At 42.6% G+C, this 144,179-nt stretch overlaps 1 protein-coding gene and 1 long non-coding RNA gene across 2 annotated transcripts; one reads left to right on the top strand and one right to left on the bottom strand.

Annotated features, from left to right (window-relative positions):
• Positions 1–766: 766 nt before the first annotated feature.
• On the bottom strand, positions 767–68,217 carry PKIA (cAMP-dependent protein kinase inhibitor alpha). Its single transcript, XM_048841014.2, has 3 exons — positions 67,861–68,217; positions 9,391–9,568; positions 767–2,576 (listed from the first exon to the last, which is right to left on the bottom strand). The coding sequence occupies exons 2-3, from the start codon at positions 9,539–9,541 to the stop codon at positions 2,497–2,499; spliced, it is 231 nt and encodes a 76-aa protein (XP_048696971.2). The 5' UTR covers positions 9,542–9,568; positions 67,861–68,217; the 3' UTR covers positions 767–2,496.
• LOC125632578 (uncharacterized) lies at positions 45,403–51,039 on the top strand. Its single transcript, XR_007355360.2, has 3 exons — positions 45,403–45,437; positions 46,329–46,432; positions 50,679–51,039. It is a non-coding gene; the product is annotated as an uncharacterized LOC125632578 (long non-coding RNA).
• Positions 68,218–144,179: the final 75,962 nt, after the last annotated feature.

Here is a 144,179-nt window from a genome sequence, read left to right on the forward strand (position 1 = left end):
AACTGAAGCACTTTGATGCTAGAGAGAGAAGCAACTTATATGTAGAGTTCTTGCGATAAAACATAGTACAGTGCCATCTCAGTGTAGAAGCAGCAGAACTGGGTTCTTAGAAAAACAAGAAAGGTACCATTTTTCCCTTAAGAAAGATGAGCATAGGAAGCACAGCAAGACGGGAATAAATAAAGGGGAAAGAACAAATACGAATTAGAGATGGAAGGAGAAAATGGAATTCTAGTCCATGAAATAGGAGACTGAAGAAGGAAAACATACTGAGATGGGGGAAAAAATGGAGCAAATAAGCAAGGACAAACACTTGGGCTAATGCATTATATTTATTTATTCCTGCTGGTACTCCTTGATGTCATTTTCCTAGCAAATATCCAACACAGCTGTAAATCTGGAGGAAGGGAATAGCAAAATGATGTTTTGTTGGGTACTAGAGAGTCTTACTTCTTTGCACTGTTATTGCTGGGATGACATTAACTGTTTCATGCCACAGTGGAAAATCATGCTCCCCCCTCCGAATTTCAAGTCTTGATGCAGAAGTGAGGGGAAACCTTTGAACGACAATTTAGTTTTCTTCAAAGGAACGCCAAGGGAAACCAATCAAGGCACAATTAGTATGAGTTTATCAGCAGTTAGCTTGAAAGGAAACAGGCTACTCCTGCAGGCACCAGAAATGCTACGAGTTTGACAGCAAGATATCCAACTTCCAGACAACAGGAGGTAAAAGGGGCCAGACTGTGCTAATGAACCACAGGCAAACTGCTGGTTTGTTATTTATTAACACTAATAAATGAGCTCATAATACCGATCAGAGAGTTTACACATCTCACAAAAAATTCCATGTGACAAGTATCATGATACATATTGTAGAAACAACAGCTGTGGCCGTAACAGTAAATAATGTTTCATTAACTGATGAGTAATATACCAGAAAGCAATCACACTAGTAATCAGTAAGAATTTACAAACATTAAAAAGTGCATAACATTTGAAACCAAAGGAAAAAATGTGACATCACCACCTATTAAAAAAAAAAAAGCTTCTCTTTTTACCCTGTGATTGGTGCAAATGCAGGTGCCACAGTAGTAGTCATTCTTCTCACTCACCTAGGTCAGGGAGACATGGGATTGCCCCAAGACTAAGCACTAGTGTGAATCTCTGGCCTTTTTTGCCCAGGGGAAATTGACCATCATAGCTACTGCAGAATATCTTATTCTAGAATAGTTATTCCAAAGTAATTTACCCAGGTGGACGTATTATTCTGGAGTCAGAGTGACTTTCTTCCAAAATAAATAATTAATCTTCTCACAAAAGCAGAGGAGTTATTTTGGAATAAAATGACTTTCAATTCTGGAATGAAAGTCCACAGAGGGGAGTTATTCCAGAATAGCTTCAATTATATCGGAATAGTTATTCCGGAACAGTTGTTCTGGAACAGTCAGGCTGGTCAATTTCTCTCATGTAGACAACAGCTAGGTTTAACAGCAGGAACCACAGCTTCACCAGCACCATGGGCTTCATTATTTTCAAATCAATGTTTTTCAAACCATACAGGTTATACATTTACTCTAAAACAACAATAATAAAATGTTTGGACTTTCTCTTCTTTTTTAAAAAAGCCCAGAGAAAGATTTATAAATCCAAGAAAAAAATATAGGGGAAAAAACAAAATGTAAAGATTCAGTTCGAATCCCGGATCTGCAACTAACTACAGTCAAGTGGCTGAACTGTACCACAGATACAAGACATACCGAACTGAGGGAATATTCACATTAGTGAATCACTCTGAAGGCTCATCTAGTAATAAACTGGAGTGCTGATGAGTCAATAGTTTTAGGCATAATCAATTTAGCAGTTGACATTTTAATTTGTCATGTGCACACCACCACATTATGCAAAAAAACAGCCCTTTCAAACAAGTGATAGAAAAATTCACAGTAACAGAAATATTCTTCATAAGCATTTGAGACAGGGCAGGGTGGAGCGTCTAAGTAGTACAATACAAAACATTGTAAATAACAGAGCTGTAAATCACAGATGCAGAGTTCTAAAACCAGTGCTTTCTACACAGTTCTTTTACTAGGTGATCACTTTGGCCAGAGAATTTTAAACTCTGAGGATCACTCAAACCTTTGCCACAGAACACAATTAAATCCTCTGATGGTTCAAAGACCATTTGCTACAAGAATTATCTATTTTGTTCTACTTTCTACAAGCATTCCCATCAAGTGGTTGTTATGAAAAGATCCATCCGATGACAATGTCCCACGATTAATAACGTTTCAACCATTGCTAATGACAGAGGTAGAACAAATTCTGTCTGCTGTCACAGCCTGTGTCCCCATTTTTAGCATTATGTTGAGCAGGTTCCAGCAGTGAAATGCATCCATTTTCTTTTCCACCAGCTTGCTCATGGAAACAAATTTGTTCCAGTAAACTCCTGCAGTCTGCAAACATCCAGCAGCTGCTCCTGTCGGTCAAAGTTGGATGTCAGCTTTCTTGTTTCGCTGCTTCCCCCTGGGCCTCCCCTGCTTGTTCAGTTGGGTTTCTTTGTGCATCTCCTTCGCCTTCTGCAAGGAACAAACAAAGGAGGGGAATGACTGGGGAAAAAAACTAACCGGTTTTCAGACTGATCCATTCTAGATCTGTATTTTGCTCCTGGAATAAAATTTTATCCTTTGCCAAATTTAAGAATTTTGCAGTGTTATTGTAGCTGTGTTGGTCCCAGGATATTGGAGAGATAAGATAGGTGTGGTAATATCTTTTATTGCTCCAATTTCTATTGGTAAAAGAGACAAGCTTTCAGAAGTTGGTCCAATAAAAGGATACTGCCTCACCCCCATGGTCTCTCAAAATTTAAGAAGTGTCAGAAGATATCTGAGAAATAAAGTCAAAAGGAGAACTACGATGTTGACAAAATAATGGTGCATTTAATTCAAACACGCTTTGACGATACCCTATATTGATGAAATATCAAGACTGCATATTTAAAGACATGTTGACAAACCTGTTTCTGGCTGAACAGTTATCGTCTATCATTGCAAGTAACATTAAGATTACTAAAACAAAGATGTTAACAGTTTTCCAGGTTTCTTTACCATGTTAATTTGACTATATAAGAAAATCATTGTTTGTATTGTGCCTAAATACAGCTCTCTGGTGGGCTATACAATTATGGTAGAAAAGTACCATATTAAACAATAGAGGTAAAATTATTTTTTAAATTAATTCACTATGTGTAGTACTTTCTCCACGGACCACACTCCACATATGCCACTACTTCTGCTGTCTCATTATAAGCCACACGAATGATTTGCAGACTGGAAAATATGTCTTACAGTGATAGACTTAAGGAGTTCAGTCAATTTAGTTAATCTAAAAGAAGGTTAAGAGGTGACTTCATAATGGCCTATAAGTACCTACAAGAGCAAAACACATCTGATAGGAAAGGGCTCTTTTAGCCGCTAGATAACAAGATCCAATGGTTGGAAGTTGAAGCTAGACAAATTCAGTTTGGAATAAGAAGGTAGTTAACCACTGAAACAATTTACCAAGCAAAGTGCTGGATTATTTGTCACTTGTACTCTAAATATTGAATTACAGCATAAATTATAGGGCTCGATGCATGAATTACTGGGTGAAATTCTATAGCCCGAGTCATGCTTAGGTCAGATTAGAGGATCATAAGGCCTTATGGCCTCAAACATCTAAACATTGTCACAGGGTGTGTCAAGGTTGATTCCTCACTCTGGCACTTCGAGTGCAAAGGTGGGGGCACACAAGGATTTTAAAAATTAATACATGCCACTCCAGGCTTGTATTAAACTCCCAAGGTTACAGCTTTTCTCTGACTTTGGCTTGGTAAACATTCTCACCACTCAAATGCAAAACCCCTTTGAAACCCAGAAAGGCGCACTTGGGAATTCCTTCCTGTGGGATACCCTCAAGCCCTTTCACCCCCCTCCCCCCCAGAGAAGAGCAGAGAAAGGAAAACAAAGAAATCAGCTGTTGCCACCAGCTAATTAAAAAAAAACATGCACAAACCTCTTGGAACACCAAAAATCCAATCCTGTTTTTAAAAAGGTAAATTTTATTAAAAACAAAAAGAAAGAATACACATCTGGAACTTAGGCTTTTGCTAGATTTAAAAAACCCACTTACAAAAATTAAACATCAACAATAACTTTCTTGAGGTCCAGCTTAAAGGTTACAGCAAAACAAAAGCATTTGGGTTTAGCACAGAAGAGTCCACTAGCCCTAAGAAATAAACAGAAATAAACGTAATTGCATCTTTCTAAACATTCCTGATCTACTTACACATTTGGGGGTTCCAAATAAGTGTTCTAGGTATGATCTGATGATCTATGATCATACCTGGCTTAAAGCTGCTTATAGCATAACTGCTCCCTGTTCCCCTCTTTCCTGGAGAACAACAACAGCACACAAAGGGAAAGCTTTTTTCCCCCCCAATTTTAAAAAGTTCTAGCCTTTCCATTGGCTCTTTTGGTCAGGTGCCCATTCCTTTTCTTTTATCTAGCCAGGGAGAGTTTTTAACCCTTTAGAGGTAAAGCGAGAAGAGAACAGCCACCAAGAGGGACTTTATAACTAATTGGCTGGCTGGCTGTCCATAAAAGGGAGTGACCCCCGCCGCCCTTCATTTATCACAGGGTGATGGCCCCTTTAAGGGGAAATGGGCCAGTAACATCTGTGCCTTAATTAATTAGGTGCTTTCCAGCCTGGGGGCTAAGGAGGGTCAGGTGGTAGTTTATGGACACCTGGGCCTTATTAGAAGACTGACAAAGCTCTGTTTCGGGAGTTAAACACAGTGGGCGGGAAGCCTTCTGTGGGAGGCAGAGAGCCAGGGTCTGCAGGAGGCTGGGTACTGCAGGGCTCTATACCGGAGTAAAGAGGAACAACAGATAGTAGACAGACTTCTATGGAAGGCCCAAAGTGAGGGTCTGCAGGAGACTGAGGGGACTTCCAGAGAAGGAGCCTGGAAGTTGGGGATCTATCCCAGAGAGAGAGAGAGACAGACACACACACACACACAAAAACGCAGAAGGGACTGGGAACAGGGCCCAGAGGCAGGGCATTGGAGAAGCCCTGAAGGCCAGAAGAATCCTTTTGTTTCTTTGGGACTTTTGTTTGGACTTATTACTTCAAAAGGGGATTGAACTCAGAGTGAGCCAGCCCGAGGGCTGAGCCACAAACTCTAGCGGGGAGGAAAATGAGGAAGGGAGTGCCTGCAGTGCCACACACAGCCAGCAGGGCATTACATTACAGTACACCCTGTGACTATTTTGTAGGCCGTTCCACTATTTGAACATAGTAAGGTAAAAAAAATATTGTGGTTTAACCATCTATGCATAATCTTTTATTAATTCAAGTGACACTGAATATCTGCAACTGTATCTTCATGCACACACCCACTCATGAAACCAGTCACTTCTCTACGAATATGCAGTGGCACAGCACAAATAAATAAAATACCAAGTTCATGCAGAGCATCAGCTATTAAGGGTGAACTTTTCATAACTTCCTGTTGATAAGAAAATTTACAATAATGATAATTACCAACCTGACCAAAGGTAAGCATGGGAGGTTGCTATTTGGATGCATTCACTAACACTGATGCTTATTCTATTAATTACGGGCTGACTTATAGACAATACTTTTTAAAAAAATACTTTTTGTTGCCATCCTTTTTCTCCGAACACCTGCCAGTATCTGCATTGCACCAATTCCTCAGATCCTGCAGTCCCCTCTTCCCTAACCCACCATTATCAATGACCAAACAATTAATAGGGATTCTATTTGCATATGGACACCTCCTACTTGAAGATAAAGTAAGTCTCCTCTTCCCAGCTGAAAGCTCTGAACTTTTTCCTTGCCTCAAAGCCTCCCATTTATCTTTTTGAACACTCTAGTATATATATTGACAAAAGTGACTGTAAAATCTGATTTTCAGTGCCCTCTCTGGCTCATCCCACTCCACACACAGTGAACAGTTCTGGAGCTTTAATATTTCTCTTGACCTGCAGGGAGAATTGTGGTGAGGAATAGCTTCCTGCATATGATTCCAGAGCACAGTGCAATGTTAAGGCTCCAGGAGTGAACTTTCCTTTAAGGATTCTTCTCAAGTCATTCCATCACTGACCAATCTATAACACCAGTTGTCTTGCATTTGCCGCCACTGACATTTGCTCTGAGACTCATTGAGTGAAATATGGTATTACATCCAAAAATCATGATTGGCTTAAAAATAAATGTTAAAAACCAGAAAGTAAATAGAAACAACCTGAGGTTCCACGGTGCTCTTGGGCCACGTTTTCAAGCTTTTTTCCTGAAACCATAAGGGCTAGAATCTTATTTGAAAAAAACAAAACAAAACACATTTGCAGAGATTCTCATGCAATGTTTTGATTCCAGCAGGTGGGTTTTAAGAAATGAAATATCACAAGACTTGCCATAAAATTGTGAGAGTTGGCAACACTAGAAATACTTTAAATATTACTGCCAATGACCTCTCTGATCAATCTCTAATTTATTTTCCCTTCCAGATATTCTTGGTCTTTTATGGTCCATTAACTCTCCCAGAGGTTATATCACTGACTTAATCCTATCAAAATTTATCTTCTCCTCTACTCATTTTTACTGATCCAAACTTAAGCTATCATTCCAATTCTGTATTGCTCTGCCTAAATCAACAGTCTTGCTTTACTCTGAGATGCCTGGACCCTCTCAGTTTTCACAAGGAGGCATCCCTCTCAACTTCTCACCTGCCAATTCTATTCCCTACTCTCTCTGACAAAACTGCATATACTGTACCTGTAACTTTTTTCCCCTTGAGCAATTTGTATCCATCTAATCTCATAAACCAACATCCCTCACTCTACTTTTTAACCTTGGTATATGGGTCACTTTTGCTAAATCAGGCGCTGGGCTAGTCTGTACTGAATTCTGAATTAAACAAATGCTTCAAATTGGGTTTCATCATCTATTATGACAAGGTGAAAGCTTAGCTCGCTGAGCTAACAACTTCTCTAAGAGCACACAAGTATAAAACCCTGCTCTCTGTTGTCAGCCATTACAGAGGGCACAGATATCTCAAGTTTCCTGTTGTGGTTTCCATACTTATCCAATCTGAAAAGCAATTCTCCCACAGGAATAAAAGTCACATTGCTGCAAAAAATGACAGTATGTATTTATTTTAAATACACTGTTCATTAAATATGCCCACTAGGAAGTTGCTCATTACAGCTGATTTATTTTGACTAGAGAGTACTGGAGTACTTGTTTTGAAGGAATAGCCTTATACATAATTATGTGCACTTTTGCAAACAAATATGAAGTAGAAGATGAGAGTCAAATTTTGGACCTACCAACTTAGTTGAGTTTGTCACTATATTGGTGTAATTTAACTAATAAGAGCACCGTTCAGCACAAATAGTCTGACACCTTTTTGGCAGCACGTACATTGGCAACGTCAGTCTGTTCCTCACAAACAGGTGTCTACATCAGAAAGCTGCCAAAACTGGCAAGCAGCACCAGGTACAGGACAGGCCTGGAGAGTGATCTACTCTCTTACCCTGACACAGGTTTGGTGGGGCATCCTTTTCTGCCATTGGTGTAACAGTGCTAGGGACACTGCAGAAGACCTCAGTTTGAGACTTTTGATTTGGCACCTTTAAAAGAACTACATTCACTTTATAAAATCAGTTGGGGGGGCGGGGGGAGGAGAACAACGCTCCAAAAAAATCCAGACCATTCCCAATCCGGAAGGTTAAACTACATAGTTGGATATATTGTTAAGAGGAGGTAGGATGGCATTTCCATGTACCTTGTTAACCTTATAAGATTTTATGGGCTGCTCTGAAAACTTGTCTGAAATTATTAGCATTTACATAAGCTGCAAGAGAGGTCTCAGACAAATTAAATATAATCTTGAAACATGTATCAAATTTAGGCTAATCATTATTTAGCCATTCCCAGGGTTTATGAAGATTCAGGATCTTAAGTCTCCTTCTCATCACAGCAAAGCCTACTGTATCTACGTGATAAATATGCTAACACGAATTAAATCAAATTCCTTTGAATGATCACAAAAGTCACTCTAGCTAGTAATTGCTTCTTCATCATTAAGAGATACTGAACGTTGTCAAAACACTGAAGTTTGACTGTGTAATTGCAGTTTTGTAAAATGTAAATTTATGTTAGGAAGACAGTTTAAGGGGAGAAGTTGAATCTCAGCTGTAGGAATTTTGAGTATACAGCCCCAGAAGGCTGTATATGGCGATTGCATTGGAGGTGGATCTACTAAGGATACAAGATGGCTTTTTACACAAGTCCAGGAAGACAAACAAACAAACTCCACAGTCTCTATGCCGATCTGTTCAGTGGAGAGAGAAACTGTCAAATCTCTCTCTGTTCCCACTGAAACAGCATGTGGGGCCCTTCAAGCTACTGCTTGCCACTGGCCTGTCCTTTCTGAGACCCATTGTCTTCTCCTCCAATTAGGGCCAAACAATCTGCTGCAGATGGAGCAAGTATAGGTTTATGTCAGGGCTATTAGAAGCAAAGGAAAGAAATGTCAGTATTTACTACAGGGGGTGTGTGTGTGTGTGTGTGTGTGTGTCAATAGAAAAAGAAGCTTCAAATAAAACAAAACAAGAATAATCACATGAGTATCACTGTCTTTTAACTGCTGTACAAATAGTAATTACTGCTCACAATAATCTTTTAGATAGGAATGTCTTATTCCCATTATACAGTTGGAAAAGCAGAGAGAAAGCGTAAATGAGTTGGTGCAAGCCCGCACACTGTACTAATGGCAGAGCCAAGACTAAAAAACACAAAGACAAACATACACAACTGAACAACTCAGGCATGTCTGGCTCCTAGGCTGTGTCCACTAGCCTACCCCGTAGCCTCCAATGAGGCAAGAGTGGGTGTATAACCGAACACTGGAGACGAAGCCTCCCCGCAAAAACAAAAACACAAAACCCCACATTAAAAACCAACCATAAAGGCATTTACAGTTACCTTCTGAACTGACTTTTAACCTTCTTATTTTTTCACAATGGAAAGACTATTTGATCTTCTGTAAGCAAAACCCTTATATAGGTCACCAGCTCCAACGCACTGTAGAAAATCACTACTCATTTCTGTTGTGTGTCGAATTTGGGAAGAGAAGCCATTTTTAAATCTGAGCTTCTGTATGAGTAGCAAAACCCACTGATTCTGCAACATCAGATGAAGGGCTGGAGTTTATCCATTCACCCATGGGGAGCAGTGTGTGTGTGCGCCAACCAGATTTACTAAAGTACTCATTTCTTCTGTTTTCTTTTTTGTAAACAGCTGAAATAAAAGAATACAAGTGCTTACCTCTTTTGTTTATATCAAGTTCTGATAACTTTAGGGATAGTTCACTAGAGTTCCCACTTGTAGAAGACACCAGGATATCATGTAGCGCATTTCTTCTACCTGTTCTTCCTGAAGCAATAAAATCTGCATATGTAGATTCCACATCAGTCATTGCTAACAAATATCCACATAGCAGTACCTAAACAGGGAACAGGAAAAAGGTCCATATTTAAAACATGGGAAAGGCAAAAAGGACAGGGAGGCAGAAGAGGACAGCTAGATGCCTCCGATCATGAAAAATGAAACCTTTAAAATGTGCTGGATTTACAGAAGTAACACAGAGACCCCTCAAACTACTGAAGTTGGCAAATTAAGAGAATAAAATGAATAAAAATAAAAAGTGCAAGGATGTTGTCCAACAAATGTTCTTTATTAAACTATTTTTACAACTGTAGTTTAAATATGTGAAAGACTATTTCATAATACAGTCATAAGTGCATTTTTTAATGATAAATTTAGTAACATAAGAACTCTGCTATATAGTGTTTGCTGGAAAGTGGGAGTTGGAAAGAGTTCTTTTCTGCATGAAATACGAAGTACACAGATTAACAGAGTTTGAATTAGTGAAGTTCTGCTTTGTTTCTGCATGTTTAACGTTCTTCTCGGCAGTGGAGAGATTGTGGTTTGATAATGTTGGTACTGTATATACCACTAGGGCTTCGTAAGTAAATTTGCTTTGCTGTGGTATCAGCTCCAAAGTGAATGCATTGCAATAAAGCCACTGAAGTCGGTGGAGCTATGTTGATTTACACCTACTGAGGATCTGATCTGCACCATCTCCTGGTGGTTCAATACCTCTCCTCTCCTTTCCCTTTACAGGAGAATTTTATTACAAATGTTCTTGAAAAACCATTTGTAGGCTTCCTTTTGACAATCATATTTCTTTTATGTGCCCAAACTCCATTAGCATGCTCACCTAAAGTTTCCTGCAGAGATCTAGACAGGTAGGTTTCATTAATGAAATTTCAGAAAAGTCATGTCTGCTACACCAGTACTTGATAGAAAAGGGAGCACCAAGATCCACAAAGAAGAGGGTAGCATTACTCCTGAGGGAATTCTGCACCACTGTACATGTGCAGAATTTATGTCCTCCACAGATTTGATTGCTTCCCTGCAGAAAAATGACTTTCTGACAGGGATGCAAAGGGAAGCCACAAGAACCATCATGCGACCCTCCCCAAGCAGTATGTTTCGGGTGCCCAGGGCAGCCAGCAGAGAGGTAAATCACTCTGGGGCAAGGGGCGCGACTAGGGAAGACCAAATTGGTGGCTCCTACCCTGCACTGGGCTGCTAGTCCCAGCTGGGCTGGGGAAGACGGGACTTCCTCTTCCCCTGCATGGCTTTCAGGACCATGTCAGACCCACCCCTAGATTTCTCCCCTGGCTGTAGGAAGTGCTGCAAACTTCCCCACCTCCCCCTATGCCTCCTGCATCCCTTGCTCCTCAGCTGCAGGGGGAGGGATCACTGTACAGGGAGCTGCTCCCCCATCCGCCCAACCCCCATGCATCCAGACCCCCTCATACCCAAACCTTCCCACTGAGCCTCATCCCCTCCACACACCCAGAATCACCTCCATCCCCAAGCCCCACTCTCCCTGCACCTGGACCACCCCACTGAGCTACCCGCACCCAGATCCCACTCCACCGAGCCCCAACCATCTTCACCTGGACTCCCCCGCAGAGTCCCATTACCATTGCATCCAGAACAATCCAACAAGCCCCTGCGCATCCAGATTTCCCCCCTGGCCCCGGATCCCCCACTGAGCCACCAGCATCCAGACTGCCCCCCACAGAACCTTCTCAACCCATACCTGGATCCCCCCACGCTAAGCCCCTCCACACTTGGATCCTGTCCTGCTGAGCCTGCCTGCCCACACCTGGTGAACCTGGCATTGAGGGGCAGGGCCATGGGGTGTTTCTGGGGCAGGGTCGGTCCTTGTGCTGTACCAGGGTTGGGCGCAGTCTCACAGCTGAGTCCGTGTCCTGGGGCGGGGGGACGGAAGCTGCACTGTGATCTCCCACCTCTGTGCAGCCAGTGGCCTGTGCTCCCCAATGCCATGCTGGAACCTCTAAATTTATTTGACAAATGAAATTAGCAGAATTTTTAATTTTTTGGCACAGAATGCTCTCAGGAGTAGAGCATGCTTTGACCAAAGGTAACACTCATGGGGCCAAATTCTGCCCTCATTTACATGAGTGCTATTCCAGTGAAGCCACCAAAGGAAGAATTGGGTCCCTGATGCCAATTTAAACCTTGTTAAGTTGGTGAAAGTATGTCAACAATTCCACAGGAATGAGTGAAGGGTTATTTACTGAAAATGTACACAGCAAAAACCACTTTCATCCATTACCAAGACTTTTTTCGGGGGGTAAACAATGACCTAAAGATAGACCCATCCTCTGGATATCACAATGTGTTTATGTTGTCTATTTCGATTATATGTTAGGGACTACCTTCTGTGTCTTGCATAGGGCTGAACTCAACTGTCACATCATACATGGTTTTTTCCTTTTCTGCACTGTAAGGTCTGAGGCCTTCTTCTGCAGCCATATTAGGAGAGCAGCAGCCAGGAGCCAAGAAGCAGGAAGTCACATCCTCACATTCCTTCTAAATTACAGTAAAATAATGTAATACTGGGCTGCTAAGAAGGAGATCCTGCCCTAATAGCACCCACCAATCACCAGATAAAGAAACAAATCTTAAGATGTTTAAAGAAAACTTTGTTTGATAGCATTCTGTCTGGCAAGGAATCACTTAACAGTTGTGGGTGTGAAATCTCTACTACTTTATTCTTTTGCCTTTATGGTCCCTACTTTTCTATTGTTTTATCTCTATGGCTTCTGCCTGGTTCTTTGATTGTTTCTGTTATGTAACTAATTTTTCAAGATATAAATCAACTAAGGTGGTGGGTATGATTGGTTGAAGAATTGTTTCGCAATATGCTAGGATTAGTCAAGGAATTATTTTGTAATACTTTAGTAAAATGATTGATTAAGGTATAGCTAAGCAGGACTCAAGTTTCACTATATAAACTGGGGTCCAAAAGAAAGTTCTTTGGAACCAACTCAGCTCAAGATCAGAGCTGCCAGATCTCAACACCGTGACAACTATATTGTGCAGAAGCTGAAGTCCCCAGATGACCTGATCCTGACTGGCCAGTAAGAAAAGTTATTGGGAGTGGTGAGCATTGTATGTTTAGCGGGTGCATTCTGTTTTGGTGTTTGTTAATAGAGATTTAGGATATCACTGTGTAAGGCTCTTTCACTGGTAAAAGACCCTGCAAACCCACAGAGTGTAAGGCTATGTCTTGAGCCTATGGAAGGGTAATGGTTGATGCCCTAGAGCAGCATTTCTCAAACTGAGGTCAATGGACCCTTGGGGGTCCCCAAGGGTACTTCAGGGGGTCCGCGGATCCCACTGAGAAACTCCTCCCCTTCCCTCCCAGTGCCTCCTTCATGCTGGGGAACTGCTGTGAAGGAGGTGCTGGGAGGGAGGGGTAGGAGCAGGGCACTTGGCTCCGTGCCAGCTGCTTCCAGGATAGGCAATGTCTCTGCGGCCCCAGGGGGTGGGGCAAAGGGGTCTCCCCGTGCTGCCCCCGCCCCGAGTGCTGACTCCGCAGGTCCCATTGGCCAGGAATTGCAGCCAATGGGAGCTGCGGGGGCGGTGCCCGCAGGCTGGGGCAGTGCGAGGAGACCCCCTGCCCTCCCCTGCCTAGAAGCCTCTGCCAGAAGGATGTGCCAGTTGGAAAATGCCCGAGGTAAGCGCTACCTCCCTCACCCCAGCCCCCTGCCCCAGCCCAGAGCCCACACCCAAACTCCCTCCCGGAGCCCACACCCCTCGCCCCCTCCCACATCTAAATTCCCTCCCAGAACCCGCACCTCACCCCTTCCTGCACCCACACACCCTCCCAGAGCCTGCACCCCAACTCCCTGCCCCAGCCTGGTGAAAGTGAGCGAGGGTGGGGGAGAGGGAGGGAGTGGGGGATGGAGTGAGCAGGGGTGGGGCCTCAGAGAAGGGGCAGGGCAAGGGCTGAGCAGGGGGGTTTGGGGTCCCTGAAAAATTTTAAATCAAAATGGCTGTCCTCGGGTTGCTAAAGTTTGAGAACTGCTGCCCTAGAGTGTGCAGGTAACAGCGTAACTGTAGATGTTTCCTTTTACTGCCACCTCCCTGGCTGCAATAGACTTAAAAGAAAACAAGCAGATTGAATCAGGTGGTGTAGTTCAGTGGTTGCACAAAAATCATATACCAGGAAGATCTTAAATGCAACTGACTCTTTGGGTCCACAGGCATTTCACTTAACTGCCTTGTGCCGAAGAAGCTATGAAGAACAGATAAGTATGAGCTGAGCTTCACTGGGTTAGTATATTACAGAAAAATGACATTGTCAAAAAGGAAACAGCGTATGCTCCGTCTCTGTAAAAATATTCACATACAGTGTTAAGATTTAACTCTATCAGTAGCTGAAGTTACAGCAGCTGATGCCAAAGGCTCACAAGTACGTATAAAATCTTCATTGACATATTACTGTTAACCTAAAGCATCTGTTACTACTGCACACTATGAAGTATTTCCTAAAAGCCAAAACCAATATTTATGCAATCCTTTAGAATACAAAAAGAGATTCAACTTCTTTTCCTCTAACAAACCCTGTATTTTCATGGTCTTATAAATGCCCATTCATTTTAAAAACAAACACTATCCTCACAAATCTTGTCCATTCCCGCCCTGCTTTTGTTTTAATCCCTTAGCTCCCTCCATCTTCGCTCAGCCAGAGTCAGTTAATCAGCCTAGTGTGCCATATTTGAATCTACACACAAGCTCTTTGAGAAGCCAGGGAAAGGGGGTGAGGTACAATATTCTATCCAGCTAAATATAGCCATATTGAATATCATTGTAAGAGTGACTTATCCACAAAGAATTTCAAGACTATGAAGCTTCTGAGAATGAACTAGTGACACTGTGTCACACGCCAAATGCTGAATGGCTGACATAATTTCACTCCTGGGAATGAGACCCATGAAACAAGAAACCTGCTGTGAAGAAAGAGGGAATTAAAAGAGGTCAGTGTGTCCACAGGCTTGTCTGATATATGCAAAATGGTGCTGCGCCTTTCAGTTAACCAAAGCTTTCTTGGGCTTCATAATAATCCATGCCAGGATATATGTACTGATTCCTGTAATATGTTGTCTCCTCATAACAATGTGAAACACTGAAGCAGTTTACTAACTTACCGAATTTACTACTTAGTTCAGCCCCAACCTGCCAATATGTTTTTTAAAAACAAAATAAATAAATGGATTAAAAGTATATAGAGTGGGGATGAGAGGATGAGGATAATGGTGTCATTAGCAGCCACAGGTCAGGTTAAAAACCTACACAAGACTTCAAACTTGCCTGTGCTTTCCTCCAAAACATGTCAAACTTGACATGACCAGAAGACAGATTTACTACTTGATTTTAATGCAACTTACTCAAGTAATAATTGTTTGGTCCTTTTATTTAGGGTAGGTTTCTAGAAGACTAAGTGCAAAGCCAATGAGTAAGTGTCTAGCCACAGGAGCCACTCCTTAAAAACAAATAGCTTGAATTTTGATGCTAATATAGCATCAGTTCCAAGTCTACACAGCAATTGTTTCTCCCCCCCGCATTTGAACAATTAGTATGCCAGTTTTACAAGTTTTAGAAAAAGAATCCCAGGATTTTGCCTCCTGTGTATTTTCGCCTTGCTTCCTCATGGTCCATGATGCCAGCGGAAGTTGTCAGCACTCTGTACCCAAACTGACGTGAAGGCAAAAGGTTGTTCTCCCACTTTTCCAGGTCCTTCAACTGAACATCAAATCTGGGACTGATCACACCACACTTGTTCAGTCTGCCTGTGAGATTAACAACAATTTTCCCAGCTCTGTGATCGTCAATGATCTCAAATTCACCAATGCAACCATGCTTCATCATCACAGTTAAAAACCGGACGATTACTTTTGCCAGGATGCTGCCTTAATCTGTTAAGTGCAGCAGCATCACACTGCCAGAAGGAGCATTCTTTCGTTCTGCAGAAAGCTGTACACCGCTTTGCTGATTACAGTGGATTTGCTCACAAATTGATGAAGCACGCACTATTGCTCAATTTCATTTAGAACATTTTCAACTGTGTTTCACCCCAGGTGTTTGCAATACCCTTACCCCCCACACCAGTTATGGCAATTTCTAGAGCCAACATGGCTCATAGTTTTAAAGGGCTACCCTTAACTTTCCCTCAGAGTTTAGAAATCAGGATGATGTGTCTGTCGGGGAAGAAATTAGTGACAAGTGGCTATCTTTCACAGTGGTACTACTCTAGAGCCTCCTGCTTTGCCAGATTTACTGATCTACAGCTCATACTGGCAGAATCCAAGGATCTCCTATTTCCTTCCTTCAGAGGGCCTTTATCCACCAGATCTACTAGATGACAACAAATAGGGAGGTGGTTTCCTCCAACGTGAACACCCATACCACTCCAGGAATTAGGTGTCAGGAGATACATAATCACAGTTTTTATTTCACCTCTGTAACTGGAGTACATCCCTCTCCCCAGTATGACTGAATTACACCAGGCCTTGGATTGGCTTTGACTACAAGGTCCTTATTTACATATTAACCATAAAATAGTTATTCAGTACGGGCTGCGGGTACTCAGCACTCCTAAACCCAATGGGAGCGGAAAGCATTCAGTAACCCTGAAACACCAAGCCTGTGGCAGAGTACGGTTAGAACAGGCCACTCCCACATCATGGCAACTGCCACCCTAACCTCAGTTTCTTCTCCTGGTTCTCCATCAATTCACATGAACCCAATAGTTTATTTTATGTTTCCCTTCTTAGATCTATTTTATTAAGTCAGTCTAGTTCCATAGTCTAAGTTTGGTTGTGTTCCCAGATACTAAGGTTCCTTCTCTGATCAGTGGGGTACCATAAATAATCCTCCTCTACCCTGCCAGGCTTAGATCTTTTTCTCTCCTAGTTACCAGGGTTCCTACAGCCTTTGTTCCAGGGGCTGCAGCACAGCTGCCCTTGGTAGAGGGTTCTTTCCTTCCCTCTTTTGAGGGACTTTGCCTAAAGTCTGGCAAGCTTCTCTAGTCTGCCACCATCCTGGCTGTACTGCCAGAGAGCCCTTCTGCTCTCAGCAGGTTTCTCCCAGGTGTGAGCAAGCAGCCCATCTTTTAGGAGGCACTGCCTCCAGGTGGTATTCAGGTGACCCCTGACTCAGGTGCTGGTGAGCGCTTGTGGCTTCAACCCCTTAGATTCATAGATTCATAGATATTTAGGTCAGAATGGACCATTATGATCATCTAGTCTGATCTCCTGCACAACGCAGGCCACAGAATTTCACCCACCACTCCTGCAAAAAACCTCTCACCTATGTTTGAGCTACTGAAGTCCTCAAATCGTGGTTTAAAAACTTCCAGCAGCAGAGAATCCTCCAGCAAGTGACCCGTGCCCCATGCTACAGAGGAAGGCGAAAAACCTCCAGGGCCTCTTCCAATCTGCCCTGGAGGAAAATTCCCTCCCGACCCCAAATATGGTGATCAGCTAAACCCTGAGCATATGGGCAAGACTCACTAGCCAAATACTACAGAAAATTCTTTCCTAGGTAACTCAGATTCCACCCCATCTAATATCCCATCACAGGCCATTGGGCCTATTTACCATTACATGCTCAGCTCACACAGTGACAAGACTTCTTTTCTGATGGCAGGTATTGGGTCATTTCACAAGTTCAGATATTAATGGGGTTTGGCAGCAAGTGAAATTAAAAAAAATCCCCTGGTATGTAGGGGAATGTTGCGTGCTATTGGGACGCAGAACAGTAGTGGGCTGCTCAAAGCCTTCCTAGCGAACCTTTGAGTAATGACTACATCATATTCTTTTTTATATATCCATATAAATAAAATAAATATATACTATATTACAGAGAATTCAGGAGTGTTTTCCATGTTATTCTAGGGTATCTAACAAAGAATATGAACTCCTTTTGGAGCATCTCATCAGGAATATCTCACAAGGCATATAACATGAACACTTTTGAATTCGCATTTTAAAATGTACACATTCAGTAATTCCTTGCTTAAGGTTGTAGTTATGTTCCTGAAAAATGCTACTTTAAGCGAAATGATGTTAAGCGAATCCCATTTTCCTGAGCCCTGTTGTGTCCCCTCCCTGCTCCGTGGAGATGGGGTAAAGGAGTGGGGAGCAGAGGACACCCTGACATTAGCACCCCTCTTCCCCCGCTCCCTGCACAGCAAGCAGGAGGCTCCCGGGAGCAGCTCCAAGGCAGAGGGCAGGAGCTGCAAAGGGCCGTGTGGGGAGGGACAGCTGAACTGCTGGCAACTGACAGCCTGCTGGGTGGCTGCTGTACAGGGAACTTAGGGGAGCTGATAGGGTGGCTGCCAGTCCACCCTGGTGCCAAGCCCCCACCAGCTAGCTCCAATGGGCTGCTCTTTCTGCAAGCAGTGGACAAAGCAGGCAGCTGCCAAACACTGTTAAAAGGGAGCATTGCGCAACTTTAAACGAGTATGTTCCCTAATTGATCAACAAAGAAACAACGGGATGACGTTAAGTGAGGAGTTACTGTATTATATTGAAAATATATTTCTTATATATAAACTAGCCATAACAGTAATAAAAGTACTCCTGGGAAGATTCTTTTTTAAAAACTCACAGAAATGGGCTTGGTTTCCTAACACATATGCTGCAATATTTATTGACAACTTCTAATTTTTGTGCCTGTATAATCTCCTTAATGTCACTGAAACACAATTTTGTTTTGTGTTGGCATTTTAGGCAGAATCATGAGACATTATTCCTTAAATATGGAATTTCATTGACGTCACCAAAGAAATCCTCTCTCACTGTGATGGCTTGATGCCCAGAAACCCGATTTATTTAGTGCAACCACCACGAAGCAATTACCATTCCTTCTTAAAACCCCTTTTTTTCATTCTCTTTGGGATGACTGGAATCTGGCTTTTAGTATATAAACTATTTCATGAAACAGGATTTTAATTTCTTAATTAACTGCATTAACCCGGTCTCCTTGGATAAAATCCTCATTCTGCTCCCATTGCCTTCAATAGGGCCAAAATTTCATCCCTTAACTTTAAAGGTTCTTTAAAAAAAGATGAAATGTTTATGAATAACCAGCTACCAAGTGTTATTGAGGAATTTCCTGATGTTTTTCAGTAACGTTTTCTGCTGGACTCAATTCAATAACAACAATTACTAACAAAATATTGAAAACTTAATAAAAATATAATTAAAATATTTTATAACTCTAATCTTTAGCATGGAAAGACTGGTAATGACTTTATCATTACAGTTGCAACAAGGGGGTCACTGAAAAACCATTTCAAATTCAGATTTTCATGATTTAAAGTCTTCCAGGTTAACTTACAGTGAACTATTTTAATTCATTCCCTGCCTCCCCACCCTATACTTCCTAAAACTACTAACAGTTATAAAACATTTAATTTAAAGATGACCTCTCTGAAACAAGCTCAGATTTTGTGATCTTTCTTCCATTCTTCTCCACAGTATGATCAAGTTACAGCTCAAGATTTGATGGGGCATAATATATCTAATTGTACGGTTTATAGGTTAGTTGTGTTATTGGGGTGGGGAACTAAAGCTCATTAAATTAAGACTACTGCACAAGTCTACTGAATATGATGGAGATAAAAAAAAACTACAACCACAGAATGCTCACATACTGTCACCTGAAATTCTGGAAACAACAGCTCCCCCCCCCCCACACACACACAGGGCCTGCTCCTACTGAAACTGACAGGAGCAACTGAATGTCACAGGGAGCAGAATCAGACCCCCAGGAATTCTGGCAGAAGGGGAGACTTGTTAAGATCTGCCGGGGGAACAGAAGAGGAACTCCTCTACAACACACCTTCGCAGGTGCACAGAATAGGTGCTCCACTGCTGTTCCTTCAAATACATTTTTGATAAGTCTCTCTGCTTCTATCCTTTGATCTCACTAGCCCAAATTATGGGTTAATATTCATCACCCTTTTATATACAGTTTATTGTATCCCCAAGCTTTCCTAGCAATGTGTGTTACATTTCCATGAACATTTCTTTCTCCAATACAATCTGGTTCTACTGGGAAAACTGGAACACAGCCTGGCACTTAGTTGGACTGCAGTGTAAAATCCTGACTGCACTGAAGTCAATGACAAAACCTTCCATTGACTTTAAAGGGGCAGTATTTTACCCAGTGACTTTACTGCTGTTCTCAAGAATCTGGAAGTGAAAGCATAAAAATTATGCCACATAACACAGACAACTTTTCAATGCACATTAAAAATCTATGCCCAGAAGCTACCCAGACCAGTAGTACACCTGGTTCTTATATTAAATGTATTTCAGGGACTGGCCCCTCTTTTGGAAAGTCTATTGTTTTTTAACCTGCCATTGCATCACATCCATGTTTTGTCAGCGTTTCCATTACTATCACAAAGAAAAGAAACAAAATGAAGACAAAAATCCAACAAGTCTGTGAAGAGCGTCTTCAGTGTAGGATTTGGCATGTGTTACCAGTAGCAGGAAGAGGTAGTTTTGTTTGCACTAAAAATTACTGGAATATAAAACCTCACAAGACACAATCCTCCCTGCTCTCCCCCTCCACACACAGAGCTGAGAATTAAGAGGGGATTTTTCAGCTTTATTAAAAAAAATTCTCAGGGTTTGGCGGGTAAACGTTGTGTCATGATCTGAACATCACTGAAAAATAATGATCTATAGTCAGCTTTCATATAGGAACATAAAACCCTATCCTTAATACTATGTAAGAAACAGAGGAGTTGTACAATTATGTTTTAAAAATAAAATTCAGTGAAGATTCAGCCTCTCTGTAAGCTTTTTCCAGTCAACAGGAAGCCTCTGTGACTATATTTCCCACATGAACTAATAGATTCTAAGGCTAGACAGGATCCCTGTGATCATCTAGTCTGACCTCCAATATATAGCTCAGGCCATAGAACTTCCTCAAAATAATTTCTAGAGCAGAGCTTTTAGAAAATTATCCAATCTTGATTTTAAAATGGTCAGTGATGGAGAATCCACCACAAACCTTGGCAATTTGTTCCAATGGTTAATTACTCTCACCATTAACAATTTATGCCTTATTTCCCATCTGAATTTGTCTAGCTTCAACTTCCAGCCATTGGATTGTGTTATATCTTTCTCAGTTAGATTGAAGGACTCATTATTAAATATTTGTTTTCCCAATTAGTGCTTATAGACTGTAACCAAGTCACCCCATAACCTTCTCTTTGTTAAGCTAAAAAGATTGAGTTCTTTGAGTCTATCACTATAAGACTTTTTTTCAAATCCTTTAATCATTTTCATGGCTCTCTTCTGAGCCCTCTCTTATTTATCAACACGCTTCCTGAACTGTGGGCAACAGAACTGGACACTATATTCCCGCAGCAGTCACATCAGTGCCAAATACAGACATAAAATAACCTCTCTATTCCTACTGAAGATTCCCCTGTTTATGTATTCCAGGATCACATTAGCTCTTTTGGCCACAGCATCACACTGGGAGCACATGTTCAGCTGATTTTTCCCATAACTCCCAAATCTTTTTCGGGGTCACTCCTTTCCAGAATGGAATCTCTTCATTCTCTAAGAATGGCCTACATTCTTTGTTCCCAGATGTATACATTTATATTTACTCATGTTACAACACATATTGTTTGCTTGCACTGAGCTTACCAGGCAATCCAGATCACTCTGAATCAGTGACCCATTCTCTTCATTATTGACCACTCCTGCAATTTGTGTCTCATCTAAAAACTTTATCAGTGATGATTTTACGTTCTCTTCCATCACTGATAAAAATGTTAAGTAGCACTGATGAAGGGTTACTTGCTATGGAGCTAGAGCAAAATGGGTTGTCAGAGGAACCTCTGTTGTTTTAAATCCATTTCTCAGAGTGCTATGCACCTTGTGGCAAATAAATCATACTTTGTTTTGAAGCAACTGCTTCTGTGTCACTGCAAACGGTTACTGTCCACAGGTTCCCAAAGGGAAACTCTTGCATTTGTCAAGCCTACTGGGACTGCTTGATGTAACCTGGGAGATCCACTTGAAAAGCAGTTGGATTCTACCTCAAAGAGAAATGGAGGCACAAGCCTTTCATTTGAAAAGGGTGCACTTTGGAGACTTGGAAGAGAGTCTCAAAAGGGACCACTAACTCATGGCCCATGACATGTAGAGGACAAGGGGACCTGATCAGAAGGAGATAGGGAGTTGTGATATGTAGGAACTTCGACTGGGTACTGCAAAAATTGGCTGACACAGGTATGCAACTTAAGGAGGAAAAGTATATTTGTCAGGCTGCCTAAATCATTTAGCTGGGACACAAAATTAATGCAACTGGCTTACACCCAGTAGAGGAGAAGGTACAGGCCATTACCAAGGTCACCACCAAAGTCAGTGTCCGAACTGAAATCCTTTCTAGGCCTGCTAAATTATTATGGTTAAATTTTATCCAACTTAGCATCTGTATTGGCTCCATTACACAAACTGTTACAGAAAAGGAGAAAATTCCAATGGGCTCAAAAACAAAAAAATAGCTTTTGCAGAAGCAAAGAAATCGCTAATGCCATCAAAACTGTTGAATTTATTAGAAGTAGTACTGTTTTGTGACATCTCATCATGTCGCAGGGGTGGAAGCAAGAAGTGGTATTAGCTCACTGAATGTCAGATGGATCTGAGTGTCCTATCAATTATATATCAAGGTCACTAGTTCCAGCAAAAAAAAAAAAAAAAGTATTCCCATTTAGAATGAGAATGGCTAGCTGTGGTTTTTGGGCTAAAGAAGTTCCCACTCTTACCTATAAGACAGGTCTGGCGCTAGTAGGCGGGGTGGGGGGAAAGAGGAGGGACTAAGGAGGCTCTGCACGCTGTTCTCGCCCGCAGGCACCGCTTCCCCAGCTCCCATTGGCCACTTCCCAGACAATGGGAGTGCGGAGCCAGTACTTGGGGCAGGGGCAATGCACGGAACCCCATGGCCCCCCCGCCTAGGAGCTGGACCTGCTGGCCGCTTCCACGATGCAGCGCAGTGCCAGGACAGGTAGGGACTAGCCTGCCTTAGCGTTGCAGCACCGCTGACCAGAGCTTTAACGGCCCCATCAATGGTGCTGACTGGAGCCGCCAGGATCCCTTTTCGACTGGGTGTTCTGATCACAAACTGGACACCTGGTCACCCTAGAGGCCCCATAAGGCCCCCTCGAGCACTTGCAGCCTGGGCCACCCCCGTTCAAAATTATTCAGGGGTATATAGTACAAGTCATGGACAGGTCACGGGCCGTGAATTTTTGTTTAGTGTCCATGACCTGTCCATGACTTTTACTAAAAATACCCGTGACTAAAACGTAGCCTTACCTATGGCATCTGCCAGAATTCAGAGATGGTCTCTCACCTTATCACTTTATGGCTAGGAGTTTGATTATAAATCTGGAAAAGCACTGGGTAACGCACATACTCTGAGTAGACTTCCTTTGTCAGATAGCCCATCGAAAGTACCTCAACCTACAGAAACCATCCTCTTTACTGAACTACTGTCCACTTCTCTAAATCAACACAGCACAGATAAAAAGAAAAAGACTCATTATTGTCTTGAGTGCAGAGAATGGTAAGAAATCACTGGACAGAGAGAGTAAGCACAGAAATCCAACCTTATTACACTCAAAAGGAGTCTTTAAATGTCCAGGATGTGTACTTATTAGGGTCCCAGATAATCATATCTCCAGTAAGTAGACTGGTGGTGCTAAACTTGTTATTCACTAGTGCAGAGGGGTCCTATAACCCGAGTCCTGCTGTCTCAGGCTGAAGCTCTCGGGCTTTGGCCCTGGGCCTCGGGTTTTAGCTTTGGCTCCGGGCCCCAGCAAGTCTAAGCCAGCCCTGGCGACCCATTAAAATGGGGTCACCACCCACTTTGGGTTCTGGACCCACAGTCTGAGAACCTCTGGCTTAGCAGAGCAGGCTGTGCAAATCATAGAAGAGAGAATGAAGATGATGACGTATGATAGCATAGAAGCCAAGCTGGCCAGGCTTCTTTTCCAGTATTGCATGACACCACAAACCACAACAGAAAAATCACCTTCAGAAGGAAGGAAACTAAGAATACAATCTGGACTCTCTTCACTCAGATCAAGCTTCTAACACGAGGGAAAAGCAGACAGCACAAGAGTTATGATGATGATATATGAGGTGTAAGTAATGCAGTACATACTCTTAATCAGTGAGGGTCACTGCAAAAATTATCAGGTCACATCATAGCACAGGCAGGACCATTTTCTTGGGTGACTGATTTACCAGATGGGAGACATCACAATAAGGGTTGCCTGCTGCAACATGAGGAGTTAGGAATTCTCATTCAGACAGGTTGAGGTACCAGGTGTTATGGAGTCAGACTATCCAATTGCTGCATCCAGAAATAGTGAGATTGCTGAGGACTATACCAACCACTACAGTGGACTTGGAAGTTAAGCCTGCAGAGACCGTTTTATTATCAGAAAACTCTTCTGCACCTGCAATTTATCACAGACCACAGGTATTTGCACTGTACCATTCCAGAAGATCTCCCAAACTTAGAGACAGACTAGACTTGTAGCAATAAGACAATTATGCTAGAAAGGGCAGAATAATCCCTTGCAATTGCCTGAAGATTAGGTAGTCCATCCCAACCTCTTAGTTAGGATGTTTTGTGGTTATAATGTTAATTAGGGCTGTCGATTAATCACAGTTAACTCATACAATTAACTCAAAAAAACGGAGATTAAAAAATTAATCATGATTAATCACAGTTTTAATCACATTGTTAAACAGAATACCAATTGAAATTTATTAATGATTTTTAGATGTTTTTCTACATTTTCAAATTTATTGATTTCAATTACAACACAGAATACAAAGTGTACACCTCATACAAGGACTGTAGTGCAATCTCTTTATTGTGAAAGTGCAACTTACAAATGTCAATTTTTTTTGTTATGTAACTGCACTCAAAAACAAAACAATGTAAAACTTTAGCTCCTACAAGTCCACTCAGTCCTACTTCTTGTTCAACCAATCACCAAGACAAGACAAACAAGTTTGTTTACATTTACAAGAGATAATGCTGCCCACTTCTTATTTACAATGTCACCAGAAAGCGAGAACAGGCGTTCGCATGGGACTTTTGTAGACGGCATTGCAAGGTATTTACGTGCCAGATATGGTAAACATTCATATGCCCCTTCATCCTTTGGCCACCATTCCAGAGGACATGCTTCCATGCTGATGATGCTCATTAAAAAAAATAATACGTTAATTAAATTTGTGATTGAACTCCTTTCGGGAGAATTGTACGTCTCCGACTCTGTTTTACCCACATTCTGCCATATATTATTTCATGTTATAGTAGTCTCGGATGATGACTCAGCAAATGTTGTTCGTTTTAAGAACACTTTCGCTGCAGATTTGACAAAACAAAGAAGGTACCAATGTGAGATTTCTAACGATAGCTACAGCACTAGACCCGAGGTTTAAGAATCTAAAATGCCTTCCAGAATCTGAAAGGGATGAGGTGTGGAGCATACTTTCAGAAGTCTTAAAAGAGCAACACTACAATGGGGAAACTACAGAACCCGAACCACCAAAAAAGAAAAATCAGCCTTCTGCTGGTGGCATCTGTCTGAGATGATGAAAATGAACATGCATCAGTCCACACTGCTTTGGATTGTTATCAAGCAGAACCTGTCATCAGCATGGACACATGTCTTCTGGAATGGTGGCTGAAGCATGAAGGGGCACATGAACCTTTAGCGCATCTGGCATGTAAATATCTTGCGACGTTGGCTACAACAGTGCCATGAGAACGCCTGGTCTCATTTTCAGGTGACATTGTGAACAAAAAGGCAGCATTATCTCCTGCAAATGTAAATAATCTGTTTGAGTTATTGGCTGAACAAGAAATAGGACTGAGTGGGCTTGTAGGATTTAAAGTTTTACATGGTTTTATTTTTGAATGAAGTTATTTTGTACATAATTCTACATTTGTAAGTTCAGCTTTCATGATAAAGAGATTGCTCTACAGTACTTATATTAGGTGAATTGAAAAATACTATTTCTTTTGTTTTTTACAGTGCAAATATTTGTAATCATGAATAAATATAAAGTGAGCACTGTACACTTTGTATTCTGTGCTTTAATTGAAATCAATATATTTGAAAATGTAAACAAAATCCAAAAATATTTAAATAAAACTAGTATTCTATTATTAAACAGTGCAATTATTTTTTTTAATTGCACAATTAACCATGATTAATTTTTTTAATAGCTTGACAGCCCTAATGTTAATGTTTTAAGTTTATTATTACTAATAATTTAAAGGAGGAGGAGTGTAATGTTGTAGGTATTTGTTATGCATATTGCCACCTGGTGGCCAATGTGAGAATAGCTATTTGCTGTTAGAAGCCTTAAGGCCATTATTGAGGATGCTCCAGTGGGTGGGGAGCGGGCGGAAAGGGATTCTACTTAGTTGTCTACATGAGCCTGTACCAGAATAAAAAAAAAGTCTCCTTTTTTCAGTTATTATCAGTTTTTGGTCTCCATATACTGTAACAGGGATTCCCCAAGTCAAATGTATGAACAATAATTTGCCAGGTCTCTGCAGAGAGTTAATAGCCTAGCCCACTGGTCATCATAATATTTGCAAAATGTATGTATGGATAATATTTAAGGAACTGTGTATCTATACTGAAAAATGAGGCTCTTTAGGTATGTAAGTTAAGATAGATGAAAAAATGTTCCTGTCAGGTAGACAGGAAGAGACACTTATCTCTCTGGCTGGTCAAGTGTGTATTGTCCGCTTCACAATGGCAGCTTATCTACAGGCTGAGCTGAATGCTAATCAAGAGACTGTGAAATCTTCAAGAAAGGAAATATACAGAAATAAATAAAACAGCAGGAGGCGATCCTGTTTTAAAATAAAAACAGTGGATGGTTGGAGTATATCTGGGAGACCAGTGTACCACCATTGCATCTTTCCACTGAGGAGGCAAGAGGACAGCGTGACTTGTCTTACGAACAGAAGATTATAGCCAGGCTTGGCTGTAATATTCCGGAAGGATTTTGGCTGAGCTTTGGCTCTATAAGACATGACAGGAACTAGTTAAGCAAGTCTAGGTTCTAGAATGTGAGTTATGTTTTTATTTTATATGTAACCATTTTGTTACCAGTATTTCTACTTGCCATCATTTGAATCTCTGCTCTTTCTTAAATAAAAGATCTGCTTGTTTTCACTATAAACCTATCTAAGCGCTGCGTGTTAAGCAGAGCTGTGATCTACGGTGGAACTGGTAAGCTATGGGGGTACTATTCCTTTGGGAGCAATGATTCTGTGAAAGTCCAGTGGACAGGGGGCCGGACACTCCAGGGAGATACTCGGAGGGCTCAGGGGTTGGAGTGTGCCTATCACGAACGCGCAGGGGAACAGCAGAACCAGTGCAGGCTAAGAGGGGAGTGCTTGTGTTGCCCATGGCTGGTGAAGTCAGGGAGCTGAGACAAGGCTCCCCCATACTAAGAGCAGGTGGTACCTCACAACCCTGGGGAGTGTCATAATGGGTATTGACACTAACTACCCTCGACGAACTAGACCAAGGCAAGTTCTATGGTACAAAACCTAACCAAGGTTCTGGGGTCTTTTTAAGGGTTGTAAGAACATTACAATAAATATTTTTGTAACTTAGAATCATAGAATATTAGGGTTGGAAGAGACCTCAGGAGGTCATCTAGTCCAATTCCCTGCTCAAAGCAGGACCAACGCCAACTAAATCATCCCAGCCAGGGCTTTGTCAAGCCGGGCCTTAAAAACCTCTAAGGATGGAGATTCCACCGCCTCCTTAGGTAACCCATTCCAGTGCTTCACCACCCTCCTAGTGAAATAGTATTTCCTAATGTACAATCTAACCTCCCCCACTGCAACTTGAGACCATTGCTCCTTGTTTTGTCATCAGGTAATTGAAGGCTGCTATCAAATCCTCCCTCACTATTCTCTTCTACAGATTAATTAACCCCAGTTCCCTCAGCTTCTCCTTGTCAGTCATGGGCCCCAGCCCCCTGATCATTTTCGTTGCCCTCCGCTGGACTCTCTCCAATTTATCCCTTCTGTAGTGGGGAGACCAAAATTGGACACAGTACTCCAGGTGTGGCCTCACCAGTGCCGAATAGAGGGGAATAATCACATCCCTCAATCTGCTGGCAATGCTCCTATTAATGCAGTCCAATATTCCGTTAGCCTTCTTGGCAACAAGGGCACACTGCTGACTCATATCCAGCTTCTCATCCACTGTAATCCCCAGGTCCTTTTCTGCAGAACTGCTGCTTAGTCAGTTGGTCCCCAGCCTCTAGCGGTGCAGGACTCTGTACTTGTCCTTGTTGAACCTCACCTGATTTCTTTTGGCCCCTATCCCTACCCTCCTGCATATCTACCTCTCCCCACAGTGTAGTGTGCTGAGGGTGTAATTCATCCCATCATCCAGATCATTAATAAAGATGTTGAACAAAACCGGCCCCTGGACCAACCCCTGGGGCGCTCCACTTGATACCGGCTGCCAACTAGACATCGAGCTGTTGATCACTATCCCTTGAGCCTGACAATCTAGCCAGTTTTCTATCCACCTTATAGTCCATTCATCCAATCCATACTTTTTTAACTTGCTGGCAAGAATACTGTGGGAGACAGTATCAAAAGCTTTGCTAAAGTCAAGATATATCACATCCACTGCTTTCCCCATATTCACAGAGCCAGTTATCTCATCATAGAAGGCAATCAGGTTGGTCAGGCATGACTTGCCCTTGGTGAATCCATGTTCACTGTTCCTGATCACCTTCCTGTCCTCCAAGTGCTTCAAAATGGATTCCTTGAGGACTTGCTCCATGATTTTGTCAGGGATTGAAGTGTGGCTGACCCGTCTGTAGTTCCCTTTCTTCACTTTTTTAAATAGGGGCACTATATTTGCCTTTTTCCAATCGTCCGGGACCTCCCCCAATTGCCAACTTGCAGCAGACAACCAAATCATCTTGAGCCACTACCATGCATAACAGTTTCTAAATGCCTTTTACCAAAGGAAATCTTAGAACAGCAATGAAACAGCTGCCTAGATCAACTGCTGCCATCTGAATTTTCCATTCCTTCCGTGGAGGCATTCAGCACCGGCAGGGACTAGATAACCAAACAGATCTTACTCCTGTCTCTCATCTTGGATTTCCGCTATTCTGCAAATCGATACTTACCTACAATAAACCTTTTCTATGTGGTCTACATCTTTGTAATTGTAGATGCATATTTCTCTGATATATAATGCACAGGTGTTAGTACTTTAGGCTAGTGGTTCTCAGCTGGGATACATGTACCTCTGGGGGTATGCAAAGGTCTTCCAGCAGGTATTCAACTCATCTAGATCAGTGTTTCTCAACCTGGAGCTTCAAGCCCGCAGGGGTCACGGGATATGTTTAGGGGGATCACAAGTGCAGGGCCAGCATTAGGGAGTGACAAGCAGGGCAACTGCCCAGAGCCCCACGCCACAGGGGGCGCTGCTTCAGACAAGGCTTGGGCAAAGACAAAGCATGCTTCAGCCCCACTGTCTGGGGCTCGGGCTTCAGACAAGGCTCACAAGTGAACAAACAGGCTCAAGTATCACACTGAAATGTAAGTACAATATTTATATTCCAATTGATTTATTTTATAATTATATTGTAAAAATGAGAATGTAAGCAATTTCTCAGTAATAGTGTGCTGTGACACTTTTGTATTTTTATGTCTGATTTTGTAAGCAAGTAGTTTTTAAGTGAGGTGAAACTTGAGGTGCACAAGACAAATCAGACCCCTGAAAGGAGTACAGTAGTCTAGAGAGGTTGGAACCATTGCTTTAGACAACAGGGGAAACAGTTATTTTTATGAGCTAACAGGTGACAGAATAATTAAAACAGAGATAGCACATGAAAGATAGATAGTACATTTTGTACTGCATTTCTTTTGGGGGGGGGGTAGTTAAAGAAATAGCTCCATGGTGCAGGACAACCTCTGTTCAGCAGAATTAAGGGATATGCAGGCTCAACTTCTCTAAATGCTTTATTATAGCTGCTGTAGTTTCTAACAAAGAAATGCACCTTGTATGAAGAGTTCTAATTCAGGTTCTTTATGCTGCTGACAACCCAAGGAACGTACACCATCTCTTTCATTCTTTCACTTCTGTAAAATCCAGTTACAGATACCTTATTAGAGATTTAGCATGCATTAATTGTGTGAGCTTATTTTAATCAATATGAGATAGTCTTGCTAATGTTTTCCATTGGCTTAAAATGTCAATAAAGCTAACAGCTAATGAAAAGAAATTAGACAATACTGCTGAGACTCTTCGTTTCTTAACTATGTATCATGCCAGCCAGAGGAGGTAATCTGTGTAGAGGACTCACTTAGAAGTCTAATACCATAGAAAATCATTTTAAGGTTACACATCACTAAATTTACAAATTACAATTATATTAAAAGGTTGCATCAACATCCTCGACCTTATTTATTAAAAATCAGATTCTGTCTGGCCCTTAAAAGGGCCTTTGCTTAGAAGACACAATCTAGTCCTTAGAGACAAATCTTGTTTCCACTGAAGTCATAAAGGAAGTTTTTCACTGAGGGTCATGGGACTGAGATATGGCACTAATAGCATATATTTTGCTTTCACTCAGTTTTCTTTCCAGCTATGCACAAAGAAAATTAAAGTAACCACAATGCATATTTTCTGTAAGACATAATGGGCCTGACTCTTTCACACTTGCACTGGTGTTATTTCTAAGCAACTTTCACAAGTGCATTATAAATTCAGTGGAGACAAGTATCGGGGGTAGCCGTGTTAGTCTGTATCCACAAAAACAACAAGGAGTCTGGTGGCACAGGGTTTTTACCCATGAAAGCTTATGCTTAAATAAAGCTGTTAGTCTTTAAGGTGCCACCGGACTCTTTGTTAAATTCAGTGGAGTTACTCACAGATTACACCAGTATAAGGAGGAGAACAAAGCCAGATGCCTTCATGCTGTGAAATTGGCCTACAGTGTATCAGAAAAATGGCAAAGTCAATAGGGGGGCATGAGCCAAAAAATGGTGCAAAGATTGACAAAGGGGACTGTAGGCGTGCAGTATCTAAAAGGTCAATTCATGAAGAAATTGACAAGGATTTTAAGAGGGGGGAAATGTGCAAGTTAGAACAGTCAACAACAACAATTCAGGTTTGTAATTTGCAGGGTTGAAATTATAGCACCATAACCATGTTTGTGACTTGTGACTAGCAAGGTTCCTGCAGTTTCTTTGTCTAGAGTTTCAGAGTAGCAGCTGTGTTAGTCTGTATTTGCAATAAGAAAAGGAGTACTTGTGGTACCTTAGAGACTAACACATTTATTTGAGCATAAGCTTTCGTGAGCTACAGCTCACTTCTGATGCATCCAATGAAGTGAGCTGTAGCTCATGAAAGCTTATGCTCAAATAAATGTGTTAGTCTCTAAGGTGCCACAAGTACTCCTTTTTGTCTAGAGTGAAAACCATGCTGCAGAATTCCACTCTCCCTCCCGGATACCTTAAATGCACCATAGGAAGCTTATCTAGAACTTCTATAATTCTAGTTGATTTTCAGACATACAGACCTGTCCCTAGTGGTCAGGGAAGCTAGTCTGGTGTCTAGCACAGTTTCAACCCCACTGTGTGCAGGAACTAATTTTGAAACTGACATATATTCTGCAGATATCCTAAACTGTCAGCTGCAATGGTTCTGCATTATTAAAGCATGGCCTCTTGGATACATTTATTGACCCAATGTGAAATGCGAAGAACACTCCAGTTTCTTGGTGCTTTTACATTTTCTCTCATGCCTAACTATATACTGGGCTATTACAGAAGCACAGGATTTGTTCCATACCAAATGTCTTTGGGACAGGTTCCCCCTTAACACTCCAGTGCCATAAAGCAACTGATAGCATTTGGTGACCTTTTAAAAACACAGATCAGCCCTTTGATTCATCATTCAAGTATGTGTAGCAATACCAAGAGCAGAAGAGCTGTTTCATCTGGGGCACTGAAAGGAACAATGGCAAAAACTACTAGGATCGGAGACAGCGGGCTTGTTTGCCAGCAAAATAATCAGCTGCTGTGGGTTCCAAGGAGGAGGTATTTCATTTGGTTCCTCACACTCCTTTGAATAAAATAAATTACAACTTGGGAAAGGAAATTCTCCATCACTTTATGCAGACATAAGATGTTTCTTATGTTCATAGTTGATATTTGGCATGCTAATAAGGAGTTTCCCCAAGAATACACTCAAGAGGACCTGTATATTTACAGCATTTACAAAGAGAAATGCTTCTTGGAAATCCATAAAATTAAGGTATTTCTCTACAAGTATAATTTTGGTGAATGGAGCCATGTAGTTTTTAAAACCAAAATTAAAGGTTGAGGAGACTATACTTCAGTCACTAAACCACAACCCTTTCATACACATTCATAAATGATTCATTTGTGAATTATTTGGTGAATGTTCAGATCATCAATAATAACTCAGGTTTCAGAGTAGCAGCTGTGTTAGTCTGTATTCGCAAAAAGAAAAGGAGTACTTGTGGCACCTTAGAGACTAACCAATTTATTTGGGCATAAGCTTTCGGGAGCTACAGCTCACTTCATCGGATGCATAAAAGTGGAAGATGCAGTGAGGATATTTTTATACACACAGACCATGAAAAAATGGGTGTTTATCACTTCAAAAGGTTCTCTCTCCCCCCACCCCAGTCTCCTGGTGGTAATAGCTTATCTAAAGTGATCACTCTTCTTACAATGTGTATGACAATCAAGGTGGGCCATTTCCAGCATAAATCCAGGGTTTAACAAGACCGTCTGGGGGCGGGAGGGTAGGAAAAAACAAGGGGAAATAGGCTTGAATAGAGACTGTGAGTGGCTAAGTCATTATGCAATGTAACCTAAGTTAATTGTATCCAATTTGCAAATGAATTCCAATTCAGCAGTTTCTCGCTGGAGTCTGGTTTTGAAGTTTTTCTGTTGTAATATCGCAACTTTCATGTCTGTAATCGCATGACCAGAGAGATTGAAGTGTTCTCCGACTGGCTTATGAATGTTATAATTCTTGACATCTGATTTGTGTCCATTTATTCTTTTACGTAGAGACTGTCCAGTTTGACCAATGTACATGGCACAGGGGCATTGCTTGCACATGATGGCATATATCACATTGGTAGATGTGCAGGTGAACGAGCCTCTGATAGTGTGGCTGATGTTATCAGGCCCTGTGATGGTGTCCCCTGAATAGATATGTGGGCACAGTTGGCAACGGGCTTTGTTGAAAGGATAGGTTCCTGGGTTAGTAGTTCTGTTGTGTGGAATGTGGTTGCTGGTGAGTATTTGCTTCAGGTTGGGGGGCTGTCTGTAGGCAAGGACTGGCCTGTCTCCCAAGATTTGTGAGAGTGTTGGGTCATCCTTCAGGATAGGTCGTAGATCCTTGATAATGCGTTGGAGAGGTTTTAGTTGGGGGCTGAAGGTGATGGCTAGTGGCGTTCTGTTATTTTCTTTGTTAGGCCTGTCCTGTAGTAGGTGACTTCTGGGTACCCTTCTGGCTCTGTCAATCTGTTTCTTCACTTCAGCAGGTGGGTACTGTAGTTGTAAGAATGCTTGATAGAGATCTTGTAGGTGTTTGTCTCTGTCTGAGGGGTTGGAGCAAATGTAGTTGTATCGCAGAGCTTGGCTGTAGACAATGGACCGTGTGGTGTGGTCTGGGTGAAAGCTGGAGGCATGTAGGTAGGAATAGTGGTCAGTAGGTTTCCGGTATAGGGTGGTGTTTATGTGACCATTGCTTATTAGCACCGTAGTGTCCAGGAAGTGGATCTCTTGTGTGAACTGGTCCAGGCTGAGGTTGATGGTGGGATGGAAATTGTTGAAATCTTGGTGGAATTCCTCAAGGGCTTCTTTTCCATGGGTCCAGATGATGAAGATGTCATCAATGTAGCGCAAGTAGAGTAGGGGTATTAGGGGACGAGAGCTGAGGAAGCGTTGTTCTAAGTCAGCCATAAAAATGTTGGCATACTGTGGGGCCATGCAGGTACCCATAGCAGTGCTGCTGATTTGTCTCCAAATGTGAAATAGTTACGGGTGAGGACAAAGTCACAATGTTCAGCCACCAGGTTTGCCGTGACATTATCGGGGATAGTGTTCCTGACGGCTTGTAGTCCATGTTTGTGTGGAATGTTGGTGTAGAGGGCTTCTACATCCATAGTGGCCAAGATGGTATTTTCAGGAAGATCGCCGATGGATTGTAGTTTCCTTAGGAAGTCAGTGGTGTCTCGAAGATAGCTGGGAGCGCTGGGAGCGTAGGGCCTGAGGAGGGAGTCTACATAGCCAGACAATCCTGCTGTCAGGGTGCCAATGCTGAGATGATGGGGTGCCCAGGATTTCCAGGTTTATGGATCTTGGGTAGTAGATAGAATATCCCAGGTCGGGGTTCCACGGTTTTGTCTGTGAGGATTTGATCTTGTGCTTTTTCAGGGAGTTTCTTGAGCAAATGCTGTAGTTTCTATTGGTAACTCTCAGTGGGCTCAGAGGGTAATGGCTTGTAGAAAGTGGTGTTGGAGAGCTGCCGAGTAGCCTCTTGTTCATATTCCGACCTATTCATGATGACAGCAGCACCTCCTTTGTCAGCCTTTTTGATTATGATGTTAGAGTTGTTTCTGAGGCTGTGGATAGCATTGTGTTCTGCACGGCTAAGGTTGTGGGGTAAGTGATGCTGCTTTTCCACAATTTCTGCCCGTGCACGTCGGCGGAAGCACTCTATGTAGAATTCCAGTCTACTGTCTCGGCCTTCAGGAGGAGTCCACCTAGAATCCTTCTTTTTGTAGTGTTGGTAGAAAGTTTCTTATGCAATTTTTCTGTGGCAGGCATTTAACTTCTACTTCACATTTGCACTGGTTTCCCCAGTCACTAAATAATCTGATTTTGTTCTAAATATTCTTTAGAAATTATAAAACTATACAATTTTGACAGTATTTTAGCTTTTATGTCACCTAGTAACATCTCTTCAATCCAGGATCCTATGATGATTGTGTAATATTATATATATATATATATATACACACACACACACACACACACACACACAGTGCACATTTTAACTCAGACTTCCCTGTTAGTCCGAGGCTTACATCTGCAAGGTTTCAATCACTTTTGTCTTTTGTTCCCATGTGTTCACTGGCTGCTTTAAAATTCTCAAGTCTGCCTGGTTCTGTTGCTAAGCAACAGTTTAGCCTAGTTAGGACTTCCTGAGAAATAATAATTATCTAGAACATGCCTGGTTTTTAGATCCATTTCTAGCAAGAATATTTTACCACTTAATGGAACACTAAGGCTCGCACTATAATAGTAGGCAGTAGTCACTCTGAAAATCTTGCCAGTTATCCTAGATAACAAAATAATGACCCCACTATTTGCAAAATTCATGGCATTCCTTCTACGGTAAGCTCTGAGAAGTACATAACCCCCGATAACCACGTCTCTTTAGAGGAAAGCTGGCAAGTGTAAGTAGGAAAGCCACATATTTCTATATGAAAAGAAAAAGAGGGGGTGGAGTCTTTTTATTATAGTCTATTGGTTCTCCTAAGCACTGCCTAGCAGAGAATCATACCACCATCAGAAAAGATCCCTGGTTGAAGATCAAAATAAAATAATCACAACTGAAGTGCAGACCAATTCTTTCTGCAACTATCCCATGCTGCGACTCAGTATGGAATATGCTGGTTTCAGTGATCTGGGACATAGAGCTTGACATATTTGATCTCCTCCTTTCATTGCAAAGCACCAGTTCAAGTGTCATGAACTACTACTCCCTCCTGTCCCAGCTGTGTTTGCTTTTTGAGGCAACCTCCTTCATATAGCTTTTGAGAAGCACTGCCCTGTCAATTGCTCATTTCCTCCCCCCCCCCCCATGGCGCTTTGTTCACCACAAACTTTTAGTGCCACTGTCTGGGAGGGCAGGGATGTGCATGTGTTTTTTCTTGGTCTGTTTAAGTTAATTCAATGCTGTAATACATGGCAGATACAGAAATACAAGGCTCCACTGCCGACTGATCTCACTGTTGTTCCAGGTCAGACAACCTGAAAATTGAAGCCGGAGGTTCAAATCCCACAATGCCCTAGCTAGGCCCAGGAACAATATAGGAAGGTCTGATACCAGAAGTGAAACATATTAAAAGGAATGACAAAACAGAGAGAGACTTATCAGAGAATCAGTGCTAATTCTGTGCTTTGAAGACTGAGTTTCAAGTATGGCTACTGTCCCACTTTTCAGCACAATTCAGAGCCTATATACATATTTTGTTAAATAGAATAGTTTTTGTAATGTTTCATTTTGAAGACAAGAGGAGGGTGGACAGGAAGCAGGGACATAGGGTGCAAGGAAGGAAAAAAAACAAACACACAACACAACCCCAACTGGGCAAAACTACCTTGATTCTCACATAGCACCCTGGTCTCTGACAAGCATTATATAACTTCTCAATCATTTTAAAAGATGGGCTATCTAAAACAGCATCTGTGCACAATTGGCGTTTTGTATTCATGCCAAGAAACAGTTGCCCAAAATCTTTATACAGGCCACGCTCTCCATCCTGGCCTCTGAAGATTCCTTTCAAAGGTGCATTACAACAACAAGAATTAGCTGAAGAAACTTTGTGCGCTGATTTTTTGCTAGGCAGTCTCAGAGAATCAGATTTTGAAAATTCAGTCATTATCTGTATGTATGAAATAGCATATGCAATAACTTGTGCACACAGATGATGGCTGTCCCCCCCACAAGCAACTGCACATGTGCAAATGGAGAATGGGTTAAGGAGCCTTTGAAAATGTGGCCCATAGAGACTAGGACTTAGATTTACTGTTCCTAAATAAGAGGATTAATGTGGTTAGGCTTTGTGGTTAATTGCTTGCACCAATTTATCAAAAAGCTTATCTAAACTACCACAGTCCTTCCTTCTCCGACCTACTGCAGGATATGGACAGGAAGGGTTAGCAGCCTATCCGTCCTCTCCATAATCTTTCAGAGTGGTAAGAAAGATGCTACTTTTGGTCCAAAAGTTCGTTTGTGGGAGGAAGATTCCCTAATACACTCTGCACTCTGGGGTTTCAGAGTCAGAGCCCTACCAAATGGAAGGGTTACAGCGGAGAATTTCTGGGCCCCACTGCTGCATAAGAAGCTGGCTACCTGACTCACCAGAGGATACTGGCAGCTGGATTGGAGGGTGTAGTGCACCCATCAGATGAACAAATTAAAAAAAGCAACTTATAGTATTTTGGTTTTTTAAAGTCAGTGTGGCTCCTTTAGGGCTCTTTTCCAGTCAAACAGGGCTTGAAGAATCCTTCTGAGCTGTCTCACTTTGAGATTCTCTCTTCTGGATGGATTTATTTAGACCAGAGGTGGGCAAACTACGGCCCGCAGGACCATCCTGCCCGGCCCGAGCTCTCAGCCAGGGAGGCTAGCCCCCGGCCCCTCCCCCGTCGTCCCCCCTCTCCCACAGCCTCAATGCGCCACGCTGCCAGCGCTCTGGCCCGCCGCTCCTGCCAGACAGCGCGGGCAGCGTGACTGGCTCCAGCCGGGACTGCGAGCTCCTGCTGCTCTGAGCAGCATGGTAAGGGGGTGGGGGGTTGAATAAGGGGCAGGGAGTCCCAGGGGGCAGTCAGGGGACAGGGAGCCGTTGGATGGGGCGGAGGGCGGTCAGGGGATGGGGAAGTTGGATCGGCGTGGGAGTCCCATGGTGGATGTCAGGGAGCGAGGGTGTGGATAGGGGTCAAGGGACAGGCAGCAGGGGGGTTGGATGGGGGTAGGGTTAGGAGGGGGGGCAGTTAGGAGCGATCAGGAGGCAAGAAGTGGGAGGGGGTAGATAGGGGGCAGGGGCCAGGCTGTTTGGAGAGGCACAGCCTTCCCTACCCAGCCCTCCATACAGTTTCGCAATGCTGATGTGGCCCTTGGGCCAAAAAGTTTGCCCACCCCTGACAGACAATAGCACTAGCTCTCTAGCATATACTGCTGAACCTGAACTCGTAAATTATGGCTATGGTTCAGAAGGCTCAAATGCACCCAAATCACATGGGGTTTCAAGCTTGGCGCAAACTGTTTGACCAACCCTAATTAAATGTTTTCCATTTCAAAGAATAAAGGTTGTTGGGGATAAGCAGAATTTATCCTGCACCATAAACTATAGCTAAGAACAGATCTTTTTTGAAAAAGACAAAATTCAGCCCTGTGACAAATTCAGCCCTGAACTAAGGGAGTGCAATTTATACTGATTTCAGTAGGAGTTGATCAGGGTTCAACTTGGTCCAAAGGCTCCAGTTTTTCACATAGATAGGTCTAATATTAGCTTTGCAGAGCTTACTGCTCTAGGCAGCTGCCATCCCAGTTCCATCATAGAAATGGCCCTGCGTGCAAATTTTCAGACACAAAGCCATGCACAATTAATCTTGTAATCTCTCTCCTCCTGGCTGAATCTCTGCCCCCTATCTCAGCACCCCACCATCCCCAACAGAGTTCTGGGCTCATCTCCAATCCTCCACCAACCTCCTTTCTCATCAGTGGACTTCAGAGTGCTGAAGGGAATACTGATTGTTCACGGATTAGCTTAATGAACTGCAGAACGATCCCTTAAGCAGTAGCAAGAAATTCCTTGTAACAGCTCCCTCTTATTATCAAGGATCATGCCATCAATGGATTTTATCTTCACCTTAGAAAGTTAAGAAGAGTTTAAAGCTGAAAACACCACAAGACGACACACAATAACCTTCCCCCATTTTATTTTTAAAAAAATCTACATTAAAAACCTACTTATTCAGGATGCACAATTAAGCATATGAAAGCTAGGAAATGTACAGTTCCCCATACATCTTTAATTTTGCCTCATTGTGTATCCATCCTGAACACTGAATAAAACAGGGAAACTGCGGAAAAAAACCGTGTGAGAGCACATAACTAAAAAGACTTTATCATAACATAACCACAAGGCAGTAGAATTAAGGTTGCCCAGGCAACCATAAATCAGGCATTTCTTCGGTTTTGAGACCTTGGCTCTGTAATCCCCTCCAACTTCACTCCTCCAGACTCAATATCCATTCCTCACCCCCTGAGGCACCTTATGGGAAAGGAGCATCTCCAACTCCCCTTACCAAAAGAGAACCAGGCTTCCCTCAACAATCCCCTCAACCCAGATCATAGGACCAGCCTCCCACAGCCTCCCTCCCCCCTCTAGGATAACAGCCTTCTCCTATTTATTGCCAGCTAATATAGTAAGTCCTGTAGCCTCAGTAAGAAAAGTCTGTATAGTGCTGAAAGTTCAGGGTTCAAATCCTGCAGGGGCAAGAGGAGGGGTTGTTAAAAACAAATAGCGTTATGTACACTTGTATCTTTTTTTAACCTAAAAACATCTAGGAAATGACATACCAGAAAAAATTGCAGTTAAAAAGGAAGTTATTTATGTTGTAAAGTCAAAGCAAAGTTGAGGGGAGACAGCCAGGCTAGAACGCAGCATATACATTCTGATGAATTTTAATATTTCTGCAACTTTTGTTTTTTAAGCCAAACACACTAATCAATCATCCATCTTCCTTGTCCTATTTTACAGTCAATAGACCTGATTCTTCACTACCTTGCATCTTGTGTAATCATTTACATAAAGGGAAAGTGAGAGTAAAATGCTACCATTTCTTACTGTGACTTTGCACGGGCATCAGTGACTACAGAAAGTGAAAGAAAGTGGATAATCAGGCCCTAAAAACCTCAGATTAATGGATTTGAATACGGCCACCAAATTAGTCAAGATGAGAAATGCTGTTACAATGCTGGAGTCCTTGTCACAGTTCCATGCTCAGTTCTCTAGACAACATTGCCTATTATACCAATAAGCTGTTTCCATCCCAGCTAGAGATCACATTGATTGTTCAACAGAAGAAATGTCTCAGCCGCAGGCAGCCAGCAGGGAGGCTGAGATGGCCCTACTGCGTAGCGGCTGAGTTCCAAGTACCACTCCCAGGGACATTTTTCACTGAGGTGAGTGACGTGAGCAGTATCTTTCTGATTCCACCTCCTTCCCCCTATATAACATACAGAGGCTAAAGGGAGATCGAAAAAGGAAGATGAGCTTTCACGCCAGTAGGATGGGGAGCTGTGGGGCGGGGGGCACTGCTTACCCAAGCCAAGGAGAAGAAGGTGAGCTCTCCTTATGCTTTTAGCACAAGAAGGGGGAAATGTGCTCCCCCACACCTGCTACTATTGTTTAAGTCCCTGATATGCAAGTGCTTATATAAAACATTCCAGTAGAGCAGGGGTAGGCAAACTATGGCACACGTGCCAAAGGCGGCACACGAGCGGATTTTCAGTGGCACTCACACTGCCCAGGTCCTGGCCACCGGTCCGGGGGGCTCTCCATTTTAATTTAATTTTAAATGAAGCTGCTTAAACATTTTAAAAACCTTATTTACTTTACATACAACAATAGTTTAGTTATATATTAAAGACTTATAGAAAGAGACCTTCTAAAAATGTTAAAATTTGTTACTGGCATGCGAAACCTTAAATTAGAGTGAATAAATGAAGACTCGGCACACCACTTCTGAAAGGTTGCTGACCCCTGCAGTAGAGGATCCAAAAGCTCTTTACGCTACCTGTGAGACAGGCAAGTATTCTCTCCATTTCCCAGAAGAAACTACAATCCATCGGTGATCTTCCTGAAAACACCATCCTAGCCACTATGGATGTAGAAGCCCTCTACACCAACATTCCACACAAAGATGGACTATAAGCTGTTAGGAACAGTATCCCCGATAATGTCACGGCAAACCTGGTGGCTGAACTTTGTGACTTTGTCCTCACCCATAACTATTTCACATTTGGGGACAATGTATACCTTCAAATCAGCGGCACTGCTATGGGTACCCGCATGACCCCACAGTATGCCAACATTTTTTTGGCTAACTTAGAACAATGCTTCCTCAGCTCTCATTCCCTAATGCCCCTACTCTACTTGTGCTACATTGATGACATCTTCATCCTCTGGACCCATGGAAAAGAAGCCCAAGAGGGAATTCCACCATGATTTCAACAATTTCCATCCCACCATCAACCTCAGCCTGGACCAGTCCACACAAGAGATCCACTTCCTGGACACTACAGTGCTAATAAGCGATGGTCACATAAACACCACCCTATACCGGAAACCTACTGACTGCTAATGCTTACCTACATGCCTCCAGCTTTCATCCACACCACACCACATGATCCATTGTTTACAGCCAAGCTGTACAATACAACCGCATTTGCTCCAACCCCTCAGACAGAGACAAACACCCACAAGATCTCTATCAAGCATTCTTACAACTACAATACCCACCTGCTGAAGTGAAGAAACAGATTGACAGAGCCAGAAGAGTACCCAGAAGTTACCTAATACAGGACAGGCCCAACAAAGAAAATAACAGAACGCCACTAGCCATCACCTTCAGCTCCCAACTAAAACCTCTCCAGAGCATCATCAAGGATCTACAACGTATCTTGAAGGATGACCCATCACTCTCACAGAACTCGGGAAACAGGCCAGTCCTTGCTTACAGACAGCCCCCCAACCTGAAGCAAATACTCACCAGCAACCACACACCACACAACAAAACCACTAGCTCAGGAACCTAACCTTGAAACAAAGCCCGTTGCCAACTGTGTCCACATATCTATGGACACCATCATAGGGCCTAATCACATCAGCCACACTATCAGAGGCTCGTGCACCTGCACATCTACCAATGTGATATATGTCAGCATATGCCAGCAATGCCCCTCTGCCATGTACATTGGCCAAACCAGACAGTCTCTACCTAAAAGAATAAATGGACACAAATCAGACGTGAAGAATTATAAAACATTCAAAAACCAGTCGGAGAACACTTCAACCTCTCTGGTCACTCAATTACGAGCTAAAAGTGGCAATACTTCAACAAAAAAACTTCAAAAACAGACTCCAACGAGAGACCTGCTGAATTGGAATTAATTTGCAAACTGGACCCCATTAAATTAGGCTTGAATAAAGACTGGGAGTGGATGTGTCATTACACAAAGTAAAATTATTTCCCCAAGTTTATGCCCTCCCCCACCCCCACTATTCCTCAGATGTTCTTGTCAACGGCTGGAAATGGCCCACCTTGATTATCACTACAAAAGGTCTGTTTTTTTCCCTCTCCTGCTGGTAATAGCTCACCTTACTTGATCACTCTCGTTACAGTGTGTATGGTAACACCCACTGTTTCATGTTCTCCGTGTATATTAAATCTCCCCACTGTATTTTCCACTGCATGCATCCGATGAAGTGAGCTGTAGCTCACGAAAGCTTATGCTCAAATAAATTTGTTAGTCTCTAAGCTGCCACAAGTACTCCTTTTCTTTAAACTGATCTGGGTTCTCTTGAAGAGCAAGGGACCTATAGCCATGGTTTCCATAGCTGCCAAAAAACTCTCTGAGGGTGTTCCGACTTGCAACTCAAGCCTTTTTAAAAAAAAAAAAACCAAAAACATTTCAATTATATCTTTACATGGCAAAGAATTAGAAACCATTTTTTGTTGTTGTTTATCTGAAAGCTGAGATTAGCCTTGACATTTCTAGGTTCCTCACATCTGAAAAAGTTGGGGGGGATACCTGCGAATTTTGCAGGCCTCACAGGCTACTTCTGAAGTACTTTTACATTATAGTAAAGAAGTTATAACATCTTTCGTATCATAGCAGATTAGGAGCCAGGATTTCATTCACTCTGAAGAAACAATACTGCACAGTGTGGGAGAAGGAAAAGACTTAATCAGTTTTTCTCTCTCTGTTACTAGAAAGAGACAGGCCAAGTTTCCAAATGTAAGGTTGCAAGGGACCTTAGGAGGCCAACAAGCACAGCCCTCTATGCTGAGGCAGGACCAAGTCAACCTAGACCATCCCTGACAGGTGTATGTCCCATCTGTTCTTAAAAACCTCCAATGATCAAATTCCAAAACCTCCCTGGGAAGTCTACTCCAGAGTTTTACTATCCTTACAGATAGGAAAAACTATCTAATATCTAACCGGAATCTCACTGGCTGCAGATTAAGCCAATTACTTCTTATCCTACCATCAGCGGACACTGAGAACTATTGATAACCATCCTCTATATAACAGCCCTTAACATATTTGAAGACTGTTATCAGGTACCTTCTCAGTCTTGTCTTCTCAAGACTAAATATGCCCAGTTTTTTTAAGTCTCTCCTCATAGGTCAAGTTTTCTAAGCCTGTAATCATTTTTGTTGCTCTCCTCTGGACTCTCTCCAATTTGTCTCTTTCTTAAAGTGTGGAGCCTAGCATGGAACTGATTGTCTACACAGTGTGCACATGTGTTTTGCAGTCATAGCTGCAATTAAAACTTACCATCACAGGCACAACATCTATTCTTCCACTAATTCCTACCATAATAGTGACCAGTCTACAAAATTAAACCATAAGCACGCTGCCCCTCCTCCCAAACAATTGCGCAGAATTTTATAAGGTTGTTGCTGTATTTCAAAGTCTCTTCCAAATGTACATTGAAGTTACCTGTATTTTTCAATGAAAAACAGTGACAAAAAGGAGGTACCAGTACTTTGATGACATATGGAATATCATTTGTTTACTCCTCAACTATAGACACCAACATAGCTTATGGTTAAGCCACAACTAAAATTCACCCATAGAGTCTCTGAACACCTGGAAAGGTATCTGAGGACAATGTGGGTGAAACAGAGCTCAGAAAACAGTGTTCTTGAAGTTTAGTCTGATCAGCTTCACATTCACGTCTTTTGTAATTCTTCCTTTTTGAGACAAGCAGGCAATTTGCACACAATACCTATTAATTTATTTCACATTAGAGAAATATTTAATTTGACCGTCAGCATTTAGCAACCCCTTCTTTCTCCTGTATTCTGCCATTCTCTCCCCTTCCCAAAAGCCAGCATGTTGCATTAAACAAAAGAAAAATAAAATAAATAAAATAAAATAAAATAAAATAAAAAGGAGTGCCCAGAAAGGTTATATGAAGTGGAAAACTTGGTTTCTTGAACTGACATTTGGGTAAAGATTCACACAACACTGCACATTTCACCAATTATTCTACTTCATGCATAGCTGAACGCACGTCTCTTGACATATGCACTTAACCCCCCCACCCCACTCCAAAAAACCTGTACAAAAGAAACAGCCAGTATTGATGGAATGATGCAGTACGTACAGCAAATGGCTAATAATGCCAGTTTGTTGTTTTTTTTAAACAACTTGCATGACAATGTTTTGAAAACTTCAATTATCTTCTTCTACTTTAAGAAGGAAATATTAAGCCCTTTTAAGTCAATGGGAGTTTTACCATTAGTAGGGGACAGTATTACACCCTATGTACATAATATAGAATTTCATTCATTCATGTACTCATTTATAGATCTTTAGGTAAAGGAAACAGCTCCTTTGTCTGGAGTATACTATTTCAACTCTGATGCCCAAACTTACAGACTAAGGGCATGTCTACACTTGCCATTTAGAGTGGAAAAAGTCCCTTTTTTGCACAAAAAACATGGGAGCATCTATACTTGCTAATGACTTTTTGCGGTGAAACTCAGAAGTTTCACCGTAAAAAGAAAACCACCTCCACAAGAGACATACAGCTCTTACAGGTGATGCTTTTGCAATGATGTGCAAGTGAAGACACGTTCTTCCTGTTTACACAGCTTTTAGCCTCCTGAGGATATCCCACAGTGCCTAGGTGAGCACTCTGGCCAGTAGCTCTGCTGCTCTGATGCCAGATAAACAGACATCCACCCCTCCCCCCTGTAAAGCCCCCAGAACTTTGAAATTCCCCTTCCTGTTTTCTTGGCAAGTGCTTACTTATCTGGCCAGGTGACAATTCCTGCTCCCGATCCCCTACTTGGAGCAATGCTTAGCTACTGGAGCTGATCAGTGTTTGGGGAGAGGAGGCTGTGCAGGCACCCAGGATGCCCCGGGTCCCTGCACAGACTCCTCTCCTCAAACACTGATCAGTTCCAGTAACTGCACCCCCCTCCCCACAAGGCCTATCGTCAAAATGGAGAGAGCTACACTGTGGGATAGCTGCCCGCAATGCACTGCTCTCATCAGTGATGGAAGTGCTGCAAATGTAAACGTTCTCTGATGCCTGTGGAAGTGAGTGAGTACACAAACCAGTGCTTTTCTTTCACTGGTTCACGATCACTGTTGCAACTGACAGTGCTAAAACTCTGCAAGTGTACATATAGCCGAAGTAAAAGAAAGAAGCAATATGTACAGCTTGACTCAGATTCACCACAAACACAAAGATGGTGGTTATCTTTTGCAATCTGAAGACAAAAGCGGTAGCTGGGTGTGTACAAACTTTCAGTCCTGACAAAACTTGACAATGCAATGAGGGAGTTCTTTGGAAGCATGGGTGAAATCCTAAAAAGAATGCCCTCTTCATGATAACCTCAATAATTTCAATGAAACAGTCAGTCATTGAGTTCAGCCTAGCAATCAGAGTACAAAAGGTTTAAAAAAAAAAAACCAAACAAGAACTTGTTCTGAACATTTTTCATGGTAACATTTTTCAGTTATGGTTAGCTTTTTGGAACTGTCATAAATATAAAGGGAAGGGTAAACCCCTTTAAAATCCCTCCTGGCCAGAGGAAAAATCCTTTCACCTGTAAAGGGTTAAGAAGCTAGGATAACCTCGCTGGCACCTGACCAAAATGACCAATGAGGAAACAAGATACTTTCAAAAGCTGGGAGGAGGAAGAAAAACAAAAGGGTCTGTGTCTGTCTGTGTGATGCTTTTGCCGGGTACAGAACAGGAATGGAGTCTTAGAACTTAGTAAGTAATCTAGCTAGATATGCATTAGATTAGGATTTCTTTAAATGGCTGAGAAATTAAGCTGTGCTGAATAGAATGGATATTCCTGTCTGTGTGTCTTTTTGTAACTTAAGGTTTTGCCTAGAGGGATTTTCTATGTTTTGTATCTAATTACCCTGTAAGGTATTTACCATCCTGATTTTACAGAGGTGATTCTTTTTTACTTCTTCTATTAAAATCCTTCTTTTCAGAAACTGAATGCTTTTTTCATTGTTCTTAAGACCCAACAGTTTGGGTCTGTGGTCACCTAGGCAAATTGGTGAGGATTTTTACCAAACCTTCCCCAGGAAGTGGGGTGCAAGGGTTAGGAGGATTTTGGGGGGGAAAGACGTTTCCAAACAACGTTTTCCTAATAAAAATAAACCCAGATAAATGTTTAGTGGTGGCAGTGGAAGTCCAAGGGCAAAGGTAAAATAGTTTGTACCTTGGGGAAGTTTTAACCTAAGCTGGTAAAAGTAAGCTTAGGAGGTTTTCATGTAGGTCTCCACATCTGTGCCCTAGAGTTCAGAGTGGGGAAGGAACCTTGACAGGAGCCAAATAAAAAACAACCCCAAGATGACTGCCACCACTGAGAAACTAATCACCATCCTGATTTATTCAAATCAGAGAGAAAATTGTTAAAGTCTGACTGTTAAATAAATATTAGAAGAACAGGTTGGAAATTATTTTCTATTTTTACATTGAGTTTCCATGCAGCCAGGATAGCATACGATCCCTCTCAGACCCCTGATCACTACTGCAATTGGTTCAGAAATGCCATTCTCTACTAAGCTTCTGATTATATTTCATGCTTATCTTTCTTTACTTAACACCTGTTAGTCTTGTGTATTTATTTTTTATTTGTATCGGCAGAGCACACGGGAATACCAATCATGGACCAGGACGCCACCGTGCTAGGCACAGTACAAAGATGATCCTTGCCCCAAAGAGTTTTCAGTCAGTGTTGCAAAAGCCTGGTAAGATATATTTGAAAGTAAAAAGTAATATTTAAACATAATTCAGTCTATATATCAAAAGAAGTGCTCTGAATAACATTTCATCCACCTCTGTAATGCATCTTTTTCCTTTAACAAAAAACGCCAATCTGTTACAAGTTTCAGAGTAACAGCCGTGTTAGTCTGTATTCACAAAAAGAAAAGGAGTACTTGTGGCACCTTAGAGACTAACCAATTTATTTGAGCATAAGCTTTCGTGAGCTACAGCTCACTTCATCGGATGCATACTGTGGAAAGTGTAGAAGATCTTTTATACACACAAAGCATGAAAAAATACCCCCTCCCACCCCACTCTCCTGCTGGCAATAGCTTATCTAAAGTGATCACTCTCCTTACAGTGTGTATGATAATCAAGTTGGGCCATTTCCAGCACAAATCAAGAATCCTGAACTAGTGACATCTTGCATTTCCTAGGAACAAGAAAAGTCTTTAAAAAATTATATATATTGAATGTAATTTATAGGTAACAGGGTAAATGTTTATTAACAATAGGAGTTAGTTGTTATAATCCTGGATTGATTTCCTCACGAGAAAGCCACACAAAAACACTCTGCGTGGTAATTTTATAGCATTTGTTGTAAGACTAAAAAGAACTTCAGTTTAGTGAAAAAGTCCTTGTGTACAGAAGCACATCAAGATCAGAATGAACGTTACACCTATTTCAAAAAGTTCTTAATATAAAGCAATTGCATGGTAATGTAGCACTGGGGACATAGTGTGAAAGTAGAAGAGTGTGGGCAAACATGCCTTCTCTTCTGGTTCTTATTTAAAAAAGGGAAGAAGGAGGATCCTGGGAACTACAGGCCAGTCAGCCTCACCTCAGTCCCTGGAAAAATCATGGAGCAGGTCCTCAAAGAATCAATCCTGAAGCACTTGCATGAGAGGAAAGTGATCAGGAACAGCCAGCATGGATTCACCAAGGGAAGGTCATGCCTGACTAATCTAATCGCCTTTTATGATGAGATTACTGGTTCTGTGGATGAAGGGAAAGCAGTGGATGTATTGTTTCTTGACTTTAGCAAAGCTTTTGACACGGTCTCCCACAGTATTCTTGTCAGCAAGTTAAGGAAGTATGGGCTGGAAGAATGCACTATAAGGTGGGTAGAAAGCTGGCTAGATTGTCGGGCTCAACGGGTAGTTATCAATGGCTCCATGTCTAGTTGGCAGCCGGTATCAAGTGGAGTGCCCCAAGGGTCGGTCCTGGGGCCGGTTTTGTTCAATATCTTCATAAATGATCTGGAGGATGGTGTGGATTGCACTCTCAGCAAATTTGCGGATGATACTAAACTGGGAGGAGTGGTAGATACGCTGGAGGGGAGGGATAGGATACAGAAGGACCTAGACAAATTGGAGGATTGGGCCAAAAGAAATCTGATGAGGTTCAATAAGGATAAGTGCAGGGTCCTGCACTTAGGACGGAAGAACCCAATGCACAGCTACAGACTAGGGACCGAATGGCTAGGCAGCAGTTCTGCGGAAAAGGACCTAGGGGTGACAGTGGACGAGAAGCTGGATATGAGTCAGCAGTGTGCCCTTGTTGCCAAGAAGGCCAATGGCATTTTGGGATGTATAAGTAGGGGCATAGCGAGCAGATCGAGGGACGTGATCGTTCCCCTCTATTCGACATTGGTGAGGCCTCATCTGGAGTATTGTGTCCAGTTTTGGGCCCCACACTTCAAGAAGGATGTGGATAAATTGGAGAGAGTCCAGCGAAGGGCAACAAAAATGATTAGGGGTCTGGAACACATGAGTTATGAGGAGAGGCTGAGGGAGCTGGGATTGTTTAGCCTGCAGAAGAGAAGAATGAGGGGGGATTTGATAGCTGCTTTCAACTACCTGAAAGGGGGTTCCAAAGAGGATGGCTCTAGACTGTTCTCAATGGTAGCAGATGACAGAACGAGGAGTAATGGTCTCAAGTTGCAGTGGGGGAGGTTTAGATTGGATATTAGGAAAAACTTTTTCACTAAGAGGGTGGTGAAACACTGGAATGCGTTACCTAGGGACGTGGTAGAATCTCCTTCCTCAGAGGTTTTTAAGGTCAGGCTTGACAAAGCCCTGGCTGGGATGATTTAACTGGGAATTGGTCCTGCTTCGAGCATGGGGTTGGACTAGATGACCTTCTGGGGTCCCTTCCAACCCTTATATTCTATGATTCTATGATGGACTTAAGTGAAACATTTTTCGGAGTGGTAGCCGTGTTAGTCTGTATCAGCAAAAACAACGAGGAGTCCTTGTGGCACCACAGAGAAACAAATTTATTTGGCTTATGCTCGTTGTTTTTAAGTGAAACAGACATTTATATCAGTTCTCACGGACAAGACAGCGTACAAAGCTTGGGACCATTACTGAAGAGACTTGTTATCAGCCTTCAGAAAAGCTAGCTGCCCATTGCCCTAAAACAACTGGGTACAAGACTCTTACTCAAGAGGCCATCTATTGGCATTAACTTTTGCGCTCTCTCAAATCTGCGGGGTGTTTTATTTTTTGGGGGTGGGGGGGAATGGGATGATAGGTGATGAACAGACTCTAGATATATATAGGTTTCAGAGTAGCAGCCGTGTTAGTCTGAGACGTATCTGCAAAAAGAAAAGGAGTACTTGTGGCACCTTAGAGATGAACAAATTTATTTGAGCATAAGCTTTCGTGAGCTACAGCTCTCTTCATCGGATGCATTCTCACACTCTCAAAGAAACTGCGGGACCACCTGATCAACATCCTCTACAGCAAACAGGGAAAGATTAAGAATGATCTCTCAAAACTGGATACTCTCATAAAAAACCAACCTTCCACACAAACTTCCTCGTGGCTGGACTTTACAAAAACTAGACAAGCCATTTAAGGAATGCATCCAATGAAGTGAGCTGTAGCTCACGAAAGCTTATGCTCAAATAAATTTGTTCATCTCTAAGGTGCCACAAGTACTCCTTTTCTTTTTGCAGATATACATAGATTCCTCTGGTATATAGATCAGTCTAACTTTCGATATAAGCATGGCATGGAGCCTTCACTTACTGATACCTTGTAAGTGGTTTAGGTTTTGAAACGTTTCCGTTGTTGTTATAGTTGTTATAAGATCAGAACATCGCAAATAAGGGAACTTACTGATACTGTCAAGCAGAGGCTGCTCCCTGGCATCGGCTCACGTTATCCATTGGAGTGGGGAAATGAGGGCAGCCTTAAAAGCAAGAGTCCTTACCATGGCCAGGTTTTAAAGGCTGAGGAGGAGAAGATTATTGTTTTCCAGCATTTTATTTCGAGTGTAGGTGTCCTTGAGGATGCAAGGTTCTTAATGGTGCCTTCACCTTCTGCTGGACTTTTGCAGTTTGCCTTTTGTATTGGGAAAGGGACACTGTATTTGTCTTAAAGTCAGGGATGGGAAATTGGACAATAATATTTCATACTCAGATGTAAGATACAGAGTCTTGTAGAAACATTGCCAATGCAAAGGGCATTGGCTGACAGGGACACTACTCTTTAGTTTATGTTGTTTAACCCACGGTTGGTGGTGAATGAGGTTATCTACATCAAGTCATAGACAGGCAAAATTGAAGGCTGTATCTATCGGAGTCCTGGTAGGATGATTCAGCTAGTTCAGCTGGCTCTGCTTTAGCTAGGCACTCGTGCAACATGAGAGCAGGTCAGGAAGGTGATGATGTTATTTGCACAGAACTTCCAAGACCAGATTTTGCTGTGTTTGCCTTGTCTGAGAGATCATAGCAGGGCTTAAGACTGAACCAGACTCTCATTTGTGTGCTGGGGGAATTCAAAAATTTAGCCCTAGTTAGTTCATCGTCATTCTTCTGACACCACGAGGTGCAAAAGGCAGAAGTCAAACTGAACTAACCATCCCTATCCTGGGCTTGTTTTTCCAGGTCTTTTATATTCAAATGCAATAATGCCACTTCAGCCATTATTGTGCTATTGAGTGTGCCTCTAGATCAACCTCTCTGTTTCTTGCCCTGCAGTTGCCAAAGAAATGCTTTAGTAGCCTATCATAGGGCATTCTTAAACGATATCCCAAAATTGGTCTCTCTTCTATCTTACTTGGATTGCTGCAGGTAATTATGTACATATACATATATATGGTTAAGGTTCTAATTATCTGATGGACTGCCTCTCTACTTAGCATGCCAATCCAGATGCCCAGTTCAGCAATGTAGCATCTGCTATAAGTCCTTAGATTTGAACATGTATTCTGTTTTCACAGATACCCCAAAGAAGAGCTCCTAACTCTACAATTTGCTGTCTCCACTAACCTGAAGTCAGAGTTTGCTGGCCCTCTAGGCACAGAGTAAAACCTCACATCTTCCACTGGGATACTTGTGAGGTATCTTTTTTTTTTTTTTTTAAATAAATACAGGCAGTCCTCGATTTTATGACGTTCCACTTACGATGAATGGCACTTACTTTGTTTCTAAATCAACACCCTGATTGGACTACAACAACTGGTTTTAACTTTACGACGCTCGGTCCCGCAAAGGAGTGGATTGCGGTTCCGAGTTACAACGTTTCGACTTACGATGCAATTTTCAGGAACCAACTGTGTCGTAAGTCCAAGGACTGCCTTTATATTATTCACTTGACTACATACTGGTATGGATTTTGATCTCATACTAGTTTTATACTCATGTAACTACACTGAAGTTAATGTAGTTAATTTTGGATTTATTCTGGTGTAGAAGACCAGAATCAGATTTATTGTTTTTTTAATATTGTGCATGTATTAGACACATTTTTAATAAATTGCTTTGAGCCAAAAAAGCAAGACCTCACATTTTAGCGATCACTAATATTTGATAAATTAAGGCCACAAAAGGATAATAGATATCGGTCTCACATGAAATAAACCACACCAAGGCTTTTGGCTGTCTCTCAAGACATCACCTTCAATGCATAAAGTCCAGGATCTAAATTCTCATTAGCCTCTACCCACATACTCACGTTCTGGGAGAGGAGTTTGCTTTTTTAACTGCTAATTTCATAAGAAAAACTTTGGTCCTAAGAGATTGAGAGACATGGCTGTGCATCTTGATGCACACACGGAGTCCATAACCTGAGTCGATCTTGAGACACAGGGTGATGTGTGCCAGTGTAAATGAGGTTAGGAGATAGCTTTAAAATGTACACATGGCAAGTGCACATTGGTCTGAGAACCTATTTTTTATGTATTTAATCAAAGCCTTCCTACATAAAGGCACACAAAATGAACAATGATCCAAATTAAAAAAAAAAAAAAAAAAAAAGATGTCCAGGTCGTAAAAAACAGTGCAGAAATTTCATCAAGATAGGAGAAGAAATGAGAAGACAAGACAACAACTGCCTAAGTGGGAGGAAGCTAAATAAAACCCATGTTTTCACATTGGGATCCTCTTTATAGGATATTGCAAAGCCTTTGCTCCTTAGTTTAACATAGTTTTGAAAGGAATCACAAAGATAAGCCATAAATATGAATACGTAGCACGCACACATGCACATTCACCCCCTCTACACATGATGTGAGCCTGACTTTCTTCTCAGGCCTTTGAAAAAAAGGGATGGAGAAGTCTGAGCCAGAGATGCTAAATGCTCAAAAAGATAGGGATGCAAAAGCTCCTCTCACTGAAGGATAAAACATGCTAGTCAGTCCCTGAGACAGAATTCAGGCCATGACGTCAAAGAATAGCAGTTTACCCATAATTTTTAACAAAATGGGTATCTACAGCTTCTTATTGTGGAAAGCTGTTTTTTTTTCTCCAAGAGCCTTTTTTAAGCATCAAATTATAATTGTTGCTGTTTGTTCCACTTTCATTTTGTGTCTCTCATGCTCTATGATTTGAGATTTAATAAATAAAAAGACAGTAATCATTCTCTGACTGTATCCTATTTAAGTGTATATTATCTCTTCACATTACCAGACAGCACCCAAACTGAGCTGTTCTGATCCTAGACAGATGTCAGAATAGTGAAATTCTAGTCTTAAGAAAAATTGGGTAGATAGTGCAACTTTAATCATCCTTGAATTTCAGGGAACATATGGACAAATGTTCAAAGGTCATTACAGTAATGTGGGGTCTCTGACAAAGAATTTGCTAAATACTCTGAACTTAGAATAGACAAATTTGTACTGAAGTTCAGTGCAGACAGTAAAAAAAAAAAAAGTTGTTATTGTCCCGCACAGAAAACTGGAACAGTTGGAAGAACCAAGGCACAAATATAATAAGATTTAATAAGGTGTAAAGGGTTTAAGTAAGGTGAGGAAAGTGGTAAGTCATATGACAAGCCAAACAAAAATGCATGGAACTGCACAGTTCTGCTATTTCAACAACTTTCATCGGTAATAACAAGAAGTAGGTAAAAGAGTGGTGCTTTTGGTGTTTATATCTGAAGACACACTGTAAATGTTCAAAAAGTGTCCCACCGAGGAGCCATAAATAGGGTCATGAAGGCCGAACTTTGATCCCACCTTCAAAAATCAATCTCAGAGAAGTTCTTAGAGCTAACTTATCCTTGAAAAGCTTGGTATAAAGTGAATCAGTCTCTAAAGCTCACTTGCTGTGTAAGCTGAAGTCACTTCAGACAGGAAATGACCGGAAACGAGTGGTTCAAAATGAGTTTTCAGCTGTTTTGTCGGGTCCATATTAATGTGGGGGTTTCAGAAGCCCCACATAAACCTGATTATGACAAGAGGCTGCAGAGATCTTTGCCTAACTTGCCACAACAGCTGACAGATGTACTTGGAAGGAGCTAGTTTTCTAGTTTGACCCACATAAAGTAGCTTTTTTTTTTTTTGGGAGGCAAGCAAGACACAAGAATGGTCAAACTGGGTCAGACCAACGGTCCATCCAATCCAGTATCCTGTCTGACAGTGGCCGGTACCAAATGCTTCACAGGGAATTAACAGAACAAAGCAATTATCAAGTGACCTATCCCCTGTTGTCCAGTTCCAGCTTCTGGTAGTTGGAGGTTTAGGGTTAACCAGAGCATGAGGTTGTGTAAAATGGCCCATGAAGACTACTGAGTTGGGATAGAACGATGTACCCTGGTTTTCAGCAACAGTCTGAAGCCAGTGTCTCAGTACCATGGAACCTGCCTTGGTTGTGTGAAACAGAGTGAAGAGCCACATCTGTCTTGGCCACTGTGGGGCTGTTAGGCTCAAAAACCTTGGTCTCTCCAGACTTTTGCTACCAGTGCGATTGGTAGAGAAGCTCCCTCCCAAGTGGGCAGAGATGGCGTCCCTTGCTAACAAAATCATTTCCCAGTGTCACGAGCAGGCTTATTGTTCAGGTAAGTGGTAAAGTGATGCATTGCTGGTGGAAAGAAGATCTGGTCTGCCATCCCCCAATCCAGCGGCCACTTGTGAGGATCTATCACAATTCCTGGATTGCATGTCTGCAGCCACTTTATCCTTCGACTAGAGATACATGATGACAGAAACATCTCATGAGATGGAACCAGTGTTGCTACCTCGTGGAATTTTTATCATGATTCTTATGACATTTGGTGTTTTTTCTTTAAGTCCCATGTCCTGGAGTCATATGATTTCTAAAAATCTCCCTTTTTCAAAAGGAAAGGTAAATTTGTAGCTAATGTGGCTGCACAGAAAACCTTGAAAATGAGAACATGTACCCTAAGAACTGAAAAGCGAGATAAAAAACTAAAAACATATTTACTTTTAAAAAAAATCATGCTTTTAAGCAATTTTTTCTTTTTGAGCGATCCTGACTTTTGAATGCTTGGGGGATGGCAATACTGCAGATGTCATTTAGGGCATAATGTGGCCCGGAGAACCTTTATTTTCTAATAAATAGGATTCTCATTCCTGAGTCTTAGCTTCTTAGTGTGAGCTCTTAAGGGTGGGGTTTTTTTTTGTTTTGGGAGATTTGGTTAGTTTGGACCCTTCAGGACAGTGGTAGAAAGGTAGGATGTAAACCTACTGATTGCCATGCACCATCCCTGCAAAGTAAAAATGCTGCCCTGTACATGCCAGTTGCTTTTTGATTCCAGTCAACAAAAGAGCTCTGCAGGAGACTGCACTTTGTGGGCCATTACTCCAGCTCTCCATTGGATCCCAACTATACCTTGTCAGGTGCCTTTTTTCCCCCTGGTATTACTCTGCCTCTCATATGGTTGTTGAATTTTTAAGGCTTTTCCCTTGGGTGCCTCTGCACTTCTGCAGTGTTTCTGTTTGCATCACTGCCTACGTTGGTGCTTGAGTGCCTCTAGCCTGTGGTGCCTGATGGATGTGGAAGTGGGTTTCATCCAGCATTACCAACTCTTGCAATTTTGTGTGTTCCTACTGACATTAAAGCCCTCTCATTTTATGTTTTCAGTAGTTTACTATTCCAATTCCCATTTAGCCTTCCTAATTTCCATCTTGCATTTGAGCATCCATAGTCAATGTCCTTTTCTGTTGGTTTACTTTGAACTATTTGAATGTCACCTCTCTGACTTGAATAAAGTCTTGCCAGGAATGGTTTTATTCATGCCTTCCTTTTCATTTAGGGGTATCCGCATCTTCTGTGATTCAGTTATAGTACACTTAAGCAGCTTCGATGCTGAGTTTAAGTTTCTTCCATAAATTACCAGACATTTATTTTAGATTTGTTTCAAGTACGCTAATCAATTCCCCGTAAGCAAATGTATACAATTTTGAGACACTAATTTAAAAGAACCTGATTTATAAAATGGTTTATTGCCAACAAAAGACTCTCCTGGCTACCCACGTGAGATCCCTGCTTAATACCTCCCTCCAGAAAAGCCTGGGAAAATAAAAGGATCTTTCAGCAGGATCATCAAAGTCAGGCTCTGGCAGAACAAGTGAGCACCGGGGAAATAAATTCTAAAGCCAATGAGAACAACCTATCAGCTGCATCTCTTGTTAAACCTGGTACCATTATCTCAAGCATCTTGGCTGAGCAATCACAAAAGGAATGAGCCAGCCTCTAAAGTAGGCAGAGAGGGATCCATTTAGAGCTAACACTTCAGACAATCTGGAAATGAACTAGTAGTCAGGAAGGGCACACATATAGCATGCTCCCCATTGGAATCTAGCATCAGAGGCAGACAGCTGCATTCTACAATAAATTAATGGCCTTAAAGCGTAGCCTTTATGAGGCACGGCAGTCATGGATGAGAGACTTTTCTGAGTAGCGTGGGTCAATGTTCTGTAGCATATTTAGAAACCCATATCTTCCACTTGAGATTCGGGCTACAGATCAAAGGACAGTGCTACTAATTGTACAACTGTGAGAATATATTTACATGACACCTTTCAACACAGATATGAAAAATGCTGTGCATTAAACAAAGTGCTGGAAATTGTTTTCAGATCCTCCAAGATGAAACGTGTTATATAAATATTAAATTCCCCAAATTGTAAACTGGAAGCTAACAGAAATGTGTGTTCTTGATCTGCAGTCTTTACAGTAATTACATAAACAAACACACATACAGAGTACAACTGAAATGCATCCACCTCCAAGGCACAGAGTGGCAATCAATCAATCAGTTAGTGCATGACACGGTGTATAACATCTCCATTAATCCCCATTCTCATATCCTGTACCCATGTAATCAGATTCCCAATACTGGAGGCTTATGATGTGTGGAGAGTCATCTGTATAAACCCTACTAGTCTGTTACTACGCAAAGGCTGCCAAAGTGTCTGTAGCACAGTGTGGCAGGTGTCACATGTATGTTCCCGTTTACATAATAATATCTGGGTTCCAGTTTGCTGCTACATATCTATCAATTAAATGTGGCAGTACTCTGGGCATTCATATTTCTCATGCATATAGTGGCTTGATGTGGAGATGACAGGGCGTGCAGCATTTCTGATGGAGGATCTGCATATCCTAGTCTCCAGTTATTGGTTTTTGCCTTACTGTGTTTCACCATGACAGCTGAACCACGGCATTGCCTCAGAGCATGCTCTGGTACCACCACACTTAGTACAGCCATGAGATCTGTGTGCTAGGAAGTTTCATATTCTTACACACATCACCATTTACTCTTAGATAACACCAGCATCCTGTGGCTCTTATCTCTTTTATCTGATGTTGTTATACTGCTCCCCAACACCACAGCATCAGAGCACCTTGCATATAAAATCGCAGTCTCCAATGGGCTTCATCAAGTCTCTGGAACTTCTTCCGATTTGAGGTTAAAAAACAAAAACAAAAAAACCCTTTGCTTGGGGTTTGAGATTTTGTTTTTAGTAGTTTAATTCTTAACCTACACCATACTTATTATATAAAGTGATTGATATATTACAGCAGGGGGGCACGGAGGAATGTTCGGGGGGGGGGCATGGCAGGGCCAACTCCCACAGGGGGTGAGGAGCGAGCGCCTAGCTCCGGCCCCAGCTGCAGCTCCACCCCTCCCCCAGCCCCAGCTCCACCCCCATCCCACAATCCTCTGCTGAGCCAACTGTGCAGTAATGAGGGGTGGAGCAGACAGATTCCATTACTGGTAAGGGGGGGGGGGGTGCAACAGGAAAAGTTTGGACACTACTGTGTTACTGTATACAATTAACCTACCTAGGTGATGAACTGTGGTGCCCTTATGCTTCCAATGCATGCCATCTCTATTTTTACAGAAATCATGCCTATTTCTCAAGCCAGGCCGCCTCCTCAGATCACAAATTATCCATACACATCTCATGTCAGACTTTGGCTCCACAAAGCTTCACAAATAAAGGTTACTTAAAATTCAGTATTCTATATTTAGACGTGATGCTTTCTTTTTAGTGTTACACACTAAGTCAGCCCCTTAAAAGTCAGAAATTTTCACATGCTCCATTTCTCACATTGAGCAATAGACTCAAGGAGCTCAGTCTATGTAGCATAACAAAGAGAAGGATAAGGGGCGAGTTGGTTACAGTCTATAAATACGTACATGGGGAAACAAATATTTGATAATGGGTTCTTCAGTCTAGCAGAGAAAGGTGTAATATGATCCAATGGCTGGATGCTGAAGCTAGACAAATTCAGACCGGAAATAAGGTGTACATTTTAAACAGTTATTTAATTAATTACGGAACAAATTAACAAGGGTTGTGGTGGATTCTCCATCACCAGAAATTTTTAAATCAAGATTGGATGTTTTTCTAAAAGATACGTGTATGTGCTAATAATTACTTCGTAAATAGTTCTATGGTCTGGGTTAGACAGGAGGTCAGACTAGATGATCACAGAGGTGATCTTCTGTTTTGGCCTTGGAATCTATGAATTAAACAGTCTTGCTCCATTTTGTATTTCCTCTCACCACATTTCAGCCCACAAACACTAAGAGCTCGGTAAGAATGCCATCATCCACTAATTGTATTACATCTGAAGAGATATAAAACTATGAAAAGATTTAAGACAGAACTTTCCTGTTGGTCTCCCAGTCCATATATGGTCATATTTGGTGCTTTCATACATTTGCAAGATGCAACTTTTTGAAAGCACAGAATCAACTTTACTGCTTTGTGTTCGTGGCATTCTTCCACTGTCAGCCATGCTGCATCATAATTTTTTTAAGAAATAAAACAATATGGCCCTGATTTTGCAGTGAACTCAGATAGGCAGATCTCTTTACAGCCACATGGAGCTCCACTGGCTTCAATTGCCATGTGGAACTCATTGCAGGATCAGGGCCTAGAAAAGCCAAGATTTGCCTAAGAAGTTTCTTCCAAATGACCAACAGTGTAAATGGAATTCTTGAACCTGGACTGTACTTAAGGCTTTACCTCTGCTGCATCCATCCTCTCTTGGAAGCTCTGACTAATATGATACATAATAGTTCAAATGAGGTTTAACAAGTGCTATAAAGAGAATCAAAGAAGAAGGAAGGAGGAATGTGGGGGAGGAAAGTTAACAAGCATTTGTGTGATTTTAAAACAGCATGTGGTGAGCTCTTTTCCCAATGGTTATGTGCTCACCCTAAGGTGATTCCTGTAGGGGTATACTAAATAGATAAGCACCTGTTTAAAATAAATATAAAATTAAAAAAAAGAGTATGTATAACCATATAAGTAACTGTAGCTTTGAGACATTCTTCTACAGGATATCTAGGGGTTGCCATGGTAACTTAGACAGATGCAGTCAGGAATCTTTTGGAATAGGCTTTAGAACAAGAGCCAACAGGAAAGAGCCATCAAGATTAAGACAGCCAAAGAGAGAACACTGCTAGAAGAGGGCATGCTTGCTTACAGCTTGAGATGCAATTGCATCTCACCTCCCATAGTTTTGTTTAGAACCTGCTACTTAGTTTAAAGCACTCCACAGAAATAGTGAAGCTTTATCAGCCTATAACCCTGCAAAACCAGAGATGCTGTCAATGTCTGGAGTGGTTCATAACTGTGTATGCCAACCTCTGGGCAGACGGTCGAAAAGCAAGGCAGACACCCCAAACTGGAGGTATGTTCTATAATTAGATTTCACATTCGTTACTGGATTGGGGAAATCCTGGAGCACTCTGACAGTCTTACCATGGAGTCACAGACAGTCACCTTACGCACTTCAGTTAGTGCTTAATCTGTAATAAAAGAGGTGCCAGGCTGCAAGCAATGTTTTTTTTATATTCATAACTCATGCAGCAAGCCCAGAGGTGGCAGGGCTATCAACACTAGAGGTGCCAGGGCTCAGTCCTGGCAAGCTCTGGCACAAATTAATCACTGACTCCAGCTATCTTGCCACCCAAGCAAGCTGGACTTAGTAATAAATGGTCACTTACACCAAAGATGACAAAATATTCAGGTTGCTCCCAGTCCCAAGAGACCAGACACTTATCCCAGGTCAATTTGCACCTTAGATCTCGCACAAAAGATAATGCTTGTAGCCACTCCTGTAATAAACTAACTAAACATTTATTAACTAGGAAAAAGAAATTATAATTATGTACAAGTTAAAACAGACAAACATATATACGCAAATGAGTTTCTGTCTGTATTCTAAAAGGTGATAGGGTTGTAGAAAACTGTCGGTTCAAAATGTCTTTCAGGGCTAACCCATGCCAAGCAGCATGGGGATCTCTTTGCTTATGTTTAGGAATTTTTGCCCCTCGAAGTCCAAACAGCATTAGAGAGACTTTTCAGGGATTTTTATCCCCTCCACTCCAGAGTCCAAACTGATGGAATTAATTCATGCATAGATCTCTTCTTCCTGAAGGGAATTAGGAATTTATCAACAGGGCCTCTCTGCTTTGATGCTATGTAATACCTTATTTACCTTCCATGTAGAACAAGCCCTTTCCCTTAATTAATGATTCTTTTCCTGTTTGGGGAATTACACAACCACCAAGGTTTACAATGCAAACACTCAGTACACCACAGGCGATAGAGATGGTAAGAGAGATCAATACATGCAGCATCCTACAAGCATTCTATAAAGTCTAAACACTTAACACAATTTTATCAACTTAACATCTAATATCTATTTTGATAATGCTAACACATAGTTGAGCAAGACTGGTTTCCAGCTGTAGGATAAGTATAAAATTCAAGAATTACAGTTAGCTTAAGTTTGGTTAAGGAAATAGATATATGTGTTGTAAAGAAAGGCCCTGAATAGCAAGTAGAAGGAGGGCCTTGGAAATAATGAGTTATAAGGCCAAAAGGAATGAAGTAGAGAGGTTCAAAGAATAACTAATGAGATAAGGGGAAGTTTCTAAAAAGAAGGCCTCTGACAGACAGGGGTGACTGCAGATGGGTTTAAATCCAACAGAATCTGTTTTAAAACAAGCCAACACGGCCGTTCCCCAACATCCACACACCAGTGTGAAAGCCTGCGTGAACCCAGGTGCAATGGGGAAACTATTGGGCAACAAGAAGGAGGGGAGGAAGAGAGATTATAAATCTTATCTGGATTAAGACTGGAAATAAGGGTGAACTGTCTCCAAGTAGGTTTTTAGCTGAAGTCAGTAACTGGCCGTGACATATGTTTGTTAAAGGGTATAAAAGGGTTCAAGGGTTCATCATTGGAGCTGACCGATACGAGTCTAAGCACCCCTGGATTTAGCCCGTTTGTAAGTATATTGATCAAATGCTTATAAATATTTTGTTACTGTTTGGATGTAGTAAATTGCGTATTATTTAGGCTTTTTAGGCATGTTTAGAGCAACTGCATAAAGTAACACTTGGCCTTTGGATTTAATAAAGAAACTTTTGGATAAATTGGTGTTCAGTGATTTCTCATATTAATAATTTCAAAATGCATTTGTAAGTATTCAGCGAGGCACCTGGTCTGCCAGCATCATAGAGACAACATCTCTGAAGATTTCTTTTAGGGAAGATTTGAAAGGAAAGGAACAATGGGAAGGACCAGGGTACCTGTGACACTGAAATACATACAGAAAGTGGGGTGGGACTTTATTTCTCGTCTGCAATTATTTGAGAGTTTGTGGAGAACAGTTTTAGAAAACTCAGTTTAACCCAGGAAGTATATTAGGGACATGTGGGAACCATTTTAGCCTCCTCAGAAATGTAGCATAACGCAGCAACTACATTAATCTAAGGGATAATGTGAAGAATACTGTATCTTATTGAAACCACAAGAAGAATTTAAGGATGCAGAATGCAATTACTGGAGGCCAAGACACTAGGATTAAACACCCCTAACTGAGATATTTATAAGTTTAATTATTGCTCTATTGTTCCTGCTATCTTTATAGAAACAGTTTTGTAAGCTTTTTGGTTTTGTTTTTTAACAAAGGAAGTTCCTGTATATACAGGTTTTCTTTTTTATGTTGTGTTACCTTAGTTGGGTTGTTTCATAGAGAGGACATGAAAAGGATAATTTGCCAGAACCGGTCTTTCCTCTAATCACGCTATGACATGACAAATGAAGAGGACTGAGCTGATCTGCACATGCTCCTGCACTGAAACACAGCAGATGTGGCAGCAGCAAAACAAACAATCCTCTTTTTTAAAAAAAGTTACAAATTGATTTTGCACTTGGGAGAAATGTATGTGACACTGGGTTAGATCCACAAGAGGATTTAGGGGCCTAATTGTGACTTTAGGCACCTAAATCTAAAATTTAGATCTTCAAAACCCCTACTCAGTTGCTGCCTAAACCCACAAGTGCCTATATTTCTGCTGATAAAGTTCCGTAGCACCTAAAATCTGCAAATCTACCAGCAGGCATGCGCACAGCTGCCTAAATTCTGCCTAGCTCATGCCTTAGCCTCAGAGGGACCCTCAAACTAGGCATTGCCCTGCCTGTCTTACCTGCAGGTCCTGATCCTATAGGTCTACTCAGAGCATGACTACTGGATTGGGCCACACGGAAACCATAGCTGGAGGAGGAATTCTGCCACCCCTCTTATATTTCTTAGAACATCCACTCAGCATGTGGGAGCTTCAGGTACAAAGTCAGCCCCTCTGCCCAATGTGGAGCAACCCAGGTCTCCCAGTGTTGGTGAGTGCTCTAACCACTAATCTGTGTGGTATGTCTTAATGTCTCCTCTTGAAGCTGTTGCACTGTGTATAAATAGTCACTGGAACAGGGTTTTGAATGTGGATCTCCCCCCTCACAGGTGACTCTACTAACCACGGGGCTGTGGAGTCAATCCCACTCTTCTTCTCGCTCAGTGACTTAAGTATTTTATACGGAGTGGAATAACTTCAACAGGAGAGACTGAGAGAGACCTACTCCAGCATGCCCCGTAGCCTAGTGGTTAGGGCACTTACCTGGGAGATGGAAGACTTGCCTTCAAATCCTGCTCCATACCAGGTAGATTGAGGATTTGAAACCCAAGTCTCCCTCATCCTGGGTGAGTGCTCTAACCTCTGGGCTGAAGAATAAGGGGGGTAGCACCACCACCAATTTTTGAAAGAAAAGGCTTAGGCACTTAACTTGAAGGTTCACATCTGTGAATCCCAAGCAGAGGGAGGCACCTCACTCTGTCCCAAACTTAGGTGCCTAAGTCCCTTTGAGGGGCAGGGCTTAGGATCTAACCCTTTCCTAGGCATTTCCTATTGGGCAGCTCCCCCCATTCAACGTGCTGGCTTTTGTGGATCCCATTCTTAGGTGCCTAACTCTTCCCATACTTTGTATAGTGCGCCTGAGTGCCTAACTCAGGACTGTAAATTCCACTAGATGGCAGGATGCCTAAATTTGGGGTATGTCTACACTAGAAATGCTGCAGGGTGCTGCTGAAGTGTAGACACTTACTACAGCAACGGAAGGGATTCTTCAGTCACTGTAGTAAATCCGCCTCTCTGAGAGGCGGTAGCTAGGTTGACAGAAGCATTCTTCTGTCGACCTAGCAGTGTTTACATGTGGGGTTTCGGTCAGCTTAATTACACTGCACAGTGCCTCAAATTTTTCACAACCCTAAGCGACGTACTTAAGCTGACTTGATTTTGTAGTGTAGACCAGCCCCTAGACACTGCAATACTAAGCCTAAATTTCTTTTGTGGATCTAGCCTTGTTTGTCCATTTCTCTGCACATTAAAAATCTAATCCTTCCAAGCCTATGCATAATCAGTAAACGTCAATTTCACTGCACAAACACAAAGGATAATCATCTACATTTACAGATAGGCAAAGTAAGAAAACTGCTGCTTCAGAACCTATCAGAGTGTGATTTAAAGATATTTACATTTTTAAAAACTTTTTTATGAAGACAAAGTTACAATAAAACATTAACATACTACATCATACGTTACTTACTAAGGATCAGGTTAATATTCAAAGAGTCTGGCTAAAGATTCTGGCTTGCTGGTTGAGGAACGCTTCTGCTCTAAGTATGCTAAATCGGGTGACCACATTTCTAAATACACAGCAGAAATGACAAAAAGAGGATAGGTATGTACTTGATGTGAAAGTTTTTCCATTACAAGGACAGTCCATATTTTACTATACCATAGTTCCATAGGAGAAGTCACATTTCTCCCACTAAAGTGCAATACAAAATCATGCTGCTAACAGTAAAAAAAGATGAATTTGTCACTCTGTTTAAAATGTATATCCTTTATTGGAGCTTCAAATAAGCAGATCAGGAAAATCTCAACTTCTACCATCATTTAATAATTATTGTTCGATCCCCCATTGCTTACTTCCCCCATAATTTCCTGCAACCATAAAATTTTAAAAATATATCAATATTTATTTGAAGCATTTTTTTAATTTATATTTATCAAATTACAAAAATATGTATTCTGCCTGGCCTAATTATGTGTTAGTTTCAGGGTCTGAGTATCCAATTTTTGAAGTGCAAAATGTATTGACATACTTAATTGGCTGTGGGTATGAAATGTACTGCAGTAATCAACTTTGATACTCTGCTATCTGTGCACACACAGCTCTTCCATGGACAAGAATTACTAAAAACAGACTTTAATAAGAGATCTACCTACACAGAAAGAGGGAGATATTAAAGTTGATAGGTGCCATGTGAATTGCAGAAGGAAATTTTCCCCTTATGTCTGTAAATACCAAGTATTTCTTATAAAATTAGGTGTCTGAGAAATGTTATGCTAACTTTTTTTGGTGTAGAAAGTACAATAATGCAATCTTTAGAGTATGTAACTAATCAAGGTTAGCATCATTCTGAAGTAATGCTTTTAAGTGAACTGTAAATATTTTAATATAATTGAAAAACATTTTTACAGGTGCTGAAGCAGCTATTTGTAGAGATCTTAAAAAGCACTAGCTCTTTCTTCTTCTCCATTTATACCAGTTGTTCTCAGGACAAATTTTTAGGTGGCTTTGGAGTGAGGCCACCAACTCTTGCTGGTGGCTGCTCTCACACTTTTCCCTAAAATACTTAATTAGCTTTAGGAAAAACAAATAAATATGCATATATACACAGCAAATCACTGCAATTTATTTATTCTTAGCTAGTAAGCCTGTTGTGAAAAGTGATATTAACACACAAGTATCACTTTTCACAGCAGCGTTACTCAGCCCTGCCAAGCACGGGGACAAATTAAGCCCTGGATGAGGAGCCGGGGGAGGCAGCAGGGGCCAGGGCAATGGGGGTTGGTGGGTGGGGGCTGGGGGAGGCAGCAGAGACCTGGAGCCTGAAGCCCCCACGGCCAGAGCCTGAAGCCTGCCACCGCACAGCCAGAGCCTGGATTGGAGCCCGAAGCCCCTCGGCCAGAATTTGCCACCCCACCACCTCAAAGCCTGAGCCCCACTGCCCGGGGAAGGTGAAGAATTAACTGGCTGCCTGCTCCTCCCGCATTGTGCCCCTGATGTCTCCAACGGGGGGCATAGCCCAACCCCTGCTGGCAGTCCCAGCAGCCAACACTAAGGTGGTGCATCCAGGAGCAACCGGGAGGGGCCACTATTTTGCCGCCCCCCTCCCCAACCTATCACAGCCCAGGAGGCTGTGGCCACAAGAAAAGCCCTTGGTGGCCACATTTGAGAAATGCTGATTTATACCTAGCTCAGGTCTTTCTTTGATATGACAGGACATGAGGATTGGAAGACTGCAATTTTCTAATTCAGGAAAATGAGCAGATTCAAAAGCATAAATAAAAGCATAATTGAAAGATTATGTGCTTACTCTGAATGTGGCACTTCTGTCAGTTCAAGCCAACATTTGGAAACATGAAACAATATTCACTGCAATCTCTTTAAATCTAAGATAATGGAATAGACTGACTGAGGTTGCTTAAATTCAACCGTAGGGCACTAACACAAATGAAATTGGATCTCTGCAGTTTCAAGTGCATTAGAGTTCTTTTTTAATATTCAAATATTACCTCTCTGTGCACTTTATTTAATTACACTGTGCATGTATCTGCAAGGTGCACCAAGGACCCAAATAAAAGCAAATGAAGTTTTCACTTTTAAACTAAACTAATAATATCAACATCCTCACGGATATGAATGTACTTATTAGGTCTGTAATACAATAATGCTAGAGTCTCACTAGCTCCCCACCTCCACCACCCCTGCTTTATTAGCTGTTAGTTAAAACACTGGTTAGAAGCATTACTTTTTTTCCTAGAAAACAGAAATAGCTCCATTTACTGCACTAATGCTGTGGCAACATAAGGGACTACTTATGCCATTTGACACCATATAATTTAACATAAAATGGAAAAATATCACGTGTTCTCTTCATCAGACAGATGAACTCTAGAATATAGACTACACGGCCTGACACAACAAGAGTGTGAGCTTAGCTACACACTTCCCTTTTCGGAGTGGTAGCCGTGTTAGTCTGTATCAGCAAAAAGAACGAGGAGTACTTGTGGCACCTCAGAGATAAATAAATAAATCTGTTAGTCTCTAAGGTGCCACAAGTACTCCTCGTTCTCTTTATACTTCCCTTTGCCACTCAGGGACAGCTGTGGAAGAAACCAGCACATATGACCCCAGCAGGTGCGCCTCTGGAATTAGCAAAGATCAAGAATGATCTTGTTAACCAGAATACCACGTAAAAAGGTCATAATAGACTTCCAAGACTTTTAATGCATTTTTAAAAGCCAAAGTTTGACTGAAAAAATAATACAACTTCATTGGCTTGAAATAGAGACATAGACCAGTGCTCTACTATTATGAGAGTTCCAAAAGGGATACTTTAGAAACTAAAACGAATGGGTCACGTTTAATGGAGGTTCTTCAGAGCCAATATTTATGTCAGTTGAATTCATTTTTAATACGGTCATTAACCAATCATTCTTTGTTAGTATTTTTCCAAACCAGTGAACATACTAGGGTGTCCTATAACTCCCTCCTGCTTCTACTGACATCATCTCCTCTGCTTTCTGCTCTAATCTCCACAAGAGTGCTAAGCCACATCTTCCCAGAAAGAGCAGAAACAACCCAAGTTATTTCCTACATTTCTTATCTGCATTTCATCTAATTACAATAGCTCCTAGAGGCCTCAGTCATGCCAATCATTTGACCAACACATAAAAGGAGACAGGCCAACTCAGAGCCCTTTCACTTGAAAATATAAATAAAACAGCTGTTTTAAACTTCTACTATCCTCTTCTCAGTAGTGCCTCTTTCCTTCAATATAAACTCACGCCCCCCCCCTTGTCTTCCCACAAGTATCTTTTATTTTCTCTTTCAACCCATGTAGAGTTGCTAATCAGTAGCTCCTATAGTCAGTTACCGGTTTAATGATCTGTCTCTGCATGCCAGTCTTAGTCTCTTTCTTGTACAGCGAAGCCTGTTTGAGGTATTAGAACAGAACAAATTATATATATACACACATGCCAGGTGGATTTTCTCCCTTGGCTCAACTCTTAAAAATCTCTCTCATCAATGATACATGAACTCCTCCGCGTATTCCATAAGCAAGATACAGGGTCAATAGCCAAGCTGTAATATGGCTGAACTAATGGTAACAGGACTGTCTCCTCTCACTCTTCCAAAAGATATATGATCAACTAGCGATTCACCAAGCCTTCTGTTCTACTGAACCTAGGAACTGTTAGTGGTATCCAACATTTTACCTTGATGCTCTGGATCAAAACATAAGATAAAAGAACAGTAAGGAGCAGCAGAATCCATTTTAGGCACTACTTCTACTCCTGTAACTTCTACTACATTGGCTTTTGGTTATGGATGCTTTCCAAAATTAGGGATTCAAACCAAGAGACAAACTTCTATCTAATATGGTTCCTTTTCAGTCAAACCCTTCTACCTTAAGATGTTGTTTCCTATCACTGGGGAAATTTTAAAAGCAGCCTGGAGAAAGCAGTAGAAAATAAAACAGCTAAAGGGAACAATCCTGCACCTGTGGCAGCCATAGACTAGATGATCCAATAGGTCTTTCCACTTTTAGTTTCTTTGTTCGATAAACGGTAAATAAAATTCCCATTGTTTACTCAAGAGCCTTTGGCTTGTGACAAGTTGAAGGGAAGCAGCCCTGCTGTGAAGCAGAGAATTGGCATCAAACATCCCACATTCTGGCGCAAAAGAATCCATGTTTCAGTTGGAGGGATTTTCTCTCGCTGGAGGGAAGTGACAAATTAACCAAACACAGCTCCAGACACTTGCCAGCCTGCGTCTCTCCAGCCAAACCCGCCCAGCGTTGGAGGCACTGCAGGGAATCCGGGGGCTGACGCCTGGCAGCTTCTCTGGGGCGGCGAGGAGGCTTCTTCGGCCGCCTCCCAGGGAAGCCCCCAGGCTCGGCACCTCGCAGCGGCTCCGAGCGTTCGGCCGGGGGCCGCCCCTCCGCGCGCATGAGAGAGCCTCAGGGCGGCAGCCTCCGGAGGCACCTCCCGCGCTCCGGGTCACGCACCCAGGAAGAGGGAGCCCGGGCTTGGACCGCTGCTGATCTGAAATGAGCCCCCCTCCCCGGCCGGGCCATGCGGCTGGAGACTCTCCCGGCGAGCCACAAGCCCACGCCGCGGGCTCCCCCCGGCTTGCGCGCTCGCTGCTTTCGGAAAGGCTCCGTCCCCCCCGCTCCCGGCGGCTTGACGCTCCGCCGCGGCGGACACGAGCTACGCGACCCACCTGCCCAGCGACCGACTCAGTGCATCGTCCTCCGCCGCGCCCTGCTGCTGCGTTGGGGACCCTCCGGCCTGGCCCCCGGCGGCCGCAGCTCAGTGCGGGGTCTGTGTCCGCGCCTCACGCTGTCACTCCGCTCCCCGCATCCCAGCACCAGCTGAAGCTCCCAAATTCACAGCGCGCTCCGGCGGCGTGAAGTCATCCTCCTCCCCCGGATCGCTGCACTCCGCAGCCAGCCGCGGGGAGGGGCGAGGGGCTGGCTCTGCCGCCACAAAAAGGGTCTGGGGCTCGCTCCTCCCCCTACCTGGGGGGCTGCGGTGCCGCGCGTGCGCGCGCCGCGAACGCCCCGGGAGCCGGCGGTGGGGGACGGGGAGGGGTGCAGGCTCGGTGGGGCTGGCGCCTGTGCCTAGCAGTTGCGAGCCCCCACCCCGGCTTGTGCTGCTGGATGGGCTGTTCCGTGCAGCGAGAACGCTCCCCTCCTGAATTCCCCTCGCCTGGCCCTGGAGCGGCCGTGGAGCTGGGGATTGCCGGGGGAGCTTCCTGCCAGCTGGTTTCAATAGTGCGGATCCAGGGGGAGCCGCACCTGCCCTCCTGCTAAACAGCACACTTCTCCCCTATTCTGGAGAAGTCCTTGTGGTCTGCTATCCAGCTGCAAGCTTTCACTGCTAGGCAAGAACTGGGAGTGGGGCACAGCATTGCTTTGTGTGCCACTGTTTCACATGGTTTGTGCCTCCAGCCCCATGGAAAGCCTCCACCTGTCTCCCAGGAAGGGAATTTTGTGTTGAAGGAACATCACCTGTGTTGCTTCTTGTGCAACACTATTCATCCAAAAGGATGCCCAAGCATTTAATAAACCATGTGAATAAAAAGAAAAGGAGTACTAGTAGCACCTTAGAGGCTAACCAGTTTATTTGAGGATAAGCTTTCATGAGCTGCAGCTCACTTCGCTCATGCTCAAATAAATTGGTTAGTCTGTAAGGTGCCACAAGTACTCCTTTTCTTTTTGCGAATACAGACTAACACGGCTGCTACTCTGAAACCTGTCATGTGCATAAAGCATTCTAGCTAGAAATGCAGCTGTCTCTGGGGTGGAAGGCAGCTGTTTTACCAACATTCCTTTCCTTGCACAGTGTGGGAGTGGAGTGTTGAAGAGGCACTGTGGTCATGGTAACCGGGACAAACCTCTTTTCATAAAAGTGGCTTGGGAATTTTATGCTCCACAAGCAGGTGGGGCTTCTATTTTTGTTATTTATAGAGCACCATATCATTACATGGCAAATGACAAACTCATAAAAAAGACCTGGTTCCATAGAGAGCTTAGGATCAGATGAACCGATACCATATGCAGAGTAACAGTTCAACAAGCACCACTATGGTGCTATAAAAATTACAACAGGCTGCCCTATGCAAAAGTGTGTGGCCATATCATCTTGGTATGTGAGCGCTTCAGATTTCACAAGCTAAGCAGCAACATATCTGGTCAAGATTTTGCTGGGAGAGGTCCCAGGAAAACACAAGTACCGCAAGTGCAGGTGTTATGCTGGTTGGCATTGAGTCAGTCGCTACGCAATGCCCCAACGGGATTTTTGGAAGGGAGCATGCTCCTGGAGATGCCATCTTTCACAGTGGTTAAAGTAGATTGAAACAGTAGGGGGAACTGCAACCCCACCTCCAAGTTAGGAGTGGGAGATCTCTCTCTGCTTTTGGCAGAGGGTGGCGGAGCTGTCTCCCTGTTTCCCCTGCCCTCTAACTCTACTTCACTTTGACTCCAGATCTTTCAGATGCAATGTAACTTTGAGACCCATATTTCCCATGTTGTTGAAAATTCTATCTCATCTCTTTGCAAGGATACAGGGTTTAACCCTGGCTAAAATCCATTTTGTGTAATTACATTCTGCATTCCTAGAAATTCCCACTGATGTTTCCTTTGCGGGCAGTTATTCTTCAGTCCTTGCCTGAAGACTGTTGTGAACTATTTCCGGTGCAGAGCAGAATGCCTGCCACACCTTAGAAGTGGCTGCATTTCAATTAATGATTCACTGAGTGCTTTGGAACATTATAAGTGAGAGGGGCTATTGAAATGTAACGTATTATTGTTATTTTTCTATTCACTTGGAAATACTAGGCTCTTTCCAAACAGAAAAAAAGAAAAAGTTCCTGGCCCAAAAATATTAATATTAAAATACACCATTACAAAAAAAAAAAAGAAGAAGAAGAAGAAAAAAAAGGGGGAGACCTGCTGTCATAAATATAAAGGGAAGGGTAAACCCCTTTGAAATCCCTCCTGGCCAGGGGAAAGCTCCTCTCACCTGTAAAGGGTTAAGAAGCTAAAGGTAACCTCGCTGGCACCTGACCAAAATGACCAATGAGGAGACAAGATACTTTCAAAAGCTGGGAGGAGGGAGAGGAACAAAGGGTCTGTCTGTGTGCTGCTCTTGCCAGAGACAGAACAGGAATGGAGTCTTAGAACTTTTAAAAAGAAAAGGAGTACTTGTGGCACCTTAGAGACTAACCAATTTATTTGAGCATGAGCTTTCGTGAGCTACAGCTCACTTCATCAGATGAGTGAGCTGTAGCTCACGAAAGCTCATGCTCAAATAAATTGGTTAGTCTCTAAGGTGCCACAAGTACTCCTTTTCTTTTTGCGAATACAGACTAACACGGCTGTTCCTCTGAAACCTGTTAGAACTTTTAGTAAGTAATCTAGCTAGGTATGTGTTAGATTATGATTTCTTTAAATGGCTGAGAAAAGCATTGTGCTGAATAGAATAACTATTTCTGTCTGTGCATCTTTTTTGTAACTTAAGGTTTTGCCTAGAGGGGTTCTCTATGTTTTTGAATCTAATTACCCTGTAAGATATCTACCATCCTGATTTTACAGGGGGGATTTCTTTATTTCTATTTACTTCTATATTTTATTAAAAGTCTTCTTGTAAAAACTGAATGCTTTTTCATTGTTCTCAGATCCAAGGGTTTGGGTCTGTGGTCACCTAGGCAAATTGGTGAGGCTTTTTACCAAACCTTGTCCAGGAAGTGGGGTGCAAGGTTTTGGGGAAGTATTTTGGGGGGAAAGACGCGTCCAAACAGCTCTTCCCCAGTAACCAGTATTAGTTTGGTGGTGGTAGCGGCCATTCCAAGGATAACGGGTGTAATAATTTGTACCTTGGGGAAGTTTTGACCTAAGCTGGTAAAGATAAGCTTAGGAGGTTTTTCATGCAGGTCCCCACATCTGTACCCTAGAGTTCAGAGTGGGGGAGGAACCTTGACATGGTGGCACAGTGGTGGGATTAACCTGAAATCATTTGAGATCCAGTTGAGATTTTTTGAACTAGAAATACAGATTTTAAAAAGGAAATTTTTTTTTCTTTGGAAAGAAAGTCCAGAAAGCAGCTTTGAAACTGAAAGCAGCTTGGTTTCTCTCTGCTTTGTGGCCAAGCAGAGACAAAAGGGGATTATTTTGTGAATTGCAGGTTTTTTTGCCTGGAGGCAGGGTACTTAACTCCTGCAGGGAAATTCACAGTCTTCCAACCCATTGTTTTTTTTTTTTCTTTTCTTCCTAAAAGTAAATAGGGGGTGTGTGTTCTACCCATTTGCTTTTTCTTTGGGCTGGGTAAGCAGATTTCCAAGCAGTTGGAGGTTTTTTGCTTTAATTTGGGCCCAGAGCAGAGACAAGGGAATTGTCTTTTTCTGTAGGCTGACAATCACTATCAGAGAATAGGTATTCTATTGCAGCACAGCAAAATTTTACAGCCAAGTTTTGTTTGTTTATTTCTAAACCTCGGGTGTAAAGTTAGTTAAAAACAGAGAGGTTAGAATGACCAAATCCTCAGCTCGACTACAGCTGGAATTAGCCAAATTTCAGGCTGAGGAAAGACAAAGGGAACATGAAAGACAGATAGAACTCATGCAGCTGAAGAAGGAACAAGAAATGGAGGCAAGGAAGCATGTGGAGGAGGAGAGGGAAAAAGAGAGGAAGCATGTGGAGGAGATGGAGAGGATAAAGGCCCAGCAGAATATACCAACAAACCCTAGCCATCCTTCTCCAGGTACCACTTCCCATCCCAGAAAGTTCCCCACCTACAAGGCAGGTGATGATACTGAGGCCTTCTTAGAGAACTTCGAAAGGGCCTGCCTTGGGTACAACATCTCTGCTGACCAATACATGGTAGAGCTGAGGCCGCAGCTCAGTGGACCCTTAGCTGAGGTGGCAGCTGAAATGCCTAAAGAACACATGAACAAGTATGAACTGTTTAAATCCAAGGCGAGAGTCAGAATGGGGATAACACCCGAGCAGTCTCGTCGGAGGTTCAGAGCCCTAAGGTGGAAACCAGACGTGTCATTTACCTGACATGCCTACCACATTGTGAAACATTGGGATGCCTGGATATCAGGAGCAAGTGTTGAATCTCCAGTAAATTTGCCCTTCCTAATGCAAATGGAACAATTCTTAGAGGGTGTTCCTGAGGAAATAGAAAGATACATCCTAGATGGGAAACCCAAAACTGTAATTGAGGCAGGAGAGATTGGAGCCAGATGGGTGGAGGTGGCAGAGAAGAAGAAAACTGGTCGCAGTTGGAGCGGAGACCAGAAGGGACCACCCCAGACCACACCCTATTACCGGGGGCCGCCCAAAGCCCCACCTACCTCCCAAAGAACCCTCCAGACCCCTTATCGTCCCACCACCCCATTCTCCAGCAACCCTCCTCGCCCCAGTGACCCGTCAGCTGGACGATGTTTTAAATGTAATGAGCTGGGGCATGTAAAGGCCAACTGCCCCAAGAACCCCAACAGATTACAGTTCATTGCACCGGAATCACACCAGAGGTCCACAGGCCCAGATACCTCCCAGATACCCTTGGAGCGGAGGGAAACTGTGAGTGTGGGCGGGAAGAAGGTCACCGCGTGGAGGGACACCGGAGCACAAGTGTCAGCTATCCATGCTTCCTTAGTGGACCCCAATTTAATCAACCCAGAGATCCAAGTGACGATTCAACCCTTCAAGTCCAACTCTTTCAATTTGCCTACAGCCAAGTTGCCTGTCCAGTACAAGGGCTGGTCAGGAATGTGGACTTTTGCAGTCTATGATGATTATCCCATCCCCATGCTGTTGGGGGAAGACTTGGCCAATCATGTGAAGCAGGCCAAGAGGGTGGGAATGGTCACCCGCAGCCAGGCTAAACAAGCCGTGAGGCCTAGCTCTGTTCCGGAAACTTCTATCAAGTCCCAGTCAGAGGTGATGGACCCGGACCCCAGGCCAATGTCTGCAACAGCAGTAGTGGATCCAGTCCCAGAGACCCAGACGGAACCAGTCCCAGAACCGGAACCAGCCAAACAACCAACACCAGACCCCGTGCCAGCACTGAATCCAGTACTTGCAACCTCAACACCAGAGGGCCCCACCGAACCTGAACTGGCAGCAGCAGATAACCCGACCCAAGAGGCTCAGCCGGAGCCTGAATCCCAACATAGTGCACCAGCGGAGAGCGGTTCACAGTCAACAGAAACAGCTCCATCCCCTATATCGCTTCCAGAGGGACCAAGCCTAGGTCCACAATCCCATGAGGAACTGATGTCTCCAGCATCAAGGGAACAGTTCCAGACCGAACAGGAAGCAGATGAAAGCCTCCAGAGAGCTTGGACGGCGGCACGGAGCAACCCACCGCCTCTCAGCTCTTCTAATCGATCCAGGTTTGTTGTAGAAAGAGGACTTTTATACAAGGAAACTCTCTGGTGGACACCAGGAAGACTGGCATCCTCAGAGACAGTTGGTAGTTCCAACTAAATACCGGGCCAAGCTCTTGAGCTTAGCCCATGATCACCCTAGTGGCCATGCTGGGGTGAACAGGACCAAAGACCGTTTGGGGGGGTCATTCCACTGGGAGGGAATGGGCAAGGATGTTTCTACCTATGTCCAGTCTTGTGAGGTGTGCCAAAGAGTGGGAAAACCCCAAGACCAGGTCAAAGCCCCTCTCCAGCCACTCCCCATCATTGAAGTTCCATTTCAGCGAGTAGCTGTGGATATTCTGGGTCCTTTTCCGAAAAAGACACCCAGAGGAAAGCAGTACATACTGACTTTCATGCATTTTGCCACCCGATGGCCGGAAGCAGTAGCTCTGAGCAACACCAGGGCTATAAGTGTGTGCCAGGCACTAGCAGACATTTTTGCCAGGGTAGGTTGGCCCTCCGACATCCTCACAGATGCAGGGACTAATTTCCTGGCAGGAACTATGAAAAACCTTTGGGAAGCTCATGGGGTAAATCACTTGGTTGCCACTCCTTACCACCATCAAACAAATGGCATGGTGGAGAAGTTTAATGGAACTTTGGGGGCCATGATACGTAAATTTGTAAATGAGCACTCCAATGATTGGGACCTAGTGTTGCAGCAGTTGCTCTTTGCCTACAGAGCTGTACCACATCCCAGTTTAGGGTTTTCCCCATTTGAACTTGTATATGGCCGTGAGGTTAAGGGGCCATTGCAGTTGGTGAAGCAGCAATGGGAGGGATTTACACCTTCTCCAGGAACTAACATTCTGGACTTTGTAACCAACCTACAAAACAGCCTCCGAACCTCTTTAGCCCTTGCTAGAGAAAACTTACAGGATGCTCAAAAAGAGCAAAAAGCCTGGTATGATAAACATGCCAGAGAGCGTTCCTTCAAAGTAGGAGACCAGGTCATGGTCTTAAGGGCGCTCCAGGCCCATAAAATGGAAGCATCGTGGGAAGGGCCATTCACGGTCCAGGAGCGCCTGGGAGCTGTTAATTATCTCATAGCATTCCCCACCTCCAACCGGAAGCCTAAGGTGTACCATATTAATTCTCTAAAGCCCTTTTATTCCAGAGAATTAAAGGTTTGTCAGTTTACAGCCCAGGGAGGAGACGACGCTGAGTGGCCTGAAGGTGTTTACTACGAAGGGAAATGTGCTGGTGGTGTGGAAGAGGTGAACCTCTCCATGACCCTTGGGCGTATGCAGCGACAGCAGATCCAGGAGCTGTGCACTAGCTACGCGCCAACGTTCTCAGCCACCCCAGGACTGACTGAATGGGCATACCACTCCATTGACACAGGTAATGCTCACCCAATTAGGGTCCAACCTTACCGGGTGTCTCCTCAAGCTAAAACTGCTATAGAACGGGAGATCCAGGATATGTTACAGATGGGTGTAATCCGCCCCTCTGAAAGTGCATGGGCATCTCCAGTGGTTCTAGTTCCCAAACCAGATGGGGAAATACGTTTTTGCGTGGACTACCGTAAGCTAAATGCTGTAACTCGCCCAGACAACTATCCCATGCCACGCACAGATGAACTATTAGAGAAACTGGGACGGGCCCAGTTCATCTCTACCTTGGACTTAACCAAGGGGTACTGGCAGGTACCGCTAGACGAATCTGCCAAGGAAAGGTCAGCCTTCATCACACATCTCGGGCTGTATGAATTTAATGTACTCCCTTTCGGGCTGCGAAATGCACCCGCCACTTTCCAAAGACTTGTAGATGGTCTCCTAGCGGGATTAGGAGAATATGCAGTCGCCTACCTTGACGATGTGGCCATATTTTCGGATTCCTGGGCAGACCACCTGGAACATCTACAAAAAGTCCTTGAGCGCATAAGGGAGGCAGGACTAACTGTTAAGGCTAAGAAGTGTCAAATAGGCCTAAACAGAGTGACTTACCTTGGACACCAGGTGGGTCAAGGAACTATCAGCCCCCTACAGGCCAAAGTGGATGCTATCCAAAAGTGGCCTGTCCCAAAGTCAAAGAAACAGGTTCAATCCTTCTTAGGCTTGGCCGGTTATTACAGACGATTTGTACCGCACTACAGCCAAATCGCTGCCCCACTGACAGACCTAACCAAAAAGAAACAGCCAAATGCTGTTCAGTGGACCGGAAAGTGTCAGAAGGCCTTTAACAAGCTTAAAGCGACACTCATGTCTGACCCTGTACTAAGGGCCCCAGACTTTGACAAACCGTTCCTAGTAACCACAGATGCATCCGAGCGTGGTGTGGGAGCAGTTTTAATGCAGAAAGGACCTGATCAAGAATTCCACCCTGTAGTGTTTCTCAGCAAAAAACTGTCTGAGAGGGAAAGCAACTGGTCAGTCACTGAAAAAGAATGTTATGCCATTGTCTACGCTCTGGAAAAGCTACGCCCATATGTTTGGGGACGGTGTTTCCACCTGCAAACCGACCATGCTGCACTAAAGTGGCTTCACACCGTCAAAGAAACTAACAAAAAACTTCTTCGGTGGAGTTTAGCTCTCCAAGATTTTGATTTCGACATCCAACACATCTCAGGAGCTTCTAACAAAGTGGCTGATGCACTCTCCCGTGAAAGTTTCCCAGAATCAACTGGTTAAAATCGTCCTTGAGATGTGGAAAATATTGTTAGTCTTTATGTACTTGATAGTATATTTAGAGATGCATGTGTCTTATTAACTCTGTTTTTCCTAGAGCTCCAGGAAGAAATCCCAGCCAGTGTTTCACCCTAGCTGAGATTTGGGGGGCGTGTCATAAATATAAAGGGAAGGGTAAACCCCTTTGAAATCCCTCCTGGCCAGGGGAAAGCTCCTCTCACCTGTAAAGGGTTAAGAAGCTAAAGGTAACCTCGCTGGCACCTGACCAAAATGACCAATGAGGAGACAAGATACTTTCAAAAGCTGGGAGGAGGGAGAGGAACAAAGGGTCTGTCTGTGTGCTGCTCTTGCCAGAGACAGAACAGGAATGGAGTCTTAGAACTTTTAGTAAGTAATCTAGCTAGGTATGTGTTAGATTATGATTTCTTTAAATGGCTGAGAAAAGCATTGTGCTGAATAGAATAACTATTTCTGTCTGTGCATCTTTTTTGTAACTTAAGGTTTTGCCTAGAGGGGTTCTCTATGTTTTTGAATCTAATTACCCTGTAAGATATCTACCATCCTGATTTTACAGGGGGGATTTCTTTATTTCTATTTACTTCTATATTTTATTAAAAGTCTTCTTGTAAAAACTGAATGCTTTTTCATTGTTCTCAGATCCAAGGGTTTGGGTCTGTGGTCACCTAGGCAAATTGGTGAGGCTTTTTACCAAACCTTGTCCAGGAAGTGGGGTGCAAGGTTTTGGGGAAGTATTTTGGGGGGAAAGACGCGTCCAAACAGCTCTTCCCCAGTAACCAGTATTAGTTTGGTGGTGGTAGCGGCCATTCCAAGGATAACGGGTGTAATAATTTGTACCTTGGGGAAGTTTTGACCTAAGCTGGTAAAGATAAGCTTAGGAGGTTTTTCATGCAGGTCCCCACATCTGTACCCTAGAGTTCAGAGTGGGGGAGGAACCTTGACGCCTGCCTAATTTAAGTCATTTACAGGAAGAATGGCTTTATTGATATCATTTAAAGATATTCAGAGATCCAGTCAGTGTAGCAACTAAGGGCCAGACGAGCCCTTTAAAAGAGCTCAACCACCACGTTCATGGCTTGACTTTCCAAAGAGCTCAGCTTCCACTGGGCTCCGAGATAAGTGGTCAGATTTCTGCATGAAGGATCTCAGTACGTTGGCACACCGTTCTTTGGAAAATCTGGCCACAAGTGTCGCAATGGGAGCTGCTGGTTGCTGAGCCCTTTTGAAAATCTGGCCTGTCATAGGTGCTGAGCATTTACCTCCCAACTTGCATGCGCATGGTACACTACAAATTTTAAAACGATAAATGACATATAAACTGCTGGATTAGTAAATAGCTGAGAAAACCTGACCTACACACACAAAATAGCTAAGGGTCAGACTCTGTCATTCTTGCTCACATTGAATAAGAAGTACCTTTGCAAGTAGCCTTGTTGATTTCAATTGAACTACTTTTGAAGTAGGGCCCTGATCCTGCAATGAGTATTGGGGTCCACCTGCATGGAGCTGGTTGCAGTAGTACTGTGAGGAAGGGTGACGGAATCAGGTGCTGAGACAGCAATACAGAATTTTAGAAAATATATGGTTTTTGAAAAATAAATATATTATACAGGCGTAAATGATCTTTATAGTCTAGTTTACCTAAGGCATTTGCAATGAGCTTGTCCTGGCAGTATATAAGCACCTATTAACCGGTAGTGGTCTGAATTGAGTCTGTTTTTGCCCTGGAGTTATCAGTGACCTACAAACACCTAGAACAAGCTCTCAGTCCCACCTATTATTTTTGCTTCGCTTTTTGCACTGCTTCACTTCATACTGGGCCTTCTCTGACATGTTTATTCAGGTGTAGGTGTCCTGATTCAAATTTTTCTCTCCAGAAATGCTCTACGTGTGTGATGTTTGCCTAGGTTCTCTACACTTGCATTGTTATTTGCTTTGTGGGTTATTTATTTTGTCTATTTGTTATTGTTTTGGCCTGTCCAGGCCAGGGAAAGTACATCTGCCTTCATGTTTAGGAAAGCTCTATCAAGGATATTGGAAGTCTTGTCTAGGTCAGTCCTTGAAGGGTAATACCTTTTCTGCATTAAAAGGTCAGGATACACCATGTCCACCTCAAAGGAATTTGAAAGTGTGGGAAATCCTGGCTTTGGTCAGTTCCAAACCTGTTCTAAGATCATCTGCTGAGGAAACCTTGATCTCTCAGCCAGACCACTTAGTTCTGGGTTTTACCAAATTCTTTTATAAGCCAATTTTATGTGGTATTTCATAAATGTATATTAAATACAAACATAAAAACAAAGAAACAAACATGATAACAGAAATACAAGCAGAGAGGCCACAGGCAAATGCATTGTCAGAATACTTTCTATGAAGTTCACAAAACAGAGAACCAGTACATCAAATGCATATAGAGCAAGCAGGAAACTATAGCAGGCACAAAGAGGTTAATGGGCATACAGTTACATCCCCATCTGTGAGAAAGTGGCTGACCCACAACAGCTGAGAGAAGCCTTAGAGAGAGAGGCCCCTCCTCCCTCTTCATCCCTTCCCCAGAAGAAGAGCTCTCAGGAAGAAGTACTTATGGAGAGACTTTCCAGAGAGTTGGAGGAAGTCTTGCCTGGATGGGGTTATATGCTGCTAGGGAGCCTTAGGGGACTCAGCATCAGCCTGAAGGGAGAAGTAGTCTAGACTAGAGAAGCAGCAGTAAGTCTATGGAAGCAGACCCTGGCTATTTAGTACAGGGTCCTTGGCTGGAATCCAGAGCAAAGGGAGGCCCTGGGTTCTCCTACTGCATCCCAAAGAAAGAGAGGTAAAATAAACCCTGACACAAAGCAGGATAAGGGCTGTTGAGTCTATGGTGAGGCTGAAGGCCTGGGACAGATTTGTTAGAGTTCTGCTTTTGTTGGACTCTTTATTACTCTGGAATGGGTAGAACTATAAGTGATCTAGCTGGAGGATGGAGTTGAGAAAAGGGGTAAGCTGTCCCACACTTGGAGTGACCATTATCATAGGACGCCAGAGCTGAAGAGGCTGCTACACCCAGCTTGGCCATGACGAGGTGCACTGACTGGTGAGTGACTCTTCTATAGTTATCTACAGTACTCTATAAGGCATGGAATACACCCAAGGTTTATATAGCAAGTACAATTCATGCTGGACAGCAAGACACTGTCACAGTTATATTTTGAAGTGCTGTGCAAGAGTACATTGCCTTTTTAAAGAACTCTTATTAATGCTATGCGGCACTATCAATTTCAGCTTGTCGAACAGAGAGTGTTCATTGTTGTTTTGACTCTGTAGCTAGTTCTTCTCTACTCTGAAAATTTCAGACAGTCTCTGATTCAGGTGCTTGAACAGCTTGCAGAATAATGTCAAGAGGTGGGTTTTAGCAGCACCCATAGAAAATTCATCATAATCCAAATGAGCGGACTTTCACTGAATGCCAAATTGCCATCGCTTGCTAAAGGGCTCAGTGTGGTCAGACTGATGAGAAGCATCCCCTTGTGTCCTCTCTCCCTGGAACTCTTTCTCCTCATGCAGACATTGCACGATACAGAGCGTCTGCTTATGATGGAAGCAGAAAGTGTTCAAGTGGACTCAAACTTATTTTATCCTTTTGATATCTTTTAGGCAAAATAACTTCTATAATTATTTCAGCCTCCACCAAAGAAAATGAAAGTCTCAAAGACAAACTCTCACAAAAGAATGCTGTTAATAGTGCAAGTGACTTCAAATAGTTGTTTATTGTTAGAAGCATCATGACTGCTGGGTTTGTTTTTTAAGCAAACTATACACAGCTCTGTTTCATGGTCACTTAATTAAAAGTATTTTTTAACACCTCGAAGTTAAATCCCTTTTTTACATGTGGACTTGTCTTGTTTTTTTAAATGTAGACTTGTCTTGAATGGGATGAAAAATCAGCCCCCAAGTTAAATTATGACCCCTCAATGTATACAGAATCTATGTAAGCTGGCTATTAAAAGAATCAATGATGAGGAAGTATAATAAAGTCTGAATGCAAGGTACAGACTTTCCTGAAATGGCCAAAATGATGACAATATTTTAACACTGTCTTTTATATTTAGGAAAAAATACATCTGTATTAGATTTCAAACCAGTTGTGGGGCAAATGTAATCATAAAAGCACAGGCAATAGTCACTACAATTATTACTGTTAGTTGTTTAGAACGCGCAAATAAATTCTATGTTTGTTTTGATTAGCGTTCTGTATTAGTACAATATAGTGTAATTACATAAGGTGGCAAATCAAGAGAAAAAAATGACTATTTCTCTCTATATACACACACACTTAACTTTTTGATACCTAAACTTAGGTAAAGTGTCAAAGTAAACCGAAGTTCATCTTGAAAGTCTCAGCAGATTGCATTCAGTTATTTGAAAAAGGTTTTTTTAATCTACAGAACAAACCCTACTACATGAAATCCCTCAATCCACAGAAAATAAGTGTCCTAATATGCCTTTCAAACAGATCTTTTAGACAAAGGTGGATATTTCTTCTTCTTTTTAATTATAAACTTTAACTTACAACTGGGGCTGATAGGAATTTGCTGCAGCATTACCCCTGTTACTTATCCAGTCTGTGCAGCACTCAAACTACCAAAAAGAAAATAAGGACACACTACACTTGCCTAACGTAGGTCACATCAAGATCTAATCTTCAAGAACAAGAACTTCCAAGTAATATCACAATAGAACCAAATGAAACCATCAGGTTCTGCACATAACCAGCCTATGGCACTGCATGAATACATTACTATTTCCCTTATCCTCCTCCTTAGGGTTTGTCAAACCCATTCATTGCATCTTGTCCTAAACAAGGATGTAAGATCTTCAGGGCAGGACCATGTCATCCTCTGGATTTGTACAGCACTGTTAGGCACTACCATGACACAATAATAATGGCTCGGGTCTCTCATATGGTGTCCTGCCTCTTTCCATAAGGCCAGATTCTTCTCTTAACTTCAGCTGGAGCAACATGTGACCTACTAGAAGTTGCACATGAATAAGAATACAATTTATTCCCTTATTCTCCTGATGTCAACAGGAACAAAGGTAGATAGGCAGCAGGTGTGATAGGCTTCCCTTTCCTGCTGGGAGGTCTGCCTTTGGGGCTAGTGATGGACTGAAAGCAGACACAGGGGTTGTGTCTGGAGAGGAAAATAGGTGGTGGTGGGTTTTAAAAACTGTTCTAATACACTTTAAACACCACTTAGCACCTAGTGTACACCATGTTTAACATCTTTAAAAATGTGTCATGGGGTCCTGGTCAACCCTAGCTATAAATAAGTCCCTCTTTGTTTCTCTGTCATGCCTGTCTTTCTCTCAAACCCACCTAATCCTCAAAGTTCCCCACTTTCCCCACACACAGGCTCAGAAAACCTTTCCTCCTACTCTCATCTCACTAATCTCCCCCTCACTAATTTGGCAAACCATTTTTTCCTCAACTGAAACCCATGTCCTAATTCTTCCATAGTGTAGAGGAACCAAAACAGAGGCAGCAAGGAGTGGTGGGCACTGCACAAACTCCTAACAATGTGAGAGACTGTTGCTGTTTGAAGAAAAGGAGGACTTGTGGCACCTTAAAGACTAACAAATTTATTTGAGCATAAGCTTTCGTGAGCTACAGCACACTTCATCGGATGCATGCCGTGGAAAATACAATGGGGAGATTTATATACACAGAGAACACGAAACAATGGATGTTACCATACACACTGTAACAAGAGTGATCAGGTAAGGTGAGCTATTACCAGTAGGAGAGAAAAAAAAAAAACCTTTTGTAGTGATAATCAAGGTGGGCCATTTCTAGCAGTTGACAAGAACGTGTGAGGAACAGTGTGTGTGGGCGGAAATAAACATGGGGAAATAGTTTTACTTTGTGTAATGACACATCCACTCCCAGTCTTTATTCAAGCCTAATTTAATGGGGTCCAGTTTGCAAATGAATTCCAATTCAGCAGTCTCTCATTGGAGTCTGTTTCTGAAGTTTTTTTGTTGAAGAATTGCCACTTTTAGGTCTGTAATCGAGTGACCAGAGAGATTGAAATGTTCTCCGACTGGTTTTTGAATGTTATAATTCTTGACATCTGATTTGTGGCCATTTATTCTTTTATGTAGAGACTGTCCAGTTTGGCCAATGTACATGGCAGAGGGGCATTGCTGGCACATGATGGCATATATCACATTGGTAGCTGTGCAGGTGAATGAGCCTCTGACAGTATGGCTGATGTGATTAGGCCCTGTGATGGTGTCCCCTGAATAGATATGTGGACACAGTTGGCAACAAGCTTTGTGGCAAGGATAGGTTCCTGGGTTAGTGGTTCTGTTGTGTGGTGTGTGGTTGCTGGTGAGTATTTGCTTCAGGTTGGGGGGGCTGTCTGTAAGCAAGGACTGGCCTATTTCCCGAGATCTGTGAGAGTGATGGGTTGTCCTTCAAGATAGGTTGTAGATCCTTGATGATGCGCTGGAGAGGTTTTAGTTGGGGGCTGAAGGTGATGGCTAGTGGCGTTCTGTTATTTTCTTTTTTAGGCTTGTCCTGTAGTAGGTAACTTCTGGGTACTCTTCTGGCTCTGTCAATCTGTTTCTTCACTTCAGCAGGTGGGTATTGTAGTTATAAGAATGCTTGATAGAGATCTTGTAAGTGTTTGTTTCTGTCTGAGGGGTTGGAGCAAATGCGGTTGTATCGTAGAGCTTGGCTGTAGATAATGGATCGTGTGGTGTGGTCTGAAGGTAGGCATAGCGGTCAGTAGGTTTCCGGTATAGGGTGGTGTTTATGTGACCATTGCTTATTAGCACCGTAGTGTCCAGGAAGTGGATCTCTTGTGTGGACTGTTCCAGGCTGAGGTTGATGGTGGGATGGAAATTGTTGAAATCATGGTGGAATTCCCTCAAGTGCTTCTTTTCCATGGGTCCAGAGGATGAAGATGTCATCAATGTAGCGCAAGTAGAATGGGGGCATTAGGGGACAAGAGCTGAGGAAGCGTTGTTCTAAGTCAGCCATAAAAATGTTGGCATACTGTGGGGCCATGTGGGTGCCCATAGCAGTGCTGCTGATTTGAAGGCGTACATTGTCCCCAAATGTGAAATAGTTATGGGTGAGGACAAAGTCACAAAGTTCAGCCACCAGGTTTGCCATGACATTATTAGGGATACTGTTCCTGACGGCCTGTAGTCCATTTTTGTGTGGAATGTTGGTGTTTCGAAGAGCTTAAAATCTAAAAGATGAGCTGCTGAAGTGACTTACTCAATTTCAGACACCAGATCAGTGGCAAAGGTCCCAGGTCTTTTGAGTCCCAGTCTGGTGCCCTATCCATTGAACCACATGGGCAGTCAAGCATGGAAGTATTGAATCTCTCTTAATTTAATTTTTGTTTGGAGATGTGGATCAGATCCTGAACCAGTGACAGGAGGAAGGACAGAAAGAAATTAGGAATTTATTGTAGATACACTATTTTAGGTATTTTAACTTCACCATCCCCAGCCCCCGAAAAAGTTAACTGTTAACTTGTAAAGTTCCAGTAATAAAATACAGATATCTTGATAGTTATCCCTTCTTAAGACACCCAGTGTCACAGTATAAAACAGCTCTACCCCAAAACTGAGCTCAACCAACACTGAATCCTGACCCAAGCTGAACTTCTAGAGCAGTGGTTTTAAAACTTTTTTTTTTTTCTGGTGACCCAGTTGAAAAAAATTATTGATGCCCACAACCCAACAGAGCTGGGGATGAGGGGTTTGGGTTGTGGGGGGCTCTGGGTTTGGGGGGGCTCAGGACTGGGGTAGAAGGTTGGAGTGCAGGAGGGGGTGAGGGCTCTGGGCTGGGGGTGCATGCTCTGGGGTGGGGCTGGGAATGAAGGGTTCAGGAAGGGGCTCTGGGTTTGGGGGTCTCAGGGCAGGGGATTAGGGTGTGGGGTTGGAGCATGGGCTCCCGATCAGTGTCTCAACGGGGGTGCTAAGGCAGGCTTCCTGCCTGTCCTGGCACTGCAGACTGTGCCGCACCCTGGAAGCTGCCAGCAGCAGGTCCAGCTCCTAGGTGGAGGCAGGCAAGTGGCTCCGCGCAGCTCTGGCCCACAGACACTGCCCCTCCCAGCTTCCTTTGGCCGGTTCCTGGCCAATGGGAGTGCAGAGCCCATGCTCGGGCAGGGGCAGCGCGCGGAGTGCCTAGGAGCCAGACCTATTGCTAGCCACTTCCAGGGTGCAGCACGGTGTCAGAACAGGTAGGGACTAGCCTGCCTTAGCTGGGCAGCACCACTGATGGGACTTTTGACAGCCCGGTCAGTGATGCTGACCAGAGCCACTGCAACGCAGTGCTTTACATTCCGCAACCCAGTACTGGGTCACGACCCGCAGTTTGAAAGCCACTGTCCTAAAGCTTAGAGACCAGGTGTAGAGCATGTAGACCATTGGCTTTAACCTTCCTTTTGATTCATCTCCTTGCCTGTCACCAAATCAATCCCCTCCACCTTTCTACACTGTCATCCCTTCTCTTCTCCACAGCTTTCATACACATACACACCTTTTGTAGTTGTTACGAAGTGTATGTTGTTGTTGCTCTTTTAACCACTAAAACAGCTTGCTACTCTTGCTTCCTCTGGACAGGGGCAATAAGAAGTCTGGATACCAGTTGCTAGCCCATAAACTCTCAAAATAACAAACTTGAATTAGACCCAACGTCAACAACTATTTGGTAGTTTCCCATTCCTCAGTGGGAAGTTGTTGTGTTAACTTGCAGCCCTAGCAGTAGGTTGAGCTGTGTTAGGTTACGCTCTCAAACACTCCTCATGTGACCCAAAATGGTGTCCACCAATAAATGATTCTGGCCTTTTCTGTGGCCAGAGAAAACTCAGTCCAGATAAGAAGATACTAGTCTAAGGTAAGATGCCCTTGTCTCTACTTCTGGTACTGTCAGGGCAAATGGAAGTAGGAAGCTGATCTGCAGTTGGGTCCCCTCCTCTTTTTTTTTCTCCTGGAGACTTTATAACTTGTTCAATTTTAATAAAAATCAGACTCTTGGTTATTAACCCTTTAATGGCTATACTCCTTGGGCTGTCTCATTTCCAGCAGCTGCTTGCTTCATCACAGAGTGGTACACACTAAGCTTTACAGGACCTGTACTCCTTGTATTAAACACATGCGCGCGCGCGCACACACACACACACACACTGCATTAAAAGGACATTATGGAGGTTGCGAAGTCAAGCACTGAAAGGTGGGAAATGCCAGAATTAAGGCAGTCAGTTCCCCTCCCCACCCCCAACCCATTTTTGCCCCCAGCAGCCTCTTGGCTTCCCTGCAGTCAAATCAGGCAGCTTCCTTCTCCCAGTTGCTTGAATCTCCCAGCAGGGTGTTATTGAGAGCACGGGGAAGAGTCTCCCTGCTCATAGTTCAGCCCTGGCTTCAGCATGCCCAGTGCAGATGGCATCTTCGGGGAATTTAGCTGTTTAAAATCAGTCTCTATGAAGCATGTGCAAACTTTTTTTTTTTTTTTTTTTTGAAAAGGTCCATAACAGGGCTAAACTTTCACTGGGACTGTGAAAGGCACATCCTTGATATAAAGGTCTCCCTCTGCCAAATTTCAAGTCCCTGCTCCAAAATGCTAACGATAAGGCCACACTAGAATTATTTTAACACGAGTAAGCAACATATTTCCCCCTCATTCTCAGAAACGGGCAGACCATTTTGAATTAATTTTTCCCAAAATATTCAGTCTGAGGCAGATACCCAGGATGGAAGGTCTCAGCCCAAAGCGTTGAAGTTGGCAAAGTTGCAAGAAATTGAAAAATGAGTGTTTTAATGGGAAAACCTTCCCAGCCTACCTTAAAATAAATTTGTGTGCAGGTAGTTTCTTTTGCTCTTTAAATGTTCCCTTTCTGTCATGCTCTCTAGTATTCCCTAGAGCTCTGTGATTAGTCAGCATTTACTGTACATTGTTCTTGGGATTTGATTTCTATTCTTATGCAGATAGCACAGATTTATTTTAAGTTTAGTCCTTGTCTTTTTTTCTCTCTGCTTGTCTTAATGCTGAGGAGTGGATGATATACTTTATTTAAATATTTGGTTCTAGATGTTACCTTTGCACCCTTTTTTCTTTTGTCATGTATTCCAGAACAATAAAGCTACTATAGTAAAGATTCAAAGGCCAAAACTTTCAAGCAGGAGTGGTCATTTAAGTTAGGCTTCTAAATAAATATTGCTTTTTTAGAAGTACTGAGCATGAGCAGCTCCCACTGATTTCATTGGTATTGGTGGATTCTTTGACTTTCAAAAGTCTTGTTTTGGTGGCCGACTCCAAATATAGAGTTACAGAGTAACAGCCGTGTTAGTCTGTATTTGCAAAAAGAAAAGGAGGACTTGTGGCACCTTAGAGGTGCCACAAGTCCTCCTTTTCTTTTTGCAAATATAGAGTTAGTAGTCTAACTTTGGGCACCCAACTGAGTATTTTGGCCTCAGTCCTCCGTACTCAGTCTGTTATACCAATAAAATAAAACCCAACAGGATCTTTTAAAAGGGGGGTAAGACAAAAGGCCGCGTTTATTGTGAATACAAAAAGAGGCACAGTGGGCAAGTAATCATAAACCTTCTATCCCATGTACTCACGCAAAATACCAAAAGAGGCAAAGCAAGTAAACAGTCATCTTTACTATCCCACACACATACACATACAGGTTCTGCAAAGTTGTTATAGTTACCAGCCTAGAGGTTGCTCATGCCAAGTTACTGGCCAGCTAACCTGGGCATGAGGGTGGAGCCAAGTCTTTGTCAGATGCGCAGATGGCTGTAGAACCAGACTCAAAGTTCTTAGTCTTTAGGATCTGTTTTTATAGGAGTTTATTCCTATGCCAGTCTGTGGAGGTGGCTTCATCATGCTGTTGCTGAATCAATCAGCAAATGGTACATCCCTGACAGCACCGTGCTGCCAGATGTTATGTCGTTCTTCGGTTCTCCCATCCTTGAGGCTGTTGGGTGGATTCCAGTCTGCCCTCCAGTGGTCATCCGGTTATCTCCACTAAGCACATTCTTCGGCCAATCGATACTGAAGTGGTAACTCTTAGGCTGGCACTCCTAACCATTCTTCTATTTACACACAGCATCCATTCACATGCATTTTCGAGCTTTATTTCAACATATATCTCTTCTGACTTTAACAACTCTTAGGGTGTAATTAAACTGCATAACCCTTTACCATATAATATACATAACAAGCAAGATAAAGTATCAGAGGGGTAGCCATGTTAGTCTGGATCTGTAAAAGCGGCAAAGAGTCCTGTGGTACCTTATAGACTAACAGATGTATTGGAGCATAAGCTTTCATGGGTATATGTCTGTTAGTCTATAAGGTGCCACAGGACTCTCTGCAGCTTAAGTAAGATAAAGAACGTGAGAAGGGTGGGAGTTTCTGTGTGCTGCTCCGAGGAATAGTTGTTTTTGCAAAGTCTTATCTCTTCTGAGGACAGACTCTCTGTTCCAGGATGTGCTGAGCAGTTTGGCCTTCTATTTAACATTACTTTTGGGATCTTTAAACTATATAAAATTAAAAATCATACAGAAATCCTCTGGTATAGTAACATAATCCCCCTTTTGACACTAAGATTTGTAATAGTCAGTGTCACTTTCTATGCAGTCGATTTAGGAGAAGATACTGGGAGGCAATTTGAGTTTGTGACTCCAATTTAGCATACATTCTTTTCATCCAGCAACACATACCACACATTCCAATTAAACAAATGCAATTCAATACCAAAACAACTAACAAGGGATGCAGCATTACCGACAGTATGCCAGTGGTGGTTGGGGACCATCCAGAAAAGATATCATACAAGTGGTACGTTGTTACTTGTTTTTCCGCAGTTGCAATTCTTAACATGTCCCCATGTGCATGTACAATATGAATAGTCCGATTTCCCACCTGGTTGTTTGTTTGCTCTAAGAACTGTGTTACTGCCCTGCTTTTTATCAGGCTGTCTGTGAGTTCCTGCCATTCGACTCCAAGATTGACAGAAAACTCAGTCAGCTCGGTATTTAAGGAGAGCTGGGACTTCTTTGGTTGAGGTCTCTAGTAAACACAGTACTTACATTACACCTATATTCGTCTACTGGGGGACTACTAATGCTCCCATCTTCCCAGAATACTTCCTCCCACGAGTTAATAAATACATGTTGTCCATTTTACAATACTTTGGTGTCATTGTCCATTTCATCCCACATACATGATCCTAATGAAGTATCTCTACTACAGGGCTCTGGGGCAACAAGTAAGGTTAGGCACACCCACTTTTGAGGAGTCCATTCGGTACAGCCTCCAGTGTCCAATAACTTTCCTCCCTCCCCAGCCCACTGGTTCGAGATCCGGGGCAGCCAGAATGATCCCATGTGCAATATGGGGAGTGGGCTAACCTTCCATACCTTTGCCTCCAGGGCTCGCTGGTGTGCAATTTTAACAATAATTTCTCCACTCAAAAGATCTGGTCTCACCGTACTGGAGACATACTGCATCCATTCATATTGAAAGGTATCAAACAGTAATCTTTTCCTTTGCTTTAACAAGTGCATTAAGACCTTAATATTCCCTGATATTACCCAGAACATTTCATGTTCCAAAGCGGACAAAGCAAGTACCTGCATTTCCATGCATCCCATAGGGAATTACACAGCTATAGCTATCTCTAAATGTTTCTTATGCATTAGCCAGGTGGTGGTGTTGAGCCACTGCCAAAGGTTCCATCTGGCTCTCAGGTTACCAAGACCAATTTGGACCAAGTCTACCTTAGCATGCACTTGTTTTTTATCAGGCTGTCCTGAAGCCATGCCCACCAGCTTAATAGTTTCCAAGTCTACCAAGTTGGCCAGTCCTGCTCCTGCTCCAAACCTACCAAGTATGGTATCCATAATATCCCTTTTGGTTCTGGGATGAGGTGTAGTCAGGAGGGACAATTTGTGCGTCCTCATCCAAGCTGTCAATATTGGGAGTGAAAAAGGTGTACACTTGGGCTCTACTTTCAAAACATTCAATCGTGTCCAATCCATAGCACTTTTCACTTCTACCAGAAGGGGGCTTAACAAAATTTTTAACTGGGGTAGTATGGATTTTAAACAAGGCAGGTTTTGTCATATGTTGTCTGGGTATTCCTCATAAATACATGTTTTTTCCCATTGCCAGTCACACCCATCGGGGAATGTCAGGGCTGGTGTGTGTCCTGGGCAGTATACAATGATTACTGTCACAAGGGTCCCTGATTTCACGAATCCCTCTCATATGTATGGGAACAACAGGTAATCTGAGATCATGGTGGTGTCCCCCACATACCCTTCTGTTCGTACTCCCACCATCCAATGTTTCTCCCATTTTTCAGGGACGGGAATATCTACCTGCAATCCCAACTCCCCCTCCCCAACATATACATGAGTCTCCCCTAAAGGTGACAGTGTGAGATTAGTACTTAAATCAACCCATTTTAGGCGAATATTTGGCTCTTGTAGCAAGGTCCATGGGGTGCTGTCTGCTCCTAAGTTATTGTGTATCAGTAAGGCGGTGAGGATTGCTCTATCTTGTCTCAGATATCCCAGAGCATTAGTGTTATTGTCCATCATCTCCTTGGGGATAGGCTGCGTTCTCACTGCAATAATGAGTGCATATCTTAATCCACCTCATTCTCCATTCCACTAGGGTCATCATCCCGCTCTTCCCTTACTGCCCTTTGAAAAAAAACTGAAGTTGTAGACAGGGCTTGTTATGCAGGAAGCACCCACAGCAAGGGGAACAGCAGCAACACAACCCCACACCCAATAATCCTGTGAAAATGACTATAAAAACACACCATGTCCACAGGTCCTGGTGCGCGATTGACATCGGGGCATTGTGTCTGAAAATACAGTTGTAACAGAATTAGTTCATGCAAACAGCTTGACTTGTGAAACGTGAACCCACTTCAGTTTACCATTTTTGTTTATACGGTAAATGAGAGGACTGAGGCGATCAGCTATGGAGTAGGGACCTATCCACTTTGACTCCAGTGTGTGATCCATTTTGCCCAATTTCAAATACATTACTGATCCCCTGGCTCCCATAAGTGGGAGTCCCCAGCTTTTTGCTCATCCATTCTCTTATGCATGAGTTTATTGGCTTGGCTCACCCTGTACTGTAGGGTAGCTTTATCCTCTTGTTGCTTCAGCCATTGCTAGTGTTCATGAGTCCTGGGTGGACTATCCGCTATGGTTTTTGTGGTTTGTTAGGCGTCAAAGACCAGTCTCATTGCAGGTCCGAAGAGGATCTGGTATGGTTGGATTTTAACTCTCAGCCTATTGCTGCTGCGAATAGCAGCCAGTATCAGTGGCAACTTTTTGGGCCAATCTGTGCCAGTGTGATTTACAACTTTCCTGAGAAAAAAGAAAAGGAGTACTTGTGGCACCTTAGAGACTAACCAATTTATTTGAGCATGAGCTTTCGTGAGCTACAGCTCACTTCATCAGATGTACGAAAAGCTCATGCTCAAATAAATTGGTTAGTCTCTAAGGTGCCACAAGTACTCCTTTTCTTTTTGCGAATACAGACTAACACGGCTGTTCCTCTGAAACTTTCCTGAGGGCCTCTTTAATGGTGCAGTTCATTCTTTCCACTTGTCCTGAGGACTGGAGTCTGTGGGTGATTCCCAAGGCTTTAAGCATTGAGATGAATATAGATTCATAGATATTTAGGTCAGAATGGATCATTATGATCATTTAGTCTGACCTCCTGCACAACGCAGGCCACAGAATCTCACCCACCCACACCTGCAATAAACCTCTCACCTATGTCTGAGCTATTGAAGTCCTCAAATCGTGGTTTAAAGACTTCAAGGAGCAGAGAATCCTCCAGCAAGTGACCCGTGCCCCATGCTACAGAGGAAGGCGAAAATCCTCCAGGGCCTCTTCCAATCTGCTCTGGAGGAAAATTCCTTCCTGACCCCAAATATAGCGATCAGCTAAACCCTGAGCATATGGGCAAGATTCACCAGCCAGATACCCAGGAAAGAATTCTCTGTAGTAACTCAGATCCCACCCCATCTAACATCCCATCACAGGCCATTGGGCCTATTTATCATGAATATTTAAAGATCAATTAATTGCCAAAATCGTGTTATCCCATCATACCATCTCCTCTATAAACTTATCGAGTTTAATCTTAAAGCCAGATAGGTCTTTTGCCTCCACTGCCTCCCACGAATGACCCTCCGTTGTCCGAGTCAATAACTTCGGGAGTTCCATATCTGCAAACCACTTCAGAGAACAGCTTTTTACCCACTGTGCAAGTGTTATTATTTCAGGTGGGGAAAGCTTCAGCCCATCCTGAAAATGAATCTATGATCACAAGCAGATACTGAAATCCTGCCTTACTTCTGGGCAATTTGTCAATGAAATCAATTTTGGATCCTATGCCAAGGACCCAGTCTTCGCTGGTGCAACGTCTGAGGCTGATGTGGGGGTCCAGCCTTATCTTTAGTGCATAGCACACAATTCCTTACCCATGTTTCTACATCATCTCTCATTCCTCTCCATTCTGCTACTTGCTTTAACCTTCCCAGCATCTCTTCCACTCCTTCATGCATGAACTGGTGGGTTATATTCATCAGTTCTTGCCTCTCGATTCTTCCGGGGATGCGAACTGACTCCAATGCCTTCTGTTCCTGTCTCTGGGTTACTGCTGCTATCCCCTCATAGTCTCTGGCTATGGCATTGGCACGGTTATTCCATATGGTTTTGGCCTCTGAGCCTTTCCCATGTGCCTTTACATGCCTAATTTTCAATTGGTTGGGGTGAGCTGTAACCCAAGCATCAATCCATTTCCACACATCCACATATGTTATTTCCTTTCCATCCGCAACCTTCCAATCATTTCGCGGCCAGTCAAACATCAAGTATTGTACCCCATTCACACAGTAATTGCTGTCAGCGTAAATGTACACTGTTCTGGGCCAGCTCTCTTTCTCATACTGTTTCAGGACCTGATATACTGCATGCAGCTCGCTGTTGTGCTGAGCCATGGTCTAAGTATCCTTTAAGTACCTCTTCTAGGTTTATGGCCGGATATTTAATTCTTTTCTTTCCGTGCACCACCATGGAGCTGCCATCTGTGAACCAGATATGCTTTTCCTGGCCCACGGTATCCAATTCTTCTAGTGGGGGTGCCTGTGCAATTCGTTGCTCTAGTGTAACTTTGGGGCATTTGTGTTTGGTCCCCCTTTCAGTGAGGGCATGCATTAACATGTTGGATTTAGATACTGTCTCTGTCCATTGTGCCATCTGGGTGTTAGACACTCTGCCCCCTATTAGTTTTCCGGACAGTATATCCTTTAGAGGTGGGTGGGGTGTGTGTGTGTGAGAGTGTGCGCTCTGTATCGTAATTGGGGCGCTGCCGGTGAGTGGTTCAAAGGACTGGACAGCCCATACTGCTGTTAGACATTCATGCTCGCATGCGTCAAAATTCTATTTGGGCCCCTATGGATTTTTGGATTCGTATGCCACAGGCAGCAGTTTCTGGTCCTCATTCTCCTGTAGGAGAGTGGCTGCCACGGCTACTCTATTAGCTGTCAACCAGATAACGAATGGTTTAGATTCATAGAATCATAGAATATAAGGGTTGGAAGGGACCCCAGAAGGTCATCTAGTCCAACCCCCTGCTCGAAGCAGGACCAATTCCCAGTTAAATCATCCGTAAAGCTGGAGCCATTAAGGCCTTTTGTTTCAAAGTGGTCAAAGCAGCTTCCTGCTCAGGAATCTTTCTCTACCTTTGCATTCCTGTAATGCTTCTTTTATCATTTCCATTTGATTTTGGGTGTTCATTGCCATAACTTTCCAGTTTTCGACTCCTTTTTCTAATTGGGTTAGCTTCTCCTGCAGAGAGGTTTTCTTTTCTTTGCAGGTAGCTAAGCGGAGGTAGCTGTCATTACACACCTCCCATAATAGCCAAATTGCCGCCGCATCTCGTTTTGCAGCACTCGAAGGTTTATACACGAAGATGTATTGTGCCAGTCTATCCTCTAAATCTGAAATGGTGCAGACATCTGCAATGGCCTGCTCAGTCCAAGGACTGTGTCCATACCTCTGAAGGACTTGTTTGAAAGGTGTTTTTTTCTTTAACAAAAGGTGAGGTTGGAGCTCCGTCCGACTCCATTCCTCCCTCTGGTACTGGCTTGCCTTGTCTCCATTTAAACGTTCAGGGAAGTTTGTTCTAATTTCCCTGTCACTCCTGGTATTGCTCAGTGAGTGACACAGCCTAGATTCCCTGATCCTGCTACCCCCAATTTCAGCGAGTAGCACTGCCTGGCCCTTAGGCCTTCTTGTTACCCCTGATATTTCAGTGAACAATAGGTCATGGATTCGGTAATTTGTAGCTTGATATTATATTATGAGCTACTTATTTTCCTACTGCCTTTCCGGAGGCCAGCAGGTTTGGTTAACCAAGGTAAAGTTTAAAAAAAAAAAAAAAAAAAAAAAGCCAAGCTCGCTAAAGCTGGCGGTGCACACACCAATTCTTCTATTTCTATTCACAGCATTCAGGACACATGCCAATATTCCCCCTTTTTGCAGTTCTCCACCAAAATGTTATACCAATAAAATAAAACCCAACAGGATCTTTTAAAAGGGGGATAAGACAGAAGGCCGCGTTTATTGTGAATACAAAAAGAGGCACAGTAAGCAAGTAATCATAAACCTTCTATCCCATGTACTCACACAAAATACCAAAAGAGGTAAAGCAAGTAAACAGTCATCTTTACTATCCCACACACATACACATACAGGTTCTGCAAAGTTGTTATAGTTACCAGCCTAGAGGTTGCTCATGCCAAGTTACTGGCCAGCTAACCTGGGCATGAGGGTGGAGCCGAGTCTTTGTCAGATGCTCATCCGATGCTCCTGTAGGGTGGCTGTAGAACCAGACTCAAAGTTTTTAGTCTTTAGGATCCGTTTTTATAGGAGTTTATTCCTATGCCAGTCAGTGGAGGTGGCTTCATCATGCTGTTGCTGAATCAATCAGCAAATGGCACATCCCTGACAGCTCCATGCTGCCAGATGTTATGTTGTTCTTTGGTTCTCCCATCCATGAGGCTGTTGGGTAGATTCCAGTCTGCCCTCTGGGGGTCATCTGGTTATCTCCACTTAGCACATTCTTTGGCCAATTGATACTGAAGTGGTAACCCTTAGGCTGGCACTCCTAACAATTCTTCTATTTACACACAGCATCCATTCACATGCATTTTCAGGCTTTGTTTCAACCTATATCTCTTCTGACTCTAACAACTCTTAGTGTGTAATGAAACTGCTTAACCCCTTTACCATATAACAAACATAACAAGCAAGATAAAGAACATGAGAAGGGTGGGAGTCTCTGTGTGCTGCTCAGGGGAAAAGTTGCTTTTGCAAAGTCTTATCTCTTCTGAGCACAGACTCTCTGTCCCAGGATGTGCTGAGCAGTTTGGCGTTCTAATTAATATTACTTTGGGATGTTTAAACTATATAACATTTAAAAATCATACAGAAATCCTCTGGTATAGGAACAAGTCCTCCCCTCTCTTATAAATAAACTTGGCAGAATTTGATTTTTTTTATTTTAGATAATATCTGTTTATTTTTTGTCTTTATCTTTAAATTTTCACAGTTGCAGGAAATTATGGGGAGCCAGGTTCAAAAATAATTATTTAAATCGCAGATTTAAGATTCAAAAAGTTAAAGCTTTATAGCTGTTAAAATACAAATTATCAAAATCACATCAAAATGTACAAAGCAAGTATCCTTAAATCAAGCTTTAAGTTCTCAAGTAACAGTTTTCTCACTTTGCCTATATGATTTTGATTATCGTCTATAGAAATACTGTGTGTGTGTGTGTGTGTGTGTTGAAATCAGTGTTCACTGAGTTTTACAGATTAAAAATCGAATCCTTCCAAGGCTAATTATAAAGGTTCAACCCCTACTGAAGTCCATGGATGTTATACCTGAGCAAGTGAGGGCAGAACCGAGCCATTAAAATTCTAATGGGGTTCCTAGGTTTTTTTTTGAGGATTGTTTCTTCAGTGGAAAGTCAACCTTCTAGATGCCTTGCGAAACATTTCACAGTTCATCTTGATCTTTTTCTGATGCAGAAGTTTGGATCCATGCTTTTATTTCCTCTGCAGGAAATACTTAAACACTTTAATTATTGCTCTACATCAGCGGTTCCCAACCTGGGGTTTGTGAAACCCTGGGGGTAAACAAAGCATCTTGTGGCCCACCAGGGGCTTATCCTGAACAAGCCGTGAACCAAGTTTGGGAACCCCTGATTTAGATGAATCTTGAATGGAATGATCTCATTGTCTATATGTTTCTTTAAAGTTTGTGATAAACTGCTTAGTGGATAAATTACATTATGTTAATCCATGTAGTTAATTACTAGTGAGGTTTAGGAAACAGATGGTTACATCAAAAGCCTATTGTTCACCCAGGACGGTATGGTCAAGTGGCTGCTAGAAAACTATAAAAGACCCTGGGATCCTGATCCTGTCATCTCAGATCTGATTGAGGCTTCATGTAGGGGAAGCCTAAGTCATAAGGATTGAGATCCCAGTCCTGACTGGACCACCCTGAATATAAAAATTGGACTATAACCTATGAACTACTTCTGAAAGAATTCTTTGCAACTATAAAGCTCACCATTTCTGCAATGAATCCGAACCTCAAGAATTATGCTCATGTCTGTATCTTTTAACCAATTCTCTCTCTTTTCTTTTTTAATAAATTTTAGTTTAGTTAATAAGAATTGGCTATAAGTGTATTTGGGTAAGATCTGAAACATTTATTAACCTGGGAGGTAATGTGTCCAATCCTTTGGGATTGGTAGGATTTTTTTTTTAATATGATGAATAAGATTTTCTGTAATCCTCCTCATATTTGACTTGGGTGTCTAGGTAGAGGTCTGAGGCTGGGTTACTTTAAGGGAACTGTGTTGTTGGCGGCTGGGTAACCAGTGAGGTATAATAGAAGCTGTTTTGTGCTGGTTTGGTAAATCAAAGTATTGGAATATCCACTAGCTTTGGGGATTGTCTGCCCCATTCTTTGCAGTTCACCCTAATTGAGTGACTTCTGTTGGCTCCCCTGGGACTCTGGTCATGGTGTCCTCCTTAGGCCCTTCAAATCTTCCAATCCTGGTTGGAGTTCATATTTATGCAGTGATCTAGCTTCTGATCATGGGGTGGCTTATCAGAGGAGCTCTGCATATCTATGCAGCATCCTAGATACTACCACCCTTCTGCAGGGCTCTTTACCTAAACCCCATCCTTGGATAGAAGGTAAACTCTCAATATTTACATATATTAGCAAACTTTTCAAACAACAACTACTACTTTGGGTTATTGCCCCCTTGCTTCCTCCAGGATGTTAGACAAATGTATTCCCTTTCACTTGAAACTACACCAAAAATATCACACACTTTATTTACACATTGGTTTCATGCAGCTTTTTATTTCAGAATACAAGGCCAATTTATTACATACAGGTTCTTACCTGCTATCCTGCACAATAGCACATATTAAAAAGATGAGTTTCAAGGCAATCTCCTTCTAAAAAAAGTTTTGCAACTTTTAAATAGTTAACAAAACTTGAGCTTAGCCCCTGCTATCCATGCAAATTTTGCACAGTTAATACATTTTGTTAATTTGACATGTGTAATGACCATTACTGCTGTCCTAGAGCTTGGTCCTATGAACATACTTAAGCAACAGCTTAGCATTGGCATTGATTCAATATTTTTGATATCGGTAAACACATAAAGTTCCAAGTAAGGCTGGTAGTCTCAAAAAGATGCCTGTGTCCTCTTTGCTGAATGCTAACAATCTGTTTGAAGTGATCCAAAGTAGCAGTATTTGTTTAAATATAATCATAATTCAGTCTGTATACACCCTATATCCTCAAACCACTGCCTCAACAAAACAAAGACAATTCTAGGGCAGAAGTGAATAGTCCTGAATTATAACAAGATGTATGAAAGCTATAAGACACTTATTGATTAAGCCCATCACCCTTATTCATTTCTTCTGATCAATCTTTCCTGGACTGAGCTTTAGTTCAAAGCATAGGCATAATAGCCATGGAGACCTTGAGTTTCAAACCTCTTAGTACTCATGTCTATAGAATGTACTATGCATAAAAATTACTGGCTAATACTCTTGCAAGAGAGAAGACCTAATAGTCCAGACAGGAGAGTTGCAGGTCGCTCCCAGATACTCCCTAGTTGACAAATTTGGAGGAAGATATTTATAAGAATCTTCTGAACACAAAGTATGAAACTTCTGCAATAAATATATAAGGCCAAAATTGTATTGTAAAGGGATTTGTCCTGGTCTCCATATGGCATAAATAACTGCATGTATAGTTGATAGAACTTTAGTCATTTTGGGTTTTGCACCTGTAAACTGTATAATCAGAGCATGGAGATGATCCATTCTGCCAATTAACTACGTATATACAGCTCAGGCCACTTTCTTGAAAACTTGGCCCATAATGCCCAAACAACATTTAGAATTGCAGATTTAAACCTGATCACCAAACAAAGGGTTTCTTTGACAACTCAGCCACAGTCCCATAAAAATATTCTAGAGAGGATAGGCTATGATGAATTCTTAGATTCAAAAGGTCTGCTTGCTTGTCTTCACAAATTTACCAAAATATGAGACTAGAATGAGTGCTTTTAACATGGTGGAGGTTTGAAAATAAGTTAAAATAACCATTTGTTTCCTAAACAACATGAGTATTGATTTCTGGGAAAGACTTTAGAGACCAAATCTTCTTAAAATGCTCCCGAAAATTACAAGGCTGACTCTAAAGGGGGCCAAATTCAGAAGGAAATTTTAGAAACTTCTCTTTTTATTCAAACAACTTTTCACTGTTCCTAATTTCATCCTGTTACTGCTAGTTCCACCCTTTGGAATACTCTACCCAACTTCTCTCCTTTCTCAGTGCTTACACCTTTCAAATACTTATAGAAAGTTATAAATTTTGTCTCCAGTCTTCCTCATTAGTCAGTATCACTCCGTCTCCTTAATCATGTTTGCAAAAAGAAAAGGAGTACTTGTGGCACTTTAGACTAACCAATTTATTTGAGCATAAGCTTTCGTGAGCTACAGCTCACTTCATCGGATGCATACTGTGGAAAGCGTAGAAGGTCTTTTTATATACACACAAAGCATGAAAAAATACCTCCTCCCACCCCACTCTCCTGCTGGTAATAGCTTATCTAAAGTGATCACTCTCCTTACAATGTGTATGATGATCAAGTTGGGCCATTTCCAGCACAAATCCAGGGTTTAACAAGAACGTCTGAGGAGGGTGGGGGGTAGGAAAAAACAAGGGGAAATAGGTTACCTTGCATAATGACTTAGCCACTCCCAGTCTCTATTCAAGCCTAAGTTAATTGTAACCAATTTGCAAATGAATTCCAATTCAACAGTTTCTTGCTGGAGTCTGGATTTGAAGTTTTTTTTGTTGTAATATAGCAACTTTCATGTCTGTAATCGTGTGACCAGAGAGATTGAAATGTTCTCCGACTGGTTTATGAATGTTATAATTCTTGACATCTGATTTGTGTCCATTTATTCTTTTACGTAGAGACTGTCCAGTTTGACCAATGTACATGGCAGAGGGGCATTGCTGGCACATGATGGCATATATCACATTGGTGGATGTGCAGGTGCACGAGCCTCTGATAGTGTGGCTGATATTATTAGGACCTGTGATGGTGTCCCCTGAATAGATATGTGGGCACAGTTGGCAACGGGCTTTGTTGAAAGGATAGGTTCCTGGGTTAGTGGTTCTGTTGTGTGGTATGTGGTTGCTGGTGAGTATTTGCTTCAGGTTGGGGGGCTGTCTGTAGGCAAGGACTGGCCTGTCTCCCAAGATTTGTGAGAGTGTTGGGTCATCCTTCAGGATAGGTTGTAGATCCTTAATAATGCATTGGAGGGGTTTTAGTTGGGGGCTGACGGCTTTAGTTTAGGTGATGGCTAGTGGCGTTCTGTTGTTTTCTTTGTTAGGCCTGTCCCGTAGTAGGTGACTTATGGGAACTTGTTTCTGAGGCTGTGGATGGCATTGTGTTCCGCACGGCTGAGGTTTATTGGGCAAGTGATGCTGCTTTTCCACAATTTCAGCCTGTGCACATCGGCGGAAGCACTCTATGTAGAAGTCCAGTCTGCTGTTCAGAAACAACTCTGACATCATAATCAAAAAGGCTGACAAAGGAGGTGCTGTTTCATCATGAATAGGTCAGAATATGAACAAGAGGCTGCTCAGCAGCTCTCCAACACCACTTTCTACAAGCCATTACCCTCTGATCCCACTGAGAGTTACCAAAAGAAACTACAGCATTTGCTCAAGAAACTCCCTGAAAAAGCACAAAATCAAACCGCTGGAACCCCAACCTGGGATATTCTATCTACTACCCAAGATCCATAAACCTGGAAACCCTGGGCGCCCCATCATCTCAGGCATTGGCACCCTGACAGCAGGATTGTCTGGCTATGTAGAATCCCTCCACAGGCCCTACGCTACCAGCACTCCCAGCTACCTTCGAGACACCACTGACTTTCTGAGGAAACTACAATCCATTGGTGATCTTCCTGATAACACCATCCTGGCCACTATGGATGTAGAAGCCCTCTACACCAACATTCCACACACAAATGGACTACAAGCCGTCAAGAACACTATCCCCGATAATGTCACGGCTTACCTGGTGGCTGAACTTTGTGACTCTGTCCTTACCCATAACTATTTTACATTTGGGGACAATGTATACCTTCAGATCAGCGGCACTGCTATGGGTACCCGCATGGCCCCACAGTATGCCAACATTTTTATGGCTGACTTAGAACAACACTTCCTCAGCTCTCGTCCCCTAATACCCCTACTCTACTTACGCTACATTGATGACATCTTCATCATCTGGACCCATGGAAAAGAAGGCCTTGAGGAATTCCACCATGATTTCAACAATTTCCATCCCACCATCAACCTCAGCCTGGTCCAGTCCACACAAGAGATCCACTTCCTGGACACTACAGTGCTAATAAACGATGGTCATATAAACACCACCCTATACCAGAAACCTACTGACCGCTATTCCTACCTACGTGCCTCCAGCTTTCATCCAGACCACACCACACGATCCATCGTCTACAGCCAAGCTCTGCGATACAACCGCATTTGCTCCAACCACTCAGACAGAGAGGAACCCCTACAAGATCTCTATCAAGCATTCTTACAACTACAATACCCACCTGCGGAAGTGAAGAAACAGATTGATAGAGCCAGAAGAGTTCTCAGAAGTCACCTACTACGGGACAGGCCTAACAAAGAAAATAACAGAACACCACTAGCCGTCACCTAAACTAAAGCAGTCAGCCCCCAACTAAAACCCCTCCAACGCATTATTAAGGATCTACAACCTATCCTGAAGGATGACCCAACACTCTCTCAAATCTTGGGAGACAGGCCAGTCCTTGCCTCCAGACAGCCCCCCAACCTGAAGCAAATACTCACCAGCAACCACATACCACACAACAGAACCACTAACCCAGGAACCTATCCTTGCAACAAAGCCTGTTGCCAACTGTGCCCACATATCTATTCAGGGGACACAAGGTCCTAATAACATCAGCCACACTATCAGAGGCTCGTTCACCTGCACATCCACCAATGTGATATATGCCATCATGTGCCAGCAATGCCCCTCTGCCATGTACATTGGTCAAACTGGACAGTCTCTCCATAAAAGAATAAATGGACACAAATCAGATGTCAAGAATTATAACCTTCATAAACCAGTTGGAGAACACTTCAATCTCTCTAGTTACGCGATTACAGACATGAAAGTTGCTATATTACAACAAAAAAACTTCAAATCCAGACTCCAGCAAGAAACTGTTGAATTGGAATTTATTTGCAAATTGGATACAGTTAACTTAGGTTACCTTGCATAATGACTTAGCCACTCGCAGTCTCTATTCAAGCCTATTTCCCTTTGTTTTTTCCTACTCCCCACCCTCCTCAGACGTTCTTGTTAAACCCTGGATTTGTGCTGGAAATGGCCCAACTTGATCATCATATACATTGTAAGGAGAGTGATCACTTTAGATAAGCTATTACCAGCAAGAGAGTGGGGTGGGAGGAGGTATTTTTTTCATGCTTTGTGTGTGTATATAAAAAGACCTTCTACACTTTCCACTGTATGCATCCAAAGTGAGCTGTAGCTCACGAAAGCTCATGCTCAAATAAATTGGTTAGTCTCTAAGGTGCCACAAGTACTCCTTTTCTTTTTGCGAATACAGACTAACACGGCTGTTACTCTGAAATTAATCATGTTTGTTACTATTATCATACTTCCCTTCATTTTGGCTATAGCTTCTGTTTAGGAGTTAATATTCAGTGGTTCATTATTCAATGGTCTCAAATTGCTGTAAGATATGACATTTTAAAAAGGTGTTGTACATCTGTTTGTAATTAACTATGTTGTGATGTATCATTTCTTTGAAGGAGTTACAAAGTTATTACTTTTTTCTAATATTAGCATATTCTAAAAGATCTTGACAGATTTTTTCATGTAGAGTTATAAGAATATTAGATGGAAATCTGGCATAGTTAATAGCAGTGTTAGAGGAAAGATTAGAGAGAATGTTTCAGTTACAGCGAGGCCATTCCGGCCTTGAGTTCATATGAAATATTAGTAATGAGCTGGGAAGCTGCACTTTTTTTAAATCCAGTGATCAGCTGAGTGAAAATGACTTAATATAGGAGCTCAACATAATGCAGAAAAACCATTTATTTTTGGACTCAAGTAAAATATGCACCAGAAAACTCCTTTAAATAATTTTTTTAAGCATTATAATTGACTTGCAGTATTATGGTAACACTGAGAAGTCCCAACAAAGCTTTGGGCCCTGTTGGGCTAAGTGCTGTACGTACGCAGTCAGATACAGTCGCTGCCTCAAAGAGTTTACAATCTAAATTTGCAATATAAATAATCCCCTTTGTTTATATTGCAAATTTAGATCTGTTTTACAGATGGGCAACTGAGGCACAGGGAGATTAGGCCAAGATCACCCTAGAAGTATGAGATGGAACTGGGAGTTGAACCTAGCCATTCTGGGGGCTGGTCTAGTGCTTCTATTTACTTTGCTTTCCTCTAAATCAGGGGTTCCCAAACTTGGTTCATGGCTTGTTCAGGGTAAGCCCCTGGGGGGCTGTGAGACGCTTCGTTTATCTGAGCGTCCTCAGATAAGGCCACTCGCAGCTCCCAGTGGCTGCGGTTCACTGTTCCCTTTACTCTTTAACATCAGGATAAATGTTTAAAATGTCCAGGGAGGCAGAGACAAGCCTGAATCGGTCCTCTTTAGAGTCCAAGAGACTAGCCCTTCTGACCAATTCGCTGTTTTTAAATTGGACCCATCGCCTCCCAATTTGAGACCTGCTGAAAATGAAGTCCATACATTCTTCAGCCTACCACCTCCAGATGGACAGACTGGTTTGACACTAAGGGAACCGTTAAAACCCTGTTACAAAAGTTAATTGAACCTCAGGATAAAAATAGGGGAAAACCTTGTCCCCATCTGCTCATCACAGTGAGGCTTCCTAAAGCCTTTACTGACTCTTACCTGTTCAAGCTGTAACTCTGAAGGCAGTCTCAGTGAATGAAATATCTATCAAATATTTACTGATGCCTTAAAGAGACAATGGAAGGGTCTCTGATCCTGTACATGAACCAGAGGATTTAAGTCCTCCGTTTCCCAAAGTAGTATGGATGTGGTATACATTCCCCTGGAAGGGGATTTTATTTTTTATCAAACAAAGCAAGTCTGTAATCCAGTAGAAAGCTCTGGGGGATGTCTCTTCTTTGCAGGAAAAACCTTAAGAGTCACCAACAAAATCACAATAAGAGAAGTGGTCCTTCAAAATCCCTGAGGGAATGCAGGAAGTGGTAGCCCATGAAGTATTTTAGATGTATATATTTTGATTGGGGATAACCGAAAAATTGCACAGTGACCTGATGAACTTTCTTCACAAAAGCCAATAGAAGTCTATGCTTCTGTGTAGAATTTGGATGGTTGAAAGATGTCTCTTGAATCAGCACTGGCAAATGCCCAGGTAAATGACCATCTTGACTAACTTAAACCTTGCTTCTCACTCTGACTGTCTTACCACCCTCCTTGAATCCCTTCACTGTCTCCTCCTACTCAGTGATGAAGTTCAAGCTTTTTGTGTGTCTTTAAGGCCCTACGTAATTCTGCTCCTGCCTTCTTGTCCACTTTTCTCTCATTTTTGTGTCTTCCTTTTGTTCTGCTAGTGATGCTAGCCTTGACACCATTTGTCTGATTTTTTTTCCCCATCAAACATACTCACAACTCCTTCTATAAAAAGAAAAGGAGTACTTCTTTTTTCTTTTTGCGAATACAGACTAACACGGCTGCTACTCTGAAACTCCTTCTATGCCATCCTTACACATGGACCCTCTTGTTGAGCTGGTCCCCACTGAGATCTCTTCTGAAGACCCATTACCACAGTGTTTGCAAGAAATTATAATGGCATGGTCATAGGGTCATCTGGAATTGTGTGTTTGTATTTAGATTGACACCCATCTTGATAGAATTCTGTATATAACTATGATAATACTGTGTATTTTTAATATATTTATTTATATATATGAACACATTTTGACCTAAACATTTGTATAAGTAGGGGAATAGCGAGCAGATCGAGGGACATGATCGTCCCCCTCTATTGGACATTGGTGAGACCTCATCTGGAGTACTGTGTCCAGTTTTGGGCCCCACACTACAAGAAGGATGTGGATAAATTGGAAAGAGTCCAGCGAAGGGCAACAAAAATGATTAAGGGTCTGGAACACATGACTTATGAGGAGAGGCTGAGGGAACTGGGATTGTTTAGTCTGCAGAAGAGAAGAATGAGGGGGGATTTGATAGCTGCTTTCAACTACCTGAGAGGTGGTTCCAGAGAGGATGGTTCTAGACTATTCTCAGTGGTGGAAGAGGACAGGACAAGGAGTAATGGTCTCAAGTTGCAGTGGGGGAGGTTTAGGTTGGATATTAGGAAAATCTTTTTCACTAGGAGGGTGGTGAAACACTGGAATGCGTTGCCTAGGGAGGTGGTGGAATCTCCTTCCTTAGAAGTGTTTAAGGTCTGGCTTGACAAAGCCCTGGCTGGGATGATTTAATTGGAGATTGGCCCTGCTTTTGAGCAGGGGTTTGGACTAGATGACCTCCTGAGGTCCCTTCCAACCCTGATATTCTATGATTCTATGATTTGACTAAGAATCCTGTTACTTGTCTGGTGTGTGGAATTTTTCCCATCCCTTTCTCCTACCATTTATCTGTTTGTTTTGTTTGTCATTTCAGGGGCTTTTATCTCCTTTTTATGTCTGGTAAGTCCCAGAACACTGTGGGCATTTCCAGAAACAAATAATAACAGGACATGGAGAGCACTTGTATCTTTTATGGATGGTTTGTGTTGTGTTTATGATGTGTTGTCACTAACATTTTGGTGACTCATGTTCTCTCACATATTTGGTGTGATTTGAAAAAAAACACTCGTTATAGGTTAGACAGCTGTTATCTTCAGATATTTGAATCGTCACCATGTGGGAAAACACCAATTAGGGCAAATATTTCATTAAAAGGTGCTGAAAATCAGCCAATGACTATAAATTTGGGCATACAGCTGAAGCACTTAGTTACTCCAAGACTAAGTTTATTACGTACTCAGCATTCCTTGTCTCAGCAATTGCTATATAAACCCAACAGCTTTCAGTTTGTTTCCTTTTTAAAGTGGGCTGAAGAGCTCTATTTCTTTTCTCCTTTGTTTTCTTTACAATGTGTATATTGTCAAGACACTGCACGAATGTCCTTACAATACACATATTGTCCAGAGCTCTGTAGATCCAATGTTTACCGTTGTAAAGGACTGACTTGTACCAACGTCTATATTTTTTGCTACCAGTTCATTATAAAAAAAGTTCATTAAAACAAGCGGATTATATTTTGAAATCAAATCCCGTCTGTAGAGTCTCTACCAATAGGCAGGTTAGAAGACATATTTTTGGGAAGGAATTTATCTTTTTTCTGGAGCACCAAGATTTTAAAATAAGAATGAGATCAGAAGCAGCCCAATAATCATGTTACATAATGTTTTTGTTATGTAGTGGTTTCTGAGAAATCAACCATATTCAGACATTGTACTTGAGCAGTGGCTAACTTACTGATGTCATTAATTGTCTTTAAGGAACCTTGCTTTACATTTCACTTCAGACTGGAAGATGGACTGCTTACTCCAAAGTTGTCTTGTGAGCTGTACAGCATGGAAATGTTCTGGGGGGGGGAGTTATGTGATGCAGGAAGAGCAAGAAGGATAAATCAGGAGAAATGCTGGTCTGTCAGTTGTTTTAAGCTGGAAGCTCACTCAGTAATTTCAGCAATAAAACAAGAAAATGTCAAAGTGACATATCCCAAAATAATATGCAATATGAGAACAAATCTGGGACACATTTTGAGAACCTGCTTTTAAAAAGTTTTAAATGAAAACGAGTTGGCGGGGGGGATTCACCAACTTTACACAAAATAAACCAGATGGCTTACAAAAATAACCAAAACCCTCATAAAATAAATTTCCAGGAACTAATGAATCTCCTTGTACTTTCTTTCCTTCTGCTTTAAGGAAGGTCCGTTATTTCAGTACATCCTTCACACAAAGCGCAATGGCAGAGTGGTCTTCCAATAGAGGAGAGGATTTTGGATCCAGTAAAGTCCCTGAAAAGGGATGTGAATATTTCTATTCACACCCAATTCCATATGCTCTTGTAGTTTTTTCCTGCCTACCAGATGTCTCAATAGTCTGAACTCCATTGCTGAAGTTCCATGGGAGGAAGTCCTGTGTATCATCTAAGCTTCAAAAGAGGGTAGTTAATTACCAGGCAGTATTAACTGAGTGTGATTTTTCCTAGCTGGGAGTAATTGTCATCTCTTCTGGAACGCTTTCCTGAGACCTATGAAAAGAAGCTAAAATGATATGGCTGCTGCTGATCACTGTAGCAGAACCATCCAGCTAATATGTTTATCCATTGTTTTTTTCGATGCAGTAACAGAATTGAGGCCTGAGCAACCAAGAAGGTTTTTTAAAAGGTGTAATGTAAGTGATGGAGCACTGCAGAGCCTTCTTTTCTCTCTGGAAGCATGTAGAATAAAATCCACACTTGACAATCCCTCCAAGTCCTGGCAAGATGATCTGCTTCTGCAGACTCACTTCCTACCTTGTCAGCTGTGATAGAGGGAGAAGATCCATTGCTTAAGATTATTCTGAGAGGCCTGCAATGAGAAAAGGCAGCATAGGGGAGGAATTAAGAGTAAAGAATGGAATAGAGATAGTGGGAGTGAGTGAGGAGTACAAGACCTGCTACAATATTTCAAGTCAGCTCTTCCCCAACTGTTCAAGCTGCTTTTTCCTCTAAAATAAATATTAAATAAAACACTGCTAATGGAGGAACCTAAATGCTGCCTTTACTTGCTAAGTGCAGGTGCAGAGAGCACTGGCAGGCACACATAGCAGCAGCTGGTATTTTGCTAGCTCCCATATGGGATTGGCACATCAAAATGTTTGAATTCTGTTCCTAGTTTAAAACCCAAGATTTTAGAATGTGCTTGAAAATCCAGCTATGTAAGTTTGACTATCCTTAACTGGAAGACAGCTTTGCCTAATCAAGACAGTAATTCTCTGCTGAAGAAATGCCTCCAGATGTACATGACCAGGGCCATTGACCGTAAGCGAGATCTCTGTGTAAAGTAAATGGGAAATAGTAATTCTTTCTAAACAATGAAGTCCACTGGATAAACTTCTGATTTTATGCCTGGTTTTCTATTGCTGTCTTTCTGTCTCCTTACCAATGTCACTATTAAATATACCTTGAAATTGTATTAACTCATTTCACAGTGTCCCTGTTTCCCAATCTCCTGCTATGTGAACAGCAGAGAAATGAGGTATATGTCAACCTTTCTGGACCTCCTTTCACATTTTAAAACCAATGCTAGAGGGGTGGGCTTTACCAAACTGGTGTATCTTCTCCAACCAACATTTTCTCTCTCCTTTGGGATTACAATGTATCCATGAATCAAAGTGCTATTAATTATAATAGTAATTAAGAATGGGTGTAGCCAAAATTAAATGAAATCTCTACTTTGTAGAATCCAAACACCAGAGCAACTCAAATAGCATTATTGCACATGTATGTGGGGAAAATAAAATTAAAGGGTTGATTTGCAATACAGTCTTTTGTAATAATCTGCTCATATAATCAAGCAGAGAAAATTATGAGTGTTACGTACTTGTGTTGCAATAGCAGCTGGAGGTCTTCATCAAGGTCCCATTGTGCTGTGTTCTGTACAGACATGTAATAAACAGTTCTTGATAGTTCTGGTAGAAATCTTTTTAGGCAAAAACAGGGCTTTGTTGAAAACAAAATTATTCATGAGAGACAAAGCAACTTTTTTGTTTTGAAATTATGGGGAAATTCCACATTCCCTTTTTCCAACCCCTCCTTCTGTCCCCTCACCCTTTGTCTCCTTGAGAAGTGGGTGGGGAAGGCAAAAATAAACAAAATGAGGGGGAAAAACATTTTTTTTTTTTTTTACCCACTAGAATTTTTTTTGGGGCGGGGTAATTAAAAGGTGCTATTGGAGAGGAAAAAACATTCTTAATTGTTTTTTAGTTTCCCACCTATATTTCTATGAAACTAGAGAAAGTAACCTCTCTCACTTCTTAATCTGTTTTTTCACTCTGGGGAGGGGGGAGGATTAATGGTGGGAAAGGATGACAAATCAATTTTTTTTTAAAAAATCATTTTTTGGGGGGATTTTTTTTGAATAAGCTGAAAACCAAACATTTCATGACCAACCACCCCATCCCCAGTTTTACTGAGCTCTAATACCCCCCCCTTGCAATCTTAGCACATGATGAAAGACCACAATTAGATGCAATAAGGGAAGAACAAGGTAACTGTGAGATCATGTTTTGTATAATATGCAGCAGTAATCCTATCCTATTTACTGCCTACTAGTTATGGGATAACTAAGATTGATTTGGCTGGCCTAGTAGTAGGCTATGAAAAATGTTTTCTGTATGGAAAAAAATGGAAAAATACATGAGGTTTTTTGTATTATTATTTAAAGCAATGCTATGTTGGTCAAGACAATATAAGAGACACAGGGTGGGTGAGGAAATAAATTGTATTCGACCAACGGAAGAGCTATGTGGAAGCTTGAAAGCTTTTCTCTTGTACCAACAGAAGCTGGTGATCCACCTTCTTTCTCTATTTAAAGGAATGTCAGAACTTTTGACTATCATAATACTGTGTGAAATGTAATTGGTCATAAGAAAGTTGCATCAAAGCATTAGCTTCAATATTTCAGGTCTGTTCCATGACCTGTGTGAAATGACTTGGTGGTCTCAGGCCATTTCCTAGTGGATAGACGTCTACATCATAAAACCACCATCACAAACTAATATTCTAGGCAGAGCTGGTACTGCTGCCTGTTAAGATTTTATTATATATAAAGGCCCTACTTGAATTGCAGGATGATTGTCAAATAATTGCATCTGAGTTGTGGACAAGACATGGAAAATTGTGGAAAAGTAATAATGGATCTTTATTAATTGAAATAGGTTTTCTCTGGCTTTTCCAAATTAATTGTTTAAGAAAAAAACACTGGAACAATATAAACACTCAAGTATTATGTTATGCATGCTAACTTTTTTGATAACCAGACATTTTGCTGCAACTATATTAGTCATTCATGCATGGGGCTGACAGCGAGAGCTGTGTCATGTGTGGTCCGAGCCCCAGCCATTTATCAGCTTGGATAAATGGGATTCTACTATACTAATGGGGGGGAAAAAGTATGTTGCAAACCTCAAAATGTATGCAAAATTGTGGACTGTGCAAAGTAAGCTAATATCAAAACTGCCGCAGAAGCCTAATGTTGCAGGATCCATAATTTCTGCAATATTGTAAATTATGTAGGGCTGTAATTGTATACATGTTACAGTAGTATCTAAAGGCCCCAACAAAGATTGAACATGCTATAAACACATAGCAAGGGAGAGTTCCTGACTCAGAGGTTACAGTCTAAATAGATAAGACAAGCAACAGTTAGGTAATGGAAGTATTATCGCATTTTATTGATGGGCAGTTGAGTTAGAGAGAGTAAGTGTCTTGCCCAAGTTCACATAGAAAGTCTGTGGGAGAGTTGAGATCTGAACCCAGATCTGCTAAATCTCCACCCAGCACTTTAACCACAAGACCATTCAAACAGTAAATGGAAATAAATGATAGTCCTGTTGGCTATTTCAGCAAAAAGTCCTAAATGGATACAAAGCCTGAGCTAGTCTTTGACACCTAGACAAGCTCCAATGCTGAACTGGAAGGGCAAGTTTGCATCTTTGCTGCTAAAACTGAATTTCTTTTCTAGCGAAAAAGATTACTTTAGGCTCTAGAGCTGTCAATCAGAAATCTTCCACAAGTGCCAAAGTCACTTAAAATTTCAGACAATATTTTCCTTTAGTCTAAGGAAAGGTAAAATGTATGATATACCCACAAGATCTGGATGGTTTGCCACAATTTATTTTAACGTGGCCAAAAGTCAACTTCTGATTATTTCTTCTGAAACCCTCCATTTCCCATCACTGCTGATTACACATGATGACCACAAGTGCTATAACTTGGGAGTTATCTTTGACTCCTCCATATCTCTCACATGTACTGGCTCTATCCAGACTTTCTCCTCAGCATCTAAGCTCCACACTTTTCTCTCTATCCCTTTAGCTAAAAGTCTTCTTCAGGCCCGGATCATTTCAATGTCCTCCTCTCTGACTTACCTGATGATGCCCCTTCCAGTTCATACAAAGCACAGATTCCATGATCCTGACCATGTCATGCTCTCATGGTGCTTTAAATTCCTTTTATACTGCATCAGTTTCAAATACGGCTGTCAAGGAATTAAAAAAATTAATTGTGCAATTAATCGCACTGCTAAACAATAATAGAATATCATTCATTTGAAAACTTCTAAAAATATTTAAATATATTGATTTCAATTATAACACAGAATACAAAGTGTCTGGTGCTCACTTTATATTTATTTTTGATTACAAATAGTTGTGCTGTAAAAAAAACAAAAGAAATTGTAAGAGGTGAATTGAAAAATACAAGTACTGTAATACAATCTCTTTATCATTAAAGTTGAACTTACAAATGTAGAATTATGTACAAAAAGTGCAAATAACAAAGCCTACAAGTCCACTCAGTCCTATTTCTTATTCAGCCAATCGCTCAGGCAAACAAGTTTGTTTACATTTGCAGGAGATAATGTTGCCTGCTTCTTGTTCACAATGTCACCTGAAAGTGAGAACAGGAGTTTGCATGGCACTGTTGAGCTGGTGTCACAAGATATTTACATGCCAGATACACTAAAGATTAATATGTCCCTTCATGCTTCATCCACCATTCCAGAGGACATGCGTCCATGCTGACGATGGGTTCTGCTCAATAACAATCCAGTGCGGACCGACACATGTTCATTTTCATCATCTGAGTCAAATGCAACCAACAGAACGTTGACTTTTTTTTTAATTTAATTTTTTTTTGGGGGGGGGAAGGGAGGTTTCTGGTTCTCTAGTTTCCGCATCAGAGTGTTGCTCTTTTAAGACTTCTGAAAGCATGCTCCATACCTCATCCCTCTCAGATATTGGAAGGCACTTCAGATTTTTAAACCTTGGGTCGAGTGCTGTAGCTATCTTTAGAAATCTCCCATTGGTACCTTCTTTGTGTTTTGTCAAATCTGCAGTGAAAGAGTTCTTAGAACGAATAACATGTGCTGAGTCATCTGAGACTGCTATAACATGAAATATATGGCAGAATGAGCGTAAAATAGAGCAGGAGATATGCAATTCTGCCCCAAGGGGTTCAGTCACAAATTTCATTAACACATAATTTTTTTAATAAGCGTCATCAGTATGGAAGCATGTCCTCAGGAATGGTGGCCGAAGCATGAAGAGGCATACAAATGTTTAGCATATGTAGCTAAAGGTAGCTAGTAGTTACCTTGTAATGCCGGCTACAAAAGTCACCATGTGAATGTCTGTTCTCTTTCTGGTGACATTGTAAATAAGAAGCCGGCAGCATTATCACCCGTAAATGTAAACAAATTTGTTTGTCTGAGTGATTGGCTGAATAAGAAATAGGACTGAGTGGACTTGTAGGTTCTCAAGTTTTGCATTGTTTTGTTTTTGAGTGCAGTTATGTAACAAAACAAATCTACATTTGTAAGTGGCACTTTCACAATAAAGTGATTGAACTACAGTACTTGTATGAGGTGAACTGAAAAATACTGTTTCTTTTTATCATTTTTACAGTGCAAATATTTGTAATAAAAATAATGTGAGCAGTATACACTTTATATTCTGTGTTGTAATTGAAATCAATATATCTGAAAATGTAGAAAAACATCCAAAAATTATTTAATAAATTTCAATTGGTATTCTATTGTTTAACAGTGCGATTAGAACTGCAATTACTCAAAATTAATTTTGAGTTAATTGTGTGAGTTAACTGTGATTAATCAGCAGCCCCAGTTTCAAGCTTCTTGTCTTTCCTTTTAGGTCTTTGCATGGGTTATGTCCCTTCTACTTATCCAGTCCAGCTTCTCACATAGTTCCATCAAAGATGAAAGGCTGAAGCATATTCCAGGAACTCTTGTGATAATACAGTTGTTTTTCTACTTGGTGAGTGTGAAATGTCTTAACCAAGCTGCACACAGCATATCATGTTGTAGCAAGAGCCAACAACATGGTAGATTTTTCACAGTGTTGCTAAAGCCTAATAGGAATCTGGCTGCTGGTCATAGCTGCAAAAGCTGCTGTCTAGTCATCAGAAACCCAAGAGGAGAAGGACAGATGTTGTTCATTCACCTTCCTGAGACTGAGTTGATTTAATTTCTTTCCCTTTCTTTTCTGTTTGGTCTGTTTCTTTTTGTCCCCAGAACTGATTATAGATCTCTAGTAAATTGTGTGAATTATGAAAATTGGTTTAAAAATTGGAAAGATTAAATACTTGTGATTTCAACCACCTAATCCCGGACAAAAGAACTATGGACTTAACACCAATAGCATGTGTTCAAAATCAATTAATTTCCTCTATACAATACAAATTCACTTTTAAATATGGCCGTTATTCCTGTTAAATAGCTAGGCTTTGCTAAAACTAGTAGGATGACTGACAAATGTATGAAATATGATACAGAACCTTGCAGTTGGGGTTGGTTTTTTCTTTTTTCTTTTTTCTTTTTTCTTTTTTTTGTGCGTGTGTCCCAACTTCAAATTCTACTTTTGGAGTGGGATTTAAACTTAGAAACTGATTAGTCTTTTACAGTATATAATGACCTGTAATTTTCCCTTCACCTCAACATAATAAATGTTATAAATTATTTCCTTTCTTGTTCTTCTTTTCATAGTAGGCTCTTCATTTGTGAACCATTAGGTTTATTGTTATAAGCATTATTATTCTTGTTGAAATCAGTGTTTTTGCTTGCCTTTTATAAAGAAACATATAATCATGTTCCCACAGCAAAAGCTAGAACCTTCTTTAAGCAATTTAGAATTACTTTATTCAGTAGCTGGGTTTGTTTAATATTGAAATCATTCATGCATACCTCAGAGAATTAGTGGGCCAGATCATCAGTTGGGGTAAACTTACATCAGCTGGGAATTTGAATCAACCACATTGTATTCCCCAAAATACTGTGATGTGTGTGCATCTTCTTTCAAAATAGTCAATAGTTCTAAGGTCCCATCACATCCATTTCCCCCTGTTTCCAGGGTAAGAAGGCTCTTATCACTTGTTGTGTATTAGCCTTGCAGTAGACAGTCAACATGTTCCACCTCAGTGGCAGGCGAAAGGAGATGTGAAAAAATGTGTCGGTGCAAAGAGTTAAAGGATCAGACTGTAACATGACTGGGAATATTTTTGGAATTACAGATGCTATGTTTAATGTAAGATACTTGTTAGAATAATTATTGGCAAATATTACTTGTTTATATTGTTCATGGAACTCATCCATTATGCTCAGTGTTGCACAAACATACGTAAGGATGCATCACTGCTGCATTACTCAACTGTATCATTAAATTGGGACAGTCTGAGGAATACTGGCTAGATTGTGACTAGTCTACGTGCTATGTTCAAAATGCCTTCCCTCTGTTGAGTGCTTGCATGGGGGCCAGTCAAAATTGCATCTCTCACTTCCCCAGTCACAAGGAATGCTGGAAGCTAGTTCCAACCAAAGAGTGGCACTATGACCATATATTCTGTTTGCAATAGCCTGGACAGCTGGGTCAATATAGAGAAGGGGGCACACTCTGCTCTTTCAAAACATGCTGGCAGAAACTTTGCTGGCTGGTGCAAGAGAGCTTTTTGGGATGATTGACCTCTTTGGCCTCCTATCATGGCAATGGCTGAAGAGCCCTAATTTATCCTAATTTATCACTTAGCCTTTGGACTAGATAACCTTAAAGTATTTTTACATTTTATTTTGATTCAGGGCAACAAAAATCCCTTGTACAGAGGCTCTGGGCACCCTGCCAAGTACTTAAAATAGCAAATCCAAATGCAAATTTTAATCATCTCACCATATCCTACTAAGCAGTAGCTCTAAATACAAATAAAACCTAGCACACTGGCCAGTACTTCAGCCTCCAAAATTCTCCTCAAAGGCCAGGTGGGAAGAAAAAAGTAGGTCTATAGTATTGTCAAGTCTGGGTTATTGCAGACAAGGGGCAGGCAGGCATTCCAGAGCCCTGGGGCCCATATGGAGAACAAGCTGCCAGATCCCTCTTGATATAATGTGGAGATGCCTAACATCCATGCCCCCACCCGCTGCAACTGTGGCAGTATGTCACCAAATTATGAATAAAATAAGGATAAGCTGAAAAAATACTTGTACAGTTTCCCATGTAAAAGTACAAATGGGTACTTGAAATAAGATTTAATTTTTTTCTTAAGAAAAGTCATGGGGTAGAAGCACTCCCAGGTTGAAAACTTAATGCCAAAACTGGGGCCAAACCAATATTTAATTATAATTAACTATTTGTTACAGTAGCACCTGCAATTAGCTAGGCACTATCCAGACGTACAAGAAGGGATGGTCTGTGCCCAGAGGTGTGTTAGGATGTAGATATTCAGGCCTGTCTGTAAAGGCCTATACTCTAAGAATTGAAGTGTATTCTTCTCACTTAGCTAGTTATAGAGGTATAAAAAAAAGAATCAAAGTCACTGTCTGCCGGTGTAAGAGCCTTCTCTTACTGTGACAATCTGAGGCCCTGTTCTTAAGCGAAGGCCTTTGGCTAAGCAACAGAGGCAGCCATAAGCTGGGAAGTGAACGGTCACCTCCTCACATTCCAAACGAGTCACATTGAAATAAGGTGCTATTGGGCTGTTAGGAAACAGGACAGGATTGTATTCCTATCGCCTCCAGAGAAAGGGAAGTGCCTAGAAGATGTAAAAGGAAACTTAGTTTGATAGCATCCTGTCTGGCAAGAACTCACTTCTCAATAGCTGGGATGTGAAATCCTCATTTCTGTGTTTGTTCTATCACTGTAGTCCCCATTTCCCTATTGTTTGTCTGCATAATCTCTGTCTGGTTTTGTGATTGTTCCTGTCTGCTGTATAATTAATTTTGCTGGGTGTAAACTAATTAAGGTGGTGGGATATAATTGCTTAAATAATCATGTTAGGATTGGATAGTTAAATTTCAGTAAAATGATTGGTTAAGGTATAGCTAAGCAGAACTCAAGTTTTACTATGTAGTCTGCAGTCAATCAGGAAGTGAGTGTGTGAGGGTGTGTGTGTGTGTGTGTGGGGAAATGGGAACAGGGAATGGGGGTGGGGAAATTGGAATCATGTTTTCCTAAGGGAGGGGGAATGGGAACAGGGACACAGGTAAGGCTCTGTGGTGTCAGATCTGGGAAGGGGGACACTAAGGAAGGAAACTGGAATCATTCTTGCTGGAAGTTCACCCCAATAAACATCGAATTGTTTGCACCTTTGGACTTTGGGTATTATTGCTCTCTGTTCATGCGAGAAGGACCAGGGAAGTAAGTGGGTGAAGGAATAAGCCCCCTAACAAGGTGCTCACAATCTAAGGATCAACGGGGAAAGGGAACAACAAATAGATTCACTCTAGGCAGTGGGGCGGACATGAGATTTTTAAGAAGAACTTAACAGTGGAGAGGATAGAGATCTTGAGGTGAGTTCAGGGAGATCATTCAGATGGCCTCTGTGCAAGCTATGAAGTCTTGGAGGCCACTGCTGGAGATAATTGAATGGGCAGTGAAGGTAGGAACTTAAGGAGAACAGAGGTGGTAGGGACAATGTGAAACTTGACAAGGAAGGATAAGTAGGAAAGGGCAGATTAATATGGTGCCTTGAAGGAGTTTGACTGAGAGATACAAATCTTTCAAAAAAACCCCCCATTTTCATTGGGAATGCCAAGAGGAAATGCCTGCAGCAAACTGGAGATGGAGTGGATTTCATTTGTCAGCCCCACACAGGGCACTCATAATCCTGGCTTTATCTGTTTTTTTTTTTTTTTTTAATTTCATATTGGCTTGCCTACCTTCAAGCTAAGGATGCATAATGTTCTAGAGCTTGAGTAATATGTTTATATTCTTTATTTCAGCTCAATAATGAAAACTACTGCTGCTCAGAAAAAAATGCAAGTCAGGAATATTAATCTTGATTCTGGGCCTGATCTAAATTCATTAGTCAATGGACAGACTCCTAAAGTTGATTTTGATGGGCTTTGAATCAGGCTCCCTCCAGGACTAATATTTTGTATTTGTTTAATTATTCTATTTATGTATGACATTGAATGACTCAGTGTAACTAAGAGCAACTGTACAAAATGACTTCTAAACGTCAGTGTTTTAATTTGTAGCCACTGAAAGACTGCCCTCATGTGGTGAAACAGAATGCTGAATCAACAGCACGGTGTCTGCAGCAGCTATTCTAGATGCTTGCATCACAAGTACTGACCAACCTGAGTTTGCTAAATTTGGAAGGTCTAATGTCACCATATGCATCTAATTAGAGTTATACTGTGGCCAAGCAAATTACTGTATAGTATTTACATCACAATTCTTGAATTACTAATGTTATGAATTATTGCATAAAGAATTACTTTATTATTAAACGTAGCAATTTAAAGAAACAAATATTCAATTAAAGTAAAAGCGTGGGAGACTGATTCTGCACTGTTTACTCAGGTAGTCGTTAACTTCAAAGGTAGTTTCAGGGGCACAAGAAATTCTGGATTTAGTCATTAACCGTAAAAATGTTATGATTGCTTGTGATTCTAGCATAAAGCCCTACTTTTACTGTCCTTTTCATCAGAATAGTAGGAAATTACTTTCAGTAACTGTAATATGTGTTCTTATTCCTGTTACCACTAGTGTGTTTAAAACCGGCAATTAATATCGTTGTACTTTTCACAACAACTTAGTTTTAAAGGGGAGAACCTATATTTGGGGGGAGGAGGAAAGGGATGTTTAATTTTGTAGTAAAGAAAAAAGACCTGTTAATGAAGACCATGTTTCATTATAACAGGCCATAAAAAGGTTGGTGTCACTGATTCCTGACATCCAAGAAAATATAAATCGATCTCCAGCTTTAAGATATTCGTTCTTTATTTTAAAGCTGACTTGCCAAAGGTTCTTTTGTAGTTCCTAAAACTCAAGGGAAAAAAAATATTAAGCCAATATTAAAAAATGAAATTAGCACTGTATTTTAACAAAATTTAAAATAATTACAACCTCCTTAGAAGACACGGTCACTTTAAATAAAAATAAATAAATAAATCTGGACCAAAGGCATTCCTAGTGTTACTTCACGTCAGTTAATGGAGAAATATTAGGGCTGCATTTGGCTCTCGGTAGTTAAAATAAATCCCTTTACCTTTGTTACTAGCACCAGAGATTATTAAAACGAAAAGTATTTTTACGATATCAATTTACTGTTTTGCTGTTTACTTTTTGCATTCCATCAGTTTGAACAATGTAAATAAATGGGTCACTTTCACTTCTGGTTTATAGTCAGTCCCACTTTCAGGTGATCATGAAGTAGCACAATGCTGCAAGGCTTACAAACCGTGGAAAGAAATCTTTTTTTTTAAAGACTGTTTTTGTTAGAATGGGTGGGAAAGATGAAATATATGGCTGTATGTTTTATAAGTTTGTTTCTATAAAATAATTTGGGATCAGCCTTGGTCTGACACTGTCCCTTGTTGTTTATCATGTTTATTATGGTAGTTATGCTTATGACGATGATGCTTATGGTCCACCTGAGAATGGGACCCTATTGTGCTAGGCATTGTACAAACGCAGAATGAGACCATCCCTGCCCCAAAGAGATTACAGTTTAAATAGGCAAGACAGACACAGGGTAGGGGGAAGATGAATAATGGCAGTAAAGGTCATGTTTAATTCCTCAGGTTTTTGATTTTTCTATTTAAATCCTTTCACTGGAGTTACATTAGCCAGGGACTAGGGAAATGGAGGACCAAAAGCATGGAGGGGCAGGATGAAGTTGAAATAAGTGAGGAAGAGGCAAGAGGCTTGGAAGAATCAGCTAGTTAGCACAGGGGGGAGAGCGTTCATTGTGAAAACTGCAGAAAAAAGTCTGATGTCTGCGGCAGCAGCTTATAAAGCTTTTTTTTTTTTTTTTAAACTGATTGTGCAACTAGGAGTCAATCACTGTTCAAGCGTTTCTTTGATCTGATTGGCCGGGCTCGGGGCCCAGGAGCCAATCATGCTCTCCGGTGGGAAATTCATAAAGCGGCAACAAGCTACCTTAAAACCGGTACAAGCCCAAAACAAGCCAACAAGCAACCAACAGCAAGTACAAACCAACTCCACTTAAAACAAAGCCAATTTCTGCTTTATTGTAAGCAGAATTGTCAAGTGGCCCCTTTGGCTTCTTTCTCAAAGGCCATTTTGTTGCTGGGAGGAGGAATACTACATAGGTCTTAATGTTTCCAGAGGAAGGCATCTCCCTTCACAGTTCACGCTACATCTTGAAGTGTAGTTGTCATAATACAAGGAATTAGAGTCCATCGGAAACTGGAGGCATTTAAAGAAAGCAGCTGCAACTACAGACATAAACAAATAGACTACCACACAGCTTGAATTCCAGCTTTCTTTCCTTTGTTTACAAGGGACTACACTCTGGAACTCAAAACAGCCCAGTGAGACATCTACTGGCTGTGAATGATGTACTGCAAATAAGCATAAGAGGAAAGAGAGAGAGAGAGAGAGAAATGTCTTCTAAAAACATACAATTAAATTATGTATAAATTCTTATGCTGCACTTATCACCATAGTATGTGATGAAGCAACCACCAACTCATATGAGGCCATGCTGCATAATTTCAGAATAAAAATATTTTTGTTTGAGGCTTTTTTTTTTTTTTGATGAACACAGTTTCAATGGAAAATTTCCAACCAGCCCTATTAAAAATTGATTTCCTGATATATGATTCCTGTCTACACAGCTCTTCCAGCTTCTCCATTTTGGAGTATATTGAGGGCTAATATTGATATGATGGAAACTGTGGACCAGGTCCTCAGTTGGTGTAAACTGGTATAATCCGATTGATGTCTATATAAATATTCTCTTTTAGGATCTGGGCCATATCTTTCTTTGAAGTTTGAGTCTTGTCATGTAAAACATAGTTACTCTGGACTTCCATGATGAGTAACAGAACAATTGGTTCATGCTTCTGGCCAACATGTAACATCCAAATATCTTAAATTACAGTCCATGGCGCCTAGATTATATTTTATTATCTAGCTGAGATGATCAGGCCCTGACAGGTAAGGTGTTATCATCAAAGGTTCTTTCCTTTCTGTTCATCTATTAGCCTAACAGTACATTCTGGTTGTCAGCACTCTCGGTATATATTTTCTTGTTCCTGACCATCACTTTGCTCATTCTCTGCATTTACTAATGATGATTATGTATTCTTTTCAAAGTTTTCTTTCTCAATGTTTAAGGAATACCACAGAATGGCAGACCTTTAACACTTTTAAGTAGTGTCTCTTTGCATAGAATACTCCAAAATTTTGAGGGACATCTTTTTCATATTGTGACCATGTACCTCTGACATTGTAGTACAAATAAAAATGTGCCACTCCTGCAACTTTTCTGATCTCTGGCAGTTTGTCACATAATATTGGCATGTGTATGTCTCTGAGTCCTACAAATGCTTCAATCTCTTTAATGTTATCAGTTCCACTGTGGCTGCGACATTACAAATTAACAGAGTGTTGGATCACAGGTTAACAATCACATGCAGTATTGATGCTTCGCTTTAAAGAAGAAATGAAAAGGGTCTCATTTTCATCTGAATCTGAGAATTAATGGGCATATGAGGAACGCTAATCACTGTTTTGGAGGTTTTTGTGAATCAGATGAGTGCTCCGATGTGGATTGTCTTAGATGACTTGTTGAGATCTATTTAGTCTGTATGTGCAAAGGAGTCTGTTTTTGTGTAAAGTGTACCCAGAGAAACTAGAAGGAGCTGTAAGTTAATATGGCTCCTATTCCATTAATTTAATCCTTATACCTTTTCTCAGTTTGTACTTAGGCTCCCTTACGATCAGTAAATGGGTGTAAGTAAATTGAAGGGAGTCTAAATTAGTGCTGGGTCTAACTTACATATAGTTCTATGGCATTCCTTAGCTGCATTTTCTTGCAGATTTGTAAGTCACTACAACTTTATGTAATGTGCCAATGTTTGCAATCAGTTTGAAATGTACATTGTGTTTTTCACAGAAATCTGCTGATTGGGAGATTTCAGCCACAGTATTTCTTTCCTTCTGTTTCATAAATATTTCAATTTGAGACAATTTTCTGGAAAATTTAAGCACTTTTACAATTTCATACTTCCAAATATATATATATATATTTCCCCAGAGAACACTGCCTCAAAAATTAGTGTTTTTTAGCTGTATTTTTGCTGTCTGGCCTCACGGTGGCACAGTTGGTTAAGAAATCACTCAAGTCCTGAAGTCCTCTTTCTTTTTCTGTGTTTTCAATATTCGTATGTAGGGAGTGTGTCATGGAATATATAACCTTGCTAACTTTGTTCTCTGTGCAGAAAGGAAAATGTCCCAGGATTTAAATATTTGTGTTTGAGATGGTTGTAGAGATGAGCTGCAGTACTGAAGGGGGTGGGGGCGGAAAGAAAAGAGAAAAGAACAAACAAACCAACCCTCTAGCTGTACTTCTACTGCACAGATTTCTGCAAGGACAATGTGTGAAGAAGGGGCTGACTGACATTTTGGTCGGAAATAACTATGAAGAAGCTAATATTTTGAGGCAGTATGTAAAACCAAAGCTGTTTTTTTGTGTGTAGGGATTCGGAAGTAATGGACATGCAGGATGCTTGATATGCTAGTTATTGCCCCAAAAGCTCTATTAGCTCATTGCCACTTCATAGCAGTTCTGGTGTTTCAGTTTTGGCTAGAAACTATACTTTGAGCCTGCCCATGAAAAGCAAGAGAAAAGTCCCTGTCCCATTGCAGTCAAAGGCAAAGCCCTCATTGCCTTTATGGGACAAAGATATGGCCTAAACTTTGTTATATATGCTGTGGAATGCAATCCTTCTGGGCATCTGCCTTGGGCAATCCCTTGTCTCTCAGGGCTCTGTGCTCACCGTTGGGGCCCCTCCTTGTAGCTATGTCTGAGGAGTAGCTCCACCCAGTCTGGTGCCCACTTCTGTCTCATTTGCACGTGAGACCCCTCTCATGCTCTAGGAGTTGCAGTGCTTCCATTTTGTTACCCAAGGAGCTCCATCTTCATGGCTTGCCCTCTGGCCAGATTACTGTAGTTTTTCCTTCCGGTGGACCAAGTCTCACTCAGGTGACCATGTATCATTCCCAGCAGTCCTCCAGTCCAAGGCAATGCCACTTTCCCAGATGCTGGTAGGAGAACCCAGGCCAGCCCACTATCTGGGTTCCAGTTCAGGGACTATTGAATCAGCGGTCAAGGTCTGCCCTTTGCTGCCGTTTCTCTGAGCCTTTTCCTATTCCTCCTCTTTCAGGCTTCTGCTCCACCACCCCTCTGGATAAAACCTTCCCTTAGGGCCAGAATCCCAGGGCTGCTGCTCTCCCCCGGAATTTCCTCCTTTCCTTCTCTCAACCCAGAGTGACTACAGGCTTCTGACTGCAGCCCCACTTCCTGCTGCAAACTTCCTGGCTTTATTCTAGTCCTGCCTGCTCTTGCTTTGCTGGGCTCCATCCTCAATCAGTGCTTGGTCATCAAGCCTAATTCTCTCTTTCTCTCTCAGGTGTGTCCTATGAGGTTACTTAACCCTCCTTAGACTATATTAACCCTTTTTGGGCTAGCATGGGGTGAACATCCCATCACACCTACCCAATCCCAAATAACACCTGCACCCCCTATTTGAAAGTGTTTTTGTTTTTTTTAAAAAACTAATCAAAGCTAATATGGTAGACTTCAGTAGACTTTGGATCTGGCCCTATAGGATTCTCTGGCTTTGCTCAGTGATGCTAGTAGAGTTGGTTTTTACTCTTTGTGTTGCCAAAGGATGGTTTTTACTCAGCCTGGACCCAGATAGACTCCCATTGATGCTGATGCAAGTTTCTATGGGTTGAGTAAAATTGAGGTTCAAATCTTAAAAGGGATTTATGTGAGCTACCTCCACTGACTTCAGAGGGTATGGTGATCCACTTTGCAGATTCCTTTGCATGACTAGAGCCCTACTGTCCAAAAACTCTTAAACATATAAGGGAACTTATACTTCCACGATGTGTGGAATCAGGCCTTCAGTGAATATCTTAGCATTTGATATGTTATGTTTTCCGTTACAGGCAGAAAGTACAGTGATGCCTATAGCTGGACTTGAACTTCTAGAGAGCCTTAGCAAGGTCCCTCACCAAAGGCTCTTGAGCAAACTCAGGAGTCATGGAATATAAGAAGGAAGGTCTTCTCATGGATCAGTAACTGGTTAAAAGAAAGGAAACAAAGGATAGGAATATATGGTCAGTTTTCACAATGAAGAGAAGTAAATAGTGGTGTTCCCCAGGGATCTGTACTAGGACCAGTCTTGTTCAACATATTCATAAATGATCTGGAAAAAGGGGGTGAACAATGAGGTGGCAAAGTTTGCAGACAATACTAAAATAATTAATATATTAAGTCCAAATCTGACTGTGAAGAGTTACAAAGGGATCTCACAAAACTAAGTGATTGGGCAACAAAATGGCAGATGAAATTCAATATTGATAAATGCAAAGTAATGTATATTGGAATACATAATCCCAACTGACATAAAAAATGAGTGGATCTAAATTAGTTACCACTCAAAGATCTTGGCATCATTGTGAATAATTCTCTAAAAACATCTACTCCACGTCAGCGGGGTTCAAACAGAATGTTAAGAACCATTAGGAAAGGGATAAATAATAAAACAGGAAATATAATGCCACTATATAAATCCATAGTACACCCACATCTTGAATACCATGTGCATTCTGGTTGCCCATCTCAAAAGAGATATATTAGAAATGGAAAAAGTACAGAGAAGGGCAACAAAAATTATTAAGGATATGGAAAAAGCTTCCATATGAGAAGAGATTTAAAAGACTGGGAATATTCAGCTTGGAAAAGCGGTGACTAAGGGGGGGAATATGATAGAGGTGTATAAAATCATGAATGGTGTGGAGAACATGAATAAAGAAGTATTTACTCTTTCATGAAACACAAGAACCAGGGGTCACCCAGTTAAATTAATAGGCAGCGGGGTTAAAACAAACAAAAGGAAGTACTTCTTTACACAATGCACAGTCAACCTGTGGAACTCATTGCCAGGGGATGTTGTGAAGGCCAAAACTGTAACTGGATTAAAAAAAAATTAGATAAATTCATGGAGGATACATCCATCAATGGCTATTAGCCAAGATGGTCAGGGATGCAACACCAGGATCTGGGTGTCCCTAAACCTCTGACTGCCACATGCAAGGACTGAATGACAGGGGATGGATCACTTGATGATTGCCTTGTTCTGTTCCTTCCCTTTGAAGCACCTGGCATTGACCACTGTCAAAGACAGGATACTCGGCTACATGGACCATTGGTCTGAGCCAGAATGGCCGTTCTTATGTTCTAGTTCAGATTGCTCAAGCTTTTTCACTTTTCCTTTCTAATGTGTCACTTTCACTTGCTTATAACTTTCTCAGAGTTTTGGCATGATTGCTGTCGGAGAGCCAGTTGGAGAGCCAGTTTTATTCTGAAAGCTTTACCAAAAATGGTTAAGTTGCTTTCGGCTGCAAAAAGAGAGAGCAAAAATCTTTTTTTTGCTGAAGTAAATTTTTTTGCAACTTCTTAGAAGAAGAGATTTTATTGAAATTTGGGCCTACATTTTACATCATAGATGTGGGTTTTTTAGTGGTCTGATGAAAATCTATTTTGATTTGTCTGAGTTAGTGGTTTAAAACACACGCGCGCACACACTGGTTTTTGTTGTCCAGTTACACAATTTGGCAACATTCTACTGAAACTGCACGTAGGTGTGTACATGACAATAGATAAGAAGGCAGGACCCATCCTACCTCTTTTATGTGCCATCACATAAAGCACACAAATGTGGTAGCATTAGTGTTTTTTTTCTTTAAAAACACAAAACAAAACTGAAATATACACTTAGGTTATGTCTACACTTGGAGCTGAGGGTTTTGATTCCCAGCTCAAGTAGACCTGTTCCAGCTGGGTCTCAGAGACCTAGAGCCCTAAAGTGTAGCTCAGTAGCATGGGCATGTCATAACTTTGTCATTTCCAGTCATTCTTTGTGAATGCTTCAGTTTTCTACCTTAATGTTCCTTTTAATGTAGTTTTTCTGTGAAAGATTGTATAACGTTTTAACTCATATTTATAAATATTTATTGTTACAATCTCATTTGAAATAGTTTGGGTAGACCCCAAGCCCTTTGATGCATGGGGGGGGGGTGAGCTTTATAGATAAAATAATAATTAATAATAAATGCCATTTCATAGGTCTAGAAATTGGATCAAGTTAGAGTATGATAGTCTCAAACGTAACAATTCATCAAAGCCATCACAGTTGGGGATCTCTTCATGAATGGGAAAGAAATGTATTGTGTTTTGTTAATTATTAAATGCCTGATATTTTTTTTCAGATCTTTGCTAAATCTCAAAGCTTTTTATATTCAGTATAACTGAAGTCAGAAAGTTGTAGAATTATAAAGTGATGAGTGTCTTAATAGTTCAACTTGTCATGGCAACATATAATTATGATTTCCTCTGGGAATGGTGGGAATGAATCCCTGTTCTCACAGAATTTTAGGCAATGTTTAATGAGGAGAATATTTCAAATAAATGGTATTGAGTTTCAGTGATTTAAAGCAAAGCAAAACAAAACTACACACTCTTCCCAGAAAAAAACAAATCTAGATTTGAGGAGCTGTCTCAGATGTAACATAAGGGAAATTGTTTTGTTTATGATTTGCTTTCTGATTCCAGGTGACCAAAAATAGCCAAATCTCATTTTGTTGTAAAATGAGATTTTTATATACAGCAGGTATTCCATGCCATTAAATCCCTAGGCATTGTGCACAAATGACAGCAAAGGTGTGGCTATTGGTCCATTGCCAGACAAATCTGGTATTGGCTGATATTCACTCAACTTGTATAAACCCTTTAAAGATAGAACATTTCACATTCTGCATCCTATCAAAACGCATATAGAATATTTCTCCTAATGCCTCTGACTGTCATTACATCTGATTTATCTGAATTTGCAACAGGAGGGAATTGTCTAAAAATATACATTTCAGCCTCAGAAACTGCAGGGAAATAAAAGATAAAAAACAATGGAAAAACCTGTGTTTTGGAAGAAACATCTTTTAATTCATTCTATTTCCATTTTGTGTTGATGTCTTTCCTTTTAACCAAATTAATTTCTACATGCTGTTACAAGGAAATAATGTTACTGAAATCCATGCAGTCCCTCCTTATCAGTCAACAGCTGTCCCCAGATGCAGCATTTTAATTTTGGAAAAAATATAAGAGCAATACATTTTCATTGACAACCGTGCAGCAAACAGCTCTCATTTTATAATAACTTGTCTAAGGTGTTTTTATTCATAGCTTTTTTTCAAATTTTATATAACTGAATTTCTATATCCACCTTTCTACACTGTTTAAAGAAGAACGTTGTCAGTCTGTTTATAATTTAAAAGCTCATTATTTTTGCTGCCTTGTTTGTTGTGTTCCTTTTGTCCTGCCAGCAGGAATTCTATTGTAATCAGATTGGTGTGCTCAGTGTTCCTGCTGTTTGCCCACTTGAATTGCTATTATTATGTTTGCCCCTCCAGTAGGAGAGTTGCTAAGTAAGATAGGACTCCAGCTAGATTCTGTGCACGTTAATATTTGAATGAGAATCTTATAATGTATAATAATCTTTTTTATAAATCTTCTATAGACCCATAAAAATGCTTCAGAACAGATTCTAGTTACTCTAAACATGGAAAACAAAAAGGGTTTATTCAAATTGTTCATAGGAAATTACAACTGTATTAACTAATTACTTCCTCTTGATGTTATGGAAGGGGGTTTTCAAAGGAAATGCTCATGATTATTATTAGTCTCTCTAGCTTTCATTCAGGTGGTTTGTGCATTGATGTCAAGGCATCTGGTTTTTCTAATTTTCTTCAGACAAATTAACTCGCAGGAATCATTTCTCCAGGATAGGTAGTATTCCTGGCTATGGACTTGGACTGAGACAGCAGACTTAACATCTACATAATTCCCACTAAAGTCAATGTTGGCTGGGCCTGAAATTCAGTGAATTATCATCCACCATGTTACATTTCAATGGGAAGGAAATGGATTAATCTAGAGAGAGACCACAGCTGAGGCTTTCAGACACAGTTCTAAACTTCCCCAAAGTTCAGGATATGGTCAGGTCAGGGTTTGGCTGAGCCCAGTATGGAGACAGGGACCAGATACTTAGGTTGAATGTAGACCCAAATGTCCTCAAAGTTTTGGCATGTTTAAGTTAATAGTTAGACATATCTCATTTCTGTTGTATGTACAATCTCCTGTCTGGGGCTAATGCTAAAATCTATATCAAGAATCACACTGGAAATGCATTATTTGTGTATATGGAATTACACAATGTCTGAATATTACCTATTAGGAAAACAGTTACATTCATTTGATCCAATTCAACTAATTTGAATAATGAATTTTTCATTTCAAAGAACTTTGAGGTAGCTTTTGGAGGGAAAAGTATGTCAAGACAATGGCTCAGACATCAAAGAGAAGTCTTCCTGTAAATGCAGCTGCCTGGACCTGGAGATCTGAACTAGGGCTGCAGAAACAGAGACCACAACCAAGAGCTGACTTGTTTCAGTTTATTCTGGGTGGATTGGCCTCTGTATTATGGTGGAGCAGTTGTAAAAGCATAATTAAGGCTGATTCAGGCTTTTCAATTTCACAGAACAATGAATTGCTACTTGCTAATCTTTTGAGAATGATAAAGCCCAAAATTTAAGGATTTGGTTTCGAAGGAACTCTAATTTGTTAGATATTTGTAGTATAAAGGTGAATTGTGAAGTATTTGTTTAAAAATAGGTTGGAATATAAATTTGAGTCCTCAGGTTTTTTTAACCTTTTTCGTAAACATATCATAGGGAGTGTGAGCCAAATAATATCCATGGTGAGAGATTTCCAGTATTCCTTAACAAAATATTCTATGGCTTGGTTGTACTGAATCCCAGACCCAGGAAGGTGTGTTCATATGTTCAAACTGTTCTCTTTTTCCTTTCTGGTTTGATGTTTTAAACTTTTATTTGTTATATGGGCCTGAATTTCAAACAAGTTAGTTGTGCAGTTACTGGTATGAAATGCCTGGGCAACTGTGCATCTACTTTGAACTTGCTTAAGCCAGTAATTATGCACACAAATATATCCTAGGAACAATTACCCAGTTCTATGTACAACTTTTCAGTAATTCGGTGCAGAAATTAGACCTGCATTTTACACATACCAGATGACCAATGGCAGAGAAGTACTGCAGCTGGACCAACATGACCATCTCTTCAATAGTTTGGTTGCATAGGTCCAAACTCTACCTGGTCTCTCTATCCTTCTATTGTTAACATTCTACAACACACAGCATACTATTAATGCAAAGTACATAGCATGTGCTCTCTAAACTCACATGCATAAGTATGTCATGATTACATTAATTTATATAGCTTTAACGGAGGCTATTGCTACTCTAATCATTTTATACCTGGCTGCAACATCTGATTTGGTAAATAGATATTCAAGGCCCGAAGCATGTATATAATCTGTGCCTATGCCCTTGGTCATTTATTTTAGGTATTGCCATCTGCCTACAGGAATGTGTGGTATATAGTCAGTTAAAAATAATTGTGATAAATTTATTATCAGAAGATTGTACCCTTTAATATGTTGCCAGTATGTTTGCTAAAATGGTCTGGGTATTAGTATACATCCTGTGTCAGAACAATTGCTCACTGTTTTGCTGTTGTTGCTCTCTTTGAAATTCAGTCAACAGTCTGTGATACCAAAACAACAAAAATGTGCACTTATCTCTAGGCCATAAAAATCTTACAGCTGTGTTTACTTTCAGTGCAAGGAATGAGTAAAAGGCTTTCAGAAACATAAAACTTAAAAAAAATAAAAGGGAATAGAGGAACTGTAGAGCACGGATTAGATACTGCAGTGTTCATGGTGTTTTCTTCACAATAGTAATATTCTATCTAATTTTAACTCCTCTTTTCATCCTGATCTGAAACAGAGACTCCATGCATAATGGTTGGGACCCATGGGTACACTTCAGCAATCTAATCATTCCAGGTAATTTGCTATATGGATGATTGCATTAAGGCACTGTGGTCTAGAGACTTCAGCTCATTTCAGCCCCTGCTCGTAGTCACAACTGAAGTGGAATGAGATTCATGCTTTAATCTTAGACTTTTGTCCATATGCGCTATTTCCCCACACATTCAGTTCAAAAGAAAACTATAGAAATTTGTTGTCTTAGATTCATTCTTGCTGTAGAAAAGAATGAATCTAAGACTGGAATCCAACCTATTGGTGGAAGGAGGCACAGAAACCTGTCTAGACGGATTCATTTTTTTGAGTAAATGCCTGCATCCTGAAAGAGTGTTTCCTGCAAATACTTGTCTGATCATCATTTTTTTTTTAAAGCTATGCTAGTTGTTGCTACAGCAGCCGTAGATGCCCCATTTAGTACATTAACTATTTTCTATATGAAGAAATTCTACCTGCATTATTTTAGTACCCTACTTTTTCTCAAAGAAAACCAACCAATTTTACTCTTGCCAGTAGTCTGAAAGACAAAAAAAAAAAAAAAAAACCCCAAACACTTCTCACTAGTTAGTCGATGTTTTCCAACTGAGAAATTTGTTGTTGGTACACACTGATTGAAAACGTACCAAGGTCAAATTCATTTCTCGTGTAATTCCACTGAAGATAATGGAGGTGAATTTAGCCCACATTCTTACTTCTGGTCTCTTATTAGTACCACCACCAAATCCTTTTCTCTCTCTGCCACAGCCACTTGGAGAAAGAGAAAAGCAAACACAGCTAAGTAGATTAAGCTGGAGTTAAACTATCAGGATTTGGAGAATTTTCAGAATACCTCTTTTTCTGTTCATGAAAAATATTCTGTTTTGTGATTGGGGGGAGGTTAGTTTCATAAGTTTTCTAGAAAAAATTATGAAACTAATCAATTTTTTAGGCTTTTGGTTGTTTCACTTTTTCATTATTCCATCACTGTATAATATGATTGCTATCACTTACACTCTGGTGGGATTCTGCTTTCATTCCAAAGATAATGTTGTTTAACCTGAAATGAATTTCAGATTGCTTGTCATATTTGTTCCTGAACAGTCATGCACACAAAATGCCAATTATTCATGAACATGTTTCCCTGAAATTTGGAATATGTCTGTATAATGATGTAGGATATTGCCCATCACCATAATGCCTCAGCACTATTTATAAATATATATATTTCATGGAAAAATGTCACTGTTCTTCATGCAGCTGTAGTAGCAATTCTTGGAACTAATTCCATCATACAATTGTTTCTGGCAAAACTGAAGTACATTTCTAGCTGCAGGGCAAAGTACACACGCAGCTAAGTGTAGAGTGAGTGACTCTGGAATCTGCTGTATCTCCCACTAGTGAGGCATGTTGGTTTCAGGCGCTTGAGTCATGATTTTGCAGATTTCTGAGGTCTCCTTGAGCCGCTTTTTCAGAATGATACTACCTGGGCTTTATCAGTGTCTGAGAATGAGCTTCTAAATTTCTCAAGGAGGTTATTGCAGATGTCTCTCAATTCAACACTGATATCCGGCCCAACACAAATTCCACACTTTTACAGCATGTGTTTGAATGATCTCATGCTGAGTAGCTGCTGTTACCATCTCACACTTCATTCTGCACTACCTACCTGCTGTTCTGGCACATTTTTGACCATATTATTGTGATCTTTGCGTCAGTTCTTCTAAATGTGCCCTCTTTATCAAGTGCCATGCTACTTTAATCATAGGGTGTGGCCAGCTCAAAATGATATCCGGGTAGAAATATACTTTTGTTTGGAAGCCTCACACAATCAAATCCAGTCCAGAAGGGTAAACTTGAATTACTTGTTACCCCCTGCAACAAACTGATGACTTCCCCTTTAAAAATCCTTTTGACCAGAGTGCCTGAACTGTGGTTGAAAATGAGAATTGCCCCTATATGGCAGCAGAAATGAATAGATCGTATGCCTTGACTGCTATTTAGATAAATGCCTTCTTTGGCTCCATAGCCTACATTCAGCCATTAGGAGAAATCAGTTTGGGAACTGTACACAGGGCTAATTATTTGACTGAAATATATAGTTGCCCCATTTTGGGGTGAGGGTGGGGGTGCGGGTGTCGGACAATCCCGTCTGAGGTTTTAGATAAGTCAGATATTTTTTGTTTTAAGTTCCTCACCAATGTAACCCTTCTGCCAGGCCAAGTTGATAGCAGCAAGGGCTGGGTTCAGTACACAGGGGTTCCCTCTCATCAAAGCAAATGCAAAACTGGCTCGAGCCCCCACCCAGTGACCTGGGAAAATCTTACACACCCCCTGGGCGCCTCAAAGAGGCAATACTTCCCCTCTCGCAAGCACAGAGTCTTGGTGTAGCAGAGAATCTTTAATAACATGAGGTAAATGACATCAGCATTAAATTGGGGAAACACCACAACTAGTGTTCATTAACCAAACCATGAGAAAAGACCCACCCCAGCAAATTGGGCCACATCCTTTCCCTTGGGTTCTTGAGTCCCAGAACCCAAACGTCTCTTGAGTCCAGCAATGCACAAATCACCCAAAGTTCAAAAAGTCCAGCCCCAGATTCAAAAGTTCATCTGCATAGTGTTACTCCCCAGTCTGGCTAAAATGTGCCTGTGTGTGGGGGAAAGAGGTAAGGGGCACCTTACGTGTCCTGAAGCTGACTGCCCCACAGGACTCTGCTCCGCTCTGCTCACCATCTCATGAATGGCTCCACTCTGCACAGCTCACCTCACCATCTCACGAACACTCCACCAGCCTATCCATGAACAGCACCACTGCACTCTAGGTCTTCCGGCTCCCCACTACTTGACACAGTGCTCAGTGATTCCAGCTCATAGTAGTGGGAGCCTTAGTGCTGGTGCACCATAAGGCCAAAGTGAATTCAGCACAGTACCTGTAGCAAGACTCTTAATAGACCCAAAGTTAGCTCTGACATTCCACAGTCGAGAGAGACAGAGATGCAATGGGTGTTTCAGGCCCTCACAAAGGGACCCACACTACCAGGTACTAATACCTGTCTCAAGCCTCTCTCAATTCACAGAGTTTTGGAACCCATGTCCCTTGCCTAGCGAGTGCTACTTAGTTGATGGTGAGTCCCTCCATCATAACAAAAGGGCAAGTACAGTTCCAAACACAGTTCCTATAATCAGGGTACTAACACTTTATTCTTCCTGCCCCAATAACAGAGACACTGGGGATCCCACAACAGCTAAAGTGACCATTTGGGCAGTTATGGCCTCATTCTAGGCGGGGTGTGTGTGCTTATGCAAATGAGATCAGCCCCTGAAGTTCTTTTCCACACTTGCCACACCTCACCACCAGATGTCAGGGTGGAGCTCATCCTGACTCTGCTTACATTCTCCCCCTGGCCGAGAATTTGGCGTCCCGACAAATCATTCTCCCTTTATACCAACTCATTGGTTTCCTTCAAAGGGCCTCAGAAAGCCCACTTTAGCTTCCACAATCCTGTGTGCTAAATGTATTGGCTCTTCACTAGTCACCCCAGGTGCATCATAAGTTAACCGTTTTACTGGTCTTATCACCCTGTCTCGTCTATTGAGAATCTCTGTTGCCGAGGTAGGGGGAACATCCTCTTGAGTGACAGATGGAGAGGCTTCCTTTGAGGCTCCCTTGGCTACTGGCGTAGGCCCCTGCACTCCTAGTTCTAATGCGGGAGGGTCCAAAGTGCTCAGGACATCCTCTACCTGTGTGTCTCCACTGTCCAATAACCTGTGTGTGTCATCACACGGGGGTCTCATCAGCAGCACAGGGGTGTCAGAAATGGGCCTAAATAATTCCGCCATTGGGTTTAGGGCGGAAGAGGGAGAACTCTCATTTGGTTCAGCTGATCGAGACTGAAATCTTGTCTCCATCCCAGGATACACCAGGGTTGTGTCTTCCTCCTCAGACTCACTGTCAGATGTGCAGAATAGGGGTAAGTTAGCTGCAGGGGGCCCACTGTCTGTGTTGGATGGTGGCTTTGGTCTAGCACTTCTGTTCTGCCCGGCTGCCCTGTCGTGGCCCATCTCGTAAGGGGTGCTTACCAATTCCCCCACAGGGAGCAAAAGGTTTCTATGCATGTCTTTATTTGTCCTGGACCGTTTTCAGGTTTGATCTTGTAGACCGGCAGATCTCCCAGCTTTTCCATCACGAGGTAAGGTATTGCCTTCCATCTGTCAGCTATCTTGTGTTTGCCAGCAATACCCAAATTTCGCAGCAGGACTCTGTCCCCCGGCTGGAGCTCCTGCGAACGCACTCTAGCATTATATCAATGTTTGTTGCGGTCTGCGTTCTTCTGAGCCGCAGCGGTAGCTAAGTGATAAGCATCCCGCAGCTTTTCTCTTAGTCGGGATACATATTGCTGATGAGTTTCATAGCTATCTCCATCCTCTGATACACCAAAGCACAAGTCTATGGTAATCTTGGTTCTCTCCCAAACATCAAGAGATATGGGGTGACTCCCGTAGCATCGTTCTTTGTGGCATTGTAGGCATGCACCAGAAATGCGACATGCTGGCTCCAGGTTGCCTTCTGCTCTGGTCGCAAAGTTCCCAACATATCTAATAGGGTTCGGTTGAACCTCTCTGGCTGAGGATCACCTTCGGGGTGATAAGGCGTTGTCCTAGACTTTTTAATTCCTGCTATCTTCAGCACGTCCTTCAGAAGGTGACTCTCAAAATCCCGCCCCTGATCAGAGTGTATCCGAGCTGGGAATCCATAGACTGAGAAATATTTGTCCCACAATACTCGAGCGACGGTGGTGGCCCTCTGATCACGTGTGGGATATGCCTGTGCATACCGTATAAAATGGTCAGTCACTACTAGAATGTTCCCAACATTCCTCTTGTCTACCTCTACAGACAAGAAATCAATGCATACCAATTCCAAAGGTTTGTTGCTGGTGATGTTCTTGAGATATGCAGCCCTCGTGGGCAGAGTTTTCCTTTGAACGCATCGAGCGCAAGTCTCACATTTCCTGCGAACATCTTCAGCCATTCGGGGCCAATAGAACCTACTACGAATAAGTTCCAGGGTCCTCTCCATCCGTAAATGCCCAAAGACATCATGCAGGGCCCTCATGGCCAGGGCTCTGTACTTTTTTGGCAGTACTAGTTGTGCTCGTTGCTTTTGTAAAGAGTCGGTGGTCATTCGGTGTAGCACTCCCTGAATCAGTTTTAGTTTGGTCCATTCTCTCAATAGTAGTTTACCGTCTGGGTTAGGTGGGACAACCGCAGCTGGGCTTCGCCCCTCCCTTTTGGCAAGTAGTGTATCACGAATGTCAATATCTTGCCGCTGGGCTTCTTGCCAGTCAGCCGCATTGAGTATGGGCAAAGGAGATTGGTCCAATGCAATATAGTTCACTGAAGCAGAAGGCATGCATTCAGGGGGCAGGCCCAAAGCTTCTGCAACACATCCCTTAAGGCTCTCACAGGCCTCTGGCTCTCGGTGACTCACACTGCAAATAGCTCTCACTCCATCTGTAGGTATCACAGCAACTTCTGGAGCCTGCGGACACCTGGACAAGGCATCTGCATCTACATTGCTTCTCCCTGATCGGTACTGAATGCTGAACTCACAGCTAGCCAAGGCAGCCACCCATCTCTGCCCTGTAGCATCCAGCTTAGCACTTGTTAACACATAAGTCAGTGGATTGTTGTCTGTCCACACCTGGAACTGAGCACCATACAAGTAGTCTCGAAATTTCTCAGTGATGGCTCATTTCAAGGCCAAGAATTCCAGCTTGTGGGTGGGATAGCGAGTTTCACTATCAGACAATCCTCGGCTGGCAAAGGTTACAGGTTTATGTTTGCCTTCCACTTCCTGCTCCCAGACCCTCCAAACTGGCATCAGTATGCAGGATAAATGGTTTGCTTGGGTCAGCAAAAACTAGGACTGGAGCATGAGTTAGGCAAGTAATGATTTCTCGAAAAGCCCTTTCACATCTCTCATCCCACCGTGGCCCAAATGGTTCAAAGGGGCCATAGTATCTCTGCACAGGAGGCTTTGGGGACCTCCCCTTATTCTTGGTCTTAGATTTGTTCTTGCTGGACTGATGTCCCCTGGTAAGATCATTCAGAGGCTTTACAATCGTAGCATAGCTTTTCACAAACCTGCGGTAGTAGCCACTAAATCCAAGAAAGGTCTTGAGTTCTCTGTAGTTACTTGGACGTGGCCATGTAGTGAGTGCTTCTATTTTATCAGAATCAGTACTCACACCCTCTTGGGACACGATGTGACCCACATACTTCACTGAGGTTCTGCAGAACTGGCATTTGTCAATTGAAAGCTTCAGACCATAATCCTCCAACCTATCAAGTACTTTAAAAAGTCTTTCTTCATGCTCCTCTAAGGTTCTTCCAAACACAATCAGGTCATCCAAATAAACTAACACTTGCAGTAAATTCATGTCTCCCACAACTTTCTCCATGAGACGTTGAAAGGTGGCAGGTGCTCCAGAAATCCCTTGGGGCATGCGTTCGAACTGATAAAACCCTAATGGGCAGATGAAGACTGTCTTCTCCTTATCTTCTTCTCCCAGAGGGATCTGGTAGTATCCACTTCGAAGATCCAACACAGAGAACCACTGGCTTCCCAGCAAACATTCTAAAGCATCTTGCACTCGAGGCATAGTGTACTGGCCGACCACAGTACGGCTGCTTAGGGTGCGGTAGTCAATACACATCCGGATTTTCCCATTCTTTTTACGGACTACCACAATGGGTGAGGCGTATGGGCTGCGGGACTCTGTAATGATCCCATTCGCAGCCAGCTCCTGAAGATGATGTTGCACATCTTCCATCTCAGAGAGAGCAATCTTCCTAGATCTCTCCCTGAAAGGTCAAGAGTCATGTAGTCTGATATTGTGCTCTACTCCTTCTGCACATCCCACATCCCACTCATGCAGTGAGAACACCTTAGATCTTTCACAAAGTTTTTTCCTCAGGCGATCTTTCCACTCCTCGGACACTGGTGAATCTCCAAAGTCAAACTTTGCTGGGTCTATTGTCGGAACTTGAGTTTCACACTGGGGTGTTACAATTGACTCGGGCTCAAAGAGGTCTGCTATCTTTTGTCCTTGCTTCACAAAAATATCACGACTCGTTTCATGAGCAATCAGTATAGTCACCTCTTCCTGGGCTTCAGCAGGTAGGGTTATGACTCCACTAAGAACCAGCACTCCTTCAGGGAGCCCTCCCTCGGCTGCTCTACCACTGCTAATGTTCTCTTACTGCCTTTCAGGCAGGTACTCATGACAATCACCTCCTTTTCTGTCATTGCAGTCACCACTAAGGGGACCGGGCCTGCGTACCTCAATGCTCCCACCGGCAAATCAGGCATCACTCTTTTTGCGTCCTCAATTTTTCTGTAGGCTGCGGCACAATGTGTGTGTATCACCAAGGTATTCAGGTATTGGTCCCCTGCTCGCTGTCTGCAGTAATCTGCAAGTACCTTAAAGAGGCTGGAGTTGGTCCCTATTAGCACGGACACATCAGAGACACCTTTAGGGTCAGGGCATATTAAAGCTGCAGCATCCACCTCCTGTCTTACCCCAGCAATCTCTTCTGGGAATTCCAGGTGTACAATGACATACCCCTGATATGGGTATTCATCCATGCTGAGACCACACAGGCCAAGCCCTGTCAAGGGCTGTATAGGCAGATGTGTAAGCATCTGCTGGTAGAAAGACTTGAATATGATAGTCACTTCGGATCCCGTGTCAAGCACTGCTCTACATTCTGTCCCTTCAACCTTTACAGTGACCTCTGCTCGAGGTCCTATCAATCCTGGTGGGATTCGGGTGGCATGGTTCTTCGCAGGGGAGCCTCCAAACCCTGCAGGCCTAGGCGGCTGCCTTCCCAGGCCCTGGGGCTGTTTCCCGACTTTCCCCAGGTGGTCCTCAGCTTTTGGTATACTAGCGGGGGATTCTCTGCATTCTGACACCTGGCAGCAATGTGCCCATCCTGGCCACACCGGTAGCAGAAGAAGGATTGCCCTTTCCCGTGTTGCCGGGGTGGGGCAGAGGTTCTAAATGTAGTCTTCTGGACCGTGGTAATGGGGGGGTTCCTTGTACCCTGAAGTCTTTGCTGAATCGATGGTATTCTCTAGCTCAGCCACTTTCTGTGTCAGGACCTGCACTCGTTGGGTAAGTTCCTCTTGAGGATTCACCATTAGCGCCTTGGGTGTTCGTATGGATGTTGTGGCAGTTGCCTGGTGTGGCTGAACCTCCCAAACCTCACCAGCTGCCTGCCTCTCTTCCTCCTCTCGGACCTCTTTTATCAGCCGAGAGTAACCCGGTGGATTGTCTTGGCGCTCCCTTAATCGAAGGTGGAGAAGGATTGGGTTCTGATATTGAATTCCTGTCACAATCTGAGCCAATCTAGTCCGGTCCATTTGCTCAACCGCTATTGCTCCCCTCATGATGGCTCTCTGTAATAATTTCTCCAACCTCTGTATATAGGCAGAAACTTTCTCTACCTTTTGTTGCTTGGCATTGAGGAACTTGCAATAAACATCCTCTGAGCCCTCGGTTCTCCCAAAGGCATAATCAAGGGCCTCTAGGCAGTCCTTTACCTTGACCCCAGGGTTACTGAGCTTCAGGGTTCGAATCACATCTAGGGCTGGCCCCCGGAGGCACTCTACTAGTCGCCTTCTCTTTTCAGCATCGGGTACTGCCCACTACTGCAGCATTTCAGTGGTGTGTTCCAGCCAGGGTTCAAATGCTTCCTCCCCAGGTATTGGGGTGGGACCCGCAGAAAACAACCTCAGTTTACGATAGAGGCTTGACTCAAGGTGGGGTGGCACAACCTTCTCTAATGCTTGCCCCAAAGCCTTCACCCACTCATCGGGTGATGGAGCAGCCTCCTGGGGTGGGACTCCTGGGTCAAGGCCCAACAGACCCGGCATATCAGCCAAGGTCTTCCCTTCTTTCCCCAAAAAGGCCGACATTTTCTTTAAAAACTCCACTTCAGAGGCAGGGGCTGGTGAGGGCTGGCTCCCAGTAGTTATTACCGTCCACTCACCATCTTCCACTGCTATCGTGCCTGGAACCTGTAGAGGGTCCACAGCTGTCGACAGCTCACACAGTACAGCAAAATCTCCGTCCTCCCTCACAAACATGCGCCCACGCATTTTACACTTACTCAGGTACTCAGTGGATGCCCTTAAGGCAGGCTCTATTGAGCCTTCATCGAAAACCTCCGGCACCCCGGTCACCAGGACACAGTTCCTAGGGTTAATATTCATCCCCCTGCACCAATCCTCTAGCAAGTGTAGGGCCATTATACAAACTGTAATTTCTTTCCCAAATATAACAGATCAAAACAACAACAACCAGATTTTGGGTTTTCCCAATTTAATGACTCACCTAAGATGTGCTTGCGAGGGGTACTGACCCAGTCTTATGCTGGACGAGCCCCCAAAAATGTAACCCTTCCGCCAGGCCAAGTTGATAGCAGCAAGGGCCAGGTTCAGTACACAGGGGTTCCCTCTCATCAAAGCAAATGCAAAACTGGCTCGAGCCCCCACCTAGTGACCTGGGAAAATCTTACACACCCCCTGGGTGCCTCAAAGAGGCAATACTTCCCCTCTCGCAAGCACAGAGTCTCGGTGTAGCAGAGAATCTTTAATAACATGAGGTAAACGACATCAGCATTAAATTGGGGAAACACCACAACTAGTGTTCATTAACCAAACCATAAGCAAAGACTCACCCTAGCAAATTGGGCCACATCCTTTCCCTTGGGTTCTTGAGTCCCAGAACCCAAACGTCTCTTGAGTCCAGCAAAATCACCCAAAGTCCCAAAAGTCCAGCCCCAGAGTTCAAAAGTTCATCTGCATAGTGTTACTCCCCAGTCTGGCTAAAATGTGCCTGTGTGTGGGGGAAAGAGGTAAGGGGCACCTTACGTGTCCTGAAGCTGACTGCCCCACAGGGCTCTGCTCCGCTCCACCACAACCAGCTCCGCTCTGCTCAGCTCGCCATCTCACGAACGGCTCCGCTCTGCTCAGCTCGCCATCTAGAGATCTAGGCATCTCGTTGCCTAGGGAGGTGGTGGAATCTCCTTCCTTAGAAGTTTTTAAGGTCAGGCTTGACAAAGCCCTGGCTGGGATGATTTAATTGGGGATTGGTCCTGCTTTTGAGCAGGGGGTTGGACTAGATGACCTCCAGGGGTCCCTTCCAACCCTGATATTCTATGATTCTATGATCTCACGAATGGCTCCGCTCTGCACAGCTTGCCTTGCCATCTCATGAATGCTCCACTGTCTCACGAACGGCTCCACTCTGCACAGCTCACCTCACCATCACATGAACACGCCACCAGCCTATCCATGAACAGCACCACTGCACTCTAGGTCTTCCGGCTCCCCACTACTTGACACAGTGCTCAATGATTCCAGCGCTCAGTGATTCCAGCTCATAGTAGTGGGAGCCTTAGTGCTGGTGCACCATAAGGCCAAAGTGAATTCAGCACAGTACCTGTAGCAAGACTCTTAATAGACCCAAAATTAGCTCTGACATTCCACAGTGGAGAGATGCAGAGGTGCAATTGATGTTTCAGGCCCTCACAAAGGGACCCACACCACCAGATTTAATAATTTTATTGAGGTAATGTTGAAATAAGGAACAGTACAGAGTTCAAGCATAGAAGTTTCTGGTTGTCAGGGGATAAGGTACAGATTATCAAGGGGTGCAAAATTCGATTTAGGAGCTGGTGGAGCAAGGATCACATAATAATCTGCAATCTCCCTGACTGGGGGAAAAGTTTAACTGGTCAGAGTACAGACATCGAGAAATGGGATAAGTTATCCACACAGCGGCTATGTTCAGTATGCTGGGTACAGTGAGTGAATACGGGGGTGAGGGTGGGGATGGGTCTACCCTCATTTGGTGGGGTTTAATGATCAGCGGGTTTACGGTTCCAGTTCATACGGTCTGATGGGGAAGGCCTCTCAGTCTCTTTCCCACAGTGTGTGCACAATGTCGTGCCGGCTCACTCCTCCTGGTACTGTCGGTGGCCGGTGATGTGCTCGATATAGATGTCCCTGGACCATCAGATGGTGTCCGAGACCAGGAGGCGCCGCATGAGCCGTGCTTAGCGTCTACCGATCCCGCAGGTCCGCAGCACACGCTCGTTGCAGGGGTCCCAAGCGCCCAGGGCTCCGACGATCAGGGCGTCCAGCTGCACCTCGTAGCCCTTTGCTCTCAGGGTGTCGGCCACAGGGGCATATTTTTCCAGTTTCCGAGCTCGAGCTTCTCGGAAGGCTGGGGTCCTGTTCTCGAAAGGGACCATGATGTCGACGAGGATGATCTTTTTCTGGGTTTCGTTGGTGACAACCACGTTGGGTCGCAGCGGACTGTCGGTACCGGAGATGGTGCAGTTCACAGCGACCTCCCCCAGGCTCGGTGAGATGGCTTTCACCAGGCGGTTCTGGATGGCGTTGTGGCGCAGCTGCCAGGCTCTGGAGTGGGGCTTGCAGCTGCACAGGACGTGGGGCAGGGTCTCGTTGGAGTAGCCGCACTTCCTGCAACGCTTGTCTCGGTTCCCGTGGCGGACGGCTCCGTTGAGCGGGACACAGTTGAGCCGGGCGCGGTGGATGAACCGCCAGTCAGCAAAGCGGGTGAAGCCGCCCCCGGCGAGGAAGTGGTTGCTGGCGTCCCACTTGCTGGTCAGTTCGAAGGCTTTTCCCTGGTCCGGCTTGTGCTTCAGGGCTTCTACGTACAGCGAGTGGGTGGCTGCCTTCAGGGTCCTCTCCAGCAGGCCCCTGGCGCTCGGGGTGACGATGGTGTTGCCCTCGGACCTGATCTGCGGCACCAGGACACCCAGCTCCTGGTGCTCCCGGCACCACTCCCAGCGGCAGCCAATGCGCTTCCCCAGGTGGCGCGTGGCATTGCGGGCGCGGGACCACAGCGAAGCAATGTCGCCCCCATCTCGGCCGAATTCGCCGTCCAGGGAACCGCTCAGGAAGCTGGCGGTGTCTTGGCTGGAGGGGGCTCTACCGATCCGCTTTTGCGTTGCGTCGTGGAGGGCTGTCGCTGCGATGCTCCTCACCGTGGCGTCAGGGCACGTCAGCAGGTGGAAGGCGTGGGTGACTACTGCGATGTCACACAGGTCACCCATGCGGGGGACATTGGCACCGCCATGCCTGTGGGTGATATAGACCAGCTTGTTGCTGGCTCTCTGGGGAAGGAATAACCACTTCTTCACCAGCTGCCGGATGACCTTGTCCGCCTTGTTGAGGGGTACCTTTGCCACGGCGGATCCCCTCAGGATGAACGAGATGCGGGGGATCAGGAAGGTATTCAGGGCGTTTATCTTTTGCCACAGTGCTAGCAGTGAGGTGTCGATCTTGGCGGTATCCTGTAGGATCTCTTGGATGGTGTCCTCAGGCGTCTGTCGGACACGGAAACCCGTCAGTGTGCCGAGGTGTCGGTAGGCCTGCCCCTCTGCCAGGGGGATGATGGGCTCGCCCTGGATCTGGAATTCCGTCCCCTGCACGGAGTCCCTTTTGCTGCCATCTATGTGGAGGGATGCGCATTTCTTTGCATTAAAGCGAAGCCCCATCCAATCGGCAACTCGACTGGTGGCATCTAGCATACGCTGGAGGTTCTCTGGGTCATCTGCGGTCAGGACCAGGTCATCCGCGTAAGCCAGGACACTCACCCTCTCGCCGTGGAGGTTGAAGCCGCCTGCGCCCTTGGAGATCGCTTGCAGCAACGGCTCCATGGCGAGGTTAAAGATGATGGGACTGAGGGGGCAGCCCTGCTTGACTCCGCTCCGGATCGGGATCTCGGCAGTCTCCCCTTCGACCGAGCGAATGGTGGTGCTGCATCCCTCGTACATCTCTTGGATCACCCGGCGGAAGTTCTCTGGCATCCCAAACTCCTGGAGCGTGGCAAAGATGTGGTGGTGGGGCATGGACCCAAAGGCGTTGGCCAGGTCCAGCCATGCTATCGTACCCTGCCTCCATGCCCTTCTGGTCGTTTCGATGATGGTTTGGAGGACAAAGTTGTGTTCGTAGCAGCCCTCGCAGGACATGAAGCCTTTCTGGGTGGAGCTGATGGCCCCCCCACGCACTGACCACTCCGTGATCCTCGACGCCAGGCAGCTGGCATAGAGCTTGTACATCGTGGAGCAGAGGGAGATGGGCCTCCAGTTGCTGGGGTCATCGCGCTCACCCTTCTTGTACACCAGAACCGTCATGGCCTTCTTCCAGGAGCTGGGAGTCCAGCAGAATCGCTTGCACTGGTTGAAGAGTGTGGCGAGGACCAGGCAGCCAGGATCTCGCTTTTTCAAGAGACTGTAGCGGATGCCGTCTTTCCCGGGAGCTGTGTTTTTTGTTTTTGAGAGCCTGGCCAACACTTCCTTGGGCGTGAAGTCAGCTTCCAGGGTGCCCGCTTCGTCGACACGGGGCAGGGGGCGGAGGCACTCAGGGCGCAGCGCGCCATCCTGGGCTGTGTGGTCGAATACATCCTTGAAGTAGCTGTAGAGGCGCTCAGGTGGGATCGTGCAGTAGGGCGAGGGCCCGTCGAGGATCTCTCTCATGGCTTTGGGGCGGTTTGCCCGGTACAGCTTCTGGATCCTTGAAGCAGCTGCTGGATCGTAGCGGCGGTTGGCGCCTCTCCTTCTGGTTCCCCCGGTGGTGGTGCTGGGGTTTGGAGCAGGCGTTCTGTGGGCAGGCGGGGCATTCTCATGGGTGGGACGTCTCCTGGGAGCGGTTTCTGCAGACAGTTCTTGGGTGAGTCTGTCTACAAGGAGGTCAAAGTCGTCGAAGGAAGCTGTCGCTCTTAGCTCCGCGGTCCAGGCAGTCTGCCACGGAGGGCAGCCCTCTCCACTGGCTGCTGGCCCTCATGGTCCTTGACCTTGTCTGAAGCAGACTCAACACCCGCACAGTCGACCTGCCGTCTATCCCGCGAGTCACCGTTCCCATGTCCCTTGCCTAGCGAGTGCTACTTAGTTGATGGTGAGTCCCTCCATCATAACAAAAGGCCAAGCACAGTTCCCATAATCAGGGTAATAACACTTTATTCTTCCTGCCCCAATAACAGAGACACTGGGGATCCCACAACAGCTAAAGTGACCATGTGGGCAGTTATGGCCTCATTCTAGGCGGGGTGGGTGTGCCTATGCAAATGAGATAAGCCCCTGAAGTTCTTTTCCACAACTTGCCACACCTCACCACCAGATGTTAGGGTGGAGCTCATCCTGACTCTGCTTACACCAAAATAACAGAAATCCAAGTAGAAAACTAGGCAGTGTAAAGGTGGCTTCATTTCACTGACATTGAGGCTAACGTCATCAAAGGAATTACTGATCAGTATTTTGGTAGTTTCCACATATGGGTATTTTTCACATTTTTAGTCTTGTTAGTGGTACTTTCTCAAAACCTTGATGCTGTGAAAAAATACACATTAGCACAGGCATCATCTCCATCATTGGATATTTCCACTACTCTTCTCAAAGCAAGTAGCCAACTACAAATAGCTGGACTGTGATTATGACAACAGAGGCTAACACCCTGAGCAAAGAGAGACTCCACATCAGATGTCTATGGCACAGGACAAAAGGGAGCACTAGGTCACTACCAGTGCCGTGGGGTGGACGTTCTAGTGAGAACTGTGAGCTCAGTGACAGCAGAACAGATATTGAGAAAAGTAGTGCGTATGTAACCCACTGATCAGCATGTTCAGTGTCCCCTCTGTGCATTATCTACAGAGGATGAGTCTGTGACCTGCCCCAGCTCCAGAATCCAGGTCTTTAGTTAAAGCTGTAGAGGTTCAAGCTTTCAGTTCTACGGGTGCCTTGTCCAATTCCCAGTGTAGGCTACGATGGTGGTTATCACATATATGTACAGTCTTTCACTGGTCCATAGGGCAAAATTCTGCTCTCAGGTACACATGTGTAATTGTATCTAAGTCTCAGCAGCATTGTAGAGATATTAAAACTAAGGACACAATTTGACTCCTAGCCTACAACAAAATATGTAGCAGTGTCGGCACCAGGATATTAGAGAGAAAAGGTGGGTGAGGTGTTATCTTTACTGGACCAATAAACAGCAGTAATTAGCCCTGTGTCCTCTTATTACCTCACCCACCTTGTCTCACCAAATTTAAAGTAAGACCTACCAAAATCATGCCAGCTGAGCTGAATATCAGCAAAGAACAGCCCCTTTAACACTGACTACAGAGACCAGTGTGTGGATATTGAGCACGTGTTGCCATGTGTTATGTTGCTGGGCTGGTTTTGTGCCTCTGACCCCATGGTAGAGCAACTTGCTCTCTGTCTCTTCTGCTCTCCAGTTCTGTTGCAAACCAAGAATGAAACAAATTCATATTCTGAAGGAAGGGGGGAAGTTTTAAGTGTATTGGGTAGGATATAACTGTAGTCAAATTAGTGGGATTCTTTTCTTCAGCTAGTTGCCAGCTTCTCCTCTATTGCTTTGAAAGCAAGAGGGTGGAGAGGGGAGGAGAGCTGGCCGATCACAAAGGGTAATGACCACTGCACTCTCCAAGGGGTGAGGCAGTAGGGGAGCTGTGTCTGTGTACCAGGCTTCTGCTGAGGCTGTGCACTCCGCAGCCTCCAAATGCAGGGCCATGTGCACCGGGCACAGGTTAGTTCAGTAGTATCAATAGGGTCGGTATGAAAACAGTGGAAGAGTGTGAGTTTGTTTCTGTGGATTGCAACAAAATGAGCAAAAATAAATGTCCATGTCAATATTTAAGGGGGAAATTAATTGTTTAAACCATGGTGCTGTAAAACTCTTTAAGAAAGGAGTATCGACCTTCAGTAATTTCATGACTCAGGGGTCATTGCTGTTACACATACGGACATTTTTTTGATTACTTCTAAGCCTATACTATGAATAGCTCTCTTCATGAGTGTGCTTAGGTTTATTTCTTCAGGGAAACG

The sequence above is a fragment of the Caretta caretta genome, chromosome 2, assembly GCF_965140235.1.
Source record: "Caretta caretta isolate rCarCar2 chromosome 2, rCarCar1.hap1, whole genome shotgun sequence".
In the NCBI taxonomy this organism is placed as follows: domain Eukaryota; kingdom Metazoa; phylum Chordata; order Testudines; family Cheloniidae; genus Caretta; species Caretta caretta.

Excerpts from the sequence above, each read along its gene's own strand:
- PKIA (XM_048841014.2), bottom strand. The coding sequence starts at position 9,541 with ATGACTGATGTGGAATCTACATATGCAGATTTTATTGCTTCAGGAAGA. Across the intron at positions 2,577-9,390 it reads ACTTGATATAAACAAAAGAG|AAGGCGAAGGAGATGCACAA; the intron begins GTAAGCACTTGT and ends TGTTCCTTGCAG.